Here is a 142,390-nt window from a genome sequence, read left to right as displayed (position 1 = left end):
CTTACTGCATTTGCACACTAGCTTTGTTTTTCATGGTTAGACCTCCAAATCTTTGTCTGCAAATCTCCACAGTATTTTTCTATCTAAATTAATTATTTCCCCTCTGAAATGAACACATTATCGTCTATTTGCCTATATTTTGCTTACCCATTCTATCTATTAATATCTTTAAACTTGCATCATGCCCCAGCTCCTGCCCAACCCCACCAGCTTTTGTTTCATCTGCACAATTCATTACAATGCCTTCACTTCCTTTCTCTAATTCATTAATATATACAATAAACAGTAACAATCCCATCACTGATCCCTATGTTATCTCCTTGAAAATGATAACATTACTCTACTAAATGTGTCTGGCTAGTTAATCAATCCTCTATCATAATATAACTATATTATGTTGAACACTATGAGTTCTTAACTTGTGATATAACTTTCATGAGGCACCTTGCAAACTTATAAAGATGAAAATATACTACATTTAACTCATTCCTTCTATCCACTATGAATGATACTTCCTCAAAAGAACTCTAAAAGATTTGTCCTCCTTAAGGGACATGAACTCCTTGGAAAGTGAGAGGGAGGTAAACATACTGAAATATGCAAGATCCTTGGGGGGGGGGGGGGAGGGTGAGTCAATAAAGTAGATGTTCAGATGTTTTCTCTACTAAGAGAATCACAAGTAAAGAAATGAAACAAGGGGCTGGTGATTCAAAAATAAGGAGCATAGCAGTATCCCTTGGAGACGAGTGAATCTCTGGAATTCTCTGTGAAGAGTGTTGAAGACGAGATTGTACGATTAAAATGGAGATGGAGAAGTATTTGAAAGATCAAGGAACTGAGATTCTAGGAACTAACAAAGAATAGTTGAAGCCAGATTAGATTAGCCAAGGTACACTAAATGGCGCAGTACGCTTGAGGGCCCCGGCGACCTACTCCTGCTTCTATTTTCTCAGGTTTCTTTCTGACACGACTTCCTCTTCATGAAGCTAAACTGATTCCCCTCAATCTGAATACAACATTCCAAATGTTCTACCATTACCTTCTTAATACATGTTTCCAATATTAAACAAAGTTAAACAAAGCCTAAAGTTAACTGTTTTCTCACCCCACTCTTTTTTAAGGGTATAACATTGGAATTCCCTCAATTCTTTGGGATCTTCCCAAAATCAAAGAATTTTTGAAAAATTAAGGCCAATGCTTTCATTATGTCTCACTCCTTTTTTTAAAAAAAAGTCCCTAATATGTAAACCATCTGCTTTTGCTAAACAAATTCTCTAGATAATGCATTTAATTTCTCCCTTGCATTTTGTTGATATTGATAGGACGTGTGTAGTATATTCCACCCTAAACATTCTGAGATAAGATCTTAGAGCAGAAGAATATTTATTCAATTTTTCTCATTATATATTGCCTGATCCAAAAAAAATGTTCCTTAGTTTCCTCCAGAAGAAATTGATAAAGGAAAATATTCTGAATGCAAACAACAACACACAAAATGCTGGTGGAACACAGCAGGCCAGGCAGCATCTATAGGGAGAAGCGCTGTCGACATTTCAGGCCGAGACCCTTCGTCAGGACTAACCGAAAGGAAAGATAGTAAGAGATTTGAAAGTAGTGGGGGGAGGGGGAAATGCGAAATGATAGGAGAAGACCGGAGGGGGTGGGATGAAGCTGAGAGCTAGAAAGGTGATTGGCAAAAGTGATACAGAGCTGGAGAAGGGAAAGGATCATGGGACGGGAGGCCTCAGGAGAAAGAAAGAGGTGGGGGGGAGAACCAGAGGGAGATGGAGGACAGGCAAACAACTAAATTTGTCAGGGATGGGGTAAGAAGGGGAGGAGGGGCATTAACAGAAGTTAGAGAAGTTAATGCTCATGCCATCAGGTTGGAGGCTACCCAGCCGGTATATAAGGTGTTGTTCCTCCAACCTGAGTTTGGATTCATTTTGACAATCCTGGGAGACCGTTTCGCTGAAACCCGATGCAGACTGGGAGACCATTTCGCTGAACACCTACGCTCGGTCCACCAGAAAAAGCAGGATCTCCCAGTGGCCACACATTTTAATTCCACATCCCATTCCCATTCTGATATGTCTATCCATGGCCTCCTCTATTGTCAAAATGAATCCAAACTCAGTTTGGTGGAACAACACCTTATATACCGGCTGGGTAGCCTCCAACCTGATGGCATGAGCATTAACTTCTCTAACTTCTGTTAATGCCCCTCCTCCCCTTCTTACCCCATCCCTGACTTATTTAGTTGTTTGCCTGTTCTCCATCTCCCTCTGGTGCTCCCCCCCACTTTCTTTCTCCTGAGGCCTCCCATCCCATGATCCTTTCCCTTCTCCAGCTCTGTATCACTTTTGCCAATCACCTTTCTAGCTCTCAGCTTCACCCCACCCCCTCCGGTCTTCCCCTATCATTTTGCATTTCCCCCTTCCCCCACTACTTTCAAATCTCTTAGTATCTTTCCTTTCGGTTAGTCCTGAAGAAGGGTCTCGGCCCGAAACGTCGACAACGCTTCTCCCTATAGATGCTGCCTGGCCTGCTACGTTCCACCAGCATTTTGTGTGTGTTGTTGTTTGAATTTCCAGCATCTGCAGATTTCCTCATGTTTATTCTGAGTGCATGTCAGTTCATTCTCGTGGTTGCTGATTCCAATTTGATTAAAATCACCCATGATTAAAGGATGTTCCTTTTTGTAATTACCACATTATTTCTGTCACTCTGTTTAAGCTCCTAACTCAGTGAAGGACACAGATACATTTTGTTTTTCATAGAGGTCAGCATCAAATCCTCCAGCATCAAGAGTCCTGGGATCATCACAGGTCAGGATGCTAGATGATGCAGCAACATAAATACTCTGCCTACAAGGGCAGGTCATTGACAGGATATGATTAAAATATATTAATATATATATTAAAATATAATTAAAATATACGTATAAAATTCTAAAGGGATTGGACAGGCTGATGCAGGAAGATTGTTTCCGATGTTGGGGAAGTCCAGAACGAGGGGTCACAGTTTAAGGATAAAGGGGAAGCCTTTTAGGACCGAGATGAGGAAAAACTTCTTCACACAGAGAGTGGTGAATCTGTGGAATTCTCTGCCACAGGAAACAGTTGAGGCCGGTTCATTGGCTATACTTAAGAGGAAGTTAGATATGGCCCTTGTGGCTAAGGGGATCAGGGGGTATGGAGAGAAAGCAGGCACAGGGTTCTGAGTTGGATGATCAGCCATGATCATACTGAATGGCAGTGCAGTCTCAAAGGGCCGAATGGCCTACTCCTGCACCTATTTTCTATGTTCTATGTTCTATGATGCATCAAATGACTTCTTCACTCTGCAAGTAACTTCATAAATTACATGTTTGAACTGTTCATTGCCAACAACGTTCAATATATTCAACACCATCCAAACCAGAGTTGCCTTTGTTCACTCTCCTCTCCTATCAGATTCCTTCTTCGTCCCTTTACCTTTTTAACCTATCACCTCCCAGCTTCTTAATTCATCCCCCCTCTCCCACCCACCTACCCCTTCACCTGGCTTCATCTATCACCTGCCAGCCTATACTCCTTCCCTTCTCCCCTAGTTCTTATTCTGACCTCTTCTCCCTTCCTTTCCAGTCCTGATGTAGCCTCTTGGCCCAAAATGTTGATTGTTTATTCCTTAGACGCTGCCTGACCTGCTGAGTTCCTTCAGCATTTCAAAGGTACATTTAATGTCAGAGAAATGTATACAATATACATCCTAAAATAATTTTTCTTTGCGACCATCCATGAAAACAGAGGAGTGCCCCAAAGAAGAATGATGGTTAAATGTTAGAACCCCAAGTCCTCCCCCCTCCCGCATGTAAGCAGCAGCAAGCACAGATCCCCCATACCCCCACTGGCAAAAAAGAGCATCGGCACCCACCACCAGGTACTCAAGCATGCAGCAAAGCAACAGCAAAGACACAGACTGGCAGTAACCCAAAGAATACTCGTTCACCCGGTATTCAACACACCACAGGCTCTCTCTCCCCCTAATAAGGGAAAAAGAGAAGTCTCTATCTGACAGCGAGAGAGGAGACATAACAAGCAACTTGCTGGTTTATGCTGTTAAAAGTCTGTTGCATCACTTTTTCTGAGGTCTGTGCCCAAAGGTCTCAGGTCTCTGGGCAAACAGCCAAAGATCTTCCAGCTCCCATGACACACTGGTCCGGGACACCGACCTTCAATCCATCGATCTCCAGAAATCCGAGATCCTAGGCCTCCAGAGGCGAGCCGAACTCTTAGGCTGCGCCCTTGGCATGTTGGATAACGGCCAGTCGTGAAACCCCGAGAGCGGCTCCCATTCCCACAAAGAACCGCAGTCAGAGTGCAACTCCAGGTCAGGGTCCCTGAAAGGGAAAAATAGAGATATTAAAGATAGAAATAGAGTTGTTTCCGAAGATGCAAGCAAATGAGTTGCCGTTTAGCGCCATCTTGACTAGGCTCCTCACTCCGAGATTTTGTCTGAGTTTATCTGGATTTCCAGCATTTGCAGAAACTCTTGGGTCCAAAATATAGTAGACTGCTTAGTCTAAATATTCAATCCCTCCACAACTAGGGCAACATGGCTGCATTATAAGTGGCCTGCACTGACTCTTCAGCAATACTACAATGACACCTTCCAAATGAAGAATGCGCCAGCTTGAAGGACGAGGCAAGGTTCCCTTCCGAGTCACAATAATATAACAGTATTGGAAATATTTCCTCTTTATCTTCCTCCTCATTCCCCTGCTGTGGATAGACCACCAACAGCAGCTTGCCAGGGTCCTCTGTCCAAGGCCAGTCTTTCAATTGTCCCCAGGTGTTTCCCATCTTTGAAAACCCCTCCTCGCTCAAGAATGAGGCCTTTGGGGCTTCTCTTCATGTTTCTGTAGCTCTGGGTTGTTACTTATGGGATGGAGTTGCTAGCCCCATGCCCAACGATGACCCCGCCCCCCCCCCCCCCGCACTTTCACAGCCAGGCTTGGAACCACCCATGACAGAGTTAACCTTATTTTTGCTGGGTCAAAATAGTGGCAAAAGCCATTTTAAAAACACCATGGGAGTACAATTCATCACCATTGCCTGCACTTCTCGTCTTAAAGGATGGAAGAGAAGCAAATAGCAAGGACTAAGATTTTTAGTTGTTCCTGTTTAAATAGTGTTCAGACAATAAAGCTGTGGGTAACAAGACCTGAATTAAAGTTTGAATAGCAGGGGATGAGAGGGACTGTATGAAAGGTGGTAATTCACTGTCGTCTCACAGCTCAAACAACCAAGTTCAACCCTGACCGTGGACATTTCCATGTGACCGTGTGGTGCTCTAGATTCTCACACATGCAAAAGACTATACTTGAAGGTAATTGTAAATCAGCCTTCAATGTGGGTATCAAAATGGTCCTTCATACCCCATCATGAACCATTTCAATGAAGAGTGCAGTACCACATTCAATAGTTCAATAGCTCCATTTAATGTACTAAATACAACCTGAAATTCTTACTCTCCACAGACATCCTTGAACACAAGAAAAAAACTCCAAAGAATGAAAGACAGACAAAAACATAACATAACATAAACACAAGATCCTGCTGCATCCTCAACACACAATTATGCACTTGCTAAGCAGCCTGCATAGACAGAGCCGAACAATCCCATAATCAACTGATCTGATCAAAGTTCCGCAGATATGCTACGTTCAGTCCTAAAGGGAGAAGGTAACTTCATGAAGAATCCAAAACTTAATAATAGTGGGTCCCAGCATCATTCAATATTGAAGGAACTGAAATGTTTGCCCTCTTCCATTATGGAAATCAGCTAACTGATTCTTTTATATTAGACCAAGAAATGGCTGAATGTGCTGAAAGCAGGACAATTTTTGGACCTCAAGCATAAGAGTGATGTTACCTAACCTAAACAGTAGCTAATGTAACACTGCAAAAACTGTCTATTGTGCTGCATTTATCTTCCAAGCAATTCTACCATTAGAGCAAGTACAGAAAGAGACAAAAAGAGAGGAAAAAAACTTAAAACATGCAAAATATAACACTTTTATGAAATTTGAACAACTAAAATTGGATAGAATAAAATTTTATACTTAAAGTAAGCAATCTGTCTCTTCAGACCAGCTCTGCACAATTTTCAATGTCAATAACTTTAGTTTGACAGCTGTTTAAAGAAAACTTGGGCCAAGTAGGGAAAGTTCAACTTTTTGTTTTGAACTTCTCATACATAGCATGTAAGCACAAAAACTAGACATCACTCAAGTATTAAGGCAGAAAACAAAATGTCATGTCCATACAACTAATACCAGACCAAAGACATGAACTTTTGGACACAATTATTAACATCGTAACTACTTCTTGGCTGAAACGGCTGCATCGTGCACACATTAATTTCATTATTAATTTTCCTGAAAATTCTGGCCTAAGGTTTAGAAACTGAAAAGGGGAAGTTAAATTTAAGCAATAGACGCGGTCCAGGATGAATGAGTATCTCTTTTATCAATCCATCCCTCTCACTTTGTCAATAACTCTTCTTTTGTGTGTCTGTCATTAGACAGCTCATACTAATATGGAACAGTCAACAACTAGGCTTCCAGGACTCAAGGTCATCCTCGAAGTCATTCTGCAGTCTCCCTTCCGAAAAGTCTGTAGCCTTCCATCCTCTGTACTGCGGCCATTTTGTGTTAACTTCAGGACATACTGAAAGATACACTGTCTGGACGGGTAAATGAAAAACATTGCATTTACCAAACTGAGTAGTTTTTCCCAGTGAACCGCGTGAGGCGTTGGAGGAGGTTGTTCTTCTCCAAAACCCACTACCTAAAGGACTGCTCAGAGATACGTGACACAGTTAAGGTTCTAGAAGACTGGCTCACTGGCAGGAGGCAAAGAGTGAGAATACAGTGTGCCTTTTCTGGTTGACTGCTGGTGACTAGTGGTGTCCCAGAGGAGTCGGTGTTGGGACCACTTCTTTTCACATTATATGTCAATGACTTGGATGATGGAATGGATGGCTTTGTAGCCAAGTTTGCCGAAGATCCAAAAAAATAGGTGCAGTAGGCAGTATTGAGAAAGCAGGGAGTCTGCAGAGGACTCAGACTGATTAGGGGAATGGGCAAAGTGGCAGATGGAATGTACCATAGAGAAGTGTGTGGTTACGCACCTTGGTAGAAGGAATAAAGGTGTAGTCTATTTTCTAAATGGGCAGAAAATTCAGAAATTGGTGTGCAAAGGGACTTGAGAGTTCTTGTGCAGGATTCCCTGAAGGTTAACTTACCAGTTGAGTTGGCAGTAAGGAAAGCAAATACAACATTAGTATTCATTTCATTGGGACTATAATATAAAAGCAAGGATATCATGCTTTATAAGGCTTGGTCAGACCATTCTTGGAGCATTGTGAGGAACTTTGACATGCGGGCATTGGAGAGGATCCAGAGGAGATTCACAAGAGTGATTTCAGAAATGGTTAAAGTACGAGGTGTGTTTGATGGCTCTGGGTCATCTGGGTAATTTAGAGGAATGGAGGTGGGGGGAGGGGGAATCTAATTGAAACCTATTGAATATTGAGCCAGATAGAGTGGAGGTGGAGAGGATGTTTCCTACAGAGGGGGAAGATTAGGACCAGAGGGCACGGCCTCAGAATGGACAGATGTCCCTTTAGAACAGAGATGAAGATGAATTTCTTGAGCCAGAGGGTGTGAAACTATGGAATTCATTGCCACAGGCAGCTGTGGAAACCAAGTCATTGGGTATATTTAAAGTGGACATTGACAGTTTCTAGATTAGTAAGGGAAGGATGAAAGGTTATGGGAGAGGGCTGGAAAATGGGGTTGAAGAGGGATAATAAATCAGCCATGATGGGATGGTAGAGGAGCTTTGATCACCAAATGGTCTAAGTTTGCTCCTATGTCTTATGTTCTTATACTCTAATTAATCACTCTCACAATTGACGTGTTTAACGATTGTATTGCTTCTGTTAATAAGTTGGAAACACTTCCTCCTGTAGCTAGTCTTTACAATTCTTGCCCTCTGTTATAAATTTCAGCAGAAGGGGGGGGATAAAACGTATGGTAGTGGTGGTTGGTTCGAGGCCTGACAGCAGCAATAAAATGAGCTGGTGTCAAAAGATGTGAAGACAACAGTGAAACTTCAGTCTTCAGTCTTCACTCTGAATAAACAAATATAGACAAAGAAGAAATGTTCCCATTGAACAAAGCATGGTACAAGAAAGGTTTGTGTATCAATGGCTAGTAGATCCTGGTGTGCAACACAATTATCTGATGATCACTAAAGTATTACTTAATAAGAAAGGAATATTAAAGAACCAGGCAGGGACATGGTTACTGGAGGGAATGGATCTGCATAAACAAAACATCGATTTTAGTGGAGATATTACCTAAAGACTCGGACACAACAAATAAGTGAATGCTGAACTGAATTAAAAAGCAATGTGATCCAAACAAGCAGAAACCAACTCTATGATTTCTTGGTTAGTCTGCGACATTGAGTTTTAACACATAAAGAGTAAGTGCACACAAACTTTAACTGAAGAATATAGCATGGTGAAATCATGTTCACCAGGAATCCGAGAACAAGTCAACAGAGAGAGAGCTGTGTGTGATCAAAAGTAGCATAATTTGGCTAGCTGATTGCATCTTATTCAATACAGAAGGGTATTGCTTTTGCAAGTCATTAAATTATTGTAGGAGGCACCAATTCAATCGGTAAGTTATATTGTGCCAGTACAGGTAAAGTTCAGCCAGTATCACAATTGGCATACAATACAGATTCAGATGTTTTAATCACATCCGCACCGAGAAATAGAATGAAATATGTCATTTGTGTTAACAAAACACACAAACTAAAGATAAGCTGGGGCAGCTTGCACTGTCCGGTTTAAGATGAGCTTGAGCTGCCCACACTGTCCAGTTTAAGATGAGCTTGAGCTGCCCACACTGTCCAGTTTAAGATGAGTTTGAGCTGCCCACACTGTCCGGTTTAAGATGAGTTTGAGCTGCCCACACTGTCCAGTTTAAGATGAGCTTGAGCTGCCTACACTGTCCGGTTTAAGATGAGTTTGAGCTGCCCACACTGTCCGGTTTAATGAGCTTGAGCTGCCCACACTGTCAGGTTTAAGATGAGTTTGAGCTGCCAACACTGTCCGGTTTAATGAGCTTGAACTGCCCCCACTGTCCGGTTTAAGATGAGTTTGAGCTGCCCACACTGTCCGGTTTAAGATGAGTTTGAGCTGCCCACACTGTCCGGTTTAAGATGAGTTTGAGCTGCCCACACTGTCCGGTTTAATGAGCTTGGGCTGCCCACACTGTCCGGTTTAAGATGAGTTTGAGCTGCCCACACTGTCCGGTTTAATGAGCTTGGGCTGCCCACACTGTCCGGTTTCAGATGAGTTTGAGCTGCCCACACTGTCCGGTTTAATGAGTTTGAGCTGCCCACACTGTCCGGTTTAAGATGAGTTTGAGCTGCCCACACTGTCCGGTTTAAGATGAGTTTGAGCTGCCCACACTGTCCGGTTTCAGATGAGTTTGAGCTGCCCACACTGTCCAGTTTAAGATGAGTTTGAGCTGCCAACACTGTCCGGTTTAAGATGAGTTTGAGCTGCCCACACTGTCCGGTTTCAGATGAGTTTGAGCTGCCCACACTGTCCAGTTTAAGATGAGTTTGAGCTGCCAACACTGTCCGGTTTAAGATGAGTTTGAGCTGCCCACACTGTCCGGTTTCAGATGAGTTTGAGCTGCCCACACTGTCCGGTTTCAGATGAGTTTGAGCTGCCCACACTGTCCGGTTTAAGATGAGCTTGAGCTGCCCACACTGTCCGGTTTCAGATGAGTTTGAGCTGCCCACACTGTCCGGTTTAATGAGCTTGAGCTGCCCACACTGTCCGGTTTAAGATGAGTTTGAGCTGCCCACACTGTCCGGTTTAATGAGCTTGAGCTGCCCACACTGTCCGGTTTAAGATGAGTTTGAGCTGCCCACACTGTCCAGTTTAAGATGAGCTTGAGCTGCCAACACTGTCCGGTTTAAGATGAGTTTGAGCTGCCCACACTGTCCAGTTTAAGATGAGCTTGAGCTGCCAACACTGTCCGGTTTAATGAGTTTGAGCTGCCAACACTGTCCGGTTTAATGAGCTTGAGCTGCCCACACTGTCCGGTTTAAGATGAGCTTGAGCTGCCCACACTGTCCAGTTTAAGATGAGTTTGAGCTGCCCACACTGTCCGGTTTAAGATGAGTTTGAGCTGCCCACACTGTCCGGTTTCAGATGAGTTTGAGCTGCCCACACTGTCCGGTTTCAGATGAGTTTGAGCTGCCCACACTGTCCGGTTTCAGATGAGCTTGAGCTGCCCACACTGTCCGGTTTCAGATGAGTTTGAGCTGCCCACACTGTCCGGTTTAATGAGCTTGAGCTGCCCACACTGTCAGGTTTAAGATGAGCTTGAGCTGCCCACACTGTCCGGTTTAAGATGAGTTTGAGCTGCCCACACTGTCCGGTTTAAGATGAGTTTGAGCTGCCCACACTGTCCAGTTTAAGATGAGCTTGAGCTGCCCACACTGTCCGGTTTAAGATGAGTTTGAGCTGCCCACACTGTCCGGTTTAAGATGAGTTTGAGCTGCCCACACTGTCCAGTTTAAGATGAGTTTGAGCTGCCCACACTGTCCAGTTTAAGATGAGTTTGAGCTGCCCGCACTGTCCGGTTTAATGAGCTTGAGCTGCCCACACTGTCCAGTTTAAGATGAGTTTGAGCTGCCCACACTGTCCAGTTTAAGATGAGTTTGAGCTGCCCACACTGTCCGGTTTCAGATGAGCTTGAGCTGCCCACACTGTCCGGTTTAAGATGAGTTTGAGCTGCCCACACTGTCCGGTTTAATGAGTTTGAGCTGCCCACACTGTCCAGTTTAAGATGAGTTTGAGCTGCCCACACTGTCCGGTTTAAGATGAGTTTGAGCTGCCCACACTGTCCGGTTTAATGAGCTTGAGCTGCCCACACTGTCCGGTTTAAGATGAGTTTGAACTGCCCACACTGTCCGGTTTAAGATGAGTTTGAACTGCCCACACTGTCCGGTTTAAGATGAGCTTGAGCTGCCCACACTGTCAGGTTTAAGATGAGTTTGAGCTGCCCACACTGTCCGGTTTAAGATGAGTTTGAGCTGCCCACACTGTCCGGTTTAAGATGAGTTTGAGCTGCCCACACTGTCCGGTTTAAGATGAGTTTGAGCTGCCCACACTGTCCGGTTTCAGATGAGTTTGAGCTGCCCACACTGTCCAGTTTAAGATGAGTTTGAGCTGCCCACACTGTCCAGTTTAAGATGAGTTTGAGCTGCCCACACTGTTCGGTTTAAGATGAGTTTGAGCTGCCCACACTGTCCGGTTTCAGATGAGTTTGAGCTGCCCACACTGTTCGGTTTAAGATGAGTTTGAGCTGCCCACACTGTCCGGTTTAATGAGTTTGAGCTGCCCACACTGTCCGGTTTAAGATGAGTTTGAGCTGCCCACACTGTCCAGTTTAATGAGTTTGAGCTGCCCACACTGTCCAGTTTAAGATGAGTTTGAGCTGCCCCCACTGTCCGGTTTAAGATGAGTTTGAGCTGCCCACACTGTCCGGTTTCAGATGAGTTTGAGCTGCCCACACTGTCCGGTTTAAGATGAGTTTGAGCTGCCAACACTGTCAGGTTTAAGATGAGTTTGAGCTGCCCACACTGTCCGGTTTAAGATGAGTTTGAGCTGCCCACACTGTTCGGTTTAAGATGAGTTTGAGCTGCCCACACTGTCCGGTTTAATGAGTTTGAGCTGCCCACACTGTCCGGTTTAAGATGAGCTTGAACTGCCCACACTGTTCGGTTTAAGATGAGTTTGAGCTGCCAACACTGTCAGGTTTAAGATGAGTTTGAGCTGCCCACTCTGTCCGGTTTAAGATGAGTTTGAGCTGCCCACACTGTTCGGTTTAAGATGAGTTTGAGCTGCCCACACTGTCCGGTTTAATGAGTTTGAGCTGCCCACACTGTCCGGTTTAATGAGCTTGAGCTGCCCACACTGTCCGGTTTAATGAGTTTGAGCTGCCCACACTGTCCGGTTTAAGATGAGTTTGAGCTGCCAACACTGTCCGGTTTAATGAGTTTGAGCTGCCCACACTGTCCGGTTTCAGATGAGTTTGAGCTGCCCACACTGTCCGGTTTAAGATGAGCTTGAGCTGCCCACACTGTCCGGTTTAAGATGAGTTTGAGCTGCCCACACTGTCCAGTTTCAGATGAGTTTGAGCTGCCCACACTGTCAGGTTTAAGATGAGTTTGTGCTGCCCACACTGTCCGGTTTAATGAGCTTGAACTGCCCACACTGTCCGGTTTAATGAGCTTGAACTGCCCACACTGTCCGGTTTAATGAGTTTGAGCTGCCCACACTGTCCGGTTTAAGATGAGCTTGAGCTGCCCACACTGTCCGGTTTAAGATGAGTTTGAGCTGCCCACACTGTCCAGTTTCAGATGAGTTTGAGCTGCCCACACTGTCCAGTTTAATGAGTTTGAGCTGCCCACACTGTCCGGTTTAAGATGAGTTTGAGCTGCCCGCACTGTCCGGTTTAAGATGAGTTTGAGCTGCCCACACTGTCCAGTTTAAGATGAGCTTGAACTGCCCACACTGTCCGGTTTAATGAGTTTGAGCTGCCCACACTGTCCGGTTTAAGATGAGTTTGAGCTGCCCACACTGTCCGGTTTAAGATGAGTTTGAGCTGCCCACACTGTCTGGTTTCAGATGAGTTTGAGCTGCCCACACTGTCCAGTTTAATGAGCTTGAACTGCCCACACTGTCCGGTTTAAGATGAGCTTGAGCTGCCCACACTGTCTGGTTTAAGATGAGTTTGAGCTGCCCACACTGTCCGGTTTAAGATGAGTTTGAGCTGCCCACACTGTCCGGTTTCAGATGAGTTTGAGCTGCCCACACTGTCCAGTTTAATGAGCTTGAACTGCCCACACTGTCCGGTTTAAGATGAGTTTGAGCTGCCCACACTGTCCGGTTTCAGATGAGTTTGAGCTGCCCACACTGTCCGGTTTAAGATGAGTTTGAGCTGGCCACACTGTCCAGTTTAAGATGAGTTTGAGCTGCCCACACTGTCCGGTTTAAGATGAGCTTGAGCTGCCCACACTGTCCGGTTTAAGATGAGTTTGAGCTGCCCACACTGTCCGGTTTCAGATGAGTTTGAGCTGCCCACACTGTCCAGTTTAATGAGCTTGAACTGCCCACACTGTCCGGTTTCAGATGAGTTTGAGCTGCCCACACTGTCCGGTTTAAGATGAGTTTGAGCTGCCCACACTGTCCAGTTTAAGATGAGCTTGAACTGCCCACACGGTCAGGTTTAAGATGAGTTTGAGCTGCCCACACTGTCCAGTTTAAGATGAGTTTGAGCTGCCCATACTGTCCGGTTTAATGAGTTTGAGCTGCCCACACTGTCCGGTTTCAGATGAGTTTGAGCTGCCCACACTGTCCGGTTTAATGAGTTTGAGCTGCCCACACTGTCCGGTTTAATGAGTTTGAGCTGCCCACACTGTCCGGTTTCAGATGAGTTTGAGCTGCCCACACTGTCCGGTTTCAGATGAGTTTGAGCTGCCCACACTGTCCGGTTTAAGATGAGTTTGAGCTGCCCACACTGTCCGGTTTAATGAGTTTGAGCTGCCCACACTGTCCGGTTTCAGATGAGTTTGAGCTGCCCACACTGTCCGGTTTAAGATGAGTTTGAGCTGCCCACACTGTCCAGTTTAATGAGTTTGAGCTGCCCACACTGTCCAGTTTAAGATGAGTTTGAGCTGCCCCCACTGTCCGGTTTAAGATGAGTTTGAGCTGCCCACACTGTCCGGTTTCAGATGAGTTTGAGCTGCCCACACTGTCCGGTTTAAGATGAGTTTGAGCTGCCAACACTGTCAGGTTTAAGATGAGTTTGAGCTGCCCACACTGTCCGGTTTAAGATGAGTTTGAGCTGCCCACACTGTTCGGTTTAAGATGAGTTTGAGCTGCCCACACTGTCCGGTTTAATGAGTTTGAGCTGCCCACACTGTCCGGTTTAAGATGAGCTTGAACTGCCCACACTGTTCGGTTTAAGATGAGTTTGAGCTGCCAACACTGTCAGGTTTAAGATGAGTTTGAGCTGCCCACTCTGTCCGGTTTAAGATGAGTTTGAGCTGCCCACACTGTTCGGTTTAAGATGAGTTTGAGCTGCCCACACTGTCCGGTTTAATGAGTTTGAGCTGCCCACACTGTCCGGTTTAAGATGAGCTTGAACTGCCCACACTGTTCGGTTTCAGATGAGTTTGAGCTGCCCACACTGTCCGGTTTAATGAGTTTGAGCTGCCCACACTGTCCGGTTTAATGAGCTTGAGCTGCCCACACTGTCCGGTTTAATGAGTTTGAGCTGCCCACACTGTCCGGTTTAAGATGAGTTTGAGCTGCCAACACTGTCCGGTTTAATGAGTTTGAGCTGCCCACACTGTCCGGTTTCAGATGAGTTTGAGCTGCCCACACTGTCCGGTTTAAGATGAGCTTGAGCTGCCCACACTGTCAGGTTTAAGATGAGTTTGTGCTGCCCACACTGTCCGGTTTAATGAGCTTGAACTGCCCACACTGTCCGGTTTAATGAGCTTGAACTGCCCACACTGTCCGGTTTAATGAGTTTGAGCTGCCCACACTGTCCGGTTTAAGATGAGCTTGAGCTGCCCACACTGTCCGGTTTAAGATGAGTTTGAGCTGCCCACACTGTCCAGTTTCAGATGAGTTTGAGCTGCCCACACTGTCCAGTTTAATGAGTTTGAGCTGCCCACACTGTCCGGTTTAAGATGAGTTTGAGCTGCCCGCACTGTCCGGTTTAAGATGAGTTTGAGCTGCCCACACTGTCCAGTTTAAGATGAGCTTGAACTGCCCACACTGTCCGGTTTAATGAGTTTGAGCTGCCCACACTGTCCGGTTTAAGATGAGTTTGAGCTGCCCACACTGTCCGGTTTAAGATGAGTTTGAGCTGCCCACACTGTCTGGTTTCAGATGAGTTTGAGCTGCCCACACTGTCCAGTTTAATGAGCTTGAACTGCCCACACTGTCCGGTTTAATGAGCTTGAGCTGCCCACACTGTCTGGTTTAAGATGAGTTTGAGCTGCCCACACTGTCCGGTTTAAGATGAGTTTGAGCTGCCCACACTGTCCGGTTTCAGATGAGTTTGAGCTGCCCACACTGTCCGGTTTAAGATGAGTTTGAGCTGGCCACACTGTCCAGTTTAAGATGAGCTTGAACTGCCCACACGGTCAGGTTTAAGATGAGTTTGAGCTGCCCACACTGTCCAGTTTAAGATGAGTTTGAGCTGCCCACACTGTCCGGTTTCAGATGAGTTTGAGCTGCCCACACTGTCCGGTTTAAGATGAGTTTGAGCTGGCCACACTGTCCAGTTTAAGATGAGCTTGAACTGCCCACACGGTCAGGTTTAAGATGAGTTTGAGCTGCCCACACTGTCCAGTTTAAGATGAGTTTGAGCTGCCCACACTGTCCGGTTTAAGATGAGCTTGAGCTGCCCACACTGTCCGGTTTAAGATGAGTTTGAGCTGCCCACACTGTCCGGTTTCAGATGAGTTTGAGCTGCCCACACTGTCCAGTTTAATGAGCTTGAACTGCCCACACTGTCCGGTTTCAGATGAGTTTGAGCTGCCCACACTGTCCGGTTTAAGATGAGTTTGAGCTGCCCACACTGTCCAGTTTAAGATGAGCTTGAACTGCCCACACGGTCAGGTTTAAGATGAGTTTGAGCTGCCCACACTGTCCAGTTTAAGATGAGTTTGAGCTGCCCACACTGTCCGGTTTAATGAGTTTGAGCTGCCCACACTGTCCGGTTTCAGATGAGTTTGAGCTGCCCACACTGTCCGGTTTAATGAGTTTGAGCTGCCCACACTGTCCGGTTTAATGAGTTTGAGCTGCCCACACTGTCCGGTTTCAGATGAGTTTGAGCTGCCCACACTGTCCGGTTTCAGATGAGTTTGAGCTGCCCACACTGTCCGGTTTAAGATGAGTTTGAGCTGCCCACACTGTCCGGTTTAATGAGTTTGAGCTGCCCACACTGTCCGGTTTAATGAGCTTGAGCTGCCCACACTGTCCAGTTTAAGATGAGTTTGAGCTGCCCACACTGTCCGGTTTAAGATGAGTTTGAGCTGCCCACACTGTCCGGTTTAATGAGCTTGGGCTGCCCACACTGTCCGGTTTAAGATGAGTTTGAGCTGCCCACACTGTCCGGTTTAATGAGTTTGAGCTGCCCACACTGTCCGGTTTCAGATGAGTTTGAGCTGCCCACACTGTCCGGTTTAAGATGAGTTTGAGCTGCCCACACTGTCCAGTTTAAGATGAGTTTGAGCTGCCCACACTGTCCGGTTTCAGATGAGTTTGAGCTGCCAACACTGTCCGGTTTAATGAGTTTGAGCTGCCCACACTGTCCGGTTTAAGATGAGCTTGAGCTGCCCACACTGTCCGGTTTAAGATGAGTTTGAGCTGCCCACACTGTCCAGTTTAAGATGAGTTTGAGCTGCCCACACTGTCAGGTTTAAGATGAGTTTGAGCTGCCAACACTGTCCGGTTTAATGAGTTTGAGCTGCCCACACTGTCCAGTTTAAGATGAGCTTGAGCTGCCCACACTGTCCGGTTTAAGATGAGTTTGAGCTGCCCACACTGTCCAGTTTAAGATGAGTTTGAGCTGCCCACACTGTCCGGTTTAATGAGCTTGAGCTGCCCACACTGTCCGGTTTAAGATGAGTTTGAACTGCCCACACTGTCCAGTTTAAGATGAGTTTGAGCTGCCCACACTGTCCGGTTTAAGATGAGTTTGAGCTGCCCACACTGTCCGGTTTCAGATGAGTTTGAGCTGCCCACACTGTCCAGTTTAAGATGAGTTTGAGCTGCCCACACTGTCCAGTTTAAGATGAGTTTGAGCTGCCCACACTGTCCGGTTTAATGAGTTTGAGCTGCCCACACTGTCCGGTTTAAGATGAGTTTGAGCTGCCCACACTGTCAGGTTTAATGAGTTTGAGCTGCCCACACTGTCAGGTTTAAGATGAGTTTGAGCTGCCCACACTGTCCGGTTTAATGAGTTTGAGCTGCCCACACTGTCCAGTTTAAGATGAGTTTGAGCTGCCCACACTGTCCGGTTTAAGATGAGCTTGAGCTGCCCACACTGTCCGGTTTAAGATGAGTTTGAGCTGCCCACACTGTCCGGTTTAATGAGTTTGAGCTGCCCACACTGTCCGGTTTCAGATGAGTTTGAGCTGCCCACACTGTCCGGTTTAAGATGAGTTTGAGCTGCCCACACTGTCCGGTTTAAGATGAGTTTGAGCTGCCCACACTGTCCGGTTTAAGATGAGTTTGAGCTGCCCACACTGTCCGGTTTAATGAGTTTGAGCTGCCCACACTGTCTGGTTTATGATGAGTTTGAGCTGCCCACACTGTCCGGTTTCAGATGAGCTTGAGCTGCCCACACTGTCCGGTTTAAGATGAGTTTGAGCTGCCCGCACTGTCCGGTTTAAGATGAGTTTGAGCTGCCCACACTGTCCGGTTTAATGAGCTTGAGCTGCCCACACTGTCCAGTTTAAGATGAGTTTGAGCTGCCCACACTGTCCGGTTTAAGATGAGTTTGAGCTGCCCACACTGTCCGGTTTAAGATGAGTTTGAGCTGCCCACACTGTCCGGTTTAATGAGTTTGAGCTGCCCACACTGTCTGGTTTAAGATGAGTTTGAGCTGCCCACACTGTCCGGTTTCAGATGAGCTTGAGCTGCCCACACTGTCCAGTTTAAGATGAGTTTGAGCTGCCCACACTGTCCGGTTTAAGATGAGCTTGAGCTGCCCACACTGTCCAGTTTAAGATGAGTTTGAGCTGCCCACACTGTCCGGTTTAAGATGAGCTTGAGCTGCCCACACTGTCCAGTTTAATGAGCTTGAGCTGCCCCCACTGTCCGGTTTAATGAGCTTGAGCTGCCCCCACTGTCCGGTTTAAGATGAGTTTGAGCTGCCCACACTGTCCGGTTTAATGAGCTTGAGCTGCCCACACTGTCCGGTTTCAGATGAGTTTGAACTGCCCACACTGTCCGGTTTAATGAGCTTGAACTGCCCCCACTGTCAGGTTTAAGATGAGTTTGAGCTGCCCACACTGTTCGGTTTAAGATGAGTTTGAGCTGCCCACACTGTCCGGTTTAAGATGAGTTTGAGCTGCCCACACTGTCCGGTTTAAGATGAGTTTGAGCTGCCCACACTGTCCGGTTTAATGAGCTTGAACTGCCCCCACTGTCAGGTTTAAGATGAGTTTGAGCTGCCCACACTGTCAGGTTTCAGATGAGTTTGAACTGCCCACACTGTCCGGTTTAATGAGCTTGAACTGCCCCCACTGTCAGGTTTAAGATGAGTTTGAGCTGCCCACACTGTTCGGTTTAAGATGAGTTTGAGCTGCCCACACTGTCCGGTTTAAGATGAGTTTGAGCTGCCCACACTGTCCGGTTTAAGATGAGTTTGAGCTGCCCACACTGTCCGGTTTAATGAGCTTGAACTGCCCCCACTGTCAGGTTTAAGATGAGTTTGAGCTGCCCACACTGTCCGGTTTCAGATGAGTTTGAACTGCCCACACTGTCCGGTTTAAGATGAGTTTGAGCTGCCCACACTGTCCAGTTTAATGAGCTTGAACTGCCCACACTGTCAGGTTTAAGATGAGTTTGAGCTGCCCTCACTGTCCGGTTTAAGATGAGTTTGAGCTGCCCACACTGTCAGGTTTAAGATGAGTTTGAGCTGCCCACACTGTCCGGTTTAAGATGAGTTTGAGCTGCCCACACTGTCCGGTTTAAGATGAGTTTGAGCTGCCCACACTGTCCGGTTTCAGATGAGTTTGAGCTGCCCACACTGTCCAGTTTCAGATGAGTTTGAGCTGCCCACACTGTCCGGTTTAAGATGAGCTTGAACTGCCCACACTGTCAGGTTTCAGATGAGTTTGAGCTGCCCACACTGTCCGGTTTAATGAGTTTGAGCTGCCCACACTGTCAGGTTTAAGATGAGTTTGAGCTGCCCACACTGTCAGGTTTCAGATGAGTTTGAGCTGCCCACACTGTCCGGTTTAATGAGCTTGAGCTGCCCACACTGTCCGGTTTAAGATGAGTTTGAGCTGCCCACACTGTCCGGTTTAAGATGAGCTTGAGCTGCCCGCACTGTCAGGTTTAAGATGAGTTTGAGCTGCCCACACTGTCCGGTTTAAGATGAGTTTGAGCTGCCCGCACTGTCCGGTTTAATGAGCTTGAGCTGCCTACACTGTCAGGTTTAAGATGAGTTTGAGCTGCCCACACTGTCCGGTTTAATGAGCTTGAACTGCCCACACTGTCCGGTTTAATGAGCTTGAACTGCCCCCACTGTCAGGTTTAAGATGAGTTTGAGCTGCCCACACTGTCCGGTTTCAGATGAGTTTGAGCTGCCCACACTGTCCGGTTTCAGATGAGTTTGAACTGCCCACACTGTCAGGTTTAAGATGAGTTTGAGCTGCCCACACTGTCCGGTTTAAGATGAGTTTGAGCTGCCCACACTGTCCGGTTTAAGATGAGTTTGAGCTGCCCACACTGTCCGGTTTAAGATGAGTTTGAGCTGCCCACACTGTCCGGTTTAAGATGAGTTTGAGCTGCCCACACTGTCCGGTTTAAGATGAGTTTGAGCTGCCCACACTGTCAGGTTTAAGATGAGTTTGAGCTGCCCACACTGTCCGGTTTAAGATGAGTTTGAGCTGCCCACACTGTCAGGTTTAAGATGAGTTTGAGCTGCCCACACTGTCCGGTTTCAGATGAGTTTGAGCTGCCCACACTGTCCGGTTTAAGATGAGTTTGAGCTGCCCACACTGTCCGGTTTCAGATGAGTTTGAGCTGCCCACACTGTCCGGTTTCAGATGAGTTTGAGCTGCCCACACTGTCCGGTTTCAGATGAGTTTGAGCTGCCCACACTGTCCGGTTTCAGATGAGTTTGAGCTGCCCACACTGTCAGGTTTAAGATGAGCTTGAGCTGCCCCCACTGTCCGGTTTAAGATGAGTTTGAGCTGCCCACACTGTCCGGTTTAAGATGAGTTTGAGCTGCCCACACTGTCCGGTTTAAGATGAGCTTGAGCTGCCCGCACTGTCCGGTTTAATGAGTTTGAGCTGCCCACACTGTCCGGTTTAATGAGCTTGAACTGCCCACACTGTCCGGTTTAATGAGTTTGAGCTGCCCTCACTGTCCGGTTTAAGATGAGTTTGAGCTGCCCACACTGTCAGGTTTAAGATGAGTTTGAACTGCCCACACTGTCCAGTTTAATGAGCTTGAGCTGCCCACACTGTCCAGTTTAATGAGTTTGAGCTGCCCACACTGTCCGGTTTAAGATGAGTTTGAGCTGCCCACACTGTCCGGTTTAAGATGAGCTTGAGCTGCCCACACTGTCCGGTTTAAGATGAGTTTGAGCTGCCCACACTGTCCGGTTTAAGATGAGTTTGAGCTGCCCACACTGTCCGGTTTAAGATGAGTTTGAGCTGCCCACACTGTCCGGTTTAAGATGAGTTTGAACTGCCCACACTGTCCGGTTTAAGATGAGTTTGAGCTGCCCACACTGTCCGGTTTAAGATGAGTTTGAGCTGCCCACACTGTCCAGTTTAAGATGAGTTTGAGCTGCCCACACTGTCCGGTTTAATGAGCTTGAGCTGCCCACACTGTCCGGTTTAAGATGAGTTTGAACTGCCCACACTGTCCAGTTTAAGATGAGTTTGAGCTGCCCACACTGTCCGGTTTAATGAGCTTGAGCTGCCCACACTGTCCGGTTTAAGATGAGTTTGAGCTGCCCGCACTGTCCAGTTTAAGATGAGTTTGAGCTGCCCACACTGTCCGGTTTAAGATGAGTTTGAACTGCCCACACTGTCCAGTTTAAGATGAGTTTGAGCTGCCCACACTGTCCGGTTTAATGAGCTTGAGCTGCCCACACTGTCCGGTTTAAGATGAGTTTGAACTGCCCACACTGTCCAGTTTAAGATGAGTTTGAGCTGCCCACACTGTCCGGTTTAATGAGCTTGAGCTGCCCACACTGTCCGGTTTAAGATGAGTTTGAGCTGCCCGCACTGTCCAGTTTAAGATGAGTTTGAGCTGCCCACACTGTCCGGTTTCAGATGAGCTTGAGCTGCCCACACTGTCTGGTTTAATGAGCTTGAGCTGCCCACACTGTCCGGTTTAAGATGAGTTTGAGCTGCCCACACTGTCCGGTTTCAGATGAGTTTGAGCTGCCCACACTGTCCAGTTTAATGAGTTTGAACTGCCCACACTGTCCAGTTTAAGATGAGTTTGAGCTGCCCGCACTGTCCGGTTTAAGATGAGCTTGAGCTGCCCACACTGTCCGGTTTAAGATGAGTTTGAGCTGCCCACACTGTCCGGTTTAAGATGAGTTTGAGCTGCCCACACTGTCCGGTTTAAGATGAGTTTGAGCTGCCCACACTGTCCGGTTTAAGATGAGTTTGAGCTGCCCACACTGTCCGGTTTCAGATGAGTTTGAGCTGCCCACACTGTCCAGTTTAATGAGTTTGAACTGCCCACACTGTCCAGTTTAAGATGAGTTTGAGCTGCCCGCACTGTCCGGTTTAAGATGAGCTTGAGCTGCCCACACTGTCCGGTTTAAGATGAGTTTGAGCTGCCCACACTGTCCGGTTTAAGATGAGTTTGAGCTGCCCACACTGTCCGGTTTAAGATGAGTTTGAGCTGCCCACACTGTCCGGTTTAAGATGAGTTTGAGCTGCCCACACTGTCCGGTTTAAGATGAGTTTGAGCTGCCCCCACTGTCCGGTTTAAGATGAGTTTGAGCTGCCCACACTGTCCGGTTTAATGAGTTTGAGCTGCCCACACTGTCCGGTTTCAGATGAGTTTGAACTGCCCACACTGTCCGGTTTAAGATGAGTTTGAGCTGCCCACACTGTCCAGTTTAATGAGCTTGAACTGCCCCCACTGTCAGGTTTAAGATGAGTTTGAGCTGCCCACACTGTCAGGTTTAAGATGAGTTTGAGCTGCCCACACTGTCCAGTTTAATGAGCTTGAACTGCCCCCACTGTCAGGTTTAAGATGAGTTTGAGCTGCCCACACTGTCAGGTTTAAGATGAGTTTGAGCTGCCCACACTGTCCGGTTTAAGATGAGCTTGAGCTGCCCACACTGTCAGGTTTAAGATGAGCTTGAGCTGCCCACACTGTCCAGTTTAAGATGAGCTTGAACTGCCCACACTGTCCGGTTTAATGAGCTTGAACTGCCCACACTGTCCGGTTTAATGAGTTTGAGCTGCCCACACTGTCCGGTTTAATGAGTTTGAGCTGCCCACACTGTCCAGTTTAAGATGAGTTTGAGCTGCCAACACTGTCCGGTTTCAGATGAGTTTGAGCTGCCCACACTGTCCGGTTTAAGATGAGTTTGAGCTGCCCACACTGTCCGGTTTAAGATGAGTTTGAGCTGCCCACACTGTCCGGTTTAAGATGAGTTTGAGCTGCCCCCACTGTCAGGTTTAAGATGAGTTTGAGCTGCCCACACTGTCCGGTTTAAGATGAGTTTGAGCTGCCCACACTGTCCAGTTTAAGATGAGCTTGAGCTGCCCACACTGTCCAGTTTAAGATGAGCTTGAGCTGCCCGCACTGTCCGGTTTAAGATGAGTTTGAGCTGCCCCCACTGTCCAGTTTAAGATGAGCTTGAGCTGCCCACACTGTCCAGTTTAAGATGAGCTTGAGCTGCCCCCACTGTCAGGTTTAAGATGAGTTTGAGCTGCCCACACTGTCCGGTTTAAGATGAGTTTGAGCTGCCCACACTGTCCGGTTTAAGATGAGTTTGAGCTGCCCACACTGTCCGGTTTAAGATGAGTTTGAGCTGCCCACACTGTCCGGTTTAAGATGAGCTTGAGCTGCCCACACTGTCAGGTTTAAGATGAGTTTGAGCTGCCCACACTGTCCGGTTTAAGATGAGTTTGAGCTGCCCACACTGTCCGGTTTAAGATGAGTTTGAGCTGCCCACACTGTCAGGTTTAAGATGAGCTTGAGCTGCCCACACTGTCAGGTTTAAGATGAGTTTGAGCTGCCCACACTGTCAGGTTTAAGATGAGTTTGAGCTGCCCACACTGTCCGGTTTAAGATGAGTTTGAACTGCCCGCACTGTCCGGTTTAAGATGAGTTTGAGCTGCCCACACTGTCCGGTTTAAGATGAGTTTGAGCTGCCCACACTGTCCAGTTTAATGAGTTTGAGCTGCCCACACTGTCCGGTTTAAGATGAGTTTGAGCTGCCCACACTGTCCGGTTTCAGATGAGCTTGGGCTGCCCACACTGTCTGGTTTAATGAGTTTGAGCTGCCCACACTGTCAGGTTTAAGATGAGTTTGAACTGCCCACACTGTCAGGTTTAAGATGAGTTTGAGCTGCCCACACTGTCCGGTTTCAGATGAGCTTGAGCTGCCCACACTGTCCAGTTTAAGATGAGCTTGAGCTGCCCACACTGTCCGGTTTAAGATGAGGTTGAGCTGCCCACACTGTCCAGTTTAAGATGAGCTTGAGCTGCCCACACTGTCCGGTTTAATGAGTTTGAGCTGCCCACACTGTCCGGTTTAAGATGAGGTTGAGCTGCCCACACTGTCCAGTTTAAGATGAGTTTGAGCTGCCCACACTGTCAGGTTTAAGATGAGTTTGTGCTGCCCACACTGTCCGGTTTAATGAGCTTGAACTGCCCACACTGTCCGGTTTAATGATGAGTTTGAGCTGCCCACACTGTCAGGTTTAAGATGAGTTTGTGCTGCCCACACTGTCCGGTTTAATGAGCTTGAACTGCCCACACTGTCCGGTTTAATGATGAGTTTGTGCTGCCCACACTGTCCGGTTTAATGAGTTTGAGCTGCCCACACTGTCAGGTTTAATGAGTTTGAGCTGCCCACACTGTCCGGTTTCAGATGAGCTTGAACTGCCCACACTGTCCGGTTTAATGAGCTTGAGCTGCCCGCACTGTCCGGTTTAAGATGAGTTTGAGCTGCCCACACTGTCCGGTTTCAGATGAGTTTGAGCTGCCCACACTGTCCGGTTTAAGATGAGCTTGAGCTGCCCACACTGTCCGGTTTAAGATGAGTTTCAGCTGCCCACACTGTCCGGTTTCAGATGAGTTTGAACTGCCCGCACTGTCCGGTTTAAGATGAGTTTGAGCTGCCCACACTGTCCGGTTTAAGATGAGTTTGAACTGCCCACACTGTCCAGTTTAAGATGAGCTTGAACTGCCCACACTGTCCGGTTTCAGATGAGCTTGGGCTGCCCACACTGTCTGGTTTAATGAGTTTGAGCTGCCCACACTGTCAGGTTTAAGATGAGTTTGAACTGCCCACACTGTCCGGTTTAAGATGAGTTTGAGCTGCCCACACTGTCCGGTTTAAGATGAGTTTGAGCTGCCCACACTGTCCGGTTTAAGATGAGTTTGAGCTGCCCACACTGTCCGGTTTAAGATGAGTTTGAGCTGCCCACACTGTCCGGTTTAAGATGAGTTTGAGCTGCCCACACTGTCCGGTTTAAGATGAGTTTGAACTGCCCACACTGTCCGGTTTCAGATGAGCTTGAGCTGCCCACACTGTCCAGTTTAAGATGAGCTTGAGCTGCCCACACTGTCTGGTTTAATGAGTTTGAGCTGCCCACACTGTCAGGTTTAAGATGAGTTTGAACTGCCCACACTGTCCGGTTTAAGATGAGTTTGAGCTGCCCACACTGTCCGGTTTAAGATGAATTTGAGCTGCCCACACTGTCCGGTTTAAGATGAGTTTGAGCTGCCCACACTGTCCGGTTTAAGATGAGTTTGAGCTGCCCACACTGTCCGGTTTAAGATGAATTTGAGCTGCCCACACTGTCCGGTTTAATGAGTTTGAGCTGCCCACACTGTCCGGTTTAAGATGAATTTGAGCTGCCCACACTGTCCGGTTTAAGATGAGTTTGAGCTGCCCACACTGTCCGGTTTAAGATGAGTTTGAGCTGCCCACACTGTCCAGTTTAAGATGAGTTTGAACTGCCCACACTGTCCGGTTTAAGATGAGTTTGAGCTGCCCACACTGTCCGGTTTAAGATGAATTTGAGCTGCCCACACTGTCCGGTTTAAGATGAGTTTGAGCTGCCCACACTGTCCAGTTTAAGATGAGGTTGAGCTGCCCACACTGTCCAGTTTAAGATGAGTTTGAGCTGCCCACACTGTCCAGTTTAAGATGAGTTTGAGCTGCCCACACTGTCCGGTTTAAGATGAGTTTGAGCTGCCCATACTGTCCGGTTTAAGGTGGCACTGGTGAAGACTAGCAGCTCGTTGCTGGTGGCAAACAAAACAAGAAATACAGCAAAGTTCTTCATTAACAATAGTTTTTCTTGTCAAATTTATGGCTAACAATCACTGCAAAGATTTGAGAGATGAGGAAGACCAAATCTGAGTTGAGGGTTGGAGCTTGCAGGTGGGGGGCAATGTCGAGGCACTTTGAAGACAAAGTCGGGCTGAACAGATGAAATGGGTACCACAAGGGGGCACAGTTTTAAGGTGCTTGGTAGGATGTACAGAGGAGATGTCAGGTGTTAAGTTTTTTACGCTGTGGTAAACCATGTATACCTGTCTGGTAAATACCGTCTATGCAAGAAATTGCTTAGCGACGCGGCGGCAGCGGGCAGGAGAGTCGAGCACTGAGTTTGTCCAGGCCCTACAGACACTCGTGCAGGCCTGCGATTGGCAGGGGTTGACAACTAAAGAGCATGTGGAGCTCCTAGTAAGAGATGCCTTCGTCACAGGGATCACATCACTGTACGTGCACCAGCAGCTGCTGGAACACACCACCCTTACCTTACATTTGGCCGTTGAGCTGGCTGACATGCTGGAGGCCACTCTGACACTCTCCAGGGGTGCGATCACCCGACGGCCTTGTGGACGCCGCAGACCCCGCAACCCGCCGGCGAATCGACCACGGCTGCTGCCAGTTGCAAGTCCACAAAGTGTTACATCTGCGGACTCGAGAAGCACCCCCGAAAATGCAGCCCAGCCCGAGAAGCTACCTGCTCCAGCTGTGGAAAGAAGGGCCACTTCGCCAAGGCCTGTAAGTCTGAACCATGAGCGGGGTCGGGCAGCACTGCGTGCGAGGCATGGGGGTCGCCATCTTGGTCGGCGCCTCCTCACACTGCCTACGACCCATGGGTGCTTACCGGGCATCCCGCCACACCGAACCAAGATGGCGATTCAACTCTGGCTTCCGTGCCCCTCGACCAAAGCGCTCCACACCAGCTTGCAAGGTCAATGATGGACATCCTGGTGGAGGGGCACAGGACTAGCTGCCTGTTTGACACGGGCAGCACTGAGAGATTTATTGACCCGGACACGGTGCAACGCTGCAGACTCGTGACACAGCCGGTAAGCCAGAGGGTCGCCATGGCTTCTGGTTCGCATTCCACAGACATCCGGGGGGGGGTTGTGTAGCGACACTGGTGGTGCGGGGCACAGAATATCGGGACTTTGCGTAACTGGTCATGCCTCAACTGTGCCCGCCTGTGCTATTGGGTCTCGACCTCCAGAGCCACCTGAAAAATGTGACAATGGAGTATGACAGTCCCCGCCCACCACTCACTGTCAGTATCCTCAGTTCTGTGGGACTTCGTCATATACCCCGCTACTGACCACACACACACCGACCCGACCCGCACATCCCACCCAGCACCATGCCGACAGCCGCACTACTGACACCACTTGCAGCCTCTTCACCCTCAAGATCCCTCCCCAACCACCGTTCGCCAACCTGACCCACGACTGTAAACCTGCGGCAACTAAAAGCAGGAGGTACAGCGCGGGGGACAGTGCCTTCATTAAGTCGGAGGTGCAGCGGCTGCTCAGGGAGGGGATCTGATGCACCATCAATAACTCTCTCTGATATCGGCTATTATTGACTGGAAGAAGGAACAAGCAGTGGTTGACCACCATACTACATCCTGGAGACTGAGAGGCCGGGCTCAGGCCTTGATCGCCTTTATACAGGGGTCTGTGGGAGGAGCAGGGGGCGTGTCCAGACAGGTATATGTAGTTCACCACATTCACCCCCCCCCCATGTGGCGAAGTTTCTTACAAGTATATCTACAGGTTAAGTCTATCAGGTGGTCAAATCTGTCACTGCGATCTACGTAGCACCAGCTGTGATTGCACAGGTGCCGGTGGTGATGGCACCGGAGACGGTGGTTATGCTGGTTCTGGCCTAACTGGAGGTGTCAGCCCACTAGGTGTCAGTGATCCCTCATGCGTGTGCGAGGCGCCTGGTATATGCGCGTGCGAGACGCCCGGTATATGAGTGTCGTGAGGAGTCGGTGTAGGGCTCGGTGTGCACGGTGTCACCTCGGGTACAGGGTTCATAGTTACCGGGGAGTGTTCGGGGTAGTGGTCTGCTGCTCCTGCAGACGACAGGTCGCGGATGGAGACCGTGTCCTCCCGCCCATCAGGTAAGACCACGTAAACATACTGGGGGTTCGCATGTAGAAGGTGAACCCTCTCGACCAGCGAGGAGTACTTATTACTCCTCATATGTTTCCGGAGCAGCACTGGCCCTGGGGACGTCAGCCAAACTGGTAGGGTGGTCCCAGTGGCAGACTTCCTGGGAAAAGAGAATAGGCGCTCGTGAGGGGTGGCATTGGTGGACGTACATAACAGGGAGCGGATAGAGTGGAGTGCCTCAGGGAGGACCTCCTGCCATCGAGAGACCGGCAACCCTTTTGACTTAAGGGCTAAAAGTGTGGCATTCTCCCTCTCCACCTGTTCATTTCCCCGGGGATTATAACTCGTAGTCCGACTAGTAGCAATGTCCCTAGCTAGCAGGGACAAGCGCAGCTTGTCACTCATAAAGGAGAACCCTCTATCACTGTGGATATAGCAGGGATATCCGAACAGAGTGAAGAGCTGGTGCAGGGCTTTTATGACGGACGTGGTAGTGGTGTTGGGGCAGGGGATGGCAAAGGGGAACCGCGAGTACTCGTCGATTATGTTGAGAAAGTAGACATTGCGGTCGGTGGAGGGAAGGGGGTCCTTAAAGTCAACACTCAGTCGCTCAAAGTTGCGCCGTTTCAGGACGGTAGAAGTGCGGTTTGCATTCAGCGCAGATTTGGCAGTCCCTGGTCATCGTCCTGATGTCCTCCAGGGAGTACGGCAGGTTCTGGGCTTTCACGAAATGGTAAAATCGAGTGACCCCCGGGTGGCAAAGATGTGCATGGAGGGCGTATAGCTGGTCGGGCTGTGCGCTAGCACACGTTCCCCGGGATAGGGCATCAGGGAGCTCATTGAGCCTTCCAGGCCGGTACAGGATATCATAGCTGTAGGTGGAGAGTTCTATTCTCCACCGCAAAATTTTATCATTTTTGATTTTGCCCCGCTGTTGGTTGCTGAACATGAACGCAACTGAGCGCTGGTCGGTCAGCAAGGTGAACCTTTTGCCGGTGAGATGGTGCCTCCAGTGCCTAATAGCTTCCACTATGGCCTGGGCTTCTTTCTCCACCGCGGAGTGCCGAATTTCAGAGCCTCGAAGGGTACGAGAAAAGAATGCTACTGGCCTGCCTGCCTGATTGAGGGTAGCAGCAAGCGCGAAATTGGAGGCGTCACACTCTACTTGGAAGGGAATGGTCTTGTCCACCGCATGCATCGTTGCTTTGGCAATGTCCCCTTTAATGCAGCTGAAGGCCGCGCAGGCCTTGGCAGAGAGGGGAAAAGTGGTAGACTTGACCGGGGGCGGGTCTTGTCAGCGTAATGGGGGACCCATTGGGCATAATAGGAAAAGAAGCCCAGGCACCGTCTGAGGGCTTTGAGAGTGGTGGAAAGAGGGAGTTCTAACAGGGGGCGCATACAGTCGGGATCAGGGCCAATGACCCCGTTTTCCACGACATACCCAAGGATAGCGAGTCGGGTGGTTCCGAACACACACTTGTCCCTGTTATAAGTAAGGTTCAGGGCTTCAGCCACTTGGAAAAATCATTGGAGGTTGACGTTGTGATCCGGCCAGTCGCGACCACAGATGGTGATGTTATCCAGATAGGGAAATGTGGCCTGCAGTTGGCACTGGTTCACCATCCGGTCCATTTCCCTCTGGAAGATCGAGACACCATTTATGACACCGATTGGGATGCGCAGGAAGTGATAGAGCCTGCTGCCCGCCTCAAAGGCGGTGTAGGGGTGGTCCTCTGGGCGGATGGGGAGCTGGTGGTAAGCGGATTTCAGATCTATTGTCGAGTACACCTTGTACTGAGCTATCTGGTTGACCATATCCGCGATGTGGGGTAGGGGGTACGCGTCAAGCTGTGTGAACCTATTGATGGTTTGACTATAGTCCACGATCATCCTATTTTTCTGCCCAGTCCGAACAACAACCACCTGGGCCCTTCAAGGGCTTGAGCTTGGCTCAATGATCCCCTCCCTGAGCAGCCGCTGCACCTCTGACTTAATGAAGGCCCTGTCCCCCGCGCTGTACCTCCTGCTTTTAGTTGCCACAGGTTTACAGTCGAGGGTCAGGTTGGCGAACAGCGGTGGAGGAGGGATCTTGAGGGTGAAGAGGCTGCAAGTGGTGTTGGTAGCGCAGCTTTCGGCATGGTGCTGGGCGGGACGTGTGGTTCGGTGTATGTGTGTGTGGTCAGTAGTGGGGTATATGACGAAGTCCCACAAAACTGAGGATTTCTGACAGTGAGTGGTGGGAGGGGCCCGTCATATGCCATAGTCACACTTCCGAGATGGCTCTGGGAATCCAGCCCCAATAGTACAGGCACGCACAGTTGAGGCATGACCAGTAGCGCAAAGTCCCGATATTCTGTGCCCTGCACCACCAATGTCGCTACACAACCCACCCGGATATCTGTGGAATACGACCCAGAAGCCAAGGTGACCCTCTGGCTTACTGGCCGCGTCACAAGTCCACAGCATTGCACTGCGTCCGGGTCAATAAAACTCTCAGTGCTGCCCGTGTCAAACAGGCAGCTAGTCCTGTGCCCCTCCACCAGGATGTCCATCATTGACCTTGCAAGCTGGTGTGGGGCGCTTTGGTCGAGGGTTATGGTGGCCAGAGTTGAACTGCCGTCTTTTTGCCCGGTAAGCACCTGTGGGTCGGGAGCGGGGCACGTTGACGCCGACAAAGATGGCCGCCCACATCCGGGCATGCAAGATGGCAGCCCCCATGCCTCACACACAATGCTGCCCGACCCCGCTCGTGGTTTAGACTTACAGACCTTGGTGAAATGGCCCTTCTTCCCGCAGCTGGAGCAGGTAGCTTCTCAGGCCGGGCAGCATTTTTGGGGGTGCTTTTCAAGTCCGCATAAGTAACACTGCGTGGGCTTCTGACGGGCTGCAGCTGTCGTCGGGTTCAGGGAGTTCGTGGAATCGTGATTGGCAGCAGCGTTTGCGAATTCGCTTGCGGGAACTGGTGGCAGTGGGGTCTGAGGTGTCCACGGAACCGGTGGGGAATCGCACGGCTGGACAGCATCAGCGTTGTGCAGAGCAGCCTCCAGCATGTCGGCCATCTTGATCGCCAAGCATTTTCCAGATCGGCATTTTCCAGCAGCCGCTGGAGCACATACACTACCTAATTCCTGTAACAAAGGAGTCTCGTACTAGCCGCTCCGCATGCTGTTCCGCCGTGAAAATTTTGCAGTCACAAGTCCTGACGAGTGTCTGTAGGGCTCGGAGAAACTGGGCGCTCAACTCTCCAGGCAGCTGTCATCACGTAGCTAAGCGATGTCTTGCGTAGACGGTGTTCACCGGCCGCAGGTACTGTCTCTTGAGGGCGTCCAGTGCCCCTTCGTAGGTCGGCAGGCCTCTGATAAGTGAATAAACTTTTGGGGTGACCCTCAAGAGGAGAATTCGGTGCATAACAGCGGGTTCAGTTGCACTAACCTCCTCCAAGTATGAGTGGAAGCATGCAAGCCAGAGTTCAAAGGCAAGAGCTGCTTCAGGGGCTTGGGGGTCCAAATCCAATCTTTCCGGACGTAAAACGGTTTCCATGTTTTAAAACTTCCAGTCGACAAAATTGATGCACCATCAATAACTCACTCTGAGATGTAAAGGTGAGATATCGGCTTTTATTGACTGGAAGAAGGAACAAGCAGTGGTTAACCACCATACTACATCCTGGAGACAGAGAGGCCGGACTCAGACCTCAATCGCCTTTATACAGGGGTCTGTGGGAGGAGCCACTGGAGCAGTCAGCAGGGGGCGTGTCCAGACAGGTATATGTAGTTCACCACAGGATCATTGAGCCAAGCACAAGCCCTTGGAGGGCCCAGGTAGTTGTTGTTCAGACAGGGCAGAAAAATAGGATGGTCGTGGACTATAGCCAGACCATCAATCATTTCACGCAGCTTGACGCGTACCCCCTACCCCGCATCGCAGATATGGTCAATCAGATAGCTCAGTACAAGGTGTACTCGACCATAGACTTAAAATCCGCTTACCATCAGCTCCCCATCTGCCCGGAGGACTGCCCCTACACCGCCTTCGAGGCGGGCGGCAGGCTCTATCACTTCCTGCGCGTCCCCTTCGGTGTCACAAATGGTGTCTCTGTCTTCCAGAGGGAAATGGACCGGATGGTGGACCAGTGCCAACTGAAGGCCATGTTCCCATATCTGGATAACATCACCATCTGCGGTCACGACTGGCAGGATCACGACAACAATTTCCAAAAATTTTTCCAAGCAGCCAAAGATTTTAACCTTACCGATAAGAGGGACAAGAGTGTGTTCGGAACCACCCGACTCGCTTTCCTTGGGTATGTTGTGGAGAACGGGGTCATTGGCCCTGACCCTGACCATATGCGCCCCCTGTTGGAACTCCCTCTTCCCACCACCCTCAGAGCCCTCCAAATTTGCCTGTGCTTCTTTTCCTATTACGCCCAATGGGTCCCTCAATATGCAGACAAGGCTCGCCCCCTGGTCAAGTCCACCACATTTCCCCTCTCTGCCGAGGCCCGTGCGGCCTTCAGCCGCATTAAAGGGGACATTGCCAAAGCAACGATGCATGTGATGGATGAGACTATTCCCTTCCAAGTAGAGAGTGACGCCTCCGACTTCGCGCTGGCTGCTACCCTCAACCAGGCAGGAAGGCCAGTAGCATTCTTCTCTCGTACCCTTCAGGGCCCTGAAATTCGGCACTCCGCGGTGGAGAAAGAAGCCCAGGCCTTAGTGGAAGCTATTAGGCACTGGAGGCACTATCTCACCGGCAAAAGGTTCATCTTGCTGACCAACCAGCGCTCAGTTGCGTTCATGTTCAGCAACCAACAGCGGGGCAAAATCAAAAATGATAAAATTTTGAGGTGGAGAATTGAACTCTCCACCTAAAACTATGACATCCTGTACATCAATAAGCCCACCGATGCCCTATCCCAGGGAATGTGTGCCAGCACACAGATTGACTGGCTATACGCCCTCCATGCACATCTTTGCCATCTGGGGGTCACCCGATTTTACCATTTTGTGAAAGCCCAGAACCTGCCGTACTCCCTTGAGGAGATCAGGACGATAACCAGGGACTGCCAAGTCTGCGCTGAGTGCAAACCGCACTTCTACCGTCCTGAAAAGGCACAACTTATCAAGGCCACACGCCCCTTTGAGCAACTGAGTGACGACTTTAAGGGCCCCCTTCTCTCCACCGACCACAATGTGTACTTTCTTAACATAATCGACGAGTACTCGTGGTTCCCCTTTGCCATCCCCTGCCCCGATATCACTGCCCCGTCCGTCATAAAGGCCCTGCGCAAGCTCTTCACTCTGTTCGGATACCCATGCTATATCCACAGTGACAGAGGGTCCTCGTTTATGAGTGACGAGCTGCGCCAGTACCTACTGGCTAGGGGTATTGCTACTAGTAGGACCACGAGCTATAATCCCCGGGGGAATGAACAGGTGGAGAGGGAGAATGCCACGGTGTGGAAAGCCACACTTTTAGCCCTTAGGTCAAAGGGATTGCTGGTCTCTCACTGGCAGGAGGTCCTCCCCGAGGCACTCCACGCCATCCGCTCCCTGTTATGGACGTCCACCAACACCACCCCTCACGAGCGACTCTTTTCTTTTCCGAGGAAGTCTGCAACTGGGCCCACCCTACCGGCTTGGCTGACATCCCCAGGACCAGTGCTGCTCCGGAAACATGTGAGGAGCAATAAATACTCCCCGCTGGTCGAGAGGGTTTACCTTCTACATGCGAACCCCCAGTATGCCTACGTGGTCTTACCTGATGGACGGGAGGACATGGTCTCCATCCGCGACCTGGTGCCCACAGGAGGACCAGACCCCTACCCCGAACACTCCACAGTGACTATGAACCCCGTACCCACCGATGTATATACCCACGAGACACCGTGCAACACGGTCTCCGTCCGCGACCTGGTGCCCACAGGAGGACCAGACCCCTACCCCAAACACTCCACAGTGACTATGAACCCCGTACCCACCGATGTATATACCCACGAGACACCGTGCAACACGGTCTCCGTCCGCGACCTGGTGCCCACAGGAGGACCAGACCCCTACCCCAAACACTCCACAGTGACTATGAACCCCGTACCCACCGATGTATATACCCACCTGACACCGTGCAACACGGTCTCCGTCCGCGACCTGGTGCCCACAGGAGGACCAGACCCCTACCCCGAACACTCCACAGTGACTATGAACCCCGTACCCACCGATGTATATACCCACGAGACACCGCGCACTCCAAGCTCTACGGACTCCTTACGACACCCCTACCAGGTGCAACGTACACACATGAGGGGTTACTGAAGCCTAACGGGCTGGCACCTCAAGTCAGGCCGGAGCCAGCACAACCATCGTAACTGGTGCAATGACCACCGGTGCTACGTAGATCACAGTGACGGACTCCACCGCCTGATAGACTTGAGCTGTAAATATACTTGTCTTAAATATTGTCAGTCACTTCATCCTCCGGGACTCTCTTTTTAAAAAGGAGGGGTGAATGTGGTAAACCATGTATACCTGTCTGGACATGCCCCTCTGCTGACTGCTCCTCCCACAGACCCCTGGATAAAGGTGATTGTGTCACTGCTCCTCCCACAGTCCAGGGCAGTCATCCAGCATGGACGTGCTCCATTTTACTGCTAATAAAAGCCTTTCAGTATTTACTCTACTTCCAGTCTTTTGGAGTTATTGATGGTGCATCATACGCAGAGAGTGGTGAGTGTGTGCCGGCAGAGTTGGTGGAGGTGGATACGAAGGGGTCTTTTGAGAGACTCCTGGATGGGTACTTAGAGCTTACAGAAATGGAAGGCTTTGGGTAACCCGTGGTAATTTCTAAAGTAAGCACGTGTTCGGCACAGCATTGTGGGCCGAAGGGCCTGTATTGTGCTATAGGTTTTCTATGTGTATGTTTCTATGTAACAGAGTGGTGCAAATTCAGAGCAGAGGAGAGGCAGATTCAAGGCCTGTCCACCTGATCCAAGAGCGAGGTTTGATCCGTCTAAGTGCTGGCCGATTTGGAAAGGTTGGGACCGGACCGAAACGTGGCGGATGGCTGCAAACCCAGAGTTTCAGCGCGACAGGTCCTGGGTCCTAGTGTGAGGGATGACCCAACGCTTGAACGATTTAAACGCCGAAGAAGACAGACTGAAAAGGCAGGGCATACAGCCGAAAGGCGAGGGTCGGACCGGGTTTCCTCGCTGCTGTGCAAAGTTTTCTCAGCTCTGGTCGTCGTCTCTATGGACTCACTTTTGTTCTGAATGCTACATGCTTATGTTCATTGTTTGCTCAAGTTGTTTTTGTTTCTCTCTACGCGGCGGGTGCTTGATCGTCTTCTCAGTGGGTTTCTCTGTTTTGTGGCTGCCAGCAAGGAAACGGTTCTCAAGTTGTGTAATGTATGCATAATGAATGTACTTTGAACTTTGAAGTGTCATTACACATTCCTGTGCCAACTTATCATACCCACTATGGTCACAGGACAACACAATAAACAACAAGGACAAAACAAGCCTGAGTCTTGTTTCCCAACCCAAGGACAGGCTGTGTTTGGCTCCAGACTACAACTTCAGCACTTTACAGGAGCAGTGAAGGTTCTTGCACCATTTGAAAAATACAAAGCTGCAGATGTTGGAAATCTGAAATAAATAATCTACCTGTGGAGAGAGATACAAAGTGGATGATTGGGGTCAATGACTATTCATGGGAACTGGCCGTCTCTGCCTTGCTAAGTGTCCCCTGCTTTTATTTTGTCAGTCTAGTATGTTTCTCCGCTGTAAATTCCTTCCCATTGTTTTGGTTCCTCCTCGTCCCTGCACTTTATTCATCTTCAGCTGCTCACAGATAGCCTCCCAGTTGTCAGGACATTTTGCACATCCCTGTGAGGAGAGATCCCATCTTCAGGGGGTGGAGCCTCTGCAGGGCAAATACAGCGAGACCTGAAGAATTAAGTTCGATCGAGTAGAGCGGCTTGTCCTAGATGGGCGTCAGGATAATTTCTTGGTTAGGAAGTTTCTGCACCATTTTGCATTCTCAGATTCAGTTTATTGTCATTTATAAACTACAAATACAATGCAGTTAAAAAATGAGACAAAGTTCTCCGGAATGATATCACGAAAAAGCACAAAACAGACCACACAAGAAAAACCACAAAACGTTCGGTAATCCCCAATCCAGAGTCCGGAGAGGCTGCTGCATATCAATATCGCGCTACTGTCTTAGCACGCTCCCCGGAAAGGAACTACAAACCCATCAGACAAACCTAAAGCTACAAGACATACACAAAACCACATAGATTACATATAGTTATAGTTAACATATAGTTTCAACACTGCAGATAATAACATAATTGATAAAAGACTGACTGACAGAGACTACATAATTATAACACATAGTTTCAACAGTGCAAAGCAATACCGTAATCTGATAAAGAGCAGTCCATGGCACGGTTTAAAAGAAAGTCTCGAAGTCCTGACAGCCCATCATCTCATGCAGACGGTAGAAGGAAGAAAAACTCTTCCTGCCATGAACCTCCAGCGCCGCAGCTTGCCGATACAGCACTTTGGGAGCTCCAACCCCAGCCAACTCCGAGTCTGTCTGAAAACTTCCAGCCTCCGACATCGAGCACCATCTGTGCTGAGGGCTTCGACCCTGGCACCGGCCGCCAAGCAACAGGCAAAGCCAAGGATTCGGGGCCTTCTTCCCGGAGATTTTTCCAATCGCACAGTAGCAGTGGCAGCGAAACAGGCATTTCAAAAGTTTCACCAGATGTTCCTCTGTGCTTCACACGTCCGTCTCCATCAAATCAGGATTGTACACAGCCCCTACTTACAGATAACAGATATTCATTCCCGGAGTGGCCGCTGCACGCTGCATTGCACCGCCATCTTGGCTTGATCTTGATTCTGGTGAATGGCTTTTGACTAGTGTCTGAAAAAATATTTGTATCGTCTCAACCCAAATCATCAACTGTTTATTCCCTTCCACAGATGCTGCCTGACCTGCTGAGTTCCTCCAGCATTTTGTGTCAGTTACTCTAGATGTCCAGCATCTGGAGAATCTCTTGTGTTTACATTATATGATGTTAAAAATGGTCAAAAATATTTTTGTTTAAATGTAAAGGGAGTATGAAAATCATTAGTATGAAGCATGTGTTATGTAATACATTCCTTTTCTCCCATTTCCAGTTGAATATTTCTGTAACATTTACCAATCCCAACTGATAACATACATGTTGTGACCCAGGGAAAAGTACACACTCAGGACAACTACTTTTTCCAGGTTTTAATTCCTTTATCAGTTTTAGATGTTTAAGTGCCAGAAGAGGGTCTTAAAACAAAACAAATGACTTTACAATCAGGTCCTGCCATTACAACCTGTTTAACCTTTGATCCACACACTTGTTGTGTCGACCAATTGCATATGCAGTATAAAAATACAAAGAAAATCACACAAAACTATTGCAGTACTAAAACGGTACTAATACCATAGTGGCAATTCTGAAGGGACACAATACAAACAACATTAGAATCCCCCCAACCCTGAATCTTATACATTGCAGTGAAAAATGTAAGTGAATACATCTCATCTAAGATGTCTATTACTCTTTAGTACTGTCAGGAACAGGGGCAGGATTGGACCCAAATGCAGGACACAGACACTGAAGTACTAGGGGTAGGACAGAATGGGGATGCCATGGCATGCAAGGGGCAAGGCAGGTGGGGCTGGATCCCAGAGGTCAGGCAAGGCAGCCGGATCCCAGAGTTCGTGACATGTAGGAGGATCTCAGTGTTCAGAGGCAGGGCAGGAGGATCCCAGAGTTCAGGCAGGGCAGGAGGATTCCTCATGGCAGGCCGCATGGATCCCAGGCAGGGCCGCCTCCCAGGCAGAAACACAGAAGTCTGGGCCAGTCGCGGACACCTGGGCAGGTGCAGGGCACAACCCATGGGAAATGAGGGGAGGAAAGGGTAGGAGTCCTTAGGGCAGGCCGCATGGATCCCAGGCAGGGCCGCCTCCCAGGCAGAAACACAGACACCTGGGCACAACCCTTAGGGAGCAATAGATGGAAAGGGCAGAAACCCCCACCGGGCAGCAGCAATCCAGCTGGACCTGCCCAACAGAGGCAGCAGGTTGGTAGGGGCAAATCCCCCATCAGTCAGGGGCAGTCCAGCCAGACCTGCCTGACGGAGGCAAGGGATCAGAAGGAAGCTGGGTCTAGGGTGAGCAGCAGGTCTACTGTGATACACCGGGTACATTGGTAAAGGCAACCGACAGTGTGGCAGCACAAGCAAGGAGAATAAAGTGGAACAGCAGGACCAGTGCACAGGAGAGAAGCAGGGGAACAAGACCAATTGGATAGAGCATATACAGAACAGGATTCCAAGCAGGGCAGCAACCATAGCAGGACATAATCCAGAGCCAGCAGTCCAGGTACTGTGGGTTAATCCAGCTTCAGAGCAGGACAACCCCACAACTAGGCTCAGTCCCCGAGCCCCTTATAAACACCTGCCCCCTAATAGGCAACAAGTGTACCTGCTTAAGTCAAGATGATCCAATGGCTCCATGTGACAGGAGGGCTGGTCGCAAGGCCCGGAGTCCAGAGTCCGCGGACCGGAGCAAGACCCAGAAGGCGGGCTCTGGACTGGACCCTAACAAGAACACACGTGCTGAACCCCCGAACAGAGACTGAACATTCACGTTATGCGGTTATAAGCACAATCAGTCATGATACAATAAAGTTAGATGAAAGGTACACTTCGGCACAACTTTTACAAGATACTGCCTGGTAGTTAAATCACAGGAAGACTGACCTACTTGGCCAGTGAGGAACTTTGCAAGCCACGCTATCCAGCGTCGAGTTCTTTACTCGTGAAAATCTAAAGCATCCACATGTAAAGCAAGTCAAATTACCGATATTCTTGATTCGCCAACAAGCATAAACGAACTCACATGGATATCGTAAATTAATGCTCACCTTTCCTTATCCAGCCCAGTACCTCTGGGGGAACTCGATTCCAATGCCCCAACCACTTCAGCAGCAGAAAGCAAAATGGTCTCCCTGCTCTCCCGCGTGTGCGTAATGACGTCACCATCTCCACTTAAAGGCACAGACAACTATTCTAGCATTACCCGGATGGATGCCTGAGTACACTTTTTAACGATAATGAATATCATTCGATGGTCACCCGGGTACATACAGCAAACATGCTTTTGTTCTTTTTTTCTCTCCATCCCCCCACGTCCCCCTCCTCTATACAGCTGTGTTCTAGACACATCTGTCAATTAAGTATTTCTCATTTTTATGTTAAGTTGGATTGGGGGTCAGGAGGTTCATGATTTCTAGCGTCTGCCAAGTTTACAACCATAGGTAAAACAATCTGTCGTGATGAATGACAGGAGCGAGGCAGCAGTCAATTAATCTGACAAGCATGGATATTTCAATGGCTTTGAGCAATTGACGATCGAGGTAAGTTAGTGATCACTTTGCTGGAACAAGCTCTTATTATTAGGGCCTTTGTTCAGCTTAAAAATATCAGAAATCTTGATACAAATAATCACTGTATTCTACAAAACTAGTGGAGACACCTACCGACCTGTAAAATACAAAAACACGAACATGGACAGAGATTTGAAAAATGGAACTGTCAAAGTGAATGACTCTGGGCGAAGACAGAGCTGCTGCTAGATCACGTTGAATCTCTACGGAGCTATGTCCTTCACAGCACAACATATGGTTTTCCCCTGAAGTAGTTCAACCACTTCCATCCAACCTTGCTCGGGGAGTTAGAATAGATGACAGGTGAAAACATAAATAGCAAAATTCAACAAAAGTGCAATGATGCAGGTGGGAGTCTTGGTGACGAAAAAACAGTGAGGACATCAAGACAAGACATTTTATAGTGAGCTGATGAAGGCAAGCAGCCAAGAAATGGGAAATGCATTAATGGTATAAAGGCTGTTTGAAATCAGCAGTGAAGCATCCCAGCACTGATGTTGACAACTAGGTCATTTCAAATCATAAAGTCTGGCAAGGACTAGTCATTAGAGAACCAACTGACCATGAAACGTATGCATCAAGGACATAAAACCAAGTAAAGATTCCTGATTAAATTGGACTTCTTAAGCCACAATCAGTTTAGTGTAAACAGGGTAAGACAGCAAATGATCACGTCTGGCGGGCAAGTCACGTGGGAGTCAGAATCAGGTGACATATGCCATGAAATTTGTCGTTTTCTGGCAGCAGTACAGTACAAGGCGTGAAACATTTACTGCGAGTTTCAATAGGGGCACCACAGTAGTGCAGCGGTCAGCGTGACATTATTACAGCTCGTGTCATCGGAGTTCAATTCCAACGCCATCTGTAAGGAGTCTCAGTTATTCCTCCCCACGGAATGCGTGGGCTTCCTCCGGGTGCTCCAGTTTCCTCCCACAGTACAAAGACGTACTGGTTGGCAGGTTAATTGGTCACTGTAAATCGTCCTGTGATTAGGCTCAGGTTAAATCGGGGCCGAAAGGCATATTCCGTGCAGTGCCTCAATAAACTACAAACAAAATTAGACAGAGCAAAAGAGTAACTGTGAGGTGGCGTCGTGGACCAATCAGAAATCTGATGGCAGAGGGCAAGAAGTTGTTCCAAAAATGTGGAGTGTGGATCCTCAAGTTCCCTCAAAATAACCCCAATTCTACTCCAAATCAGGATGTAGCTCTCTAAAATAGCGTGAGTTCATAAAGAGGAGAGAGAAGACTTCATTGTTGAATGAAAAATCTAATTGTTCCCTGTCTAGCTTCACAAGTAATGGATGAGTACAGGGAACAAAGCAACAGGAATCATTCCATCCCTTGAGCCTGCTAAACCATCCAATATGACCTTGGTGGATCTATGTTGTATTTTCTGCATAAAAGGAAAGGGTGCTGGAGGAACAACTGAAGTGGGGGGTGGGCATAAAACAATGCTTTAGCTTACTTACAGCTAGAGAATTACATGGGCACCCTGTAGCAATAACATCATCGACCTTACCAGTAGCAGCAACTTTATAGGTTCCTGCCCTCTCCAGCACCACAAGGAGCTCCATTAGCACTCAGTCCACTAACGGGAGTTGGACTTCAACCCAATATTAAAATGAAAGGAGAAAAATCAGTGCTGGAAACTGCTGCTGTTCCTTCTCCAGTTTCCTCAATCTCCTCCAAGATGATGACTGAGATTTTGCCCTTTTGTTTGAAGGGCAAAGGCAAGAACAGGGGAGCAGGCAGTTGCTGATCCAGGCGGAGTGAGTCCTGACGAAGGGTCTCGGCCCGAAACATCGACAGCGCTTCTCCTTATAGATGCTGCCTGGCCTGCTGTGTTCCACCAGCATTTTGTGTGTGTTGGTGGAGTGAGCTTTTATCAGAGTTTCAGCTGTTAATGACTGCCCTGTGGGTATGGCTACCAGTCCCAGCTTATGTTTCAGAACGCTTGCTAGATTTGTTCCCTGTCACTGCCGCTTCCACAAACTCCTTCACAGCTCAGCACGGAAGGGGAATGTTCAAGTATTTCTGGCTTTAAGTTCTTTAGCCATCTTTGAATTTCATCATTCTCCTGCATCAAGCCTGGTTTTTTTATTTGAATTTTACGCCCATCTGATCAAAAAGAAGACAGAAGATAATCATTCTCCATCTTCCCGTTCCCTGTAAACAAGGATGTCAACGCCACTATGAGTAATCACCTGGGCGATTCTGCATGCATTCGAATGGAAGGATGTGCTCGTGGAATTCGTGGGGAATCACAGCTCTTCGTTCGGCCCATATCCCCTGGCACTGTGCAGGAGGAACCCGAAGGATCGGGCTGCTCGAACTGCTGCCTCGCAGATCCAGCTGCCCGGGTTCTCATCTGACCTGACCTCCGGCGCTGACTGTGTGGAGTTAGCAGGTTGACATCCTCCCAGGCGCACCGGGTTCCTGCCACCTCCCAGAGTGTGGTGTAGGGGGCTAAGCAACCACTGTAAATTGCCCCTAGTGTGCAGAAGACTGGTATAATCAGAAAGGAGGTTCCAGGGATGTGAGGCTCCCATGCTGGAGGAGCCACTGCCCGGACATCGGTACTGAGTGAAGCGCAAGCCTTTGAAACTCGGACCTGTTCCTGTTCCTCTTCAACATCGAGCACCCACTCACGCCAATCCCATTTCCCACATTCCCATCAAAGCCCAGTCACCTACACACTGAATGCAAGTTTCAGTGGCAAATTAATCGACTTCCCTGCATACTTTTGCCATGTGGGAGGAACTCATAGCACCCCATGGACAGGGACAAAATGTGCAAACTCCAACAGACAGCACTGGAGTCACAGCCGCCGGGTCTCTGGCACTGAGCCTGCCTCTGTGACTTCAGAAGGGAAACGGGGTGGGGGAGAATGAGACAATCTGTGGTGATAGTGTACTCGTTAGTTAAGGGAACAGAAAGGAGGTTCTGTGTACAGAAACGAGATTCCCAAAAGGTACGCTGCCTCCAGGCTGCCAGGGTTTAGGACATTTGTTTATTTATTTATTGATCTCCGATCGAGTATTCAGCATTCTTAAGTGGGAAGGTGAGCAGCCGGAGGTCATGGTTCATAAAGGTACCAATGACATAGGTAGGAAAAGGGACGTGATTCTGCACAGGAGCTCAGAGACTTAGGTGCTTAGTTAAAGGACAGCACCTCCGTGGTTGTGATCTCGCGATTGATACCTGTGCCAGACGCTAGTGAGGTCAGAAATGTTGAAACCAGACAGTTTAACATAAGAACAAAAGAAATAGGATCCGGAGTAGGCCATCGATCTGGCCCATTGAGCCTGCCCTGCCACTCAATAAGATCGTGGCTGATCTGGCCATGGACTCATCTCCACCTTTTCCCCGTAACCCTTAATCCCCCTACTATGCAAAAATCTATCCAACAAGTGGCTAAGAAATTGGTGTAGGAGGGAGGACAGAATTTTTGATCATCCAGGGAAGGTGGGACCAGCACAGAAGATAATGTTTGCACCCAAACTGGAGGGAAACTAATATCCTAGTGGGAATGTTATCAATTAGCTAGTACTGCATGGGGGTGGGGAGGGTTTAACTTAGAGTTGCAGGAGGATGGGGACCAGAGTGCCAGAGCAGGAATGGTTGTGAAGAAAAATGTTGTTAAGTCTACATTCAAAGACAGGAACCAGCACGGTGGGACTAACGTTCTGAGTTACATATATTTCAATGAAAGGAGTATTGTAGGGAAGGCAGATGAGCTCAGTGCATGGATCAACACATGAAATTATGATATTGTAGCCATTAGGAGGGGCAGGACTGGCAGCTCAATATTCCGGGGTCCTGTTTTGACATGGTAGAGTGGGAGGGAACAAATGGGGCAGGATGGCATTACCAGTCAAGGAAAAAGTCACGGCAGTGCTCAGTCAGGACAGACTGGAGAACACATCCAGTGTGGCTTTATGAGTAGGACTGAGGAATAAGAAAGGTATAATCACATTTACGAGGCTATATTATAGACCAGTCAACAGTCCATGGGATTTAGAGGAAGAAATTTGTAGAGAGATCGCAGAACTGTTTACAAGAAACATAAGGTTGTGATGGTAGGTGATTTTAACTTTCAACATATTGACTGGGACTCCTATACTGTAAAAGGATTAGATGGCGTAGAGTTCATCAAACATGATCAGGACATAGAAGTCCCAATGGGAGAGTGGGCAGTACCTGATCTCCTATTAGGGAATGAGATAGCACAGGTGGCAGAGGGAAACACTTTGATTATAAGCCTTTAGTTTCAAGGCAGTTATGGAAAAGGATAGGTCTGGTAGGTGGATTCTAAATTGGAGAAAGGCCAGTTTTGAAGTTGTCATAAAGGATCTGGCAAGTGTGGATTAGGACAGGCTGTTTTCTGGCAAAGATGTACTTGGTCCGTGGGAGGCCTTGAAAGGTGAAATTTTGAGAGTACAAAGCTTGTATGTACCTGTCAGAATAAAAGGTAAAGATAAAAGGTTTAGGGAACCTTGGTTTTTGAGAGATTTGAGGCCCTGGTTAGAAACATAGAAAATCTACAGCACAATATAGGCCCTTCAGCCCACAATGCTGTGCTGAACATGTGCTTACTTAGAAATTACCTAAGGTTACCTGCAGTCCTCTATTTTTCTAAGCTCCATGTACCTGTCCAGGAGTCTCTAAAAAGACCCTATTGTATCCACCTCCACCACTGACGCCGGCAGCCCATTCCACGCACTCACCACTCCCTGCATGAAAAACTTACCCCTGACATCTCCTCTGTACCTATTTCCAAGCACCTTAAAACTGTACCCTTTGTGTTAACCATTCCAACCATGGGAAAAAGCCTCTGACTATCCACATGATCAATGCCTCTCATCCTCTACACACCTCTATCAGATCACCTCTCATCCTCCACCACTCAAAGGAGTAAAGGCAGAGTTCACTCAACCTATTCTCATAAAGCATGCTCCCCAATCCAGGCAACATCCTTGTAAATCTCCTCTGTACCCGTTCTATACTTTCCACATCCTTCCTGTAGTGAGGTGACCAGAACTGAGCACAGTACTCCAAGTAGGGCCTGACCAGGGTCCTATATAGCTACAACATTACCTCTCAGCTCCTAAACTCAATCCCACGATTGATGAAGACCAATGCACCTTATGCATTCTTAACCAGTCAACCTGCACAGCTGCTTTGAGTGTCCTATGGACTCAGACCGCAAGATCCCTCTGATCCTCCACACTGCCAAGAGTCTTATCATTAATACTATATTCTGCCATCATATCTGACCTACCAAAATGAACCACTTCAAATTTATCTGGGTTGAACTCCATCTGCCACTTCTCAGCCCAATTTTGCATCCTATTGATGTCCCATTGTAACCTCTGACTGCGCTCCACACTATCCACAACACTCCCAACTTTTGTGTCATCTGCAAATTTACTAACCCAGCCCTCCACTTCCTCATCCAGGTCATTTATAAATATCACTAAGAGAAGAAGTCCCAGAACAGATCCCTGAGGCACCCCACTGGTCACTGACCTCTAATGCAGAATATTACCCGTCTACAACCACACTTTGCCTTCTATAAACAAGCCAATTCTGGATCCACAAAGCAAGGTCCCCTTGGATCCCATGCCTCCTTACTTTCTCAATAAGCCTTGCATGAGGTACCTTATCAAATGCCTTGCTGAAATCGATATACACTACCTTCATCAATATGTTTAAGTCACATCCTCAAAAAATTCCATTAGGCTCGTAAGGCATGACCTGCCTTTGACAAAGCCATGCCTACTATTCTTAATCGTATTATGCCTCTCCAAATGTTCATAAATCCTGCCCCTTAGGATCTTTTCCATCAACTTACCAACCACTGAGGTTGGTAAGACTCACTGGTCTATAATTTCCTGGGCTATCTTTACTTCCTTTCTTGAATAATGGAACAATATCTATGATGCACCATCAATAACTCACTCTGAGACGTAAAGCGAGATATCGGCTTTTATTGACTGGAAGAAGGAACAAACAGTGAGTGACCACCATACTACATCCTGGAGACTGAGAGGCCGGGCTCAGGCCTCGATCGTCTTTATACAGGGGTCTGTGGGAAGAGCCACGGGAGCAGTCAGCAGGGGGCGTGTCCAAACAGATATATGTAGTTCACCACAATCTACAATCCTCCAATCCTCCAGAACCTCTCCTGTCCCCACTGATGATGCAAAGATCATCGCCAGAGGCTCAGCAATCTCCTCCCTCACCTCCCACAGTAGCCTGGGGGTACATCTCATCCAGTCCCGGTGACTTTTCAAACTCGATGCTTTCCAAAAGCTCCAGCACATGCTCTTTCTTAATGCCTATATGCTCAAGCTTTTCAATCCACTGTAAATCATCCCTACTATCGCCAAGATCCTTTCCCATAGTGAATACTGAAGCAAAGTATCCATTAAGTATCTCTGCTATCTTCTCCGGTTCCATACACACTTCGTCACTGTCACACTTGATTGGTTCTATTCTCTCACATTTTATCCTTTTGCTCTTCACATACTTGTCGAATGCCTTGGTGTTTTCCTTAATCCTGTCTGCCAAGGCCTTCTCATGGCCCCTTCTGGCTCTCCTAATTTCATTCTTAAGCTCCTTCCTGCTTGTCTTATAATTTTCTAGATCTCTACCACTACCTAGATTTTTAGAACCTTTCGTAAGCTTTTCTTTTCTTCTTGTCTAGATTTTCAACAGCCTTTGTACACCGTGGTTCCTGGACCCTACCATACTTTCCCTGTCTCATTGGAACGTACCTGTGCAGAACTCCACACAAATATCCCCTGAACATTTGCCACATTTCTGCCATATATTTCCCTGAAAACGTCTGTTCCCAATTTATACTTCCAAGTTCCTGCCTGATAGCTTCATATTTCCCCTTACTCCAATTAAACGCTTTCCTAACTTGTCTGTTCCTATCCCTCTCCAAGGCTATGGTAAAGGAGATAGAATTGTGATCACTATCTCCAAAACGCTCTCCCACTGAGAGACCTGACACCTGACCAGGTTCATTTCCCACTACCAGATCAAGTACAATAAGGTTATCTGCATATTGCGTCAGGAATCCTTGCTGAACTAACCAACTCCAGCCCATCTAAACCCCTTGCTCAAGGAAGACACCAATCAATATTTGGGAAATTAAGATCTCCCACCATGACAACCCTGAACCATCCAAGTCGCTGCAATGGCCACAACATCATAGCTCCAAGTACTGATCCACAATTTAAGCTCATTCGCATTGTTCATGATACTTCTTGCAGTAAAATAGACACATCTCAAACTATTGGTCTGAGCGCATCCTTTCTCTATCACCTGCCTATCCACCCTCTCGCACACAAAGCTTTCTCCATTTGTGAGCTAACAGTCACTTCCTCTGTCTGTTCGGTTCGGTTCCCAAACCCCAGCAATTCTAGTTTAAACTCTCCCCAATAGCCATAGCAAACCTCCCTGCCAGGATATTGGTCCCCCTCGGATTCAAGTGCAACTCGTCCTTTTTGTACAGATCACCTGCCCCAAAAGAGGTCCCAATGATCCAGAAATCTGAATCCCTGCCCCTTGCTCCAATCTCCCAGCCACACGTTTATCCTCCATCTCACTCTATTCCTATACTCACTGTCACGTGGCATAGGCAGTAATCCCAAGATTACTACCTTTGAAGTCCTGCTTCTCAACTTCCTGCCCAACTCCCTGTAGTCTGTTTTCAGGACCTCCTCCCTTTTCCTACCAATGTCATTGGTACCAATATGTACTATGACTCAAGGGCTTCTACAGATATATTAAGAGCAAAAGGATTGCAAGGGACAAAATTGGTCCTCTGGAAGATTAGAATGCTGTGGATCCAAAAGAGATGGTGGAGATCTTAAACAGATTTTTTTGCATTTATATTTACTGCAAGACTGACATAGAGTCTATAGAATTGAGGTAATTGACTCTATACAGATTACAGAGGAGGAGATGTTTGCTGTCTTGAGGCAAATTAATGTGGACAAGTCCCCAGGGCCTGACAAGGTGCTCCCTCAGTCCCCATGAGAACAAGTGCAGAAACTGCGGAGTTTTTTGAGGAAGTTACCAGGAAAGGTGGTGAAGGTAAGGCAGTGGATGCTGTCTACAGAGATTCCAGCAAGGCATTCGATGGGGGCCCGCATGAGAGGAAGGTCAAGAAGGTAGCAGATTGGATTAGACCGATTTGCAGAAGCCGGAGTGTGGTAGTAGGTGGTTAACTCTCTAACTGGAGGCCTTTGACTAGTGGAGTGCCTCAGGGATCGGTGCTGGGTCTGTCATTTGTCATCTATATCAATGACATGGATGATACCATGCTGAACTTGGTCTGCACATTTGCGGAAGACAGCAAGATCGGGTGTGTAGCAGTTAGTGAGGAAGACTGTCAAAGCTTGCAGTGGGATCCTGACCAGCTGGAAAAAATGGGCTTGTATCCAGAGATACCGGCTACGTGACAGATGCACTGCCACCTGGCTGGTCGGAGGACACACCACATGCCAATCAACATCTGGTGCACTGCCACCTGGCTGGTCGGAGGACACACCACATGCCAATCAACATCTGGTGCACTGCCACCTGGCTGGTCGGAGGACACACCACATGCCAATCAACATCTGGTGCACTGCCACCTGGCTGGTCGGAGGACACACCACATGCCAATCAACATCTGGTCCCGCCCAACTAATCAATGCACACCTAAATTATTGGTCACCTCAATTGGATTAGCGTGCCCAGCCCCCTGCTATAAAAGGTGAGACTTGGCCCTGGATTGGCCTCTCTTACAGACTACCACATTGGCGGTAAGTGCATTGATTTATGTTTGGGAAGGTCTATCGTTTGTCCTGGTAAGGGAGCTGCAGCTATCCAAGGTCAAGGGGGATAGCTGTTGTAGTGCTTTTCCCTTGTCCTTTGTATGTATAACCATATCCTGTCCCCACACTGCTTCCTGTGTACTGTAGTTGCTTGTGTTGACCTGACTTCTCCTTGTAAATAAATTCCTTATTATTAAAACTGTGTGTGTCCAGGCCTCTACAGTTGAGACTCAAAGAACCAGTTATTTTCCATCACAACAGGGCTGAAAAAACAGCTGATGGAATTTAAGTGTGAAATGTTGAATTTTGGGAGGACCAATCAGAGCTGGTCTTACACAGTGAGAGATAGGGCACTGAGGAGTGTGGTAGAACAGAGGGATCTGGGAATACAGGTCTATAATTCTTGAAAGTGGCATTACAGGTTGATAAGATCATAAAGAAAGATTTTGACATATTGGCCTTCATAAATCAATGCATGAATCCACGGACTGGGAAATTTTGGGCTGAAGGGGACGTACGTGTGCTGCAATGTTCTGGGTGCATGTTCTAGGGGTACAACAATTCACAGAACTGCTTTTCTGAAACACGTCCGCTCCTTGAGGTGGAAGCAAAAGATCCTATTACGGCATTCCACTTTCACCGACCAGATAATTTCCAATCTCCCCTCTAGTTATGGATTTCTATGTCATATCTATGAAGCTGATTGAATGTTCCCGAGATAGCACCTCATCTTCTGTGATTTGATACATCACAGCCTTCTGGAATTCGTTCATCTCCTGCCACCTTATTTCTCTTACAAACATATCTTTTTGCAGCCTACCAGTCTTCACCACGTTTTTAAGCCAGCACCATGTTTTTTAGACATTCATCACATCTTTTTTTTTCTGTTTTCTTAAAAGAACTTGACAAAGAAGATGCACGTAAACCAGTAATTCATGCCAGAGACAAGGAGCAGGAGGAATTCAGTGGATCAGGCAGCATCTGTGGAGAAAAATGGTCTGGCTTCAGGTTGAGGATCCTACATAAGACCATAAGATATAGGAGCAGAAGTCGGCCATTCAGCCCAGCAAGTCTGGTCCACCATTCAATCATGGGCTGATCCAATTCTTCCTGCCACCCTCACTCCCCTGCTTTCACCCCATAACCCTTTGATGCCGTGGAAGGTAATAACAGTAACAATTCAGGTAAAGATGAAATATTTGTATTTGCATAAATGATAAATCTAGAATAAAAGATAGAGGTGCTAGCTAGTATAAAGAAGGAAAAGGTGTGGCAAGCAATAGGCAGATCTAAGTAAGGAGGTGTGATAGGCGGGTAACAGAGGGAAGAGAGGAAATAGTGAGAGAGGCTGGAAGCTAACAGCTGGAAGTGACAAAGGTCTGTAGATGATGGAATCTGATCAGAAAGGGAGGTGGAGTATGGAATCACATAAGGGAGGCAGGGTAGGCAGATGGGATCAGCAGGGTGAGGAGACCCGGTGAGGGGAGCGCGAAGGTGATAGTCAGATGCTATACTCGATAGGCAGCAGCTTTCAAACTCTTCCTCGTAACCATTCATAGACTATGGCCACGCCAACGATCATCAGACCGCTATCTCCAATGCCGTTGAAGACATCATTACTTTAGGAGAACTCGTCTCCACGGCCTCTTATTTGAACACTACCACAGTTCTTGCTCCGCGATGTGCCTCATCTCTTTATTCTGACAATCTTTCAATCCAAACGAAGGGTCCCGAGCAAAACACCGCCTGTCCATTCCCCGACACAGAAGTTCCCTGACCCGCGGAGTTCCCCAAGCATCTTGTTTGATGTTTCAGATCGTTCGCTGACCTGCTGAATGTTTCCAGCATTTTCAGTTTGCATAACAAATGTCCAGCATGCGCAGATTAAACAATCTTTCATTTCTATTCTACGTTTTCCTTTTCTAACATTTCCCACTTAGCGTCGCTTCTCTCACAAACGCTGCTTGACCTACTGCTTTCAGTATTTTTAGTTTGTGCAAATTTCAAATATCCACAGTTGGAAAAAAAAGTCTCTCTCGGCAACATTTAACTTCTAACTTTTCCCAGTTAACATTAGCTCTCTCTCTCTCTCCCCACAGATACTGTCTAAACATATTCTGTTGACAATTGACAGACTCCAACCTCGGCATCCTCCACCTACCCCTCTTTGGACCCACCCACGTCTCTGGCCCCGCCCACGACTGCACCTGTCTCCCGGTGGCCCCGCCCCGACCACGCCCCTTCGTCCGGCCCTCCCCCCGCCTCTACCCCTTTCCCTTGGCCCCGCCCCTCCAGCGGCGTGCCCTTGGCGCATGCGCAGTGTCTGCCGTTGGGCGGCTGGCCCGAGCTGCAGCCGAAGTCCAGGCGGTGGTCCCTCCGGCGTCCGTGCGTCGCCGGCAGCGTCCTCTGCGCCCTTCTCGCCGCCACTCGCAGGGGGTGGGCCGGGGGGGAAGGGCGGCCACCCCATCGCCCGGCCGCTGGCGGATGCCCGTGCGCTCGGATCGGAAGGGTCCCTTTGTGTGGATGGGAAGGATGGAGCCGGAGGAGCAGTGGTGGAAGGGGCAGCTGGCCGGCGACATCCACCAGGCGCTGAGAGTAAAGGTCTGCGCTTATACCTCGGCCGGGGGGCGTGGGTGGGGGTGGTACCGGGTCATCGGAGCGGGCCCGGCTCGGCTTGAGCCAGAAGCCGGCTGAGGCGGCCCGTTATTGTTGAGGCGCCTACACCCCCCGCCCGAGCCATTTAACTGTCCCTTTTGTTCGGTGCGTCTCTTCGAAAAGTTTCACAACTCGAGGGGTTTTTCTCTTTCTGCCGCTGAGAAGGTGCTTTGATTCCCTTTTTTGTGTTTTTAAGAAGGAACTATTTAAACCCAGTGCTTTTCCCACTCTGCTGCCAGTTGTTTAAAGTTCTCAGATTGTTTTCGTTTGGTATGGGTGAAATGTTATCGAGTCGTTACTCGTGTTTTATTGAAATAACAGACGTGTTCCTGTTGCGCTGAGGTTTATCACCGATCAGAATTGAGAACTTTTTTGTTTTTGAGAACTCAAGATAGTGACATTTCAAAGCACGTTGAGTTCAAAATCATAATAAAAATATGAATATGATGTAATGTTTCTGGTGGAATCTTTGGTACAACTGCAAAATGGTGATGTTGGGATCAACAACAATTTGATGTCATAATACTGGTTACTGGCTTTTAAAAATAAGAACACCAATTTCCCTCAAGTTCTTAGAAACTTTTGATCTCTGCTTGTGGGTGGTGTTTAAAAGCTGAAATCTTAAAAACGATGAAGCTGGCTCGACAGAGCTCCAAATTGGTTGTTAGAAGTATGTATATAACTTTGTTTCAAGATTAAGCATTTTTAAAAAAAATCCACGTTGTTCCAGATAAGTATTGGATATTGATGAAGCCATTTTTGGTGAAATGAATATTGAAATATTGTCTGTTTTATGTGAGTCACTCCCCCCCCCCCCCCCAAATTTAATTGGATGCTACTCAGCAATTTTTTTTATCTTTTGTTGTCCAAACAATGCCAGAGCATTCTGGGTTATCATGTTTGGTTTTGGATTCAATTACTGCATTGAAATCCCACCTTGTCAGGACTGAAGTAAGAGTGGAATGATTTCAGAATCAGGTTTAATATCACCAGCAATGTCGTGAAATTCATTGACACTGCTGCAGCAGTACAATGAAATACATGATAAATATAGAGGAAAAAAACTTAAGTGTGTGTGTACATATGTAGTGCAAAAAGTTATTTTTAAAGTAGTAGCGAGGTATTGGGAAGCACATCTGCAGTTATTTCCATGCCAGTGCTGGTTTTTTAAAGAGGCAAACTATGCATAGGAAGCCTCTGTTGTAAGGGGAGTTTGAATGCCATTATATAATCTATAAATTAACATGTACTATTTTTGCTGAAATGTTTCTGTTCAGTTCTGTTAAGAACTGTACCTTCCTTCCACCATGTGTGAAGTTATGGTTCCTGTTTTGGTGTATATATCCCTATATATCCCTCATATATCCCAGTATATGAGCATTTTCTTTGATATTTACAAACGTGTATAGATATTGTGCATTTCCATTCTTTTTGAATGCTGCCCAAATTGTAGGTGTGGCATCGTTGTAGGTAGAGTAACCTTTCTGTTTCTTTGTTTCTGTACATACCAATTTTATGCTTGTGTCTTGAATATCCATATATCTGTTACTTTAGCTAGAAAAGTTGCTGACATTCCTCACGGGAAATTATGGGTAAGAAACAAACATTTTCAGAACAATCAAGAGATGGAGGTTTCAAGCTAGAAAATGATTTCAAAATTGCTTAAAATAAATCAGGCCAAATCAAATAGTCACCATATTGTAGCTCATGTTTTGAAGACTGTCTGGGTGCAACTTTTGTTGTAGGGCAGTATGAAGTTTTCTGATTCCAATATTTACTCAGCTTTAAACAGAACTACTTATTTGATTTGTAATTGGAATAAATACAAACTTGGTGAAACTTTTAAAACTCTGGAGCGCAAGTTACCAAATTAGTTATTTTAGTTATTTAAATAACAATCTGATACACTTGCATCACAGGGTTTCTTCCTCTGATGTATAATTTTCAAATCTGAATTTTCCTGAGGGGGATATGTTACTTACCTGGTCACTTTTGAGATTCCAATTTGGTTTTTGAATGTAAACCATGAGGAAAGTAAAGTAGGAGCAGCTAACTGTTAAAACAACAACTATCAGTTTGGCATATCTTTTTATCCCACCAGGAGGTCTAAATGGGTGACAGAATTTGAAGAGATGCTGGAAAACAATTGGAAGGGGGTCAAATGGCAAGCGTGAATTTTTTTTGCCCTGTTAGGTGTGATTGCAACAGTTGCACTGCTGTCTGAAATGTGGCTTTTTATTTACATTAATGAGGGTCACCTGCAAGCATGGAAGTTCTGGCTTCACCAAGCTCAGCATGCAGCTGTTCATTCATTGCCAAATGTGGCATTTGACACAGGCTCTGAAAAGCCTGGAGCTTACTGGAGCGTGCCCTGGTACTCTGCTTGGGGGTTTGTGCACTGTTTTTATGTTGAGGTTTCCCTACCACAATGACACACCTCCCAATGACTGGCTGTGCTTTGCAATTTTTTTCCTTCCTTGTCTAAATCCTATGCTGACAACTGTTCTGTATTTTTTTAAATTGTACTTTGTTGCTAAGCAGCCAGACCTTACTAGCAGGTGGTAAGCGAGAGTTTCTAGGTATTCTTTCTGTCAAGACGCACACACTTGACGCTGTCTTTTCTTTTCCCTGCTCTTTTGCATTGTGTGTATAGGAACTGAAGCTGCCTGTCTACAAGGCTCATTCACCACAGATTGGCTTACGCCGCTATTTTGCTGACCTCCTCGCCATTCTGAGCAATCGCTACCAGCTATGCCCCACAGCACGTCACCTCGCTGTTTACTTACTAGATCTCTTCATGGACCACTACGATGTTGCAGCAAAGCAACTTTATGTCATTGCCCTTTCTTGTCTCCTCCTAGCTAGTAAGTATGTTTCTTCTAATTGGGCTGAGTTAAGTTTTAATTTTGAAAATCATTCCTGCACTTTGGAACTACCATATTATAAATCTGTTAATTTATAGTAAAGAAGCAGTTAATCTGTGGATGATGCAAAGAATTTTAATTTCAAATATATGCCTTTCATGAGCAATTTAAACATGAATGTATGACATTGGAGCACCTATTTCATTTTGAGAACCTTTAAACATAAAACTACTAACTTGTGACTCTAAGATTTCTAACTTTCTGGAAAACGAGGATCATGTTTAAAAATTTATAACTGAGGTTTTAACTTTATAAACTTGGTTTTTTTTGTGCAATGGAGTGACTGCTAATTTTTTCCTTTAGCAATGGTAGCAGAAGTAGTCATGTTCAATTATGTTCCTTTGCCCTTTTAACCTACATTTAAGAGGTATTTAGACAGACACTTAAAAAGACAAAGCATAGAAGGATATGGTCCTAATATGGCTAAATAGGATTAGTGTACATAGGCAAAAAAAGTCGACATGGATGTGGTTGGATAGAGGGCCCGTTTCTTTGCGTGCAACTGACCCTAACCGCGCTTGCATTTTATGGGAAACACTGACATCCAATCTGTTGCATTATTTTGGATGTATTTGCATTGCAGCTACCAGACTGACTCCAGTGGCTATGTTTTTCTATCTATGCTGTTTGACTTCTGTTAGAACTTTTAATCATTTAGCAGAGGGAATCGGCAAGCTTTGTGTGCCATTGGCAGAGCTGTCTACAGAAAACACTCTAGGTCCCGTGTCTTCTGGAGCATTCTGCAGTGAAATTAAATCAGGTTAGCAGGGGTTTAGATGATCAGCGCAGTGTTCAAATCGATTTACACCAACAATAAATGGGTAATTCAAATGACTACCTTTGTGCAATTTGTAATAAAAGGTTGTAAAGTCAGGAGAATTTAAAATCTGGTTTGATATAGTATGTAATCATTACACTCTGCTTGAACAATATTCGTGCTATAATTCATGTAAAATGCATAGAAATTGGCTTATGTTGAAAATTTTTTGAAAATTGATACAAAATCATTTTGAGATTTATGGGGGAAAATTTGTTTTGACTGAGTATCTGGGTTTTTCTTGCTGTCTTTTTCCTCAATTGTTCACCTCAGTCTCATCTCCACCCTTAAAGTTATGTGCTTTATGCATGGAGTTATTCTATAGTTTTTAGCTCTTTCGTTGTCCTAAAATTTAGTCTATACCTATGTGTGGACGTGGGTTATGTGTCAGGATATTTAGCCACAGTAACAATTTATTTCTTGATCTTCCTAATGTCCTTCATACAGCTGCGGACATGGGCCAAGCTTTCCTAATCCAGTGCTTAAATGCTTCTGTCAATTTGGCCTTAGCTCAAAATCAGAACATTCTGTGTTTAAGCCAAAATTCAGAGTTTTAATATAACAATAATATAAATTAACGCTGTGACACTGGGGAAATGCCAGCTTTGCTATCTTTTGAATTAGATAAGCCTGTGGCTGTTTGGGTGGACAATATGTTCCTTCAGACTTCTGGAAAAAGAGTAACTGAATTTCTGTTAGTTTAGCAATTTATTTCTAGCCAATTTGCTCAAAACGGATTTTTTGATTTATCTCATTATCATTGTGGTTGCTTGCTGTTCACAAATTGGCTATTTGCATTTTTCTCCTTTTGAATATTGATTATACTTCAAAAAGTACTTTGGCTGCACAATTATTTGAAATGCTTTGACATGAAAGGTGCTATAGAAAAGCAAGCTGTGTGTGCTTTTGCTGTACTTGGATGTAGCTAATTTGCACAAACAGGGAATTAAATTAAGTTTTCTAATCTTGTCCCAACAGTTTCCTGGATGCCGTTGCTTTTACTCAAAAGTATTTAGGCAGAAACATCAGTCTGAGTGGCTTGCAAAGTATTTTTAACATTTTGTTACTTTAAAAAAAATCTTTAATTTTAAGAAGTTATTTTTAATGATCATTTTGCTTATTTGTAAAGATTTGCAGGACTGAGACTCGTGTGGGAGGGCATAGAGAACAAAGTACTGGAAACATTTTCTGATTTTCTGAATTTGTTTTGAGTAAAATTAAAAGGAGATAGTACAGAAATCTGTCATTAATTGTAAGAAAATAAATTGTAATTCTGTATTTATTGATTTATTTGAATAATGCAGCATTTACACTTTTTAATTAGTGAAAGGTGGGAAAAGGGTTTCTTCTGGAACAAGAATAGGCTATATGATTTGACAGTATAATTTAAGGAGTTATGTTTATATTGGGAAATGTTTTTCAGAAATTTTAGAGGGATAATTCAGTTGACACAGTTTAGTTTCCTTTTATCATTATTTCAAGCTTAAAAGAAAATATTACTACTTAAAAATATTTTGCATTAATGCCCACTTAGCAATTTTTGTTGTAGCAGTTTTCACCAATAGCATTATGTCCTTCCCAGCATCAGAGGAACCGAGGAGCCGTGCATGCTGAAAGCAGTGTGTGGGCAAGGTCATTCTAAAGAAAGTCAAAGTCAGATTTATTGTTGTATGCACAAGTATAGATACTGATGCAAGTAAATTTTTCATTGCACATTACAGGAACATAGCATCACAGAAAGGGGAAAAAACAAATTAAAGATATTATGTCCAATTTTTACAAGAAAGAGCACAATTGGTACAAAAAAGATCAATTTTTGTGCAAACTAGTGATATGGGTTGGTTCACGAACTTAATGGTTGAAGAGAAGTAACTGTCTTAGAACTTGATGGTGAAAGTCTTCAGGAGTCTGTATCTCCTTTCTGACAGTAGCTGCAAAAACATAGCCTGGATGGTGAGGATCTTTGATAGATGGGTAACATCTGTTTAGTATGTATTACCAATAGTGGAGAGGGATTTGCCTGTGATACATTGGGCAGAGACCATGACTTTCTGCACACTCACATTCCTGTGCATTTGAATTGCCATACCAGATCATGATGCAACCAGTACAGTGCAACTGTGGAAGTTGGTTTGTGTGGTGACAAGCTGAAACTTCTTAACCTGCTACGAAAATAAAGATGCCTTTGTTTTTAACACATTTCTACTGTTTAATACTGGTGGAAGAAGAGGATATGATTATAATTCTGAGATAGCAATGACAGAAATTCTGATGTAATTCTCAGAGGTAAAGGGCTTGTCATTTTTCAGCCCATATCTATATTGACATCTATGCATTTACATTAACATTGTAACAGCAGCCAGCCTTTTGACCTACTTGAACATGTTTGGTCATTTATCTGTTTCTCCTGTATATAATCCATCATGCCTGCTGACAGAGTGGTCCATGTACCTCCTGTGTTTTTTTTAAAAAAGTTGCTTCCAGACTTTAGTTAATGGTCTAGTTTTAATTTAATGTTGTTGCTAGATTTCCTTACTAGACCAAGTGTCTACTGAGGAGAAACTCCGTGAGTCACCTTTGCCCCTCCTCCTGTTCCCCCTCCCCCCAACCCCTCCAGCTGTTTCTGAGTTACATTGTTAGTTTTAATGATATTGCTAACAGGAAATTCATTCAGCTGAGAGATTCAAACAACCATGCCATTTTGCTTTTGACACCCTCTATATCTGTCATGAAGATAGTAAGTCAGGGAAGAATAGTTTACTGCAAGCCTTCCAAGTTTACTCCTTTCTTAAAACATCGTCAGCAGGCAGTAGACAAAGTGGTCATCACAACTAAATTTGGTCCTTGGATAGTTTTTGGGTAGGATTCATAATCAATCCATCCTAATTGCCTGTTGATTCACTCTGCATCTTGATGGAATCTGGCTCTGACCAGTGCCTTAAATCTTATTCCTACATTGCAGCAATGCATTGGATAAAACAAAAAATGGTATTCAATATAGCAAAAAAAATAGTGGGAAGCTAGAGGATTGGGAAGCTTAAAAACCAACTAAGAAGGCCACTAAAAATAATGAGAAAAAAGATTAAATGTAAAAGTAAGGTAGCTAATAATTTAAAAGAGGATACTAAAAGTTCTGTTAGATCTAAAAGTAAAAGACAGTAATGGGGATTAAAAAATGGCGGCAAACTGAACAAGTATTTTGTGTTTGCTGTGGAGGAATTTCAAGAGAGTCAAGGGGCAGACATGAGTGTAGTTGCAATTAATAAGGAAATATGCTTGGGAAAATGAAAGGTCTGATGGTAAATAAGTCACTTGATGGAATATATCCCACGCTTCGGAAAGAGGTGTCTAAAGAGATTGCGGAGTCATTAGTAGTGATCTTTCGAGAATTATTAGATGCTGAAATGGTTCTGGAGGCTGGAAAATCATAAATGTCACTCCACTCTTTAAGAAAGGAGCGAGGCAAAAGAGAAATTATAGACCAATTAGCCTGACTTCAGTGGTTGGTAAGATATCAGAATCCGTTATTAAGGGTGAAGTTTCAGGGTACTTAGCCCAAAGTCAGCATGGTTTTCTCGAGGGTAAACCTTGGCTGACAAATCTGTTGGAATTATTTGAGGAAATTACCGGCAAGATAGACTATCATCACTGAACAAAGCCACTAAGATGCAGCAGTCTTTATTTGGGACCACATGAGCTGACAGGTTTTGGAGTCACTCGAGAGAGAGAGAGAGAGAGAGGCTTCCCTGTCCAACATTACAGCATCATGTTAAGGAACAATGGTAATGGTAACTTTGGTTACAGTGCCTTCATAGTGCTTTTGAGTTAAAAGTAATTTTCCAAATATCTCGCCCAAGATTGCCTGTTAATGATTATTGCCTGAGCCGTATTCATGTCTATGCAGAATCTTGGGTCAATGGGATGTTAATTGCATTCATGCATTTGCAAACATTTCAGTCAATTCGGTGCTTCCTGGCCTGCAACCAACTCTAAAATGCAGCTCCAGGAAGACCATTGCTCTAACTGGCATTTTGAATTCAATCTACATCACATCTGAATCCATATCCAGCTGTTTGCTGCTGGAATTATTATTTGCTATATTTCATATCCAAAATATGCCCAAACAGTCCCTCTTCTTGCCTCTGCTGGACAAAAATAACTTTGTTCTAGGAAAGGCCAAACTCAAAGGAGGATCTAATTAACGAGGGCAGAAAAAGTGCCCTGTACTTCAGAACCCCTTCCCCAAATTACCTATCCTAACTCTGTGTATCTACGTCTTTGCTATCATCTCTGATGGCTACTCACAAGGCTGTAAGCAAAGACTGTTCTTAAAAAGTTTGACCAACTGTCTTTAAAATGCAGTGCTGTATGCCTGTTGCTTCCTTTGCTCATTAGTTGCAGTTTAATCATGTTCATCTTCGCCCCTCTATCCTCTGATCCCTAAACCTCAGCAATGTTTACTCTCTGGTCAGGGGCACCGGCAAAGTAAATGTATCAGGCTCACAGGAAACACTCCATGTCATGACAGGATCTTGACAGCTAGTCTCTCACCCTCGTATCAATGTACAGGAGGGGTGAGGGTGGTCTCTCTTTGAATGACTGCAAGGACCCCTCTCTGGAGCCCCAACGTTTGGACTCTCTAGTCGATAACTGGCCCAACCACTGAAAGGCCCAACTCATTTGTAATCACTCCCCATTCAGGCTGGGGTGACTGCAATCAGATGCTGTGTGAGATTTCTTCTTTTCCTCAGTATGCCATGCCATCGAAGTCTGTCTCTCTTCTAACTCCGATTCCTACCCATCTATTTAACACAATATTTTTTTTATTCTAAGCTGTACAACTAATCATTTACCTTCAACAAGCAGCGTTCATTACAGAGTATAGTTATCATTATACTTTAACATGCTGTTCACGGCTTGCTGTCAAGCTCTCTCGGTGTCTTCTGCTTTTACATCAACGCATGATTCTGTCCAGCTGGGAGTAAAGGCTGTTTTCTCAGCTGGCTCTTACCATGACTTGGTCACCTGCTCTGGGAGGACTGCCTTCTCTCCCTCGGGCTCTCTGATCCGCAATATGTTGCTGCTGCTTTGCTCAATCCTTCAGTGTATTCCCGTGGTTACAGTGGTTCTTTACATCTCTGTGTAATCTTGCTAAATTGGCAATTGTAGTTTCTTCACATAACATTTGTAATTTCTGTCACTTGTTCTTCTGCTGCCCTGCTTGCACTGATGTCTGCCTACTGGTTTCCTTTCTGCTCCTTTCTTACCCCTTTCTGGTGAGCCTTTACTTACCTTAAGCAACTGCGGTACTTCTAACAGCTGCTGACTGCTTGGCTCCTCCCCTCATGACCTCCCTGTCCCCCTCTCTTCTCTCTCTCTCTCCCCCGCCCCCCCCCCCCCCATTCAGGGCTGCTGTCCCGCTGTGGGCCATGTTAGCTTCTCTGTGGGTCGCATGTTCCTGTCCCTGTCTCGTTCATGTTTCTCCTTTTCCTGAATCTGTGGTGGCACCTGCCTTGCACTGTTCCCAGGATAGTGCCTTCATTGTTTGGGCACACCCAAAAATCTACAAGAAGGTGCAGTTTCTCAATCTCGGGTACCTAGGGCTGACTCCTCTCTGCCTTCATTGTTTCACCTCCTGCACCAGTAATATAAATCACCTCCCCAGTCATAGGCAAGAGTAGATCAGTTGTCAACACTGGCAACCCCATGACTGCTAATATTTCACATTTCCTGTCCCCTAATAAGCCTCCAGTGTACATCTGTGGATGTACTAGCAGTGGAAGCTGTTGTCAGACCTCACCAGCTCTACAATTTGGTCAGTAGTTCAATCAGAAAGAGAGAGCGCTCCTGTGGATTCTGCCTGCTTTAGTGATTGGTTCTCATGTTTTTTCCTTCTCAGGACACAGCCTCTAACCATGGTCTGAGAAGCTGCAGCTGTAAGAAATCACCTCTTGCCCCCCACCTATTCCAGCAGTGCTTTGCTAGGTGCCTTGATTGCTGGCACACAAAGCAGGTCCTGTGTGATGTCTGTTACGCATTCAGCAGCAATAAATATATAAGTGAGGCAGGGTTTTTTTTATAACAAATAACATTTATCAAACACTGAAAAACAAACCCCCAAAAGTAAACAAACGACTAACGCAACCGGGAAATCAGCTGCTGTGCAGCAGCTTAAACAGTTCTTGAAGGGATAAAGCGAAAACAGTTCTTAAAGCGATGTTGCAAAAACAGTTCTTCAAAGTAGTACTGCGAAAGTTCAAAATGCTTATAGTCCATTGAAGGAGAGACTATTTAAATTCTCTTTCACGTCATGTTGCTGCAGTTCCCAGTCGAACTATACTTTTCCCGGAGAATTTACGAAGATGAAAATGAAACGGCTTAAAGGTACTGACCTTTCCTTGGGCAAAACTGTACCCAGCCCTTTCTGCTATTATTGCAGGGGTTAACACGAGCACAGCCAACGAATTCCTTCCAAATGAGGATCAAACAAGGTCAAAACCGTTTCACTGTCGAAATCGACTTCCCCCGATCTTTTAGCTCCTGAACTCCAATCTTCACTCTCCACTGATTTCTGACTGGCAGTATTGTAATGAAACTGCTGGCAATGACCTTTTAAATTTTAGGCAGAAAATAAAACTCCACCTTCCAATGAAACTGCGTCTTAATATTGGACCACGCAGTAGCGTGGAGTCAAAATGGCAAATCCAGCCACGAGCTGCCCCTCCTCACAGGGAGGGGTCGTCCTCTTGTACCCTTTTGGGGGAAAAAGCTGTCACATGACCTATACTGGTGGGAAAATGATGTCACTCCACTATTGCAAGACCACTACCATAAGTTCAGTATAGCTTCAACTCCACTGTCATGTGACAAGTACAAGATACCCCCGGGTATGTAACACTTCCCTCCAAAAAAATATTTTGGTCTGTCAAGAACAAAATTTTACCAATTATTTACAAGGAAAAAAAACAAATGTATAAATTTTATAACATACAGAGTATACATAGTATTATATAGCATCTTACAACTTACAATACAGTAGGTGTGTTTACAAATGTTAAAAAATATCACTCCATAAAAAAATTACATTGTACATTCAACATCGAGATAGACAATCAGCAACCACATTATCTTTGCCTTTAATATGAGTGGTCACAATATTGTACTCAATTCCAATTTAATTCCAATTTAATAATCTTCTGTTTTTGTTTTTCATCTTACTCAGAAACACTAACGGATTATGATCAGTGTAAACGATAAGTGGTTTTTGAGTTGTACCAACATATATGTCAAAATGTTCTAAAGCTAAAAAGAGATAATTCCTTTTCTATTGTCGAATAGTTTCTTTGATGCTTATTAAATTTCTTAGAAAAGTAAGCCACGGGATGATCAACTTCATTATCCTCATCCCTTTGCATTAATACTGCTCCTGCAGCCTCATCACTAGCATCTACAGCTAATGAAAAAGGTTTTTCAAAGTCAGGTGCCTTGAGCACAGGTTGTTGACAATTCAGTTTTCAATTTCTCAAATGCTCCTTGACAAGGCACTGTCCACACAAGCTTCTCATTCTTCAAGAGGTTAGTTAATGGAAGGGCAACATTAGCAAAATTCTTGCAAAATTTTCGATAATATCCTACCATTCCCAAGAATCTCCTGAATTTTTTTTCCCGTTGGAGTGGGAATCTCTAAAATTGCCCGAACTTTTGCCTGAACAGGAGCTACCTTACCTTGATCCACATCATAACCAAGGTAAGTCACAGTGGCATGTCCAAATTCACTTTTAGCTAAATTAATAGTTAAGTTAGCTTTTGAAAGCCTTTCAAACAATTTCTCCACCGCAATAATGTGTGCTTCCCAAGTATCATTTCCTGTCACTAAATCATCAATATGAGCATCTGTATCTTTCAATCCCTGAATCAGAGTTAATCATCGTCTGGAAAGTACCTGGGGTGTTCTTCATCCCAAATGTAAGAACATTTTATTCATATATCCCAGACGGAGTTGCAAATGCAGAAATCTCTCTACCTCTGTCCGTTAGTGGAACACACCAATACCCTTTCAATAAGTCAATCTTTGCAAGGAACTTTGCTTTTCCAACTTTATCTATCATCTATCATCTACTCTAGGAATTGGATATGCTAATGGATAATTGGATATCTGTCTTCATTACAGCATTCACCTTCCTGTAGCCCATACAAAACCTAATACTACCATCTGGTTTTGGCACCATAACACAGGGTGAACTCCATTTCGAGTTAGAACGTCTAATAATAATATTCTCTAATATATATTTAATTTCTTTCTCAGCAAGTTCACATTTTTCTATGTTGATCCTATATGGGTGTTGTTTAATGGGTTTGGCATCTCCAACATCTACATCATGTGAAGCTATAGTAGTCCTTCTCGGAACATCTGGAAACAAATCCTTATATTTAAAAATTAATTGCTTCATCTGTTGTTTCTGCTCTGGCTGTAAATGTGCTAGTTTCTCATCAATATTTTCCAGAATGGTTGAATTTGGTAACCTGACAGAAACAATGTTGGATTTAGAATGTAATTCAGATGAATCATTTATCATGTTCCTAGTTAGATCAAACTCATTATCATTAACCACAACAGTCACAATAGCAAATTGTTTCTCAAAATATGGCTTTATCATATTTATATGGCAAAGTTGTGTTGGCCTTCTATGATCTGGAGTTTTTATCAGATAATCCACATCATTGATTTTAGACACAATTTCATAAGGACCATGAAATCTAGCTTGTAAAGGATTCATTTGCACTGGGAAAAGAACCAGCACCTTATCTCCAGGCTTAAATATCCTCATCCTAGCTTCTTTACTGTACCAGGTTTTCATTTTCTCCTGAGCCAATTTTAAATTTTCCTTTGCTAAGCTAAAAGCTTCATGTAACCTGTCCTTAAATTTCAAAACATAGTCCAACAAATTAGTGTGTACTTCCTTACTAATCCACTGTTCTTTTAATAAAGCTAAAGGTCCTCTAACTCTATGCCCAAATGCAAGTTCAAATGGACTGAAACCTAAGGATTCTTGTACCGATTCCCTTACTACAAATAAAAGTAAGTTTATACCCTCATCCCAATCACTTTCATTTTCCACACTATGTCCTAATCATATTCTTGAGGGTAGAATGAAACCTCTCCAAGGTACCTTGCGATTCTGGATGGTATGCAGACGAAGTGATTTGCTTAGCTCCCAATTTATAAACTATCTGTTGAAACAATCCGGACATAAAATTACTGCCTTGATCAGATTGTATTTCCTTAGGTAATCCAAAATAAGTAAAGAATTTTATAAGAGCCTTTGTTACAATTTAAGCTGTTATATTCCCAAGTGGTACTGCCTCTGGAAACCTAGACGAAGTACACATGATAGTCAAGAAGTACTGATAACCAGTTTTTGTCTTTGGTAATGGACCAACACAATCTATAATAACTTTAGAAAATGGTTCACCAAATGCTGGGAGCCACTGGTGTAACTTGATTTGGTTTACCCACAATTTGACAAGTATGGCACGTTCTACAAAACATTGCCACATCTTTTCTTAGACCAGGCCAGTAAAAATGTTTAAAAATCTTGTCCACAGTTTTCCTTACCCCTTGATGTCCACCTAAAGGCACACTATGAGCTAAAGTCAAAATCTCATTTTGATAAACTTTTGGGACAACTACCTGGTAAACAATATTCCATTCATCACTTGCAGGAGTTGTAGGCGATCTCCACTTCCTCATTAATTGTCCTTTTTCTCAAAATAATATCCTACTGGCACCTCAATTTCATATCTGGTAGAGCTTGTTCTTTTAATCTAATAATCTCAGGGTCTCTACTCTGCTCTGCTATTATCTTCTGAGACAGAAATAAATCTTCATAGTCAGACTTACTCCAAGAATCTTGTTCAAACAATGAAGATAAAGTCTCCAAAACATCCTCAAAATTCGAATCCTGAATTGAACAGTCATGAGTAACAACCTCATTTTGCGCATCAATCTTTTTAGCCATTGCTCTAGTCACAACACAGGAAGAATCTGTTAGAATTCATCTGTCGTTCCTCTGACTCCATTGTCAAATGCACTTCAGGAAAAACTTGTCCACCTGCTAAGTCATTACCTAACAATAAAGAAATATCCTTCACAGGTAAGCTACGCTGTAATCCTATTTTAGCAAGTCCTGTAACTAACCCTGACTTTAAATTTACTTTATGCAAATGTACAGGCATAAAGGCACTCCCAACACCTCATATATAATTTACCTCACCAGTATCAGACTCTTCATTAAACTTCAATACACTGTCTAACATCAGTGATTGAGAAGCTCCAGTATCCCTAAGGATTTTTATTGGCACCGGAGTAGATCCTTCTTTCAAGGATATCAACCCTTCAGTTATAAAAATGATCATATCCCTTTTTAACTTGGTCAGACTCTAACAAAACCTCATTGGTGTTTATTGAACCCTGTAATTTTACCGGTGTTTCAGTGTGTTGCACCACACAAGCATCTGGGACTGCTTCCTTTTCTCTCTTTTTCCAATCGGAAACAGTTAGCTATTACATGGCCAGGTTTCTTACAATAGTTACAAATAGAACCAAACTGTCTTTCCTTCACAGGTTTTCCTTCCTCCTTACCTTTCTCATTAACTTCTAATTTAATTCCTGTTTACCTTCAGTCTGTTATTTTTCCTCTTAAAAATTCTGCCCTGAGGAAATTTATTCTTATGGATTAAAGCATACTCATCAGCTAATCTAGCAGAGTTCTGCAATGTATCAGTATCCCTCTCATTTAAGTCCTTACTTCAACAGGGATGCTTCTTTTAAATTCCTCCATTAAAATCAGCTCTTTCACCTTATTATAGTCTCCATTTACATTTTTAGAGGAAACCCATCTCTCAAAACACACAGCTTTATCATAGGCAAATTCCACAAGTTTTTTATCCAGACTTCTTCAAACTTCTGAATCTTTCTCTATATGCTTCTGAGATCAATTAATATGCCTTCAAAATCTGCTGTTTCACAGTATTATAATCAAGTGCTTGTGCAGCAGTTAAAGCTGTATAAACTTGTGCTTTGCTTTTAATTACACTCTGTAACAACACTGACCATTTATCTTTCGGCCACTCTGAAATCTGAACAATTGTTTTGAAATGTTGGAAATATCTTTCTACTTCTGTTTCACTAAATGGGGGGACCAATTTAACTTTCTTTCTTTCTTTTTCAATCTTTTTATTAAATTTCATATATAAAAAAAAACAACACATAATAATGAATAGATTACAAATTCAATAAACTTGAGATTACATTAGTAATAGGATAATAATATCCTATTAAACATCAATCAACAAAAGGTACATAAATCAATCAAGTCTATATAAATATATATGAAAAAAAATAATCATCAAAAAAGAAAAAAAATTGAAATTATATATGAGAAAAAATACATATTGAAAAAAATACTAAACTAAACTAACATGGGCAATAATAGCACTTTATAAATATATGAAGGTGTCAAGAAAAGAACTCCGGAACTCCATACCTGAACAAGGATAAGTAGAGAAAAGGATCTGAAATAGGCCAAATTAATTCATATGAAAGTGTCGAATAAATGGTCCCCAGGTTTCTTCAAATTTAATTGAAGAATCAAAGATAGTGCTTCTAATTTTTTCCAAACTCAGATAAGAAATAGTTTGGGAGAACCACTGAAATGTAGTAGGAGGATTTACTTCTTTCCAGTTTTGTAATATAGACCTTCTGGCAATTAATGTTACAAAGGCAATCATTCGTCTGATTGAAGGGGAAAGCTGATTGCCATCTTCATTTGGTATACCGAAAATTGCAGTAATAAAATGGGGTTGTAAATCGATATTCCATACTGAGGAAATGACATCAAAAATGTCCTTCCAATAGTTATGTAAAGTGGGACATGTCCAAAACATGTGAGTCAATGAAGCCACTTCTAAGTGACATCTGTCACATTGAGGGTTGATATGCGAGTAAAATCGGGCAAGCTTATCTTTAGACATATAAGCTCTATGTACAATTTTAAATTGTATTAAAGCATGTTTAGCACAAATAGAAGAGGAATTAACCATTTGTAAAATTTTTTCCCATTTATCTGTTGATATATTACATCGAAGTTCTTTTTCCCATTCTTGTCTAATTCTATCCGATATTTCTGGCTTGATCTTCATAATCATGTTATAAATAAAAGCTACTAATCCCTTCTGACAAGGATTAAAAGTAAAAATCAAATCTGAAAAATCCGATGGAGTTGAATTAGGAAAAGATGGAAGAATTTTATGTAAGAAATTTCTAATTTGTAAGTATCTAAAAAAATTAGATTTAGGTAATTCAAATTTGTTGGAAAGTTGATCAAAAGACATCAAAGTACCTTCAAAAAAAAAGATCACGAAAACATTTTATACCTTTCCTTTTCCATATACTAAAAGCTTGATCTGTCAGTGAAGGTTTGAAAAAAAAATTACATAAAATAGGGCTGTCCAGAACAAAGTTTTTCAGATTAAAGAATTTGCGAAATTGAAACCAAATTCGTAGTGTATGTTTAACAACAGGGTTAGATATCTGTTTATTGAATTTGGCTAAATCAATAGGAAGAAAAGAGCCAAGAACGGAAAATATAGAATATCCCTTAACCTCACTACATTCCAAATTTACCCACTGTGGGCACACAGGTGAATACAAATCTAGTTTCCAGTACATTAGGTTACGAATATTATTCGCCCAATAATAAAATCTAAAGTTAGGTAAAGCTAGACCACCATCTTTTTTAGACTTTTGTAATTGCCTTTTGCTTAACCTAGGATTTTTATTTTGCCACACAAATGAGGAAATTTTTGAATCAATATTATCAAAAAAAGATTTAGGAATAAAAATTGGTAAAGCTTGGAATAAATATAAAAATTTCGGTAAAATCATCATTTTAATGGCATTAATCCGACCAACTAATGATAAAAATAAGGGAGACCATCTTGTAGTAAGTTGTTGAATTTGATAAAGCATAGGTAAAAAATTCAGTCCAAATAAATCTTTATATTTCTTAGTGATTTTTATACCTAAATAAAGTTATCAGTAACAACTTTAAATGGCATCCTATCACTCAATAAGGTTTGCGCGTTTAAAGGGAATAACTCACTCTTATCTAAGTTTAGCTTATAACCAGAAAAGCTACCAAATTGAGCCAACAAGGATAAAATAGCAGGAATAGACCTACTAGGATTAGAAATATATAACAACAAATCATCAGCATAAAGCGATAATTTGTATAACTTCTCATTACGGATAATACCAAAAATATTAGGAGACTCACGAATAGCAATAACTAAAGGTTCTAATGCAATATTAAATAATAAAGGACTTAAAGGACAACCTTGTCTCGTACCACGAGATAATTGAAAAAAAGAGGATCTATAATTATTTGTAAGAACAGAAGCAACAGGTTTATAATATATTAATTTAATCCATGATATAAAATTAGGACTAAAATTAAAGTTTCTCAATGCATTAAATAAATATGTCCATTCAACTCTATCAAAGGCTTTTTCAGCATCTAATGAGATAACACATTCTGGGGTTGTAGGTGATGAAGTATAAATTATGTTAATCAATTTTCTAATATTAAAAAAGGAATAGCGATTCCTAATAAAACCAGTTTGATCTTCTGAAATAATCTGTGGTAATACCTTTTCTAATCTAATGGCTAAAATTTTTGTAAGAATCTTAGAGTCTACATTTAATAATGATATAGGGCGATAAGATGCACATAAAGTAGGATCTTTATCTTTTTTAAGAATTAGAGAGATAGTAGCTTCATAAAACGATTGAGGTAGTCTCTTCTTAACAAACGCATCATTAAAGATTTCACATAACCAAGGAGAAAGCAATAAAGAAAAAGTTTTAAAAAATTCTACAATAAAACCATCAGGACCAGGAGCTTTCCCTGAATTCATTGATGAGATAGCCTCTCTTATTTCATCCATAGAAATAGGAGCATCAAGCAAGCTACAATCTTCATCTATCAGTTTAGGAATATTCAAGTTATTAAAAAAATTATCCATCGTAAACCGGTCACCGTCAAATTCTGATTGATATAAAGATTTATAAAAATCTTGAAAAGTGTTATTGATTTCTTTATAATCAGTAGTTAAATTACCGTCTTGTTTACGAATTTTAATAATTTGTCGCTTAGTCGAAATAGCTTTTAATTGATTAGCTAACAATTTACCAGTTCGATCACTATGAATATAAAATTGAGCCCTAGTCTTAATTAATTGATTCTCAATTGAAGATAATAATAAACTATGTTCCATTTGAAGCTCAACTCTCTTCTTATAAAGTTCTTTGGTAGGAGTAACGGAATAAATCTTATCAATTTCTTTAATTTTATCCACCAATAAAGCTATATCTGAATATCTTTGTTTTATTTTACCAGCAGAATATGAAATAATTTGTCCACGAATAAAAGCCTTGAAAGAGTCCCAAAGTATTCCTTTATCAATCTCTTCATTATAGTTTGTTGAAAAAAATAAGTCAATTTGTTGTTTTATGAAGGTAATAAATTCTGGATCTTGAAGCAAAGTAGCATTAAGTCTCCAAGATCTAGTATTGATAGAAAAGTCCGGAATCTTGATAGATAACTTCAAAGGCGCATGATCCGAAATAGCAATAGAATCGTATTTACAATCAATAACATCTGTTAATAAACGATGATCAATAAGGAAATAATCAATTCTAGAATAACTATGATATACATGTGAAAAAAAAGAAAATTCTTTATCTTTAGGGTTCAAAAACCGCCATATTTCAGTAATTCCAGAATCAACCATAAAAGAATTAATAAGTAAAGCTGATCTATTCGGAAGAGTTCGAATAGGTTTAGATCTATCCATCGAAGGATTCAAACAACAATTAAAGTCTCCACCCATTATCAACATATATTCATTCAAGTTAGGAAGAGAAGTAAATAAACGTTTAAAAAATTCAGGACAATCAAAGTTTGGAGCATAAATATTAACTAAAACAACTTTCCGATTAAAGAGTGAACCAGTTATCAACAAAAATCTACCCTGTGGATCAGAAATAATTTCATAATGTGTAAACGAAATTGAGGGGTCTATAAAAATAGACACACCCCTAATTTTAGCGGTACAATTTGAATGAAATTGTTGTCCTTTCCAGAACCTAAAAAAACGTTGATTATCCTCCCTCCTAATATGGGTCTCCTGTGCAAAAATAATATTAGCGTTCAATCTATGGAATACTTTAAATATTTTTTTACGTTTAATCGGATGATTTAAACCATTAGTATTCCACGAGATAAAGTTAATAGATTTATCCATCATACCAATATTAATTGTGTGTATCATAAAAGGTTAAAAAGACACATAACCCACAATTTAGGAAGAAGGAAAATTGATTCAGGAGCAACCGGAGATCCTGACACCTCAACAATATTAATAATTTAAAGTCAGCCCATAAACTAAAAGCAAAAAAATAAAAAGCAAAAGCGTGAAAAAAGATCCCTCCCCCCTCCCCCCACCCTTTGAAAGAAAGCCAAGCGGCAGGCGCATAAACTAATACTAATATTACCCCCATTTCAAGATGGCAGCTCCATAAGAAAAATTTTTTTAAGAAAAAACTATATAACACCCTAATTAAAATATAGAGTTGCAAAAAAAAATATATATATATACATACATATATATATATACATACACATACACACACACATCAGTCAAGTCAAAAAAAAAGCTAAAATAGTAAAACCAGAAAAATCATTAATAAAAAAAAATGAACCTTAAAGTTTAAGAATGTAATACACCTTTAAAAAAGAAATTCCATATTCAGATACAAAGATGACGTTTCACAAGCCAAGACTTATGGGAAGAAGAAACGACATTTTGAGAAAGCCATATTACAAAATATGAATATAAATTCAGCAATCTAATAAGAAAATTTAGTAAAAAAAAAGTTATCAAAATAGAATTTTTTTAAAAAAAAAAGATTTAATAGACACTACAACATATATAAAAAAAAAGACTAAAAAAAAGAATTCAAAACCTTTGTTCCATTTCTAAATACAGGCAAGCAAATAAACGCTTATAAAAAGTAAAGACTTATGGGAAGAAGAAACGACATTTTGAAAAAATAATTCATTATTACAAAATACAAACGTGTATAAAAAAGGATATTATAAAAATTAAAACAGCATCTATAAGCAATGATAATAGTAATAAAAAAAACCCAGACCCATAGTTCAAAATAAAAAGTTAAAACCCAACTTCCAGGGTTAAAACTTAAAATGAAATGGCATCCTCTCTCCAAAAAAAAAATCTTCAATGTAACTCATAGTTCAAGTTGCACTAGAGGATCGATATTCTTCAACAAATTTCTTCGCTTCTTCCGGAGTGTTAAAAAATCGTAGACTGTTGTCGTGCAGCACAATTCTAAGCTTCGCTGGATACATTAAAGCTTGTTTAAATCCAATCGAATGAATCTCTGCCATCACTGGTTTAAAAGCGATCCTGGCTTTCATTACTTCATACGAATAATCCTCAACAATTCGAAATGAGTAGTTTTTGTAGGAGATCATACCTTTTTTACGAGCTAATCGAATTAGAAGCTCTTTCTCACGAGGATAATGAAGGCGAACAATCACTGCTCGTGGTTTATCAGACACAGACGAAAACCTCGCAACTCTATGAGCACGGTCAATAACAGGTTCATTTTTCAAACCTTCACCACCGAAAATTTCCCACAGTAATTTAGAGAAAAATTCAGTTAAATCACCGGACTCAACTTTTTCGGGAATTCCGATGATGCGCAAATTCTGTCTGCGAGAACGATTTTCAAGATCAGTAATTTTAAACTTATACTGATCTAAAGTTTTAGCAGTCGATTCTATCTTCTTCTCCAACACTTCAATTGTACGTGCTTTTTCACAAATTGATTGTTCAAGAGTCGTGATCTTATTTCCATGCTGCTGAACCTCTAACGCCTGCGACTGAAACTTAATTTCAAGCGATTTAACAACTCCTTCAAGATCGGATATTTTCGTAGTAATCCTCTTTTCCAAACTTGACAGTTTACTGTCCAATTTACCTTCTAGTCTGCCTTCCAGACCCGCAAGTTTAGCATCCAGTTTAATGTCCAAAAGACCAGAAATTGCGTCGATGGATACAGGATCCTTAGCCGATTTCTTACTTGTAGCCATTTTAGGTTTGACAAGATTAGATCAAATATTATTTTAGGAAAAAAGGGTCAATCAAAGGTAGCAACTCATATGATTAAGTTCGAAAAGATCTAATTAAAGGGTGATTATAGTTGAAAAAATAAAGAGCGCCTAAAAGGCAGATGCTTATGTCGCCATCTTGAAACTCCACCCCCCCCAATTTAACTTCTTGACTAACAACAAACGGTTTTCCTGAACCAGGAGACTGATTCTCAGACCTTAATTCCGCCATCGCATTTTCAAATTCCCTCTTACATTCAGCTTCTAACCTGCATCGCTCCAATTCTGCTTTCCTTTGTTCCAACTTCATTTGTTCGATTTGCAGCTGCATCTCTAGATTACTTATCGGAAACTATTCTAAAATCGATTCATCAAAATCACCTGAATCTACATAGTGTGACGTGATCTTTCTCTGTATTAGAGCCTTTGATGTAGACCTTGAAATACCTTTAAGTTCCAATCTACTAGCTATCTCAGACAAATCTCTTACTATCTTTCCTTTGGGTTAGTCCGGACGAAGGGTCTCGACCCGAAACTTCGACGGTGCTTCTCCCTATAGATGCTGCCTAGCCTGCTGTGTTCGACCAGCATTTTGTGTGTTGTTGTTTGAATTTCCAGCATCTGCAGATTTCCTCGTGTTAGCTATCTCAGACAACTCATTTTTTTGCCTTCGCTAATAACTCCGCATCTGGCGAAGCCAGAAACTCATCAATATTCATTGTTGCCAAATACCACTCACAAGCCAATCAAACAAAAGAATTGAGTATTCCCCTTTTCCAAAACACCAATTCAAAATTTTTTTCTTTTTAAATCTTCTTATTAATTTTTAAGCAAACATAAATGAAACATGAATACAGAGTTTGAGAGTACATAGTTAATAGTTTAAATAGACATTCAAATACATGATAATATATAATAACCTCCCAAACTCGTAGTATTTTACAAAAGAAATTTTAAAAACCCCAAAAAAAAAGAAAAAAAACACTAACCAACATGGGCCATTGCATAATGTCAAATATATACAGTAGTTAAATTCAAAACTTAACAAGCATTTAAACTCAAAAACGGTTGATCCTGGATGATCCCCCATATTTATGTAACGAATTCAGCAACAATAAATATATAAGTGAGGCAGGGTTTTTTTTTATAACAAATAACATTTATCAAACACTGAAAAACAAACCCCCAAAAGTAAACAAACGACTAATGCAACCGGAAATCAGCTGCTGTGCAGCAGCTTAAACAGTTCTTAAAGGGATAAAGCGAAAACAGTTCTTAAAGCAATGTTGCAAAAACAGTTCTTCAAAGTAGTACTGCGAAAGTTCAAAATGCTCACAGTCCATTGAAGGGGGACTTTTTAGACTATTTAAATTCTCTTTCACGTCGTGTTGCTGTGGTTCTCAGTCGAACTATACTTTTCCCAGAGAATTTATGATGAAAATGAAACGGCTTAAAGGTACTGACCTTTCCTTGGGCAAAACTGTACCCAACCCTTTCTGCTATTATTGCAGGGGTTAACACGAGCACAGCCAACGAATTCCTTCCGAATGAGGATCAAACAAGGTGTTTCACTGTCGAAATCGACTTCCCTCGATCTTTTAGCTCCTGAACTCCAATCTTCACTCTCCACTGAATTCTAACTGGCAGTATTGTAATGAAACTGCCGGCAATGACCTTTTAAACTTTAGGCAGAAAATAGAACTCCACCTTCCAATGAAACTGCATCATAATATTGAACCATGCAGTAGCATGGAGTCAAAATGGCAAATCCAGCCACAAACTGCCCCTCCTCACGGAGGGGTCCTTCTCATACCCTGTTGGGGAAAAATGCTGTCACATGACCTATACTGGCAGGAAAATGATGTCACTCCACCATCGCAAGACCACTGCCTTAAGTCCAGTATAGCATCAATACCACTGTCACGCGACAAATACAAGATACCCTCGGGTACGTAACACATCACAGTAGTTACAACCACTACAGTTACTTTATGACTCCTCTTCCCCCTTATCTAGTCTATCTCACCGCCTATGATACTATCACAGAGTAGATCGATCCCACCACTATCCCCAAATCTGAAGCTTCATGGTGGGCTGAGTTATTGGTCATCTATCCCCTTGATTATCCAACCCTGAATAGTTAAGACGCTTAGTATTTGCGTTCTGCATAATTCAAGGCTGGCTCATCAGTTTTCTGAACCACTGACATTTTCATTCCCCAGTTGCTGTCACCTCCCCCAGTTGCTGCCTCACTTCCCCTTTAAAGAAGCAGTATCTCTTCATTGCTGGCTTTCCCAGTAGTCTCCCATGTACCATTCTGCACTCCCTGGGCCATACTGTCCCACATATTCCTTGGACTGTTTGATTTTACTTGCACATGTGTATCTTTGGGTGCATCTGGTGAAATTCAGTCATTTCCTCAAGCTTGCGCCAGAGTTCTGCATTCCCATGGGCAACTTTATGCGTGGGCAGCTCTGACAAAGTGCTCTGCTTCTCCCCAGGGCTGATGGGCTTATGTATGGCTTTAATCAAGGTAGAGTGCTGGCTTGCGACCTGATTTTGCCGGACTTCGATTGGTGCCATCCTGCTGGATGGGTATAACATATCCACACTAATTCCCACTCTGCGAAAAGTATGGATAAATATTAAACATTATGTACTTAAAACCACTGCCATCTGCCACTTGTGTCTGTCTGAACTCATAATGCCTGTTGTATTTAAAGCCATTACATCAAGGTTACAAATTTGTTCTTAAAACACACTGCTACTATACAGTTTCACTAAATGAGTATACACGCACCCCACTGGCATCCCGAATGGTCAGTAACCACCCTTGCCCTGTCTCACCAAGTTACACAAAAATGTCGTCTCTTACATAAGCACAAGCTCATGTCCACACGCCACACTACTTTTATATCTACCAGTTCAGCTCTCAACTGTTTGTGATACTTTGTGATCCCACATTCACTGGCCTGAACAGATCCAAATGTGAGTTCTAATCTTAAAAATACATATCGGCTTAGACTGCTGAGATCGTTGGCCACGTGATAGGTAATGAATGTATCCTGGAAGAGCAGCCAAATGTCGTTACTGTTAACGAAGCCACCAGAGGGATGTAGCTGGTAGACATAAATGTCTTTATTCGGGACACACGTGAGCTGACAGCCTTTGGAATTACTCTAGAGAGAGAGAGGCTCCCCGGTCCAATGTTACAGCAGTTTTATATATGAAAGAACACAGGTAACATGACAATTTCTATAGTTACAATGCCCTCATAATGCTTTTTTTGAGTTACATATAATTCTTCAAATATCTGAATCTTCCCACTAACTCACCCAAAATGAGTGTTACAAACAAGAAAATCTGCAGATACTGGAAATCTGAGCAATACACACAAAATGCTGGAGGAACACGGCAGGCCAGGCAGCATCTATGGAAAAAGCACATTTGACATTTCGGGCTGAAACCCTTTGGCAGGATTGGAGGGAAAAAGCTGAGGAGTAGGTTTGAAAGGTGGGGGGGGGGGGGGTGTGAAGGCAGAGAGAAACACCAGGTGATAGGTGAAACTACCATTCAGGGACCCAAACAGTCCTTCCAGGTGAGTCCACGCTTCACCAGTGAGTCCGGTATCCAGTACTGTGTTCAGTACTCCCTGTGTGGCCTCCTGTATAATGGTGAGACCTGGCATACATAGGGAGGGCACTTCATTGAGTGTCTACGCTCCCATCTGCCAGAGCAAGCCAGATCTCCCAGTGGCCACCCACTTTAATTCCATTTCCCATTCCCATTCCAGTATGTTCATCTATGGTCTCCACCACTGTTGGGATAAAGCCACAGTTAGGTTGGAGGAAGAATACTTTATAATCTGTCTAAGTAGCCTCCAACCTGATAGTGTAAACTTTGATTTCTCAAACTTCCAGTAATGCCTCCCCCACCACCTTCACCACTTCCCACCCCCTTTCCCTCTCATGTGATCGCCTTGCCTGCCCATTGTCTCCCTCTGGTGCTCCTCCCCTCCACCCCTTTTTTTTCTTCCATGACCTTCTGTCTCTTTCACCAATCAACTTCCTAGCTCTTTGCTTCATCCCTACCCCTCCAAGTTTCACCTGTTGCCTGATGGTTCTCTCCCCTCTTCCCCCCCCCCTTCAAATCTACTTCTCAGCTTTTCTTGTGCAATCCTGCCGAAGGGTTTCAGCTTGAAATGCTTTTTTCGATAGATGTTGCCTGACCTGCTGAATTCCTCCAGCATTTTGTGTGTGTTGCTGAAAATGAGTTTGTTATCATTGTCTCTGAGTTATATTGATGTCTGTGCAGGTCAGTGGAGTGCTGATTGCTTTCATGCATATGCAAACATATCATAAATACGAGAAAATCTTCAGCTGTTTGAAATCCAAAGCAACTCAAAATACTGGAGAAACTCAGCAGGTCAGGCAGCATCTATGAGAAAGAAAAGTCTTGGCCTGAAACGTTGACTATTTACTATACCTAGTCGGTTGTTGAAATTAATTTTGCTATATTGCATCATCAAAATCTGCCCTAACATAGAAAAAGGAGTGTCACTGGATGTTTGTTTAGATTTTCAGAAGGTCTTTGACAACGTGTTGCACAGGAGGATGCTAAACAAGGTAAGAGCATATGATATTACAAGAAAGATACAAACATGGATAGAAGATTGGCTGATGGGTAGAAAGAAAAAACTGGGAATAATTGGGACTTTTTCTGTTTGTCTCCCAGTGACTAGTAGTCCCACAGGCATTGGTAATGGGTCTTCAACTTTTCATGTTATATCTTAATCATCTAGGTGATGGAATTGTTGGGCCAGTAACCAAGTTTGTCAATGATATGAAGGTAGGCAGAGGAGCAGCTAATCTACAGAAGAACTTGGACTGATTAGGAGAATGGTCAAATAAGTGCCAGATGGAATATAGTATAGGGAAATGTAAGGTCATACATTTTGGTAGAAGGAATAAAGGTGTAGACTGTTCTGTAAATGGCAAAACAATTCAGAAATCGGAAATGTAAAGGGACATGGAGTCCAAGTGTAGCATTCCTAGAGGTTAACTTGTAGATGAAGGTGGTAGTAGGGAAGGCAAATGCAAAGTTGTCATTCATTTGAAGAGAATTAGAATGTAAAAGTAAGAATATAATGATGTGGCTTAAGAAGTTTTTGGTCAAATCACATTTGAAGTATTGTGAGCAGTTTTGGGTCCCATACCCAAGGTAGAAGGTTCACAAGAATGACACTGGGAATGAAAGGGTTAACACGAGTGTTTCTTGTGGGCCTGCACTTGCTGGAGTTTGGAAGAATGAAGAGATCTCATTGAAACCTCCAAATATTGAAAGGCTTGGATAGAGTAGATATAGAGAAGATTTTTAAATAGTGGGAGAGTCCTTGGACCAGAGGATACAGCCTCAGAATTGAAGGATGTCTTTTTAGAACAGTCATGAGGAGGAATTTCTTTAGCCAGAGTTGTTGCGGCCAAATCATTGAGTATAAAGCAGAGGTTGATAGGTTCTTGATTAGTAAGGGCATCAAATATTGCTGGGATTTGAATTGAATTGAATTCGCTTTATTACTTGCATCCTTCATTTACATGAGTTAAAATCTTTGTCACGTCTCCATCTAAATGTGCAGTATACAGTAATAATTGTATGTTAGGCAATATAACATAGAAGTACAGTTGTGTCAGCTTGAATTAAACAGTCTGATGGCCTAGTGGAAGAAGCTGTCCAGGAACCTGTTGCTCCTGGCTTTTATGCCACAGTATTGTTTCCCAATGGTGGAGAAAGAGGTAGAAAGAGTTAAGAGGGAAAATAAATGACCCACAATCAAATGCCAAAGTAGATTTAGTGGTCCAAATGGCCTAATTTTGCTCCTATATCTTAATGGTCTTATAGATAATATGCCAAAGCAGCTCGGGGTTTCAATTCAGTATTGTTCGAAAATTCCACCTGATACTGTTTTTTTACCTTTGGAAGATCCAGTTTAACAGTTTGTCTGTTTTGTTTGCTGGAGCCTGTCTCTGAACGTCTCGTCTGTGCAGGTGGAATATGATCAGTTATTTTTCCGAACACCTGTGCCCAGAAGGCATGTTTCTAGAAATATCAATGTTTCCATGATGTCTCCCCATGCTTTGCAGGTGGGAATTGGCTTGCTTTTCAGCCTATAAAGCCAGATGACAAAATGAGTCATGAGGAAGAGAGTCTGAAAAACATTATACACATTAAGTGATGGGTAAATAAATGGTGGATGGATTAAAATTTGAGGAAAGATGGGTTTATTCATTGCGGTCCAGAGAATAGGGAAAGAATATATTTAAATGTTCAAAAGCTAGTAAATGCGTAAATACAGAGGGATTTGGTAGTACTTGTACTTGAAATACAGGATGCTTTTTGCAGACACAGCAGTAAATTAAAAGCAAATGGTATGGTGGTCTTTATTGTAAAGAAAAACTAGGATCTTTTACTGAAGCTATGCAGCGTTTTAATCTTACCACCAAAGGATGATGTGCAGTGTATTACCCGGGTATCAGAGGACAGCTTCAACAGGTGTGTTAAGCCACTCTCAATATGTGAAAATAGCATTTACCCAATTTCATTCTTAGAGGATGTAATACCTAAGTTATGCTCAAAAAGTGGTGTAATGAGGTGTTGTATGTAGATAGAATTTCCTGCAGTGTAGATTTACTGCATTGACTTGGAATGTACATTTGTGGAAAGATTTATTAGGATGTGTTATGTTTTGTAAATCCAGAAGCTAATCAAAAACAAAGCACAGGAGACGGGTAACTTGTGTCTGCTTCATTTTACTTTAGTGAGGCATCCACTTATGACATAGCGTAATGATATCTTCCATTCGTGTACTTTTACTTATCACTTGTAATGAATTATGTAAATAAAGAATGCTAAAACAAGGTTTACAATACTACTCAAATATTACTAAAATATTAAATACACATTCCTTCCAACATAATTTCTATTAAAAAACACACATAAATAAATTTGTTTTATTAGAATTACTACATAGATATCCACAACATAGTCAATTTTAAATTGTTCCATTCAGGCTTAAATATTTAATTGCTGTGGAGGATTTCTTACACTTGTGGGATAATACCTTTTCTGACCTGGGGGTTGGGGTGGTGGGGGAAATCACTCTGCTTGCCAAGAGAGACTTGTGGCTGTGAAACAATATTAGGTTCTAGGGCCTCCTCTGTTGTAGGAGTAGGTGTTGTAGGAGTTGATTCTAGGTCTGCAGGAAGTTGTTCTGACAACTCTGGAAACCTTTCTTCTCTAACAATTGACTCAGCCAGGGCAATCAGGACATATTCTGGGATTGAGAAGCACTGCTTTTGGTAGCATCTGGGTGGGTTGACATCCCAAATCGTGCATGGTAAGCTGCTCAATTTGTTGATCTATCCCTGGACACCAGACAACGTTTTGAGCCAAGACTTTCATTTTGACCATGCCTAGATAACTGGCATGTAGCTCCTTAAACACTTTGGCTCTCAACTTGGTTGATACAACATCTCCCAATCTCCACAAAGCAACCCCTGTCAATGGTAAGTTCATCCTGGTGCTGGTAATAATGGGGATCTGGAATTTTTGTTTGTTCCAGTCATTTTGGGTAGCCATGTAGACCTGAGGCTTTATGGGGTCTTTTCTGGATTTCCTTTGGATCGTCTGTCGTAATAGGGAGACTTTTGATTTGCATGGGTGAGAATACATTAAGAGGAGTGTCCACTTTTGTCAATTTTTCGGGCATTTCCTTTCCCCAGGGTAAATGTGATAACCCATCTTCATTTTCCATGATTAGTCATCCTCTTGTATTTGACCTTGGAATTGAGACCTCCAGGAAACAGCCCTTTGCTGCAATCATGCTGCTGCTGTTAGTGGAACACCTTTCTGTGGATTGAAAGTAGAGACTGGATGATGATCAGTAATGAGGGTAAACTCTCCTATGCAGGTACTAGTCGAAATGTTTCACACCCCAAACCAGACTCTCAGTCATAACTTTTCCTCTGTAGTGGGATGGGAACATGATGTAAATGCTGTGGGTGTTCACTTCCATCACTCATAACTTAGGACATACTGCACCTGTACCATAAGGTGAGTTGTCACAGGCAAGCTTCACTGGATGATGTAGATCATAATCTATGCGTATAGTGTCAGATGATACCATTTCCTTTGTCTTGGAAATCCACTTCACACTGCTTTGTCTATTGCCATTTCTTCCTGATTTGTAGTATTGAATTCAAGGAGTAGAGCACAGAGGCCAGGTTTGCCAGGAACCTGTTATAGTAATTGATAAATCCTAAAAGGAATACCACTTTGACATGGCCTCTGGTCTTGGAGCAACCACCGCTGCTCAAATTTTATCAACACACTTCTGTAATTAAGCATCAATAGTGTGACCACAGTAAATGATGCTTGGTTTAAGAATTCACACTTGTTGTGTCATGCTCTGAACCCATGCTGTTCTAATCTTTAATACTGTCTTGAGATTTTGAAGAGGATTCTAGTCGTCCTCACCTCCATCCAGGTAACAGAGTGCCTGGGCAGCCTTGGAGCACCTGGTCAATAGCTTTCTGCCAGAGTGCAGGTATGGATGCAACTCCAAAAATAAGCCTATTATAGTGATTAAGGCCCTCTGTGTGTGTTCATGGTAAGTACTTCGGGCTTTTACATCCCCATCTATAGGTAGGCCTCAGCGAAGTTCACTTTGCTGAAGTGTTTCCCTCCAGTAAGGTTTGCAAAAGGTGTCCTCGATCTTGGGCAGAAGGTATTGATTGGGACCTTGGGTATTGGGAACACTGACAGACATGTAACCCTTGTGATGTGTTTGAGCTTTCCAATGCCATCCTTGAGCACTTAAGTACCTTTCTTAATTCACTTTCAGTTGACTCTGTTGTAGGGGATATGACATGCAAATGGTGAATGGATCTCCAATCTAGTTGTCATCTCAGTCAGTCATCTGTTCTACAATGACTTTTACCACATACAAGCCCCGTGGGGCTTGTTGGTTGTTGTATCTCACTGTTAGAAATTTCATTCTCACAGTAGTTATAATTTCTTCAGTATAAGTTCTTAGTTGGGTATCTGCAGGCTTCTGTTCATTTTCTTTGAGATACCATTGAAACTCACTTTGTGGAATGACCAATTGTGTGTCCTATAAAATTTTCAAAGGTTTCAAAGGTACATTCAATGTCAAGTGTATACAAAATAGATACTGAAATGCTCTTTCTTCACAACCATCCATGAAAACAGGAGTGCCCCAAAGAATGAATGACAGTTACATGTTAGAACCCCAAAGACCCCCCCCCCAGCTCCCCTCCCTCCCATGTGTAAGCAACAGCAAGCAATGATCCCCCTCCCCTAGCAAAAAACCGCATTGGCACCCGCCACCAGCACTCAATCAAGCATGAGCAAAGCAACAGTAAAATTGCAGCAAACAAGGAAATCTGCAGATGCTGGAAATTCAAGCAACACACTCAAAATGCTGGTGGAACACAGCAGGCCAGGCAGCATCTATAGGGAGAAGCGCTGTTGACGTTTCGGGCCGCGACGCTTCGTCAGGACGTCAGAATGTGTTCCACCAGCATTTTGTGAGTAAAGTTGCAGACTTGCAGTACTCCAAAGACTAGATTGTTCACCCAGCATTCAACATACCACAGGCTCTCTCTCTCTCTCTCTCTCTCTCTCTCTCTCTCCATAATGAGGGAGGAAGAGGTGTCTTTCACAGCAAGAGGGGAGACATAACAAACTTGGTGGTTTGCGATGTTTGTTGCATCTCTTTTTGCGCGCTCTGCCCAAAGATCTCAAGCTTCTGGGTACACAACTACAGATCTTCCGACTCCCCTGATGACACACGGATCTCCTGCCATGCCACAGACCTTCGACCCGCCCATTTTCAGAGCCCTGAGATCCTAGGCCTCCGAAGTCAAGTCGAACTCTTAGACCAAGACCCCAGCGTGCCGAACAACGGCCAGTTATGAAATTCTGAGAGCGGGTCCCATTCCCACAAAGAAGCATAGTCAGAGTGTAACTTTAGGTCACGGTCTTCAAAAGAACCCTGAAAGGGAAAAATAGAAATATTAAAGATGGAAATAGAGCTGTTTCTGAAGATGCAAGCAAAGGAGTTGCCATTTAGTGCCATCATCACTTCGCTCCGCCTCCAGTTTAATTAATTTGACATTCACTTCTGATATATGTCATATTGCTTCTGATTTTAGTTTTCACATAGTGAATCTCAAAGCTACGCAGTCCCATTAACTCACATCATTATCAGATTTTTCATCAACAGCATGCAGATTTGTGCTCTTTTTGAAACTGCAACTTGACTTTTTATCTTCCCTGTGCAAACCACTTACTTTTGTCTGTCCAAATGCTCTTTGTCCTACTTTGGTGCATTTTCTGCAAGCTTTGTCTTTAACCCTGCATTGGTCTGGCATATGAGAGGTCTTTCCACAATGGAAGCATAATTTGTTTGGTCAGACAGGCCTCTGTTTCTGACTGCAACTCTGGCTGCTGTTTCGATTGATACAAGATATCAACTGCTCTTTTAAATGTGAATTGTGCTTGAATGCTTGCTTGTGAGAATCCACAAACTAAATGATCACTCAGTACATCATTAAGCCTATCGTGGAATTTGCAATGCTCGGACAATTTCTTCCGTCCAGTCACGTAAGCTGAAATGGATTCCCCTTCCTTTTGATTCTGCTTATGAACCTAATGCGTTCTGCAATCAATAATAATTTTGTGTTTAAATGTTTCTACATTATGTTCACAACATCAGCATAGTTCATTGCGGCTGGTTTGTTTGGAGCAATTAAACTTCTAAGCAAACGGTATGCTTTTCCAGCTGAGCAAGGCTGGCACTTGTTACTCATTGGTTATTTAATTTGCTTCAAAATACTTCTCAATTCGTTCAGTATACATCAGCCAATTATCTGTCGTGCAATCGAACGGTCTATCTTTCCAATGTAGACAGCCATTTCAAGTTAAGTTTATGATTATCATTCAATTCTCAGTATTCATGAAGATGAGGAATGATGTGATCTTTCACAGCTTTGCAGATCTTTAAATTAATCAGTTCCGGTTAGATATTGGAATATGTTCAAAAATTACTTTGAAATTATACTTATTTATCTTCTATTTGAGCAAATTTTTTTGCACAAAAAGCTGTGATAAATAGGCTTTTGAGAAGGTGAAGATTCCCTATTATAAAGATCAGTACTATGGCACCAGTACAAGTTTGAGCTTGCAAACTGTTTTTCACTATGTTCTTTGCTCTTCACTTTTAGGGATTGTAATAATAAGATCAATGTTGCATGTTTTGTCTTCAGTTTTGCATTTTTTCCCTGAAGCAGAGTCTAACTTAAGTAAGACTATGATTCTACAAATCCCATGTATACATTTCCTCTAAGCTACTGTGGATACCTCTTTAAGACAGAATATCACACTGACTGATCTTTTTGCAAACCTGGGCAGGTTCTGGCAGTGGAGAGTCTTGTTCAAATGTGTTAATATATGAGAGATTAAAGATTTCAATCCTCAAACTTTTAAATTGTCCCATGCATTACTTCAGGGGTGTCAAACTCATTTTAGGTCACGGGCCGGATTGAGAAAAATGCGACTTCATGCGGGCCGTATCAGTTGTGCACGCGCGCGTGCTCCCACAGCTTTCGTTGCCTTCATTTTTTCAACCTGCTCTCGTGTCTCAGTCTCTGCTATATCTAAAATTGTTTCACTTTACGAATTTTGTTTTTTATGAAGCAGATTGCCTAGCAAGCATTCTTTTTATGATTGGTATTAACTTACAGACGTAGATTACAAGAAAGTAGGCAACGAGAAAGAAATGATGCTATTTTGGCTAAGATTGTTTTGGGAGCCATACCTTTTCCATTAATAAACCGTTTGAAATCGAGCATTAGCAAACACAAATGTAGACCTAACGCAGGGGTGTCAAACTCAAATACACAGTGGGCCAAAATTTAAAAATCGGTACAAGTCGAGGGCCGGACTGGTTCAGCGTTTATTGCAAAACTTATTGAAATTAATTTATTACACATATTAACCTGGAACTAACAAAGCTTAGGTTATTGCCTACAAAAACAACATTGAACATTAAATAAATGAAAAATCAGTTGCATTTATTTATGGCTTTATCTGCATCTTTTCCGGAGTAATTTCTAATGAAAACCTTTTTCCACAGGCCAACACTGTGATTCACACTAGTCTAAGCCAGATACTTGGCATCTCATCTTGGATGCAAGTTCATCAATGTTTGGAGTCAGGCTCTGAGCTGAGGAAATCCTCAGAATTGAGTGAAGGTGTTCATCAGAAAGACGACTCCTGTGTGATGTTTTGTTTATCTTCATCAAAGAGAACAGTTGTTCACACAGATATGTGCTGCCAAACATAGAGAGCATTTGAGCAGCTTGGGTACGCAGCTGGGGCATTGTGGTCGGGAATGAAACGTAGAAACTGTGCAGCGCCCACCGAGTCATACTTTACCTTGAGTGTGTCACTACATTGGAGTTCAATCAGCTCCATTTGTATGTTGGTTGGTGCGCTTTCCACGTCAGCTGCAAGTGGATTACTGAGCAGTTCAAACCTGCTTTTTTGGGCTTCAAAGTCGGCACCAAGTATGCTAAGTTTTTCAGCAAACTTTGCACGTGGGAACACTGCGGTAGAAACCTGCTCTTTCAGAGTTTGACACCACGGAAAATGGTTCGAGTTTTCTTGCTGCATTTGCGTCTCCTACAGGCGCAGCTTGGTTTTAAAAGCCCTCACTGCAGCGTACATGTCTGTGATTATACGACCCCGCCCCTGAAGCTGCAGGTTGAGCGCATTGAGATGGCTCGTGATGTCGCACAGAAACGCCATTTCACAAAGCAACTTTTTATCCCGGAGCTCTGTTGTGTCTTTCCCTTCGCTTTCCATGAACTGACAGATCTTCTCGCGCAACTCGAAACATCTTTTCAGCACTTTTCCTTGGCTTAACCATCGCACCTCGGTGTGATAGGGCAAATCATTATATTCTGAACCCAACTCCTCCAGAAACGACTTGAACTCGCGGTGTTAAACCTTTGGCTCTTATGAAGTTAGCTGCTCGTGTTATGGTGCTCATTATATGTTCCATTTTCAAGGCTTTGCCACACAACGATTCCTGGTGTATGATGCAGTGATAAGCTGTCAGCTCACCTACGCCGTTTTCCTCCCGCATCTTCTCCCGGATCCTGCCCACCAATCCACTCTTTTGACCACACATCGCGGGCTTCTGTTTCTTGTCCAGATGCTTGTATTTGTCGTGGTGTTCCGTTTCAGTGTCATCTTACGTTATATTCTTTAATTACAGCCACACAGTCTCCGCACACAAGACAAACAGGTTTGCCCTTTATATCTGCGAACATATACTCTGCCTCCCACCTGCCTTGAAAACCCCTGTTTTCAAAGTCCACCTTTCGTTCAGCCATTTTTGGGGTGAGGGATAGCTGAAAGTTGACCACACGTGACTAGCGCCATAAGGATGCTGATGAGAGAGTAAGGCAAGCGCGAGCAATGAACTGGCAATGCATTGTGGGATTGGCTGGCTCTAATAGAAAAAAAATTTATTCATTAATGATATTCAGGAAATAAACCAGGGAAACCGAATAAACACTAAAAACCCTGAAAACCTGGTACCTGAATAAACTCAGCATTAGCCATATCATATGCCATAGGCGCTTCGATTACTGGGGCCAGCTTTAATAGTAATTAGATATTATCTCGTGGGCCAAAGATAATTCCACCGCGGGCTGGATTTGGCCCGCGGGCCTTGAGTTTGACATATATGCATTACTTTGTCGAAGAATTCTTGTGTTCTGGTCAATACTCTTCTTACAATGAACATTATACAACATAAAACAGTTGGATCTTTTTGAACAATCATATTAAAACATCAATGAAGGACAATTATCTAGCTTTCTCCCTCTCTGCTTGTGCAGAAATTGGCGGTTGCTCCATTACCAGCATAACAGCCAGGAAGTATGGTTGATGGATGTCACATCAGTGAGCAGAAAATTCCTCAATCTATAAATCATATAGAAAATGTGTTATTCTGATGGCTTTTAGGTTTGCTGTTCCAAAGATTTTAAAAAATCATAACTCCACAGCCCTTTACTAAATGACAGTTTTCCTTTAATAGAAAAGGAACCTAGTTGGCCTTTTTCGGCTGAGTGTAATCTTGCACTTTACCTTTCTTTTATTATTTCCTTTGCTGATTTGTAGTTTCTATTGTAATGCAAAATTTGGAAACCAAATGTGATCAACCTGGTTTTATGCAGTTTTAGAATAGATTATGACTTTCACTGCTATCCTTTTAGAATTCAGGACTTCTCTTTGTGATTTACAAGTTCTTTTCAACAGCTGTCTCCCAAAGTTTAAGTTTTTATTTTTTTTACTTATTTAGCAATACAGCACAATAACAGGCCCTTCTGGCCCAATGAACTCACACCACCCAATTACCCCCCATGTGACCAATTAACCTACTAACCCATAAGTCTTTTGGATGTGGGGAGGAACCAAAGCACCTGGAGGAAACCCACACAGTCACAGGGAGAACGTACGCTCTCCTTACAGAGAGTGTCGGGAATCAAATCCCAGTTGCTGGCATTGTAATAACGTTACGCTAACCACTACACTGCCATGCCACCCCAAATGAAGAGAAGAATATCCGAGCTGGGGTGAGTAGTAGTGGACATGGGAAACTATAGGCAAAATGGAGCATATAAAGCAAAGAACACTACAGCACAGTATGACCCACAATGTTGTGTCAATCTTTTAATCTACTCTTAGATCAATCTAACCCTTCCCTCCCACTCTCCATTTTTCTATCTTCTATCTCAGAGTCTCTTAGATGTCCCTAGCAGAAGCAGCCCTTGGAGGCTGAAGTGTCAAGTTTGACCTTGTATCTGGATTTGGCACTCTTTGTATTCTCCTGCGTTTGTTTCCTCACTTGATTTAAATTATTTAGCCTACTTATTTTTCTTATTGAATTGTCTTAGTACATTGAAGGGGGCACGGTGTCAGATTTGGTGGAGCTGCTGTGACACTGTTTCAGTACCCAGGTTTGTGCCGAACTCCTGTTTGAGTAAACAGGTGGTCTCCCTGTGACCCTGTAGATTTCCTCTGCACTGCAGGTTTCCTCCCAGACTCCCAAATATATGGATCGGTAGATGAATTGGCCCTTTCACTTGCCTCTATTGCGCAGGTGAATGATAAAATCTGTGGGGTGGGGGAAGGGGGATGATGGGAAGATAGGGAACATCAAGTTAAATTAGAATAAATGAGTGCATGAAAATCAGTGAAGACTCGAGATGGAGCCTTTTCTTGTGCTGTGAGTCTTAGACTACCTTTGATGTTTGAATAATGTACATAATTCAAAGATTCAAAGTACTTTTATCAAAGTAAGTATATAGCATACAGCCCTGAGAGTCATCCTCCCACAGACAGCCACAAAACAAAGAAACCATAGAACCCATTTAAAGAAAACATCAAAGACCCAATGTATGTTTTAAAAAAAGAACAAATTGTGCAAACAGCAGAATGCAAGTGAGTAACACAGTCCTTGAAATGATCTGAGTGTTTAGTTCAGTTCAATTTGGCACTGTCATTTGTTGACTGCAAATCACAGAGCCAGTCCTTGCCAAAGCACCCCAATTAAATTGTGCAAAACAGCAATAAAGAGAAACCAGAAACGTAGGTAACATTAACTGCAGTGTCCTCTAAAAGCAGGTTTACAGCCACAAGCCAAGCTTGCCCAAGCTCCAAGACTCCTACAGCAGCGGGTGAGAGGGAGATCGGTCAGACACATGCAGATGTTGCTGAACACCACTCCCTTCCACTCTCGTTCAGCACAAATCTTGTTCAACGTATCAATTGATGAGGAGTAATGGAGCCGGTCATGAGTTCGCATTCCCACATTAGGCCGCGTACTCCGTTCTCAATCTTTTCAAATTCCCCTGGAGAAAGCAAAAGCACCAGATCGCTCAGTCCAAAAATACAGTAGAAGAATGTAAATTAAGGCCCCAATTGCATGCAGTTTAGTGGTAGTAGTAGAATCGTATTTAAAAAATGTAGTAGTACTTGTTTCGTGAACTGTCTGCAGGACATCCCCATTGACTGCTGGTGCCATCTTGATTTTAGTAATGTACTTTAAGTCAAAATTTGAATCTTATTGTGTTTTTATCTGGGTATGCATAATGGGTGTATAGCAGGTTTTTTTTCAAAATTACTATTATTTGAGATCATCTGTGCATATTGTCATTGGTAACAAGGCCAAGCTGTGGTGCATTATTATTTGCAAGAGTGTCAGAACTGAAGCTGATCTTGCATATCCCCTTCCAGCGGTAATTTTAAATTTTTATTTGAGTAGGAGCGATGATTGTGTTTTATCTTGCTCTTTTACCATGTGGATTCTGAAACTATTTGTAGCAGCTTTTTAAAACTAACTTAGCAGAGTCTGAGAGAGATACAGCAAGGAAACAGACTCTTTGGTCCATTGAATCTGCACAAGCTGCCTGCAGCCCATCTGCACTAAACCGACATTAATCATATTTTTCTAAATCCCCTTTGCATTTGCATCAGCTTCCCCAGATTTTACCACTAATGTTACAGGCAATTCAGTGACGAACTAACTTCCCTCCTGCATGTCTTTGGGTAATGTGAGGAAGTATGATTACTCTGGTAAAATCCCCAGATTTTTCTGGTTAAAATCTAGCACAAACCCCAGACAGCACCCATCCTTACTTCACCAGACAGTTTTTAATTGAACGAAGCATGGGGAGACATTATTTACTCCTGCAACAACCAATTTAATTTGAAAAGTTTACTGTAAGAAGCAGGATATTACAGTGTGCAGATAGGGTGTTGTGTTTGTCTACATACACAACATGCAACTCCAACACAATTCAGTCCCTTTGGAGCAACAGTGATCCCACCTTTCCTGTATGCTGTGGAGTCATGGACAGGCCACTATGGTCAATTTAAAGCACTAGCAAAATAAAAGTATTGCCAGCATTGCATGTTCAGAGTTTTTCAAACTGGTGAGAGATGAAAACAGTCAGCATGCACCCCAATGTCTCTATTCCCAGTATCAAGGCTCCCCTCGTTATTGTCATACCCGACACCAGATACAAAAACAAGCACTTACTCCAGAGATCTATGGAAGGACAACTAAAACAGCCCAAGGACATTCTCAAAGTCTCATGTAAATGATGTAGACTTCTCGCTGAATCGCAGAAATTCTTTGGCATGTAATTATTCAAAATGTAAGAGGAAAGAATGTGAAATGGAATTGTTAATCCTAGGGGCTGCTTAAGGAGGAAAAGATTGTAATAGTACTTCAACACAATTGATCTTTTAATGAAATTTCTGAGATGTACAGTAGGTACATCCAAGTTCTTTCTGTTATTCGCTTGAGGTATCAGTTTACAGAAATTCTTGCATTGTAGAATTGTTACTGCCAGCAGTATTGGAAAGTAGCTGACAGTGAGATAGACGAGGAAATGAAGTAGCCACCACCTTTAATATAACTACCTTTTTGAAGTGGTTATATAATCAGTTTAACAGTTACTGAAGAATGAGATGTGCTTTACCATGGGGTTTGGAGTATATACTATTGGGGGGGCAAATGTTCATAGAGAACCTGTCTGGCACAAAAAATATAAAAGTCATCTGAAGCAAACATCTTTTGGGCTTGTCCTTTGAGGTACTGTAAAAAGAAGTAACTAATTGCATATTTATGAGATAATTTAGTTTCTAATTAACTCAGTGACACATTTTATAAAGTCTTTGTTGTATCCTGTCCTCTTGGAGCTGTCTTTCCGCTTTAAACTCTTTCTCTTTGCATGCCCTGAAGTGATGGATTTCTCCACAACTACAAATTGCTGATTTGTAATGTAAGATCTTGGCCATTTAATGGATATTGCTTTCATTCAGTTTGCCATTTTTCACTGCTGAGTCTGGGTTGTAATTATCAGCATGGCTTTGGGTTGGAGAAATGGGTAGCATATTAACTGAGCCTCGGTTTTGATCACTTTTGTGTTTTCCAATAAATCATTAATGGTATTTTTTATCGCTGTTATGCGAGCCTTGGGACAATATTAATGCATTCCCAGCAGCTATGCCTGGAAATGGCCAACTCAACAGGGAATAGAGCCACAAGATCCCTTGTGAGGTGAGGGCAGAAGTTGGAGAGAGTGTTGGGATGGAGGTGTTGTTTACATGCATGTTACATTCCAGAAAAACATAAGTGTAAATTTAAAAATATGTCAATGATGTGACCTGTTGTGCTACAACAAAGTTAATTTTGCATTTAACTATGTGTGAAAAAGAGTTAACTTAGGTTTGAGTGCCTCTATAATAGCTGCTAGTTAACCTTCAAGTGTTGATGGTTGAATGTGGCTGTATGCACTTTCATTGTTTCATGTCAGTCAAGTTAAAGTTCAAGTTTATTGACATCTGACTGTACATGTACAGTATACAATAAAATGAAACCATGTTCTCCAGACCACATTGTACCCACAAAACTTATCACATTAACCAAAATGTTACCATAAATAAGTTAATAAAATATAATTGAAAATGCATGCAGTGCACAGCACAGGTGAACTGCACAGTAAACAGCTTGCAATCCTAGTGACAAGACCTCAGAGGTGGTAGCTTATTCATTCATTTCACAGCTTGACGGAGAAGCTGTTGCCCAGACTGGCCATCCTCGTCCTTGTGCTTCTGTACGTCCTTGCTGACAGTAGACAACCAAAGAGATTGTGGGATGGGTGATAGGAATCCTCAATAATGCTCCGGGCCCTTCATGTACATCACTAATGGTAAATGTCACAAACAATGATCGTCTTGGCAGTTTTTACTGTCCTCTGTATATTCTTGCAGACCGATGCTTTGCAGCTTCAGTGCCACACAATGATGCAGCCAGAAAGGACACACTTGATGCTGCTCCTGTAGAAAGTTTGTAGAATAGGGCAGGGAGCCTTGCATAACTCAGTCACCTCAGAGTAGACATTGCTATGTTGTCTTGACTAGTTTGAGATGTTTTGGATCCAGCTTGGATCATCTGCTATGTACACACCAAGGGACTTTGTGCTCTTCACTCTCTCCAAGGCAGAGCCATTGATGTACAATGGAGAGTAGTTGACTTGTGCCTTCCTGAAGTCTATGTTGGGTCTCGGGTTGTTCTTGTGCCATTTGACAAGCCCCTCTACCTCCTCTCTGAATGCTGACTTATTGTTGCTGATGAGGCTGACCACCATAGTATCATCATTGAACCTGGTCTTGGTGTTTGACCTGAATGTGGCAGTGCAGTTGTGAGTCAGCAGCCTGATCAGTCAGTCTCCTGATGTACTGGCACTCCCGAGCCTAGCTTCACTTTATAGACATACAATCAATCTAGCTATCTTGTGTATTCATAATTTTTTTTATTATTGCATTTTTAAAATCTTATTGTGTTTTTGCTGCGTCAGAATCCAAGTAACAGTTATTTTGTTCTCCATTAAATTTGTGTACTACTGGAAATGGCATTAAACATCTTTGAATTGTATGCCATCGTTTTCAGCAAATGTGGTCATAGAAACATGGGTGAAGTCAGAGAGGAAGAAAACTGCATTTGTGTTTGGTATCTCTGGATCTTACAGCAATAACTTAAAAGTGCCTTTGAATGAGTGCTTTTGATTTGTAGGTACTGTTTTCACCTAGGCTTTTGTGGGAGTCAAATTGCTCACGGCAGGGTCTGACAAACCTCATAGTGATAATTACTAGATAAACTGAACTGCTCACCCACAAATGCACTTCTGCAGCCCTCTTTCACCAACACTTCTGCCCGGTAAGGCCATAGTTTAATATCTTCCTTGAATGGCAGAAGTTCTGACATTGCAGTTCCTTCTCACTATTGCAGGGAAGTCAAGCAAAACTTTCCCTTCCCTGTCCTTAATAACGTGGCTGAAGTCAGAGGAAGATAGTGGCTATATTTCATTAGTAGTTTGACAAGATTTGGTATGTCACCAAAAACACTTGCAAATTTCTGCAGATGTACTGTAGAGAGCATTTTATCTGGCTGCATCACCATCTGGTTTGGAGGTGTGCTACTGCACAGGATTGAAGAGTTGTAAGATTAGTCAGCTCCATCATGGGCTCTAGCCTCCATAGTATCCAAGACATTTTCAAGGAGCAGTGCCTCAAAAAGGTAGCACACACTTGATTCAGGGACAGCTTCTCTACCATTTCTAAATGGACATTGAACCAATGAACACTACCTCATACTTTTTTCTATTTTTTTGTACTAATTTAATTTAAATAATTTGTATATATACACAGTGATTTATGTTTTTTTCTCTGTATATTGCATTGTACTGCTGCTGCAAAGTTAACAAATTTCACAACATATGCCAGTGTTATAAATCTGATTCTGATTAATGGAAAATTATATTTGGAATGAGTAAATGCATATCATCGCCACATTTCAAACATGGTTAGTGAATTGTAGACATAAATGGTGTCTTGACTGAAGTTTAGAAACTAAATAACTAAATGAATATTGTATGAAAATGGGTGCATTTGGCCAAAATGGAGCATCTGTGAACAGTTGTGTGAAAAGTGAGAGCTTGTTGAAGTGAGGGGCTCCAATTTGTTCCGGCCTTCATTTAACTTTGCTTCAGGAGCTAGGTGTGAATGGTAGTGGCCTGGTATTAAACTAACTCCATGACCCATGCTTATTGATTAGATTATTGTACTGCAGCCTGCAATTCCGTCCCTGCTGGGAGCCATGAAGCATTAAACAAAACATACTCCATCACTGTCACGTATAAACAAGGATGGCTGAAAACAAGGATGGCTCATTTTAGTCAATTGGATTTTAACTATTGAATTAAAGGTTCATGAAAGTTGATAATGTTTCTCAATGTCTGAAAAATGATAATCCTACCTTCACTAAATTATTCTTATCTTTGGTCAGTAATGTGTTTACTGTTAAGTAACAGTGTTGGTAATGCTGTGCTGGGACCATTTCCTGAGTAAAACTTAGGAAGGTGCAAAGCTTGCTTTGGAGCTTTGCTGAAAGTGTTTCCTCAGATAGAGAGGTAACCTGCCAACTTGATTGTTGTGGGTCGTATAGTGAATGTTTTTGAAGTAGGGTGAGAAAGGATATCAAATGGTAAATGAGCAATAAAAAGAGCTGTGAAACAAGTAGCATGAAGCTCCAGATGAACTTTTGAAAGGCAATTATTATCTAAGTACTCAATTACAGAATTTGACAAGTCCATGAAAGGTAATTCATGGTTCTGTCAAATGATTTTAAGAGTGGCGTGTTAAATCTATTTCATATGCAAACAGAATTAGAACCAATAGGAAGAATGGTAGGGGATTAAGTGGTGGGAAGAGTTGGTGGGTGGGACCTGGATCTTCAAGGGGTGCATCTTCATTTGGCAGCTGATAATGGGCCTGTGGCGGCTGGTGGTGTAATGACATCAGCGCCGGACTTCGGAGCAGAGTTTGAATCCAGCCAGCTCAAAACCTGGAGAGGGATGGGCTCCCGCCAGGTTTCAGATGCCCAAGACATGCCGTATGATGAGCAATCACCAAAAAGATCGGTGCAAAAAGCTTGTCATGACAGTGCCCTGACAATTCCACCAGGAGTTAAGGGCGTGCACGCACACACACGCGCGCACACCCCCCCCCCCCGGAAAAAATATCACTATCACTGTTTTGGGACATAAAGAGTATCTGAAGATATAGTAGGAAATTATGGCCTGCCTTTATTTTAAAATCAAAGTAAAACTCGGTGACACATGAAAATGTTTCAGGTAAATTGCACAGTGCAAAAATTAGTGGTAAGCAGAAAGAGGTTTGGTAGGTTCTGATGGGGTTGGAGAAAGGTGGAGATGGGGTGTGAAGGATTGGGAGAGAGATGGCAGAATGAGAGGGGAGAAAGACAGCAGATTGGAAAAGATGGCTGGGAGTAAGTGTTTATAAATGCACATCTTTTAAAGTTTTTTTTATTATGTTTGGAATTAGTCTTTAGTCCAGAAACTTCAAAGAGGAACAAAAACAAAATGTAAAATATGGAAAGTGTGGCTATTTACTGGAAGTGAGTAGCTAGGAAAGAGCATTGCTATTAATTGTGCCTTTGGGCTGTAAACATGCCTCATGGCACATGCCATATGTCCCAGTATTGAGAAAAGTAAATGCTACCTCAGCAGCCCAATAAAGTTGTTCAGCTGGGCTCTTGCCCTGTGAACACTTTATTGAAAGAGTAACACTGAGCAGTGTGTGCCCGGGATTTTTAGTGCAGGAGAAAAACAGGGAATAATGAATGCATCTAGAAAAGCAGGAAGAAGCTGTCTGACAAAATGTCATTTATCAAAACTTTTTACCTTATCCCAAGTAAAATACCAGTGTTAGAGTATTTGATGTTACACACAATTTTAACTTCAGGAAAGGTTTATTTGTTTATTCCCTGTATATTATTAAACAACATGACCAAGCTTCCAGAACCTTCTGATGTGCCAGTTATTATGTTGTTGTAATTTACCTACTGCCACATTAGGAATAGAGGGGATGCAATCTCACTGGCTCTCCACTTGGACTACCTAGACAGCAGCAATATCCATTGCAGGCTGTTTGATTACTGCTCAGTGTTCAGCACCGTCTTAATCTTAATCAATAAGCTAATACTAATCAATAAGCTTCAAAACCTTGGCCTCTGTATTTCCCTCGGATTCTGGACTTCCACATTGGGAGACCACAGTCGGTAGAGTTCTGAAATAATACCTTCTCACTGACAATCTACACAGATTCGTCTCAAGAATGCATGCTTAGCCCACTGCTCTATTCTCCCTACGCTCATGTCTGTGTGGCAAGGCACAGCTCAAACGCCATCCGTAAACTTGACAGAATCTCAGATGGTGGCTAGGTGGTGTACAGAAGTGAAATAGATTGGATGTTATCGCAACATCAACCTTGTATTCAACCTTGAATATATTGAGGGCTTCAGAAAGGGAAAATTGGAAGAACACCGCACAACAATTCTGATTGAGTTGTCAGCAGTGCAAGCTCCTGGGTGTCAACCTATGAAGATCTATCCTGAGCCCAACATATTAATGCAGTTACAAACAAGGCACACTAGTGGCTATATTTCATTAGAAGGTCGAGGAGATTTGGTATATCACCAAAGACTCTTGCAAATTGCTACAGGTATTCTGTAGATAACACTGACTGGTTACATCACCATCTGGTATGGAGGAACCAATGCACAGAATCAGAAAAGGCTGCAGTGTTGCAAACTTAGCCAGCTCCATCAAGGGCACCAGCCTCTTCACCATTGAGGATGCCTTAAAAGGGTGATGCCTGAAAAAGATCTCTTGTCATCTAGAACATGGCCTCTTCTCACCTCCATCAAGGAGGTGGTACTGGAGCATGAAGACACACATTCAATATTTCAGGAACAGCTTCTTCCACCCTGCATCAGATTTCTGAACAATCCATGAACACCTCTATTTTGGTCTTTTTTTTTGCACTAATTAAGAATACATATGTTTCTTAAGTGTTTTACATGCATAGAAAGGTAAAATATATAATATTTACTATATACTAAGACATACGTTTGACTAACTGGCGCTAAATAATACCGCATGTACTTGTTCTGACTTGCATACAAATCTGACATAAAGACGGACTCAGGAACGGAACTCAAACGTAACCCAGGGACTTCCTATACTCGAATTTCTGCTCCCGCGTGAAATTTCACGACATGTTAATGACGATAAATATGCTTCTGTTAATTAAATAAACTTCAGCATTTTAAAATACTCGCTGTCAGAAAATTCAAGAAGTGTGAATAAAGGTGATAAGAAAGGAACCGACATGACAAGAGGAAAAGCTTTATTACACAGTGAATTATGGTCTGGAATGGGTGGGTGCAGGTTCAATTACACTGTTCAAGAAAGACCTAGATATGCATCTGAAAGGAAATTTGCCTGGCTATGGGAAAAGGGTAAAAATATTGGAGTAGCTCAATTGCTGTTGATTAGAGCTGGTGGCAGACTTGATAGGCTGGAACCATACTTTTTGTCTGTGGGGAACAAAAGGCAGAACATGAAGCACCTTTCATAAATTCACTATGTCCCAACTTTCAGATTTTAGAACCAGCAGTGTGTTACCATCAAGCAATTTGCATTCAAGATGTTGATTTGGGATTAAATGTTACTCAGTACAACGGAGAAATCAAATATTGTTTCTCCTTGAAGTAGTGTAGTGGAATTTTGTTTACATCCGTCACATAAAAAAGGACTTTAGTTTTATGTCTCATCTAAAGCACAACACTTTTGATGGGAGCCTTGAGCTTTTCTTTAAATACTGTAGTGAAATGTTCACTGAGGTGGATGCTTCAGAGAACTGATAATGCTGAATGGCATGACCTCAGAGCCATGAAAGTGGGTCCGAATTATGGTAGCGAGAGAAACTTGATCATTTTCCTCCAGCATGGAATACTGAATATAAGTTTCTTTTGCCTATGTACTGTACTGCTGAAGAAGAGTTGCATGTCCTAATTTTAAAGTGCTCAACATTTTATTGTAAAAGAGTTGTAACCAATATATAATTGTAATTGAACAACTATAACTGCCAGTAGGTTTTGTTTTGCAAAGCTAACTTGTTGGAATTGGTTATCAAAGAGCAGCTAAAAACACAAAACTTAATTTGCTCCCTTTCCTCCTCCTACCCCTTTCTACTACCTGTTTTCAAGCTAAGTATCTAAATTTATTCTGTGCAGTATTTGTTTTTGCTTTTCCCAGGATTTCTTAGTTCATTTGGTGGAAGTGGCAGTAGTGTGAAAATACTTTCTTTTAATTTGTGGTGTTTTTGTATAAATTGAATTGACTTATAATGAAGTGGAAATGAGATAAATTTACTCAGATTTGTGCTGATGTGCTCTTTAGGACCTCTGGGTTGCTATAACATTAATCAGTTCAGTCTTCTGTGCTTTTGATGGCAACAATTAATATTCTGCTGCAGCATGATTTGGGGTTACTAATTGTCATATCTGAGAGAAAGCATTACTTGATTTGCATCATCTGGCAATTTGTTCTGACCTGAGGTGATCCATTTAGATTTCGTTCAATGACAATTTATCCAAAGAGCATGAAATTATCCCCTTCAACATCGGAAGCTATCTCCTATTTTACATAGGATCACTGCATGTTGTCTGGACAGTTGATTTGTTAATTGTTTAGTGCTTCAAATAGAATAGGTTGATATTGTGTAGCTGCTTCCCTACAATATCTGTTTCGTGTCCCCCCCCCACCCTCTGGGGGGGGGGGAATATAATGCCATATTTATTTAACTACACAAAAATAGCAGTTTTATTTCCTCTAAAAGTTACTCAAAGACATGAAAAAACGATGTTGCAAATACAACTTCATCAACAGGAACATCAGTTAGGCTGCTGTTTGGTGCAGCAACAACTTTTCTTGGTTAATGTCAGCAAAACTAAAGAGCTGATTGTTGACTTAAGTATCTTGACTTGAATTCTTGAGCATCTGGAGGAGACCCATGCAGTCATGGGAGAACGCGTAGATTTCTTACAGACTGCGACAGGGTTTGAACCTGGGTCATGTGCCTGCCTATATTGGTGCAGAGAGTCTGCAGCTTTAAATTCCTGGGTGCCAGTATGTTAGATGACCTGTCCAGGACCCAGCGCGTAGATGCAATCATAAGCAAAGCATGTCAGCATCTGCACTTAGGAGGCTAAAGCGGTTCAGTATGTCAGCAGGCATTTTAACACACTTTTACAGATATACATTGGAAAGTATCCTGACTGGTTGTTTGCATCATAGTCTGGGATGGCAGTTTGAATGTGCAAAAACATGAGCTCCAGAGAGTAGCGGACAGGTCTCTATTCTTCACAGGCTTATCCCTCCTCCCTCCCATCCTCAGTAGTATCTGCAGGAGGTGCTGCCTCAAGAAGGCAGCATTTGTCAAAGATGTCCACTATCTGGCTCATGCCATCCTTTAGCAGTTGACTTCTGCAGAAGGTACAGAAGTCTGAAGTTCATCACCTCAGAGTTTAAGAACAGCTACTTCCCTTCAGTCATTCTGTTCTTAAACCAACTGACAAAACCATAATCACTACAGTTTAACAACACTAAACTAAGGGCAGCGTTGATGGTTGAGGGCTGCATTGATGGAGAATGGGAAGCAGGAATGACTTTTTTTTACAAATAACAGGGTGGGAGGAGGTATAGTCCAGGTGGCTGTGAGAGTCAGTGAGTTTATAATAGACATCAGTGGATAATCTCCCTCCAGAGATAGAGACAGTGAGATCGAGAAAGGGAAGAGAGGTGTCAGAAATGGACCAGGTAAGTTATGCTATTCTCTTTTCATTATACCGCCAGAAAGTTATGACTCCATGCTCCAAAAGGCTGAGTGTTGTCACTTTACCACAGCATTTTTAAAGATTCCATTAGAAAAAATTACTTATAATTTAAGAGATAAATATGAAACATTTTTGAAAATTTGGAGCCCTTATTTACAAAAGACAGGATTAAATATATAGATGCTTTTAAGATGAAACAATTGGTTATTAGGGGAAAGAAATAAATATACATATTAAAATTATTATGAACTCCATGGAGCATGTGGAGATCTTCCAACCACCAGGCATTCTTTCTTTCTTTCTTTCTTTCTTTTTTTTTCTATGGGGCAGTTAGGGGGGAGGGGTTAAGGGGAGGGGGTATGGGTTATATACATTGTTTTTTCATACTTTGCAATCATTTAAAAATGCAATAAAAAATTATTTAAAAAAAAAAGAAAAAAAAAGAAATACACCCAGGCATATCTCTATTTCTGGCAAAAATCCCAAGTAACTCAAAAGGTAGTTCAGTTTGCTTAGCAGCTTGACTAAACCCTTCCTGCATGTAAAGTAATTTCCCAGGTATCGCATTAAGGACTTGGTCCTTTGAATAGTTTCCTCGCAAAGTTGCAGCAAGTACTTGTGAAGCTCTTAAATTTAACATTACCGATATAAATGTCCTTAATTGTCCTTGTGCAGATGCCATAGATCTGCAGTTTTTTTTAAAAGTAATGCATGTAGTTTTTAAGAACACATGCCATTTTTAACATCTTCCCAGAGGGCATATTTAGACAAGCACTGGCAGTTTCCAACAGAAGGTTTTTAACTTCCTTTGTTCTGTCACTAGAATTTTGGAAGGTATTCACCAGAAAATCTTTTTCAGTGGGTTGCATGATTTACAGTGTATAGAGAACTTAACCAGCATTTTATTTGCACCAAGGCCATTGCCTGGTACCATTGAATTCAGCATTAAAAATGTAAGGTATTCCATGCTTGTTGAAGCAAGGTAATAATAAAGGCTGTGAATACACATTGTCATCTCATCTAGACTTTTTAAAAAATCAGTTTTTAAAGATTAATTTGGTTTTTGCTAAAAGTGTTGTAGCATAGAAAGCATTGCATCCTTGAGTATGCATTTTCCTCTGGATTTGTATGATCATTCTTATCGAGATTGTTTATGCATTTTGGCAGCTTTTGCCTTAAATACATCTCTTTATTTAAGCTCAGTGATATAACAATGATTAACTGGAATTCACTTAATTGCACCTGAGAGTATATGCCACTGAGAGTTGAGATATTTTTGCAGTCAATTTTGATAACCTGAAAGCCATTGTAATAAGACTGAAGCTTGGGGTACACTCTGCATTGCTGATAAATGGAATTTAACCTTTCTTTCCCCAAAATTTTTTAGGGCATAGCTGATGTTTTGTATCTCATGCAATCTGTAAAACTGCCTCCAGACACCATGAAGAGCTTTGCTCCATGCATAAGTGGAAACTTGTTTCGGTTTTCAAATGTAATTTGAGTATGGTAGTTTTCTCTGTTTATTGCATTGACTGACAAAAACACCTTTAAAAATAAATGAATTGTTCTCCCCTGCAAAGAAGGAAATTGTGCTGACACTTCCTCTTTCCTACTGATATTTATTCTGTGCGCCTCTCCTTGTTGGGTAAATAGTGCTCATAAAGTCAATAAAGATTGAGTTCCCCTATTTTCAGTCAGTGGTATCACACAACTAATGTAGAGGACAAGGGCTCTAGTGATTGTATTTGTAGACTTAGCAATAAGAACAAGAACTTAAATGATTGAAATTGGAGTTATGTAAACTGTAACCTTATTTCACTGGTTTATTGTGCTTGTATTCTAAAAGAAATGATGTACAGTGGATTCCAGTTAATTGGAACACATTGGGAACAGTACATTCTGGCCCAATTAGGCAACTGCCCCAATTAGCTGAAGTTTCATGGAAATAGTTAAAAAGGTATTTTAAAAAAGACAAACGAACTAAATGATGCATTTAAATGGAATACAGAACAAATCAGAGCAATACCAAAATAGTACACAAACTACAGTGTACTAAAACTATATTAGTTCCTAATATTTATGAACGGAGGAACTTATCCAGTGTGTGCAATGAACCAAATCAGTGCAGACTCCTAGTGCAAATAGTGGAATGCCTTCATACAATGCTATCGATGATTTTTTTTTCATTGTAACATTCAACATAATTGTCTATACTTTGAATTCTTTGTAGTTCCTAACATGAAGTAATGAAATCATTTCATTTTCACTCCTGGTCATTTCTGGCATCTCCAAGCCTGAGTGCTTATAACCACAGTGAGCAAAACAATTTGGAATTGTCTTACTACTATTTTCTCGCCAACTATCTGACAAAAGTCACTTTTTGAACACAAACGCACACAACTGATGCTATTTTAAAACTCTTCGCTGTGAGCATGGTGCAGTGTCTGGCAGCCACACAAGTGCATGTGACTGACACTAGTTAGGACCTGTTTGGAAGAGCCTCCTGGCCCAATTAAGCAGTATAGTGTCCCAAATAAATGAAGGGAAACCGGCATTTTAAGTGGCTGCTCTAATTAACCAATGGCCCACCATCTTGTTTATGTAGGCCTCAATATAAGTGACTGATATTAAAGCAGTATCAAACAAAGCAGTGTTAACCAGAAGGCATTTGGCGTGTCAAGCATAAAGTCCTAATTATCATAATGGTTTTTTTGTATGCATAACCACGTACCAGCTATGTAGTGCGTTGAGTAAACCAAGAGCCTGAGGATGAACTTGCTGATTCAAAATGTAATATTTGAAGCCTTCTGCATGTAATTTGCTGCTTTATAATTTCAGAATATTAACTTTGTGAAAAGCTATCTTAGAGTATCCCTGAGGCATTTTGTGACATTTTAGATGAACTCTTGAGTCCTCTGATGAATGCAGTAGTTTATGTCATAAGCTTTTCACGCTTACGAAGACCTTGGCATTCTTTACTTTGTGCGGAGTCTCTCCTTAAGGTATGAACTCAAAGGATTGTTTTTGATACGTAGCTAATGACGTAAGTCCCAGTAATGCAATTATTCAGGTCAATGTGATGCTTGTACACAATGCTCCTTAGGTCAACATCCTCTGGATAGATCATAAAACCAAATACTTTTATGTCTTTTATGTGTGTTTTTCATCTTGAATGTGATTCTGGAACTTTCGGAGCCTGTGATTTTCAGTTCAGAGGCAGTTCGGGTGTTTCAGTGCTCTGCAGTCTCCGAGAGGATTCCAGGAGGCAGAGGCAGTGTGCACAAACCTCGTGAGAAGGCAGATGGGCATGAGTTGATGTTTGACTCCATTTTACTGATTAAAGTGACAAGGGAAACAGGTCCTTTGGCCCATTGAGTTCATGCTAGCTATAAACCACACATTTACACAAACACTCATTCCATATTTTTAATTCTTCCAATGTTGTACCAACCACTCAAGATTCTATCATGCAACTACACATTAAGGGCAATTTACATGGGCTTGGGGGAGGAGTAGAAACTGCTATGATCACAGGGTGAAAGTGCAAGCTTCAAACAGATCAGCCCGATCAACCCTACATCTCTGGCATGGAGGCAGAAGCTTAACCGGCTGCCCCAATGAATGCAATGTTGTTCTAAGCTTTAAATGTGTGTCTGTATTGTTACCTCTATATGACTAAAATAAATCCAGATAGAACTCATCACGGATGCTTATTTTAACCAGGCTAGCAATCTTGCCCTGATGGCAGGGCATTTGGTGAAGTACTGGCTTAAAAGGAGCTTGAATATCTACAGTCACTGGATGTCATAGTAGACTCTTGGCGCTATGTCAAAAGTGTGGGTTCAAATAATACTCAGAAAAAACAAGCAGAAAATATTACGTTATTTAATGGAAAAGTCACTGTTCAGTTATTAAATTGTAATCAGTCTACTTTTGGATGGGTGTGAAAGATCCAACTGCAATACTTGAAGAAAAGAGTGCTCATTTGTATCTTGAGGCTGTTACTTATTTCTCAACTAACTGCTAAATCTAATGGCCTGATGATTATCTAAGCTGTTAGAGGGGACACCTTTTGGATGAGAAATTAAATCACAACCCAGCTGCTTGTTGATATAGATGGGGAAGTTCCAACAGTTTGAAGATGTACAGGGAAGTTCTGGCACTTGGATTATCTTATCTTCTGAAATTTCACCATTTGCCTTTTATAACTATCTTCAAAAAATTGAAAAGGGCAGATGATGACATGTGAAATTAAAACAAAATGCTGGTAGCACATAACAGGTCCGGGCATCATTTGTGGAAACAGAATAGTTACTGCTTTCCTCAGAATAGCTTCATTAATTTGTTTCATTAAGCATCTGTGGCCTCTCAGGCAGGTTTCATTGTTAAGTTTGTAACACCTAAATAGTAATCCATTGATGTAACTTTGGGATTCAGAAGTGCAATTTTGTTTTGTTCAGTATTCTCCCTGTTTACAATTATTGCTGCTGAACTGCTATAAAAATTTGAAACTTCAATATTTCTGCTTTCCAAACTGTGACAATTGTCAATTGCAACACCTGCGCTGCTGGCTTGATTTGCACTGGCCAACCATGCTGAGTCATCAAGGTCTGTTTTGATAGATCTCTTTTGACTACTGCAGGAAAAATTGAAGAGTTGAGATCATGGTTCAGAGTTCCCTATGCCCTCTAGGGTTGTTGGTCAGAATTTGAAGATAATGGAAAACTTCATGAATTTTTCTGACCTCTGGCCAAAGTGCAGATATTAGGTCTGTTTCATAAGATAGCTTGTGTGGCAATGCCTAACCACCAAGTGGGTACAGTGAAAATATAAATTATGTATTCAACTACTGAATAGCAAGTACTGTCATATATTCACAAATTTAAAATTTAGTGATATTTATATTACACTGAGAATGTTTACTTTTTTTGAAATTAAGAAAATATATTGCTTACATTATTTTAAAAAAAGTAATACTTTATTGTATTTTAATACCTATTTAGCTTTGAAATTTGTATATAGCTGCTTTTTTCTAGAGTTGCTTACACTGCAAGTGGTGTAGGGAGAGCAATTTGGCTCTTGGCAATACCATGTTTTGCTATTGGTTTCTCTGACATGCAAAATTCTGTGAAAATCGGTATTGAGACCCATTGAATTAGAAATATTACTGTCACAATTGGATACTGATATAATAACAGGAAGCAGAGGATAGTAGTAAGTAGTCGTTATTCAGTTTGGAAGTCAGTAGACTGTCGCTCAGTGGCACTCGCATCTACCCGCTGCAAATTACCTGTTACCACAATAGGTCTACAGCAGATGAAATCTCGGCTCTCCACTTGGCCTTGATTCACCTGGACATTGGCAATGCCCATGTCAAGTTGCTGTTTATTGATCACAGCTGTTTATTGATTACAGCTCAGCATTCAATGTAATCATACCCTCAGTTGTACTGAACAAGCTCCAGATCCTTTGCCTCTGTCCCTTGGCAACTGGATCTTCGACTCCCTGATTGGAAGACCACAGTTTGTGCAGACTAGAAATAACATCTTGCTGACAGTCAACACTGTCACACCTCAAGGATGTGTGCTTAGCCCATGGCTCTACTTTCTCTACACCACCGTCTCTGTAAAGAGGATGCTGTCCAAGTTGCATGCCTTCTTGGACAATGTCTCCCATCCACTCAATAATGTACTGGTTAGGCACAGGAGATACGTTCAGCCAGAGACTCGTTCCACTGAGATGCAACACTGAGTGTCATAGGAAGTCATTCCTGCCTGTGGCCATCAAACTTTACAATTCCTCCCTCGGAGTGTCAGACACCCTGAGCCAATAGGCTGGTCCTTGACTTATTTCCACTTGGCATAATTTACTTATTATGTAATTATTTATGGTTTTATATTGCTATATTTCTACACTATTCTTAGTTGGTGCGACTATAACAAAACCCAATTTCCCTTGGGATCAATAAAGTATGTCTGTCTGCCTCAAATTGCATCTATAAATTTGCCATTGACACAGCTATTGTTGGCAGAATTTCTGATGGTAGTGATGAGGTGTAGAGGAGTGCGATCAGCTGGTTGAGTGGTGTATGCAGTTGCAACCTTACATTCAGTGTCTGATCAAGGAATTGATTATAGACTTTAGGGAGGGGAAGTCAATGGAGCACACACCAGTTTTCGTATAGGGATCAGAAATGAAAAGGGTGAGTAGTTTTCAAGTTCCTAGGTGTTAACATCTCCTGAGGATCTCTCTATCTTGGGCCCAATGTATTGATGAAATTTCACAGAAGGTATCACAGTGTCTATATTTCATTAGGAGTTTGAGGAGAACTGGTATGTCACCAAAGACACAGATTTCTTCAGATGTACAATGGAGAGCATTCTAACTGGTTGCATCACCAACTGTTATGGATGTGCCACAGCACAGGATTGGGGAAAAAACTGCAGAGAGTTGTAAACTCATGCAGCTCCATCATGGACACTAGCCTCCCCAGCAACTGAAACCCTTCTAAAAACAATACCTCAAAAAGTTGACATCCATCGTTAAGGACCACTGTCACTCAGGACATGCTCCCTCTTTTCATTGCTGCCATCGGGGAGTTACACTCAACGTTTTAGGAGCAGCTTCCCCTCTGCCATCAGATTGCGGAATGGACAATGAACCCATGAACACTACCTCAGTATTTTTCCTCTTTTTGCACCAATTTAATTTTCTTTTCTATATACTTAATGTATAGCTTTTTATTGTGTAATATACTGCTGCTGCAAAACAACAAATTTCACAATGTATGTCAGTGATATTAAACCTGATTCTGATTGGTTTTCTCAAGGGGGCAGTGCTCAGACTAAAGTACTTACCATTATTGACTGGCATAAAGCTAAATGGCCAATGACACAGCTTGAGACTCTACGCTGGAGTCCCTACGGCTGCTGACTGTCAACTCCTGCAGTGCTGCTGGTACCAAACTGTATTGATCTCTGCCATTCCTTTGGGTTCATCAGTTGCGTGGAGAGGAGAGTTTGCTACATGGGCAATAGCTTGCTATCCATATTGTACTGCCCAGGCCTGCGTATCGAGACAGCTAGGACACAATATCCGTGGTCAACTCTAAACAACGGAGGCCTCGGACAGAGACTGCTCTGCAAGTAGCTACTTGAAATTGAAGCAGTCCTTTTCTGTATTTAATCTAGTGTTCTTTCAAAACCAGGTTTTGCTCATGCATTACATTCAGCCAAAGAAACCTCCAGCTAATTAGAATGCTGATGAGGAAATTCATTAGCATCCTAACACAGTTTTCTGATGAATTGGTGTGGCTATTCATTGCTTGAATACTCTGTGCTGGTTTATAACACCAATGAAAATTGCAAGATGAAATTCTTGGAGCAGTCCACCCAAAATTTGGGCATTAGTGTTTTGCTTTGAAGTCAAATACTTTGCTTATGGCATGGGATAAGTGGCAGAATTTCATAAAATTTTGTGTGTCACCATACTATAAGCAGGTTGTGATTTCACTGCAGAGGATGTAAAGGAAATTTAGCAGGATGTTGCCTATAATGGAACATTTCAATTATGAGGAGAGACTTAATAAGCTAGATTTGTTTTTCATCGAGTGGGGTCCTGATGGAGGTGTACAAAATCATAGGAACCGTATTAGCATGGGTAGTGAGAAATTATTCCCCATAATGAAAACATTTTAAAACCTGAGGGCATAAGTTTAGGGTAAGGTATAAGAGAGTTAAAGAGCCTTTGAGAGGAAAAAATCACCCAGTAGGTGGTGAAGGTTTAATGTTTTAGAAGTAACTAGATGAGCATTCGAATCATATGGGCATAGATGGCTATGGGCCAAGGGCTGCTAACTGGGATTAGTAAAGTGGGTACTTGATAATGGACATGGATATAATGAAAGGAATATCACGTTTCTGTGCTGTATGAGTCTGGTTCTTAAGTCATAGCACAATGCTTTGTTATCAATGTGTGAAACTTAAAGTCAATGTCAGAAATCTCTGTGAAAGTAGTTTTCACTGATATTTTGGACAACTTATTCTCTTGACCAGTATTAAAATACAGGGACATCAGTTTATCTCCTTTGCCATTTTGGGATCTTGCTAGGTTCTAATATTAAATTTAAAAAATAAGACTTGGCAGTCTCTATCTCTCCTGTCAAACCAGGATAACTAAGCTAATTGCAACATTTCTATCGCTAGATGGAATTGGACAAGTTGAGATAATGGTTTGAGCCTATTTCAGCTAGTTTGTACCCTTGATTTAAAGGTATCTTTGACTAATCCAGGTTAACAGTGTATGAAGCAAAGTTCTTTGCTCCCTAAACTGAAATGTGATTAAGTGTGAGGGCAGAAGGTAATTGAAGCAGTAGGTAATGATGCAGTTTAGTTCAAGTCTCCAGTTTAAAACAGCAGGTGAACCATTTGTGGAAATGCAACATAAAATATGAAAGTGTGGAGGACAACTATCTGGTCCTTTATGCCTTTGTTTTGGTAGAGCTATCCATTTGATCTCACTTCCCTGTTCTTTTCCCATGTCCCTGTAAATCTTTCTCTTCAATATTTCCCACCCCTCCCCCTATTTTGAATGGTGCTGTTAAACTGCTTCAGGCAGGGCACTTCAGTTCACGTTTCACAGAACTTGTCTGTCATTCTTCTGACCACCATAAATATGTCTTCTGGTTCTTTCATTTCTGTCTCTGGATTTAAAAAAGTAAAAGTTTATCACAATACCAATCCCATATCTCAACATTTACCATTGCCTTGGATCACATTTGTTGGTGCTTTTAAAAAAAAATCCTTCGCAATTTCTCCTTTTTACACAGAATATTTGTGTAATCCCAGTTTTCTGTTCTTACACTTACTTTAAATTTAGGCCACTTTTTTCCCTTTACCACTCCAACATTCAGTGTGCTGCTTTGCATTTCTGGTTTAAATTTCATTGGTGTGTGTCTGCCCATTTTACCAATTGGTTTCTGGTCCTCAAAGTTTATTGCTAGTTTCTTTACCACTTTCAGTTTTCTCATGATAGTCTTTGAAATTATTCTTCTCGCACCCAAGATATTTAAATTATTTAAATGAGCAGCAGTCTTGTTACTGACCCTGAGTAAATGCTATTATATATTGTCCTCCAGTCTGAAACCTAATTGTTGAAAACCTTTAGATTTAAGCTAGTTTGGGATTTAAGTTCTTTTAGTCTTACAAACTTTAATTTTGTTAACACCCACTGTATTTTGCCACTTGAAGATGCATGTGTACCTTCATTAACCCCCTTTATTAAGTTAAAATTCAATTTTAATTATCATCTAACCATATACATGAATACAGCCAAATGAAACATCATTCCTGTGGGGCCAAGCTGCAAAACGTGGTACCAACAATTATACACAGCACAAGGCACAAATAAGATAAATAGCAACTCCATTGACTCATTTATTAGTACATATTTCTCCTTGTGCATCATGTTATTGACTCCAAACACTTTGCTACAGTGCAATTAAGCTTTAACTGTTAGGTGTTAAATTTGCATCTGGGTCCTTGTAAAGACATGAATGCCAAATCTGTCATCCACAAGTTGTCTGGCATAAGCTGTCTAATTTAAGGAATATTAGAAGAGCCTTGGCAATTTCAGTTATTTCCTAGGTGAATCAGATGAATCCTAACATGCTAGAATCTCAGAATCTGAATCAGGTTTAATATCACCAGTATATAGTATGAAAATTGTTAACTTGGTGGCAGCAGTACAATGCAATATATGATATAAAAATAAATAACTCAGTCACTGTAAAAATACAGTGGCATACATAAGTTTGGGCACCCCTGGTCAAAATTTCTGTTACTGTGAATAGTTAAGTGAGTAGAAGATGAACTGATCGCCAAAGGTCATAAAGTTAAAGATGAAACTCTCTTTTCAACATTTTAAGCAAGATTAGTGTATTACTTTTGTTTTGTACAATTTTAGAGTGGGGGAAAAAAAGGAAAGGAGCACCATGCAAAAATTTGGGCACCCCAAGAGATTTGAACTCTCAGATAACTTTTACCAAGGTCTCAGACCTTGCTAGCTTGTTAGGGCTATGGCTTGTTCACAGTCATCGTTAGGAAAGGCCAGGTGATGCAAATTTCAAAGCTTTATAAATACCCTGACTCAAACCTTGTCCCAACAATCAGCAGCCATGGGCTCCTCTAAGCAGCTGCCTAGCACTCTGAAAATTAAAATAAATGATGCCCACAAAGCAGGAGAAGGCTACAAGAAGTTAGCAAATTTGTTTTCAGGTAGCTGTTTCCTCAGTTCATAATGTAATTAAGAAATGGCAGTTAACGGGAACAGTGGAAGACAAGAAAATTTCCAGAGAAAACTGCTCGTAGGATTGCTAGAAAGGCAAATCAAAAGTTCCGTTTGATTGTAAAATTCCTTCAGGAAGATTTAGCAGACTCTGGAGTGGTGGTGCACTGTCAAATATGACCTTCATCATAAGAAACCTTTCCTGCATCCTCACCACAAAATTCAGTGTCAGAAGTTTGCAAAGGAACATCTAAACAAGCCTGATACATTTTGAAACAAGTCCTGTGGACTGATGAAGTTAAAACAACATTTTGCCAGCAATGAGCAAAAGTATGTTTGGAGAAAAAGGGTGCAGAATTTCATGAAAAGAACACCTCTCCAACTGTTAAGCACGGGGGTGGATCGATCATACTTTGGGCTTATGTTGCAGCCAGAGGCACGGGGAACATTTCATTGGTAGAGGGAAGAATGAATTCAATTAAGTACCAGCAAATTCTGGAAGCAAACATCACACAGTCTGTTTAAAAAAAACACTGAAATTGAAGAGAGGGTAGCTTCTACAACAGGATAATGATCCTAAACGCGCCTCAAAATTCATAATGTACTACCTCAAGAGGCGCAAGCTGGAAGTTTTGCCATGGTTCTTACAGTCCCCTGACCTGAACATCATCGAAAATCTATGGATAGACCTCAAAAGGGCAGTGCATGCAAGAGGGCCCAAGAATCTCACAGAACTAGAAGCCTTTTGCAGGAAAGAATGGACGAAAATCCCCCAAACAAGAATTGAAAGACTCTTAGCTGGTTACAGAAAATGTTTACAAGCTGTGATACTTGCCAAAGGGGGTGTTGCTAAGTATTGACCATGCAGGGTACCCAAACTTTTGCTTCGGGCCCTTTTTTGTTATTTTGGAACTGTAAAAGATGAAAATAAAAAAGTAATCTTTCTTAAAATATTAAAGAAATGTGTCATCTTTAACTTTATGCCTTTTGGAAATCAGGTCATCTTTTATTCGCTTAGCTAGTCACAGTAACAGAAGTTTTGACCAGGGGTGCCCAAACTTTTGCATGCCACTGTAAGTGTGACAAGTATAATTTTGTTTATTTTTCCTGTCAATTATGCATTATTGGAAACTTACAATCTCAAATGCAGTCATAGACTTTAGATCTGCATGATTAGATAGTGGAAAAGCATAATTATTCCAGGACACTTTCAATTCCATTCTAAAGTTAACATTTTGCCAGAATCATCATATTTAAATAGTGACAACTACAGAATTTTTGGAAAAGGCTAGCTGTGTAGAGCTGTTCTCTTTTGTACAAGCTGGTGAGCTTGGCAGAACAAAGCTGGTTCCGCGAGTGTTACTGTGCTGTGATCAATCTTGACAAGCCAAATCACGGACTCACTGAGTGATTTTTAAACTCTTATAAATTCTCTGCACGTGTAAAATTATTAATGCACTTTAGGAACCTGTGTCAGTTTGATCTTTGCATTTACAGTTTAAGTTCAATATTAATATTTGAATGATTAGAAATCTTAGGATTTAAATGCTTCCAGGCAATAATTTGACATAGATGGAATACACGGTAATATTGTTTTGACATAGATCTCTTTGATAGTTTTGACATAAATTCTGAAAGCTGTTCATATTTATAAAGTGCAGTAAGATTGAATCCTAATATGATTAATTAAATGGAATAACCGTAATAAAGATGCTGTTACACTTAAGTAGCACATTTTCATTAAAGGAGAAATTGTGTAATTAGATTTAATGCAATTAATTCTATTCCAACAGGATTTCTGAGTTATTCAATTGCAGAATTTGACCTGGCAGCCCAAAAGCCTTTGTTTCAAGCTGATTTTTTTAAAAAAACTGTTTTTTGGGGAGTTTGCATGCCTAACTTCACACTAACACAGTTGCAAGGCTAATGCAAGCTTGCTGCCTTTCCTTCGACTATTCCCCAAAATAACTCAGCATTTTTATGAACCTTGTAATATTTAATAATGAGCTTTCGACATTGAAAAAGAGCTATAATTTGATAAAAAGTGGAAAAATTAATAGTTATAATGAGCATGTTTAATGTGCTGAATAGTTTTAACAGTTTAAAAAACCCTTAAGTAGTTGTAAAAACACATGCAGATATAATTGTTGCCTTGATAAACTTTTTGTTTGTGTATAAACTTGTTTTTGATCTTGTTACTTCCTTCTGTGTTGATGACTGCATAACAGTCACTTTGTCAAAGGATTATAATATTTGAAAGATGGTAGCAGTTGAAAAATTGGAAATGAAGGATTTAAAGAGGTTAAATTTAAATTTAAATCGGGGCTCTGGAGACAATCAGGACAGTGAGTTGCAAAAATCTGTAGATGCTCAAAGCCTAAAGCAACAGAATGTTGGTAATGCTTAGCAGGACAAGCTACATTGAGGAGGGGAGGATCAGAACTGGCATTTCAGGTACTGCCAGATCTGTACAAGAGAAGAAAAAACGGAGGGATTACCTGAAATTGTTCAATTAAATGATGCCTCAAAAGATTCAATGTACTGAGTTTGGAAATAAGAGGTGTTTTTTAAATAAAAACACAAAATGCTGGCAGAACTCAGCAGGCCAGACAGCGTCTATGGGAGGAGGTAGTGACGACGTTTCGGGCCAAAACCCTTCATCAGGAGTGAAGTAACATGGGATGGTCGGGGGGGATAAGAAGTGTGGGGAGGGATGAAGTAGAGAGCTGGGAAGTGATAGGCTGAAGGGAAATGGGCTAGGGGAAGGTGGAGAATTATGGGAAATAAAAGGGAACAATAGGTAGGGCTGGGGGAAGATTATAGTGGGGGGGGGGGGAAGAGAGAGAAAGTGAACCAGACTAAAATTATAGATAGGGATGGGGTAAGGGGGTGCAGGGGTATCAACAGAGGTCTGTGAGTTGAATGTTCATGCCAGCAGATAGGAGGCTACCTAGGTGGGAGATAAGGTATTGCTCCATCAACCTGCGTGTGTACCTTATCTCCCGCCTAGGTAGCAATACTTTATCTCCCGAAACGTTGTCACTACCTCCTCCCATAGATGCTGTCTGGCCTGCTGAGTTCTGCCAGCATTTTGTGTTTTTATTTATTTCCAGCATCTGCAGATTCACTCGTGCTGCGTTTTTAAAAGCTTATTTTGAGCGATTCAGTATATGAAGAAACAATTTCAGAATGGAACTTCAGATGGAAGTATAGATGGAAAATTAAGTTGATGGGCAGCTGCAAGCCTGGAGTCGCCCTAGCAGACTAAACAATGGTGTACTTCAAAGCAGACACACAGTCAGCTTTGCTTTCTCCATTACAGATACATGTCAGGAGCACCAAATCAAATGCACTAGGAAATGCATGTGAATTGCCTTTCACCTGGTAGCAGTAACTTGGCCACCGGATGACAGGAAGAGAAAAGGCTTAAAGGACATGTACTACACCTGCAGGGGAAAGTGCTGTAGATTGGGGAATGATAGGTGGAAATTCTTCTTTCCCCAAAGGTGTTTCTGCCTCAGTTTTCATCTTCTACCTTCAGTGGACAGTTTTTAAAGTACTCTTACCTTGAAAACTGTGGTCTGAAAGCTGTCACATTTATTTCCTCTATTCTCTCCATCCTCCTTGTTCCTCACTTAATTTTTTTTTGGTGAAGAGTTCTTGACCCAAGCTATAGACTCTTCCATCTGATGCTTCTTGTAACACACTAAATGCAGGAGCACAGAGTACAGTCAATATTTCGGACCGAAACCTTTCAGTAGGACTGGAGCGAAAGAAAGATGAGTCAGAGTTAAAAGGTGGGCTGAGGGAAAGGAGAAACACAAGGTCCTTTTTTTCCCCATAGATGCTGCCTGGCCTGCTGAGCTCCTCTAGCATTTTGTGTGTGTTGCTCAGATTTCCAACATCTGCAGATTTTCTCTTGTTTGTGTGGTGTTTTCTGTTTTTGTTCAGGTCAGTGAGGACTTGGGATACTGGGCAAGCACAAAACTTGATTTGTGCCAGATATAGAAGTTTAGAGCTTTGGATGTGCTGAAGTTAATAAGGATAACAGCCAAATTTGAAGAACTTTGGAATGTTTAAGTCTGAAGGTTTCATGATTTAATTTGAGTTTGGATGAGGTTATGTTGGTGCTTTTGCTGATCTTTTTCCATGTGTGACAGAATTTCATTACTTTCATCCAGCCCATTTCTTCTGAATTCATGATAAAGAGAATCTCTGCGATCATAGGTGTTTTTTTTCAATGTGGAACTATATCGAAATCTGAACTGGAGAATCTCATGGTAGCATTAACAATGTGTCACAGGAGTAGCATCCAGATGCATTTCTTGTATCATTTTCTTCTCTCTCCATGCTCATTGATGTCAACTTTTATATCATGGCATATCTTAAGTGAGCTGCAAGTCAAGAGTGCAACTTGATATGAGTGACATAGTTACTCTGATACTTCCAGCTTAATGGTTGCCAACCTTGTTAGGGCTGCAAAAAAAAACTTGACAACTTTAATTTTTTCACATGAAGTGTATCTAATTTACTTCCAACATCATTTTGGGGTTGGAAAAGAAATCTGTTTTAATGGGAGCATGTCAAGACAAAATTGGGAAATGTTCCTCCAGCTTTTACTTCAGCAAGAAGTCTCACAACTTCCTCTTTAATGAAAGTGACTGTGTAACTAGGCTTGCTGTTTCAAAACCCTTTGTATCTGTTAGTCCACTCTCCTCCAGCTCCCAATCCTGAAATAAATATCAAAGGCTTTTAGTAACAATGACTGGAAGATGTTTCTGAATACCCTGACAAGCCAGTATGTTGCTTGTTATTTCAAGATTCACAATTGTGTAATGTCATTTCCTTTGCACAAGTGTAAAGAGGAACAAAATAATTGTTACTCCTGATCGGATTAGCACAAAAAGAAACAAGGTAAAGAACACAATAATTAAAAAAATACATTAAATATAAACACTGAGCTTATATACATAGATTGTATGTCCATAACTGTTTTTGAGTTTAGTGGTCCTGGCATGGATGCTACACAGCCTCTTTCTTCTCTGATGGAAGTGGGACAAACAGTCCATGAGCAGGGTGGGTGGAATCCTTTGATGTTAACTGGCCTTTTTCCATCATCTTTCTGTATGCATGTCCTTGATAGCAGCGATGCATTGGGTAGTTTTGACTATCCATTGTAGAGCCTTCCTGTCTGCTGCAGGGCAGTTTCCGTACCAGCCAGTTTAGGATGCGCTCTACTGTACATCTGGACAGGCAGTCGGCTCTCAACCAGGTGAGGAGTTCACATCCTTCCAGGAAATCGCAGAAATTTAAATTGGTATAATTAAATGTGAGTTCAATGAAAACAGTTAGTCCCAGCAATGGTAACGATAAAGCTACCAGATTGTTATCAGCCCCTAGCTTGTCCACTTATGTCCTTAACTGCAGGAACTTTGGTTTTAGTGTGACCCCAGCCCACTTCTATGATTGACTGTTAATTCTGAGAAGGATATAAAATTTCTGGAAAAAGTATGAAATAAATTCAGCCAGATTTTTGACAGTGGCATTTAAATTATTTGTATTATTGAATCTGGTAAGTTTGAGTGTGTCTTGATGAAAGCTTTGATAATGAACAGTTTTATTGTGATGAAGAGTGATATTTTGTGTACAGTATTTGATGAAATACAAAGTACAAAACTGTAGAAAAGTTTAGGAAAATGTCTTGGCAATGATTAAAATGCAGCTTAATTTTGATATGTTTCTAAAAGCATGATTTAGAAATACTTTTAAAAGAGAATTAGTTGCTTGAAGTGATTTTGAAAAGTTTTGGACGCAAGTTAGAAATTGGATTAGCAGAGATATAGATTGAATGGGCTGATTGACGTGATTCTCAAGACAAAATCCTGCAACAGATTAAATATGGATGAGATTATCAAGTGAGTGTGATTATCTAGTGACTAGTTTTAAGTAGTGATTTAGTGAAGACCCCAGCTCTGACAAATGTGCAGTCCTTTTCATTTCTGATGGAGTTAAATTGTGATTGCCAGAGTTCAAAGTAGTGGTGCTTAGATACTTCAACATCAACTCAGAATATCACAGGGTCATGGATTAAGCAAGTTTACTGATAATTTGTGTCTAAAATAATTTTCTTAATTAAAATTCTAAAGTGGTGTAGTAATAGGTATTAAGACAGACTAACTAAACATATGGATGCCTCTAGGAAATGTAATATTGGGGTCATCATATTGTGTCTCAGAGAAGGACCAGTCTGGCAGCTCAATGTTCCTGGATACTGATGCTTTAGGATTGATAGAGGGACAGCCAAGAGTGGAAGGAATGTTGCCCTTTTGATAAGAGGGATTAACAACACTTAGAGGATATTCTTGTCATTTTGGACAGACTTGGAAATAAGAATGAGATGGTCACCTTGGTAGGGTTATTTTACTGATCTCCCAATAGTCAGCCGGAAGTTGAGGAGCTTGTATGTCAGGAAGTTGGAGTAGTTGTAAGAATAGGGTAATACTAGTGGAGGTTTTAATTTTCCCCACATTGATTGGACTATCTAGACTGCAAAGGACCAGAATGGGGCAGAGTTTGAGTAATGTGTCCAGGACAGTTAGAGGAACTTACTTGGGAAGGAGCATTGCTGGACGTCCTGTTCGGGAGCGAAGCGGGTCAGTGGGGACCACACTGGGTACAGTGACCATAATTGTGTTTCAACGTAGACATGGAACAAAAGATCGACCAGGTTCGTAGGTTAAAGTGCTCAGTTGGAGTGAAGTGAACTCAGAGGGTGTTAGGCAGGGTGTCGCTGAGTGACTCATTTAAAAGGTAAAGGAACATTTGGAAAATAGAAGGCGCTTAAATAAAAAAGTCGTATCAAGAGTCCAGAGGCAGCATGTTCCTGGATGAAGGCTAGCCATACCACTTTCAGGAAGCCTTGGTTTATGAGAAATATCAAGTCTCTGAATAAACATTGCGTTTATTCAGCTGGATGTGAATGAATCCCTGAGTAAGTAATAAAAAAGTTTAAGAGCAGGCTTAAGAAGAAAAAAAATGTGTGATGTAATTGGCAGACAGGGTTAAAGATCCCAAGAAGATTTTCCAGTTATTTCAACAGTAAAGAGGTGACTCAGGAGAGACGAGGTCTTGTATAGACTATCAGGGCCACCTATCTGTGGCGCCATAGGAAGTGGATGAGGTTTTTAATGTCAATTTCACTTGTGTTCAGAGTTGGGACCACTGTTATTTATTAATGTGATTGATTTGGATATGAATTTGTATGATACAGTTAGCAAGTTTGCTGATTCGGATGTTTTGTTGATAATGAAGCAGATTACAATGAATTGCAAAGAGTTCTTGATCAGTTATGGAGATGGGCCAAGGCAAGGGGTTCCCAACCTTTTACATAGCTTGGACCAGTGCCATTAAGCCAGGAATCCATGGACCTCCGGTTAGGAACACCTGGGCTAAGGAATAACAAATGGATTGTAACTTAGATAAGTTTGAGGTGATGCATTTTGGACTGTCAGACCAGAATAGGACTTGAACAGAGAATGGGAGGGCACCAGCAAGTTCTCTGGAACTTGTTCAGGGAGTACAGGCACACAATTTATTGAAAGCAGCTGTGCAAGCAGACAGTGGGAAAGAAGACGTTTAGCACGCTGTCTTCATCTGTCAAGGCATCAAGTTACGAGTAGAGACATTATGTTGCAATTATACAAGTGTACAGTGAGGCTGCACTTGGCATATCGTGTACAGTTTAGGTCATCCTGGAGAGGATGCAAAAGAGATTTTACAAAGATGTTGTCTGGAATGGGGGGCCTAACTTGTAGGAGGGATTGCCCACACTGGGTCCCTGAAGTGATCTTATAGTTTATAAAATTATGCAGTGTATGGATAAAATACAGTCATAGTCATTCCTCTGGAGTTGAGAAGTCCAAAGCTAGAGGACACAAATGACACAGGAGAAATTTAAAAGATACCTGAGAGCCTTTACCCAGTAGGTAGTTGATATCTGGACTGTACTGCCAGAAGAAGTGGTTGAAGATACATTTGTATCACTTAAGAGTCATTTGGATAGGTACAAACAGGAGAAGGACTTGGAGATTTATGGGCTATATGTGGACAAGGAACAACACCTTGTATGCCACCTTGGTAGTCTCCAATTTGATAGCATCAGTTTCCAGTGACCATTCCCCTCTGTCCCCTCCTGCATCTCTTTCCCCTCCCCACCTTTATTGACCTGCCATCAATTACACCTACCTTCCTGAAGTTCCTGACATCCTTCCCTTTTTTCCCATGCCCCATGTCTACTCCAGTCCAATTCTATCCTCAGCCCTTTGGCTCTTCCATCTATCACCTCCCAGTTTCTAGTATCATTCCCACTTCTTCCCACCCTCCCATCTGTGTTCTCCTCCCCCCCCCCCCCCAACTCTCCACCTGGATTCACCTATCATCTGCCATCTTGTGCTCCACCCCCTCCACATACCCTTTTATTCTGGCTTCTGCCCTCTTCCCTTCCAGTCCTGATTAAATTTCCCTCCATAGACACTGCTTGGCCTGCTGAGTTCCTCAGTATAAATATTTTTGTGTTGTTGTCTATTAATTACATGCACCTCTCTTAGAAACATAGAAAGCCTACAGCACAATACAGGCCCTTCGGCCCACAAAGCTGTGCCGAACATGTCCTTACCTGAGAAATTATCTAGGGTTGCCATAGACCTCTATTTTTCTGGAGTGCCACATACCTGTCCAGGAGTCTCTTAAAAGACCCCATCATATCCGCCTCGTCCACCGTCGCTGGCAGCCCAGTCCACGCACTCACCACTCTCTATGCAGAACTCCACTTGCGTTGACCTAAAATTCTATTTCTAATCTGAACAGAGTGCATTAAGAAGGCAAAAACTTGACATTTAATGCAGACAAATGAGTGCCTTCGATATGTTCTGATACTGCATTTGAATCTAATGTAATTGTTTATCAAGAGTTTAATCAGTTATATAACTGAATGCAAAATACTCCCAGACTTCCAGCTGGAAAATGCAAAATTTAATTTGCAATATTGATGGCTTGTTTACGTGGTTAGTGAGTTTATTTTGAACTCCAATATGTTTGGTATACTTTATAATTTACATTGCAAGAATGCACCCTTGAGGATTGTTCACATCAGTGAGGGACTGCAAAGAGCCAAGTTCAAACTGAGCTGTACTGAGCAAGGAGAAAGGTTCTTCTCTGGTATGCCCCCAGTGTAATTCCTCTGTCTATGAATTTTGTGAGATGGCAAAACTTGAGGCATCAAAGATGGGAAAAGGGAAGGATGCAAAAACTAATGACTGAAGGAATTTCACATGCTTTTGTTTTCTGAGGGAATGAGGTCTGGAACTGGGAGTTCCAGGATGGATTCCACATAAGTGGATGTGGAATCTGATAGGAGAGGAAGGTGGAGCATTCAACAAAGGGTGGAAGGTGGGGAAGACAAGCCGGTGAGAAGGATATGCGGGTGATGGGCAGGTGGCAGGGGTGTGAGAGAAGTATAGGGTGATGGGGGCTAGGTAGATCTGAAAGAAAAATATGAGGGACCGGTGGAGAGCAGTTGTTGGAAATGAGAGAATTCAGACAACCCAAGTTGGGTGTGAGTAGCTGTTCCTTTAATTTTGCTGAGCCTCAATTTGGGAGTGGAGGGGGAAATTGACATTTTGGTGTGGAAATTGGAACAAGAATTGAAACAGCTGAAACTGCGAGATCTGGGTGGCCACAGTGTAAGTGCTCAGGAAGCGGTAACTGAATCTCGTGTAAAGGAGGCCACAACAGGAATACCAGGTGTAATAAATAACTTACAGCACACAAAATGCTGGAGAAACTCAGCAGGCCAGGTAGCATCTGTGCAAAAGAGTGAACAGTTGACGTCTTGGGCTGAGACCCTTCATCAGGACCGGAGAGAAAAAGACGGGATGTCCAGAGTAAGAAGGTGGGGGAAGGGAGGAAGAAATACAAGGAGTAGGTAACAGGTGAAACTGGGAGAGAGGGGGAGAGGTGAAGTAAAGAGCTGGGAAGTCAGTTGGTGAATGAGGTAAGGTCTGGAGAATGGGGAATCTGATAGGAGAAGGTAGAAGGGAAAGGAAAGGAGCACCAGAGGTGTGGGCCCAGAAAGCAGCACCAATGGAAGTTGTCAATATAATGGAGAAAGAGTTGAGGAGCGGTGCTAGGAACATGAACTGTTCCATGAGGCTGGCATAATAGGGGCTCGTGAGTGTCCATGACTGCGCATTTGGTCTGGACGAGGTGGGAGCAGCCACAAAAAGTTGAAGTGTTATATTGTTTTTGATCTGATGCTTCTCCACAGGGTATGCACAAACCTAAAGTTGTAAGGTAGCCGTTGCCTGAATAGAGTATTTCAGCCTGAACCCAAGCAAAGGTGGAAGCTTTGAGCTGGTATTAAAAAAATGTGAGCGTTGGCTGTATTACTTTCGTAAACACAATTCCAAAACAGATAATCACTGGTATTTCAAACTGTGTAAATTCAGGGACAGAATACTTGTATGTGGTTTGTAAAGTGATTTTCAATCCCTCCAGAGCTCCAGGAAACTTTGATCTTTAATAGTGAAGGAATATAACATAAAGTACTGTGCAAAAGTCTTAGGCACATATATGTTGAGAGAGACTTTTGCACAGTACCATAGTAATCTTACGTATTACACTGTACTGCTTCCACATGAAATATAATTTCATGATGTACATAAATGATGATAAACCTGATTTTGATACACATTGAGAGTGGGAAAGGGACAGGGAAGAAGGGAATCATAATTGGGAAAAGAGGAAGTGAGAGGGGAGGGAGAGGAAAGCACCAGAAAGACAATAATCCAATTGTTTAGAGTCAAATGACCTTGCCTGGTGTCTCAGAGCTGAGTGTGACTCTTGCCCCCCCCTGCCCCCCACCACAACCCTGCCACTCCCCTGTCACTTGTCCTGCACCCTTCCCTCCCCACTGGCTCAAAAACCACAGTAAGATAAAGAGCACAAAGGAAACAGCAAATATAAATACATAAGGTAACTTTGATACATAAAATGAGTGTATGTCCATAAAATAACGCTAGGCACAGTAGTGTCCGCACGTAAGGTGTCTGACAGGAAATGATAAAGTAGTAGTGGTTGGGGTTGTGAAGTGGTGGGTTTAGTAGGTGGAGGTTTTGTTGGTTTATGCCATTTGAATTTCTCATGGAATCCATTTTTGGAATTTTCAGATGTTTTTATCTATATTTAACTCTGAATTTAAAATCGCCTCTTGAAATTATCTGTGCCAAAGCTATCCAACAAATGTTGCCTTTGTGAAAAGAAAAAATAAATCACTGCTGGTTACCTTTGGGAATTACTTTCAGGTGGTGAATTATTTTTCCTGTGTTTTTAGAAGCAATACTTGGCCAACAAATTTATTGAAACTTTCCTGTTCGAAATTTTGAGACTCAAAATAAAGAACAACTTTGGTTGCCTTTATTTCCAAATAAATTGGCTAAAAGCTACCTCCTCTGAAAGCTACACACACAAAATGCTGGTGGAACACAGCAGGCCAGGCAGCATCTATAAGGAGACGCACTGTCAACGTTTCGGGCCGAGACTCTTCGTCCGGTATGTATGTATGTCCTGACGAAGGGTCTCGGCCCGAAACGTCGACAGTGCTTCTCCTTAAATATGCTGCCTGGCCTGCTGTGTTCCACCAGCATTTTGTGTGTTTGAATTTCCAGCATCTGCAGATTTCCTCGTGCTTCCTCTGAAAGCTGAACTGATTGCAATTTGAGCTGATGTTCAGCTGTAAATGTAGGATAGGATTCAGCATTAGATGCTGCCTCTGTCCACATTGGAAAGTTTCTGTGGACATTGGTACTAATTACTTTCTTAATCCATTTTCTTCCCTCCCACTATTATCCATATGAAGCTAACTAATCTCAAAGTACTCTTCTGATTCAGGTGAATTCATCCAGTATGGGTGGAAATAATTTCTATGACCCACAGTAATAGCTGAGCCATTGCTAACATTTCAAGTACCCTTGTGACACTGCATGGAATTGCCTTGATCTACAGCAGTGACAGAAGCAAAAGGATTGTGAATTTGAGTGCCTTCCCATCAAATGCATTGGGCTTCCTGCAGAGCTGTGTGCAAGGTCCCATGCAGTTCAGACATTAACACCACAAATGATATGTTTGCATGTATTACAAAATTTGGAAGACAATTGTGTTTTTCAAAATATTATCAAAAAGTTACTTATGCTGGGAAAACTATGAATTTAGCCTCGTGAAGGTGAGCTGCGGTGCCAAGTCAGACAAGGTCAAGCAAAACATGGCGAAAACAAGCTGGGCACTGAACAGTGCAGATGGAACAGGAGATCTTGAAGTGCATGTTGGCAGATCACTAAAGGGAGCAGGTAGAAGGCAAAGTGGGCGTAGCTTTATTGGTTAGGATATGTGATGTAACAGTAAGGAGGTTGATGTGGAACTTAATAAAATAGATATTAGCTACAGTATGTATTGGTACAATTTTGATCAACATGATACTGGAAGGGTCTTGCAAAGCATGAGTGCTTTCAAGACAGGATTTTAATGTCGAGGGATGTCAAGCATGTGTTCTTCAGAACAAATGCTGAGTGGTAATTTAATCAAAAGTACAGAATTAGAGTGAATATGAAATACATGCTTTCATTGATAGGGAGATTTATAAAACAAAGATAGTGAAATTTGAAGGGCAGAAGGATATAAGGAAAGGTATGGAGCTTCCTTTCCCCACCATCACTACAAATACCAGTGAAAATCTAGAACTCACTCCCTGAAAGACTGAGCCAAAAACCCTCTAACTTGCTAAAGTACCCGGACTCATGTCATAATCTAAGAGTCTGTGGAGCCTTCAATGGAAAATTAAGTTAGCTAGTAACTTCTCCCCGTCTACCATTGGTATAACAGTCCATATAGCTTTCTCCTTATTCTAAATTTCTACTACTCAGATGAGAAAATCAGACTTGCACTCTACAATGCTTGTCCTCCAGTATCTCCACCAAGTTTAAAGAATATTGAATTGTTTATCTTCTGTTTTTGTATCTATGTAAGATATTTGTGCTTTATGGTATTTAATAACATTCTCTTGCAATAATGTCTTTCCTGTAACTTTGAAGTGGGAGGATAGATATGCATACACAAATCTTTTCCAAGGATGAACTGTTTAAAATGCATTAACAGAGTACAAAACCCCCCACATTAAAAGACAGAAATGCCATCTGGTGCACTGCCAGTTAGCCTTGATTCATGAGTATGAAGGGTTGCCTCTATTACTCTGTATAATTTAGTGAAATGCTATCAAGAATGCATAGCATTTAAAATAAATCATGTCAGAAGCAGTACCAAAGGGAAGCTATAAAGCTGTATATGTAAGCTTATTGATATGCAGTGCAATTACTGCAGCTTTTCTGGTATTGTAAGCACTGGGTATGCAAATTTAATTAGAAACAAAATTTCAAAGCCGCTATGTGCATTCAAGTACCCAATTCAGTTTAAGTGAATAAACCATAGTTATAGATGTATTCTCTTGTTAAGCATTGAATTATGAAGACACTATGAAAAACAAAAAAAAAATGTGCTGGGCAAATTAATAAAGCATTGCAAGCAAAGAGGATTTATACATTTTTTTAAAATCTGGACAACTTTGGATATGTGCTCTTGTGCACATTCAAAAACTGTTCAATCTGTAAAATACAGTAAAGAGTTTAATACTGTGACTGGAGAAAGTTTACTGATCAGAATTTTAATTTTTGCCAGAAACCATTTCACTTGGTATTTTCAGTTCAAGCATGTCTGGTTGTCATGACTAATTCTGTAGAAAACCGTTAATCATGCTTTCTAACTAATAATTCATTTAGATTTAATATGTTCAATTGGTGTTATGGATTCAAGCCCACTCCAGAGACTTGAGCACAAAAACTTTAGCCAGGTACTCTACTGCATAATTGAGTGATTGCTGAATAGTTTGACAATGTTGCTTTTCAGTCAGAACATTAAATCATGGCTGCGTCTGTCCTGTTGGCTGGCTTCCATCTGACTTTCAGAAATCCATGACATTTTCAAGAGATCCGATAGAATTGTTCTTTATGACCTGGGTAATCCTTTAATATCCATTGTTTGAAGCAGCCTATTGGGTAATATCAGATTGTTGGGTATAATTTGCCCTTCATTTAGACAGGGTGCAGAATACTTTGAAATGCCAAGCCCCTAAAAGGGGTATAAGTGCTTTTATTGCCAGACTGGAGATTGGAAGCTCCAAGTGTTTGTCTGACCTTTACAAACATTTGTAATCCAGGTTTCAGTAAGCTTTTTCCTACTATGGTTTGGCATTTACAAGTAAGGAAGTGTGAGTGTAATGGATGTTGCTCTGTGTTGGCATTCTCAAAATGACAAGCTTTGTTTTCCTTTAGTCAATTTTCTTTTTTTCTTGTAAATACAAATTCCTTAACTCTTAAATCCCAAGTCAAGAATTATGAGTGCAGTATTTGGATGAAAACTGTTTTGCACAAGCTACCCCAATCTCTTGAGTGGACTCTGCAGTCAATTCATTAAGTAATTGAAGTGATTGCTGCCTTAGAAATAAACTGGCTTTTAACTCTGAGTTTCTATTCTGTTTGAGGCGATTGGAAAGTGGAATTCTGACTCTCAATGCTTCTGTCTTAAGGCAAATTTGAAGAGAAAGAAGATCGGGTGCCAAAGTTGGAGCAGCTCAACAGCCTGGGCTTCATGAACAGTCTGCATCTGGTGCTGAACAAACGAGATTTGCTCCAAATGGAGCTTTTATTGCTTGAGACTTTCAACTGGAACCTCTGCATGCCCACGGCTGCACACTTCATCGACTACTACCTCTCAGGCTCGGTCCACGAGAGTGACCTCCACAATGGTTGGCCGCTTACCTCCGTTGCCAAAACCAAAGCCTTCATGGAAAAATATGCCCATTATTTTTTAGAAGTGTCTCTTCAAGGTATGTTAAAGAAATAAAATAGAGGCGTAATTAACAAAATTCCTAAAGAACTTGGCAGCATCTATGGAGGGAATAAACAGTCGATGTTTCAGGCTGAGACCCTACATCAGGACTGGGGAAGAAAGGGAGCAGAAGCCAATGTAACAAGTGGCGGGGGGGGAGGAGCACACTTGACAGGTGACCTGGTGAAACCAGGTGTGGAGGAGGGTGGGGGGGGGGTTGGGGGAAGAAATAAAAAGATGAAATATAAAGCACAAAGGTGTTAGTTGGAAGGAGGAATCTGATAGAAGAGGATAATGGACCATGGGAGAAAGGGGAGGAGGAGGCAAGGAGAAGATAAGGAATGAGACGGGAATTAGAGTAGTAAATGGAAATTTGGGGTGGGGGGAGAAATTATAGGAAGTTAGAGAAATATATGCTCAAGGCTATCCAAATGGAATATGCGATATTGCTCCTCCAACTTGAGTGGCCTCATTGTGGCAGTAAAGAAGGCCGTGGATTGACCTATTGGAATGAAAAGAGAAAATGGGTGGCCGTCGGCAAATCTCACCCTTTTTGTGGCAGATGGAGCAAAGATGCTCGACGAAGTGGTCCCCCGATCTGTGTAGGGTCTCACAAATGTAGAGGAGGCTGCACTGGGAGTGCTGGATACAGGAGATGACCCTGCCAGACTCATGGTTAAAGTGTTGCCTCACCTAGAAGGCAGGTTTGGGGCCTTTAATGGTGGTGAGGGAGGTGGTATAGGAGCAGGTGTAGCACTTGTCACGTTTGCAGGGATGTGCCTAGAGGGAAATCAGTGGGGAGGGATGAACGGACAAGGGATTCACAAGAGAGTGATCCCTATGGAAGGTGCAGGGTGAAGAGGAGGGAAATGCATGCTTAGTGAGGGGATCCTGTTGTAAGTGACGGAATTACAGAGAATGGTATGCTGGATTCAGAGGCTCGTTGGGGTGGTAGCTAAAGATAAGGGGAACCCTATCCCCATTGTGGCAGCGGGAGAATGTAGTGAGGACACATGTTTAGGAAATGGAGGTTTGGATGAGGGCAACATGGATGGTGAAAAGGAAACCCTATTCTTTTAAAAAGTGAACATCTCATATTTTCTAAACTGGAAAGCCTCATCTTGAGAACAGACGTGGTGGAGATGGAGGAACTGAGAAAGGAGAATAGCATTTTTGCAATTGACTGGGTCAGAAGAAAGACAGCTGTGAGAGTCAGTAGATTTACAAAAGTTATAGATAGATAATCTGTCTCCCGAGATGAAAACAGATCGAGAAGGAGGAGGTGGGGGGAGAAATGTCAGAAATGGACTAAGTAAGTTTGAGGGCAGAGTTGATGAAATTGGCAACCTCAGCCTGAATGCAGGAAGCAGCACCAATATAGTTGACAAAGTAGTGTAGAAAGAATTGGGGAGTGTTACAAGTGTAGGTTTGGAACATGGGACTTTCCACATAATTGACAAAAAAAACAGGTATTGCTAGGGCCTGTGCATCTGCCCATGCCTACAGCTTGACTTTGGAGAAGTTGGAGGAGCCAAAAGAGGAATTGAGAGCTTGTTTCCCCAGACAGAGGAGGTTGGTGGTTGGGGGGAACTAGTTGGTTCTGTGGTCTTTCTACTTCATTCCACTCTCCCCCACCAATCAACTTTCCCCACCACCTAGTTTCCATTTCACCACTTCTGATGTTGCTGACACCCATATCTCCTCCATTTCTCATATCTGCTTTCAACCCATCTGCCCTCTGCCCATAGCAGGGGTAGGGTTCTCCTTCTCCTTGCCTACCACCTCCACGAGCCTCATATCCAGCGCATCATTCTCCATTATTTTCATCATCTACAATGAGATCCTACCATTAAGCAATCTTTCTTCCCCACTCTCTGCATTTCATAGGGATCGTTCTATATGTGAGACCCTTGTCCATTTGTCTCTCCTCACTGATCTCTCTTCTTTCCCCTTCTCTCCCCACCCACCCTGGCACCTATCCCTGCAAGTGGGATAAGTACTACACTGGCCCCAAACAGTCCTTCAGGGCAAGGCAACACTTTAGCTGCAAGTCTATTGGGGTCATCTGTGGTATCTAGTGGTCCTAATGAAGCCACCACTCTACATTGGTGAGACCTGACATGGATGTGGGGATCGTTTCATCGAGCACCTTCACTTTATCTGCTACAAAAGATGGAATTTCCTGATGGCCACCCATTTCATTCCCACTCCAATATGTTGGTCTACAACCTCCTCTACTGCCCATGATGAGGCCACCCTCAAGTTGGAAAAGCAACACCTCATATTCCATCTGGGTAGCCACCATTCTGATGCTATAAATATCGATATCTCTCTAACCTGGTAATTTCTTACCCTCCCCTTTCCTCTTCTACCATTGCCTGTTGTGGTTCCGCTCCCCCCCCCCCCCACCTGCTTACAACCTCCCAGCTTCTTGCTTTGTTTCCCGCTTCCCCCACCAATCAGCCTTCCCCATCAACAGGTTTCACCAGCTTGTATTCCTTCTCCCACCACCTTATTCTGGCTGCAGTCTCCTTTCTTTCCAGTTGAGATAAAGGGTCTTGCCCCAAAATGTCAACTGCTTATTCCTCTCCGCAGGTGGTTCCTGACTTATTGAGTTCCTCCAGCATTTAATGTCTGGTGCTCAAGGTTTCCTGCATCTGCAGAATCTCTTACGCTCTCTGTAAATGTAATGATCCCTTGTTGTAATGCTATTTGGTACTTGCCTCCAGTGGTGAATGCTTCTAAATTTGAAGCACAAGTGGAATTTGCATTATATCCCATGTGCTATCCAATAGACAGAAGCCTCCTTTCTTGCTCCCCTAAGGCACTAATTTATGGTGGGATAGGGATTCATAGGAATTGGATGACCTTTGATAATACTTCCAAGTAGTCATTCCATCATGTGTGATCCAAGTTATGTTCTTCAGGTTTCATCCGGCTTGGAAAAAAGCACCACATTTAAGCCATGCTCATTATCTCCAAAGGATTTTCAATCCAGAATAAGGCCTAAATGTAGTATCACAACTGCCACCTTTGGCAAGTTCAGCTAACTTTGCTGAAGATCAGAAATCAATCCTGAGGTTGAGGAAATTTGGCCCATTGAGTAATTTTAAGATAATTGATCCTCTGAGTAACGGTGTTCCTTTTTAATGCAGGAGCAATGTAGGAGAAAGGGAAAATGCCTTGATTTAATAAAATATTGCAATTTTGCATTGTCATTAATGCCATCTTGCACATGAGCCCACCTAACTGTTGGCTCTGCACTCATCCCAGATTGGCATTTAAAGCTGTTCCCTTCTGAATTAGCATCACCACAAAACAATTTCTAAAAAATTCCGTAAAGGTTGATGTTAAATTTAATAATTTGTTGGGCTGTAAAGCACCTTGGGGTATATCCAAGGTACAGAGAACAACTATAAGTGTAAGTATTCATTTGTTTGCTTTTTTCTTTTTTTGAAGAATAAGAATATGAATTATTGGCATCAGTAGAAATAAGATGTTGAATGCTCCTTTGGCTTGTATTCTAGGGTTTGATGGGAGTGCTGGAAATTTGGAATCAGGAAGATGAGTGAAGTCAATGGAATTTAATCATTAAATGTGTGCATTAACATTTCCCAGATGTGAAGAATTAAAGTGCTGATGTATCATTGCAGGAAAGTTTGTGAACCCTTTATGATTACCTAGTTTTCTGCATTATAAAATGTGGTCTGATCATCTAAGTCACAATAATAGACAAGCGCAATCTGCCTAAACTAATAACACACAAACCATTATACTACTACTAGTCAAAACTGAGTATACCATTTAAACAATCACAATCTAAGTTCAAAATAAAGTATGTGAACCTCTGGGGTAATGCCTTCTACAAAACCTCCTTGGAGTTGGGTGTTCCAATCAATGAATTGAGATTGGAGGTGTGGGATGTAGAGGTGCCCTGCCCTATTAAAAGGGACACACAAAGATAGGTTACTGACAGACTTCTCTTCTCAAGAAAGATTTGTTTATGTATACAATGCCCCAATCGAAACAACTTTCAGAGGACCAGAGAAGAAAAATTGTAGAGATGCATGAAGCCGAAGACCTGAGTGCTCATCAGTCCACAGTAAAGGAAATTGTCAACAAGTGGAGGAAATACACTACCATCTCTGAGTGGGCATCCTGCATCGATCACACCAAGAGCACAACGTGGGGTGCAACCCAAGAGTAACAACAAAAGACCTGCAGAAATCCCCACTCTAAGAAAAAGACTGAACAAGAGTAAATAATAGAATGGCTTAAAAAGTAAATTTATGTTTTGGAATGGTCAAATCTGAGTCCAGACCTTAACCCAATTGAGATACTGTGACATGACCTGAAGAGGACTGTTCATGCAAGATATCCCAGAAATACTGATGAACTGAAAGAGTTTTGTATGGAGCAATGGTCTAAAATTCCTTCTCACCATTGTGCAAGTCTGATCAGCAGCTACAGGAGATGTTTGGTGCTATTAAACTCAAAAGGTTCACATACTTTTTCCAGCCTGGTCTGTGAATGGTTAAACATTGTGTTCAATGAAGACATGAAAATTCCAATTACTTGTATGTTGTTAATTTAGGCAGATTGTATTTGTATATTTGATTTAGATAAAGATCAGACAACATTTAATGAGTTAATGCAGAAAACCAGATAATTGTAAAAGGTTCACAAATTTTTTCTTGCAATTGTAGGTTAGGAGCAAACAAACTTGATGACTTCAGTGGAGATTAGTTTGCAGACTGGATAACTGAGAATGAATAATTGGAAAGCAAAGCAAGTGTACTTAATGTAAGTGTAGAGTGGTAGAATTGATAGGAAATTAATGTGAATGCAGGAAAGTAAAATGAGATTAATCTAATTGGCTGCTTAATAGTGAACATGTAACCGGTGGGTCAGAGGGCTTACTTCTGGGTCCTAATGCGAAAAATGCTTTTACATCAGTATTGCAGTGCAAAAATCTCCTTAGGTTCATAACATGAACTGGAATCATGAATTATGGAATTACTGTAATCAATTCTTTCTCAATGACATTCTGCTCCTCTTCTTGTAGATCACAACTTTCTGAGTTTTCGTCCATCACTGGTAGCTGCGGCCTGCATCACAGCATCCCGCATTTGTTTACACATCAGTCCATCCCTAACCACTCATCTTCACCTGCTGACTGGATATACGTGGGAGCACTTGACTCCATGTGTTGAGCTCATGCTGATGTAAGATGCATCCACTTTTTTTCCCCTTTTGAAAAGAAAAGTTGTTTAAGGGTTTGCATTTTGATCAGAGTTTGCATTTGTATGATCCTTATGTCCTCTTTGAATTGATTTTAAATGGTACTAGAAAATCCTCCTTTATCTAATATAACTTATAGTAGAATAATCCAAAACGGAATCTCAGTTTACATTTTTATCAATTTAGCAGACTAAGAACAACTCTGAGAACATGATAAATCTAAAAGTGAATATTTTGGTTTAACATGTGTTGTACTCTTTTTTTTAAAACGTGTGTGGGATGCGTTCCTCTTCAGGTGACGAATCTGCGTATCTGTGATCTCTGGCTGTGTCTATATGGAAATTTTAAGTTGAATAAAATTGAGACAGGTTGCAGTAACACCTCTTGCTCAAATCCAGCATCTTAGGAGTAATGCTCCTGCTAACTGTTAACTGCCTTCTCATCTGATCATGTACAGTACTGTGCAAAAGTCTTAGGCACATGTAGAAGCTAGGATGCTGGAGACGTTCGCACAGTACTGTATTTGTCAATGTGTAGCGGAGAGCAAATCTGGCTGGAGCACAGGATGTTGGGAATGGCAAGAGTGGAGTGCCACACGAGTGTGGGGCAAGTGGCAGAGGACTGTCAGGGGTTGGCATATGTCTGCCCAGAGACACCAGGCAAGGTAATTTGATTCCAATCCTCTCCCTACCTCCTCCCCCTCCCTTCCCCTCTTCCCGCTCTCAGTCCACAATAGAAACCCATAACAGAATCAGCTCCATCATCCATCACAAGTCATGAACATTTTTTTTGTGATAGCAGTACAGTGCAATGCATAAATTACCTCAGGACAATGTAGAATGTACATGTCTAATCAATATATGTATGTAAGACTGTTGCAGAATAATTAAAATGGTTTTGGTTTTAATTAAATTGGCCATTTTGTTGGCAGTACTAACCCAAGAAGTTATTGATGTGTTTGAAAAGCATTAATAATTTACTGCATCATTTGTACTGACTTGAAGGAACTTCACGTATGTCCAGTTAGCATTATTAGGTACACTAATATCACTATGAGAAAGCTAGTATAACCGTTACTGTGCTATGATATTTGGATCTGATATTTTACCTTCCTGGTTCAGAATACTAATTGGAAAGTATCTAGATCTGAATGTTTTTCTTTTGTGAGGTGTGTTTTTGCACTACTTATTTAGTTTAACCTTTTTAATATATACTTTAATTTAGTTATTATGTCTTGCAAAATACTGCTGCTGCATAGCAGCAAATTTCACAACATATGCCAGTGGTATTAAACCTGATTCTGGTTGTCAATGCAGCTTTGTGTTTTTAACCTTCCAGTGCTATTTAATGGCACTTGCTGCTTGAGTGGCTTGGAGAGGTTAGAAGAGGCCTTGTCTCAATTCAATAACTTAGTTAAAATTCAGTGCACTTTTTATCATAAACTGGTAATCAATTATCAAGAAATACAATTAATAAGATGGAAACTATTTTAATATGAGAAATGAAATATGACGAACTGAATTTTTCATGCCAGCATTTAATGGAAATGGAAATTGTGCATTAATGGAAATGGAAATTGTAATGGAGAGTGTCTGATATTTGAAATGTTTTATCTTGTTTCCAGTGCCCATGACAATGATGTCAAAGAAGCCAACAAAACCAAAGGACAGCAGTCAGCTCTGCAGCAGCAAACAGCAGTACAGCAACAACAGACAGCAGTGCAGCAGCAGCATCTGCACCAATCCTCACCACAGCTCCTGTTTCAACAGGCTCCCTACCAGCATCTAACCCAGAGTGCCTCATCCCAGCTGGTACAGTTCCATTCACCTTTACAACCTCAGGCTTCAATACAAGCCCATAGGAGCCATGTGCAGGGCCGCCGGGCTACCATTATCTCAGGAAGTTCTGGCAGCAACTATACTCTACAGTCATACCCAAGTTTGCAGGCCAGTTTACAGCCCACCGTTAGAGCACTGCCTGTTCAGGGACCCATTGCTATGCAGGTTGCCATAACCACAGAGCCCAGACACTGCATCACTGTGGCTTATGGTAGTAATTTTTTAAGTGGACATCACACATATACAACTGGCTGCTTTGACAGATGACAGTAATTGCCAACAAGTTATCTTTCAGCAACCTTCCGATTTGTTAAGTGCCATCTACTTCTTGGCCTCAGAAGAAATGCAATTTGTTAATGGATTGAACTTTTTATCTTGGATATGCAAGAGTGCATTCACAGTGTAGCTTTTCTCATTTAAAGTCCCTGTGATGAAAGAATGCTCATTATTTTAGACTCTGAATGCTCCCACTTGGTATTCTGGAGGAATATTTTTGAGATAAAGTAGTCCAATGGGATGTCAGGAAGCCATATAAAATATTTTGATAGATTTGAAGTAAAGATCTTTTCCTTGTAAAGTGTTTTTAAGCTGCTGCCTTAACTCACATAAAGGTCTGTTATTACTGTGACATTTTTATATTGTTTACATGAAAGCTATCGGGGGCATGCTTTTTTTTACTTGAAGACAATGCTGTTGCCTCCAGTTGTTCTAATTTATCGCTGGCTGTCTGTGATGTTCCGGTGTATAACCCAGGGAGTATTTAGACATTTCCAAGTGCAATATGGTTTATATCTTAGCTGTACCTACACTTTATACTGTTTACAGCACTGTACCTTTTCATTTGCATTAACAAGCAAATCAGTAACATAAACATCCACCTCTCTTATTAAGAATACTGCTCATTACAGTAGCAGTTGTAACCTTATCAGACAATGATTTATTACTCTCTCATGAATTTTAACTTCATTTGCAAGGAGGTATGGGTGGATGTGGAATATCTGAGAGCTGCTTTCACTGGGATATGTTGCTGCTCTTCAGCAAGGATAGCCTACTGAAAATTCAAAGTTTAAAATTAGAGCTGCTTAGGGGATAGTTTAGTAAAAGATTAAACACTTGTGTTTTTTTTTCCCCAATTCATGACTGTTTGCTTAATAAAGGGATCAAGAGAAATCTGCTGGTTTGTTGAAGGTGCATCCAATGAGCTGGCATGACCAAACTAGGAAAGAGTTGCATGGAGAAATACAAGGGTGAACTCAGTAACTCAAGTCTAAAAATTCTACAGAAGGGTAAAAGTATTAAGTATCTCTCGCAATCTTGTTGCCGAACATAAATGCATGACAATTACCTCAGTAACTGGTTTGCATTTCTGTTCCATTGCATTGAAGATGGCAAATGACAGTGCTAGAGTATGGCTACCTTTGCAAGCAAGTTACTTTCTTTGTATATTTTATGTTGATATAAAAGAATCCAGAGGCTTTAACTGCTAATTTTAAAAATGCATGTTTCTGAAAACTTTGCTTGATTGTCTTAAATGGACTTTATTGTAAGCTAACAAATGAAAATCATTTAAGCAGTAAAGTTTTAATCTTGTATTAATTATATGTAAATTAGAACTCAGACCTAACAAACAGCTAGCCATTTCCTTCATAAACATCTTTTCTTTTAGTAACTATGCAGCAGTTTCATTTTCAATGCCCTTTTATTTAATTCTCATAAGGAGAACAGTAGTATTTGTATATGTCTGGCAGTTTAGAATTGTTTGAATTTAAGTACTCCTATTTAAGTCAGTATTACTATCTGATTGAAGATGCAAGTTATTACTTAGTCTGTCCTGCACAATTTTGCCCCAACCCTACCACTGTTCAGGTTAGTCCTGGTTTAAAAAAAGGTAGAAATTAGCCCAAACTCCCATTTCGGTTGCTTCAGGATTGTACTTATGTGGACAGGATGAGCCTTGGCAGTGACCTGTGACTGAATTTCTCACTAATAGTCCACATGCATCCATGAAGAATGACTAAAATAAAGGGTTCACATTTCTGAGTAAGGACAAGGAGAGAAGTTTCAAGCTAAATGTTTGATGGTAACCCTAGCTATGATTCTGACTATGTACCTGAATATCTGTAGTTTTCTTCATCACCGAATAGAGAAACTTGTTTAAAATATTCACCATTTATCTTCTAATGCGGTGAAAATTTTAGATTTCTTTAATGAGTGAATAGTGCAATGATCTAGCTTTAGTTTAATATTTACTGTAAGTCTTCTCCCCCCCCCCCCCCCCCTTTGTGTCACATCATGGCCTGTTCCAACGAACTGGTCACTTCCATTTCTGTTTTGCTGGTGATTGTGTGGAAGGGAATATAAGCAAACACATACCAAATAATTTAATAACATGAAGTTTAGTTTAGAGCCACAGTGGTTTTTGGAATTGCTTCAACGTGCATAAGTTCCACATCAAGAAAGTCACTCCATCATGGAATACAAATGCTCCTGTTGCAAATAATAAAGCAACTGTACACTTGCCCATGTCAGGTTATTACACAAAATTATTTTGGATCAGTCATCAAAAGTGAGCAGTTGTTGAATGATTTGCCTTCAGCATGGAGCTTTTACATGCATTGGAGCAGCCAGAGGGAATGCTCAGATTTCTGTTCCTTTCCTTGGCTGACAGTACAATTAGAGACAGCTGGAATTCATTCAGCGTGCTGTTACAACATCACTGCACTTGCCATCAAATGTGTGCTAAGTAAGCAGCTTGTACTTTTTATTAGTATAGGGATAGTTTTAATATGTCCAGAAATACAGCTTTTGATAAATTATTTATTTTTTTAAAGAACTTGTTAAATATGACACCGGGATGAGCTTCCATGAAAAACTTATTTGAAAACCTCTGATCAATTTCTGACCTCAGTCTGCCCAAAGTTTTTGGTTTGTGTGGTGTTCTTTTTTACATAAAATATTTTTAAACTAAACAATCTCAAAACAAGTACATTGAGGGATGTCTACCCCAGCAGATTTCACATGTAATGGTGTTTAAAGTGCCTTCTGCATTTAGATATTGATACTTTTAACACTTCATAAATATAAATTGATGTGAGACATATCATCAAGCACATAATAAACATCTATTTTATTTAGCCTTACAAACTTGCTAATTGAAATTAGCATCTTGTGTTGAGATGTAAATTAGTTTCACTGTAAAATGTTGTATGATGGGGAGTATGAATAAAGCCATTTTGTATGGCATGCCAATTAGGATGTTGGGAGTCTTCCACCCAAGATTTATTAGATTGGTTGACTTTATGTCAGATGCAGACTTCGTTTGAGACATTGAGATGACCAGGCACTCGAATGAGGATGTATTATGTATGTGGTGTTATGCACACATCCTATCAATAGACACTACAACCAGTAACTTGTTTACTGAATAGAAGCAGGGTAATACACATTGTATTAGAGGATGGTATAATGTAAAATGCGTTCCAGTGAATTCATGGAGGAAATGCAAAGCTTTGAAAATCCTACAATACTATTAACTATATTAAAAAAACGAGTGAAATAACTAGTGACCAAAAATTTTGTTATAGTTCCATTCTGCTATACAAAGCTCATTTTATTCCTGCTGTTTTAAAGGGATTTCTTTCATTTGGTGATGTTTGCCAAATATCCATGTATTCAAGAGCAGTAATGCAAGAGTCAGTTACCTGCTGAGTGATACACTAATATTTGCTAGTATTTAAATAAATCTTAGATCTGGCTAACTGAAGTTTAAAGACATGACGGATGTAAAATTCATTGTACTTTAAAAAAAATCAAAAATAAATGCCGGTCTATTTATTCTTGTTCTCATTATTTCAAATGCATGTCTCTGTGGTCACTTCATTGTATATTCAATTTCCTTGATTATATTATGTTTTGATGCCTTGGCATTATTGGTTTCCTTTGATTTATCAGATCCAACACTAAAATAGAAATTAGCCAAAATTTAGAGTGTGGACTAGTCTAGGCTTCTCATTCATATTTCGCTATAAACGGAAAGAGGATATTGTTCATGCCTCAGCTTAATCAGTCTGTTCTTACTGAAGTTTCAGAGATGCAACTTGAGTGGTGTACCCCTTCTGTACACTGTATGAGCAATAATACATGTATATTCAATGCAATTACATCTAATCCTGTTCTTACCGAGGTCATATCAGTGCAGTTTTCATATGTCACTGGATATAACGAGGAATTCTGACTTGATGTTTTCACACACCCAAAGACGAGGGTTGTTGGGTCTAATTATAGAATATGTAGTTGTGCACAACCTAGAACTTGAAACATGGTTCCCCTGTCTTTTTCATTGTCTATTTTGTAATCTCTGCTTTCCATTGATGAAACTGCACTTCAGCATCTCACATGAAACTGTTTGACATTCATTTCAACAAAACTACACGTCTTGTGCTTGCAATCCATCCACTCCCTTGTTTGGCTTCCTTTGCTATCAAATAAAGCACTTGTCAAGATCAAATGCAAAATTTATCAGCAAAATGATAGCCAAAGTGCAAACACAAACACACACAATGCTGAAGGAACACTGCAGGCCAGGCAGCATCTATGGTAAAGAGTAAAGAGTCGAAGTTTCGGGCCAAAACCCTTCACCAGGACTGGGAAAAAAGAAGAGAAGTCAGAGCAATCAAGTGTGAGGAGGGGAGGAAGAAGTACCAGGTGGCAGATGATAGGTGAAACCACAAAGGGGTGAAGTAAAGAGCTGGGAATTTGGTGAAGGGGGGGGGCAGAATCTGATATAGGGTAAAAGACCATGGAAGAAGGGAAGAGGGAGGTGATGAGCAGGTAAAGGAGATGAGGTGAAAGGGGGGTGGGGCAAAGTGCACAGCCCAGTTCCACCACTAGAACTGTTTTCACTTCCTACTGGCTTGTCCCATTATCCCATCTGACTGTCCTCACCTTAACCTGATGGCTCCTAACATTCATGAGTATCAGACTTAAGCTCAAATACTTCTTTATAGACCTTAGAAAGTATCTACCCGACTTTGATCTGTCACGATAAAAGTGTGTGCTCTTACATCATTTTTGAAGATTGGCTTTATTGTAACATATACATCTAAGCATACAATGAAATGCATTTTTTTTTCATCAATGACCAGCACAATTTAGGGTTGTGATGGTGAGAGAATGCAAGAATGCCATGCTTTCTATGCCAAAGTAGCATGCCTACATCTCTCAATCCCTAATCTGCAAGTCTTTGTAATGGGGAAGAATACTGGAATGTCCAGAGGAAACTTATGAGGTCACAGAGAAATAGTACAAACTCCTTGTAGACAGTGGTGGCAATCAGTGACTGCTAACTGCTACTCTGCTGTGCCACCCAATATTCTGAATAGGCATTCACAATGAGAACCAATTGATTGAAATGGGTTTACAGGAATAATCCTTTGTGGAAATGTAGAATGATTCAGCCAGTGTATTGTCTCAACATTTGCACGATATTCCAGTTCGAGGGCAAGCTGACTGAACCAGGCATAATTCTGTTGTGTTGTCTTTGCCAAGTCCACTACATGTACTAATATAAAATAGTATACAGTAATGCTACATGCTATGGTGTGTTTGCTTAAAGTGTGGTCCCAGGTTATTTATGTAATTGATTTATTGACACCTGTTTCATTCTAATGCTGCTACCCTTTTATGAGTGAACTATGCACCACTGTGTACTATACTGGTGTTCCATTTGTTCTTCAAGTGTAACCTGCAACACTGCTTCCTGCTTCACATCAGCTCTTGTTGGACAATAATAGAAATCACAGCTGCTAATGTTGCAATATCCTTGTATTGAATCATTGTGTAATGTGAATGAGAAAATATCTTTAATTCTATTTTCTAATTTCCATAATGCTTGACACAAAATTATATCCTGCAAGTGTCTGCTGACACTTCTCTCCCCTTTTGTGATCTATCTCTGGAGATAGATTGTCTATTGACACTTATATCTCCACCTGCTGCACATCTGCCCTCAGCTGATCCTCCCATCCCATAACAAAGATAGGGTTTCCCTTGTCCTTAACTACCATCCCATGACTATCTACCATTCTCTATAGCAAATGCCATCTTCAATGAGTTCCTACCACTAAGCCCATCTTTTCGTCACCCCCCCCCCCCCCAAACTGTCCACGTAATTCCCTTGTTCACATCTCTTCCTTCTGGCTCCTATTCTTTCAGACATGAAGAGTGTGGCACTACCCCCACACTACCTCCCTCACCAACATTAAAGGCCCCAAGCAGTCCTTTCAGGAGAGGTGATATTTCACCTGTGAGTCTGTCAGTGTCATCTGTTGCATCAGCTGCTCTTGGTCTAGTTACATAACTTCACTCTGCAGGATTTCCCCGTGATATATTTAAAGATGTTTTGATGTGGCTATTTTAACTTTCGGGTCACATGATTGATGCTTTGTCACTTCTCGTTCTGAGCCTCAACGTAAAATGAAGAGACACAATTATGAAAACTTTCACAGGATCAATTCTGATGAAAAGTTTATAGTCAATTTTTTGAAATGATTGCATTTCTGATGGAAAGCAGCAAGAACAGATACCAGAGATTGTAGATGTTGGAATATGGATCAAAAAATGAGCTGCTGGAGGATCCCAGTGGAGCAGGATCTGTGGAGGGAAATGTTCAGCTGACATTTCAAGTTCACATTTTTTGTCTGTCGTTCAACCCTACACATTCAATAGCTAAATGGATCAATGTTTCTCTGGGATCAAGGTGCAAAATGCAGTACATGTATCACAGACACAAAATAATATTAACAATTTTTTTAAAAATTGTGTACGTGCAAATTGGCCTAAAGTGCATATCGACAGGTAGTTAAATATGCAACTCTATAATGCTACGAATGCTGTAATAAATAATGTGTACAGGCTGGTGCCAGAGTGTTTGCAAGTTTCATTCTGGGGGAGTGAGCTGTTACCCAGCCGAACAGACCTTGTTCTTGTGATGTGTTACCTGATAGTAAGAGGCCAAAGAGATTGGGATGGGAGATGTCCTTGACAATGCTGAGGGCTCTGTGAGTGCGGTACTTCTGGATGGAGGGGAGAGGAGACGCTGATGATTCAGAATCGTTACAATCCATGGTCTTATGCCTTACAACTCCCATACTAGATGGTGATTTATCTGGTCAGTTCAAAGTAAATTTATTATCAAAGTACGTACAAGTCAATATATACAGCCCTGAGATTCATTTTCTTGCAATAAACCCATAGAATATCCATAACAGAATCTATAAAAGACAGCGCTAACTCGAGTGTTCAACCAGTGTGCCAAAGACGACAAACTGAAAATATTAAAAAAATGAGTATTAAGAACATGGGATGAAGAGTCCTTGAAGGTGAGACAGTTGGTTAAGGGAACATTTTGGTGATCAGGTGAGTAAAGTTATCCCCTTTGGTTCAAGAGCCTGATGGTTGGTGAGTGTCCATGACCGTGGTGGTGTGAGTCCTGAGGCTCCTGTACCACCTTCCTGTTGCAAGAAGTGAGCATGTCTTGGGTGGTGGGGGTCCCTGATGGATGCTGCTTTCCCGCCACAGCGTTTCATATAGATGTATTCAATGGTAGGGAGGGCTTTACCCATGATAGACTGAGCTATATGCACTACTTTTTATAGAATTTTCCATTCAAGGGCATTGGTGTTTCCATTACAAGGCTGTGATGCAGCTAGTCAATATACTTTCCACAACATCTATAGAAGTTTGTCAAAGTTTGAGATGCTGAATTTTCGCAAACTCCTAAGGAACTTGAGGTGCTGCCATGCTTTCTTCATTATTGAACTTAGGTGCTGGGTCCAGGACAGCTCCTCCGATATAACACCAAGCAATTTAACGTTGCTGGCCCTCTGCACCTCTCATTCTCCGATTAGGACTGACTCATGGATCTCTGGCTTCCTCCTGAAGTCTACAATCAGCTCCATGGTCTTATTGATACTGAGAAAGAGGTTGTTGTTATGTCACCACTCAGCCAGATTTTCAATCTCCCTCCTTCATGCTGATTCATCACCACCTTTGATTCGGCCTATGTCAGCAAACTTGAATATGGCATTGAATCTGTGCTTAGCCACAGAGTCATAAGTGTAAAGTGAATAAAGTAGGGGGCTGATGGGGAATGTGGAAGAGATGCCGTTGCCAATCTGGACTGATTTGGGTCTGCAAGTGAAGAAACTGAGGATCTAATTGCACAAGGAGGGATTGAGGCCCAGGTCTAGGAGCTTGTTAATCAGCTTTGAGAGGATGATGGTATTGAATGCTGAGCTGCAGTTGATGAAAAGTCACCATGTGTTACTTGGACAGAGGTATGATTGAAGCCTACTTGAAGCTGGTGGGTACTTCACTGCTGAAGCAAGAGATTTCAGATCTCAGATCTCAGTGGATCTCTAGCCATTTGATCAGCAGGGTCTTTAGTACTTTGCAAGGTACACAATCCGGACTAGATGGTTTTTGTGGGCTCACTCTCCTGAAGGCTACTCTCAAATTAGCCTTAGAGGCTGCAATCACAGGATCATCAAGGGAGTTCGCAATGGTTCCCCTATGTTTTGATGGTCAAAGTGAGCATAGAAGGCATTGAGCTCATTTGGCCAATGTTCTTGTTGAGTTTCGTGCAGGGGGTAGGACATTTGTGGGGGGAGTGGAGGTTGATGATCACATTGGTGGTGGGCGGTTTGGGGGGGGGGGTCAGCTTGTGGTTTGAACTATCATGGTTTTCTTTGTTCTGTGGCTGCCTGGAGAAGAACAATCGCAGAACTGTATACTGCATACATACTGTGATGATAAATGAACCTTTGAATCTTTGGAAGTGATGTCCTTGATGACTTCTATGTCGCTCAATTTAACTTTATAAGAGGTGATAGTACTCAAGCCTTGCCACAACTGTTGAGCATCCTACATTGATTCAAGTTTAGTCCCAAGTTGCCACTTTGCCCTGTTATGATCCCAGCCCCCTCCTTTGTGAGAATCGCAAGAGCGCCCGTTAAAAGGGGGGGGGGGGTCAGTAGACCCAGTCGGAGAGAGAGAGAGAGAAATGTGCCAAATTGCACGTCCCACCCGGGATGCAGAATAAGACGACAGCGACTATTGTCTCATGGAGACCACGTGAAAAGCCCTCGGGCAAGGTGGGCTGGTTGAGAGAGAGATTGCATCATCACAACCTGATTGACACCTGCGACCCCGTGAGGAAGTATAAAGGAGAGTCTCAGGGGGACAGCCCCCTCAGACGCACCAAAAAGACACGAGAGAGTGTTCCCGCAGCAGCGGGAAGCCATTCTGAAGGAAGCCATGTGCGTTAGATTCCGGGATTGGAATTTGTGGCTGGAATCACAGAAAACCGCTTTTAACTAACATTGGGGAGAAGGAACCAACGCTCCCCCGATTTCACGGAAGCCTCATCAAGACTTGGCAAGTTCTTTCTCTTCTCCCCAATCTCTCTCTCTCTCTCGGTCGCCCCACATGAAACCCAGCGATTTTCAAAGGGCTGAGGCCTGCAGACTTCTGAGTGACTTTTATATTTCCAACGGACAATCTATTAACCCCTAGACACCAGCAGAGCTCACTTCTTAGTGATGATTATTACTATACCCGCGCTTTAGATTGAGTGTTGACGATGTGCACTATCTGAATGTTTGTATTAACCTTACTTTTGTGTCCCTTTATAAATAAAAACGTTTGAGAATAGTGACATCAGACTTCAACGGACCTCTCTGACTTTGCTGGTAAGTTATCCAGTTACGGGATACGTAACAGCCCATAAGATTACTTTCTGGAGATTGTATCTTGACCTACTTTGACATAATCAGAGATGCTCACATCCAGGCCATGCTCTCTTCTCACTGCTGCCATCGGGAAGGAGGTACAAGAGCCTCAGGTCTCACACCAACAGGTTAAAGAACAATTACTACCGCTCAACCATCAGGCTTTTGAATAAACGGGGATAACTACACTCAGTTACCTATCCATTGAGATGTTCCCACAACCAATAATCTCACTTCAAGGAGTCTTTATCTTCTTATTTCATGCTCTCATTATTTATTGCTATTTATTTATATTAGCATTTGCACAGTTTGTCATCTTTACACTCTGGTTGATACTTAATTGATCCTGTTTTTGTTACTATTCTATAGATTTGCTGAGTATGCCCGCAGGAAAATGAATCTCAGGGTTGTATGTGGTGACATATATGTACCCTGATAATAAAATTTACTTTGAACTTTGGTCACCAGTCTTGAATACCTCTGATCTGACTTTCTGCAGACAATGGATCGCATGGTTCCTCCATTCTCTCGATGGTGCTCTGGTAAAATATGGTTAGAAGGTTGAATAGGGCTAGGGAGCTTGGTTCACTGGATGTGTTAATGTGCCCATCTCAGCCATTATTTCCCATGTGCACCACCTTTGCCTGAAGAAACCGCCCCAATGTCCCTTTCAAGTCACTCACCTCTGACCTTAAACCAATGTTCCCTTGTTTTATAACACTTACCCCACCCCCACCTTCCTGGGGAAGGCTATGAGTTTTCACCCTATCTATTCCCCTTGTGAATTTGTATACCTCTATCAATCCACCCCTTAGTGTCCTTCACTCCAGCATTTTGAAATGGTATTGAGGTCCTCATGGCCACACATCAGGGGGACACAGGATCCTGATGTACGTGGAAGGTGACCACTACCTTGACCAAAGAAATGGAGTGAAAGCAAGTTGAGCTCAATCCTTGGGAACTGCCTGAGGAGAGAAAAAAGGTCAACAAGCAAGTCTGCGATCAGTGAAGTCTTGCAGTGGAAGAACCTTTATCACAGCCCTCATCATCAAACAGAGATTTGTGGCTTAACAGCCCATTAGAACCACAGCAGCCTGAAAGATCAAACTAGCTCTCAATACCAACTTTTAAAGGATATGACAGTTTGCCCCAGCATTATTCTAGATCCCAATTATCCTTGGCAAGAAGCAAGTTCTTAACTCATCTCTGATCCTTTTACCAACCAACTTTAAATCTGTTTGCAGAGCTCTTCTGAAGTGGTTTTGGACTCTTCATTCTTTATGGCTGTCAAATCTAACTTTAATTGACTTTGTTCCCTTTTCAAATTTTTCTATGCAGCTAAAACTCTTTCCTCCTAGCAACACCTGAAGAAGGAGAAAATAGTTAAAATTTTGGATTTGAGACTTCTGAGTTTGTAAATGTTGGTCATTTCCAGAAATCAATTCAGTTAAACTTTGTTGGACTCCTAAGGCAAGAATACTCTTTAATGGGCCAGAAGACCAAAACTGCATGCAATATTCCATGTGGTCTCACCAACACCCTGTGTCATTGTAGAAAGACTTCCTTCTACTTCCTCCTACTTCCTTCCTTCTACTTAAGGCATTTGCTGCAAGATAATCCTTTGTAACTAGTGTAGAAGGACACCCATGTCCCTTGTAAATCAACATTTTCCAGTCTAATACTGTAAAGAATATTCTTCGCTGTTTTAAATGTGAAGCGATTCTTAAAATTGTCTACCTCAATATACTTCCCCGCTCGCTCAATTTGTCTCAGGTATAGAATTTGTTTCTCCTGGCGGGAGTGTCTAGAACCAAGGGTCTTGTTCTCAAACTAAGAGGTTGGCTTGTGAGAAGTTTCTTCACTCATAGGGTGTTGAATCTTTGGCACTCTCTATTCAAGAGGAGTGTGCATCCAAGGGAATTGAAGGATATAGAATTAGTGCCAGAAAGTGATATTATTATTAAAAGATTAGCCATAATTTTGTTGAATGACACCAGTTGATTGTCCTACTCCCATTTCCTACCACCTTTTAATTAAGTTAATTTCAGCATTCCCAGTTTTCTACATGTGATTTGAACTTTACCCCAGACCCTTGATACATGCCCTAGAGTTCATAGTTCAGTAACAGAGCCAGCACGCCGATCTATCGTGAAAACTCAGGTTTCCTCCCTAGCTTCAGTCATTTTGAAGTAAACTCATAAAATAGAAACTAACATTGCAGCTTTCGAAGTGTATTTACTTAAAAGTGTCATCTATCTTAATGGATGTGTATAGTTCTTTTTGAAATGTACTTGTAGAGTAAGTATTCATCCAATCACTGTACATGTTAATAGAGGAT

At 42.3% G+C, this 142,390-nt stretch overlaps 1 protein-coding gene across 1 annotated transcript; it reads left to right on the top strand.

Moving 5' to 3' along the window:
• The first annotated feature begins 50,176 nt into the window (after positions 1-50,176).
• Positions 50,177-134,120, top strand: ccnjl (cyclin J-like). Its single transcript, XM_059990150.1, has 5 exons — positions 50,177-50,435; positions 53,143-53,353; positions 122,884-123,183; positions 128,251-128,410; positions 130,051-134,120. Exons 1-5 carry the CDS (start codon positions 50,319-50,321, stop codon positions 130,529-130,531), a joined length of 1,269 nt encoding a protein of 422 aa, XP_059846133.1. The 5' UTR covers positions 50,177-50,318; the 3' UTR covers positions 130,532-134,120.
• The last annotated feature ends 8,270 nt before the right edge of the window (positions 134,121-142,390 follow it).

This window comes from Hypanus sabinus, chromosome 15, assembly GCF_030144855.1.
Source record: "Hypanus sabinus isolate sHypSab1 chromosome 15, sHypSab1.hap1, whole genome shotgun sequence".
NCBI lineage: Eukaryota > Metazoa > Chordata > Chondrichthyes > Myliobatiformes > Dasyatidae > Hypanus > Hypanus sabinus.
Note: the sequence above shows the minus strand (reverse complement) of the source record. Positions and strands in the feature narration are given on the sequence as shown.

Bases quoted from the DNA above. Each gene is read 5' to 3' on its own strand.
- ccnjl (XM_059990150.1), top strand. From the start codon at position 50,319: ATGCCCGTGCGCTCGGATCGGAAGGGTCCCTTTGTGTGGATGGGAAGG. The intron at 53,354-122,883 runs GTAAGTATGTTT...TTCTGTCTTAAG, and splicing joins TTCTTGTCTCCTCCTAGCTA to GCAAATTTGAAGAGAAAGAA. The intron at 128,411-130,050 runs GTAAGATGCATC...TCTTGTTTCCAG, and splicing joins TGTGTTGAGCTCATGCTGAT to TGCCCATGACAATGATGTCA.